The 144,179-nt window shown below is 40.5% G+C and overlaps 4 protein-coding genes and 1 long non-coding RNA gene across 14 annotated transcripts in view; 3 read left to right on the forward strand and 2 right to left on the reverse strand.

Annotated features, from left to right (window-relative positions):
* The first annotated feature begins 17,118 nt into the window (after positions 1-17,118).
* Positions 17,119-37,714, forward strand: Ivns1abp (influenza virus NS1A binding protein). 4 transcript variants are annotated; one of them, XM_051147553.1, is made up of 15 exons: positions 17,119-17,331; positions 22,415-22,623; positions 24,204-24,332; positions 24,745-24,914; positions 25,029-25,104; positions 27,428-27,601; positions 28,195-28,320; positions 29,681-29,788; positions 33,179-33,308; positions 33,510-33,734; positions 34,507-34,628; positions 34,718-34,844; positions 34,932-35,063; positions 35,265-35,438; positions 36,802-37,714. In XM_051147553.1, exons 3-15 carry the CDS (start codon positions 24,222-24,224, stop codon positions 37,053-37,055), a joined length of 1,929 nt encoding a protein of 642 aa, XP_051003510.1. In that variant the 5' UTR covers positions 17,119-17,331; positions 22,415-22,623; positions 24,204-24,221; the 3' UTR covers positions 37,056-37,714. The 4 variants fall into 4 exon arrangements, with proteins under 4 accessions (XP_051003510.1, XP_051003511.1, XP_051003513.1 ...); XM_051147554.1 differs by lacking the exon at positions 28,195-28,320; XM_051147555.1 differs by lacking the exons at positions 17,119-17,331; positions 22,415-22,623; positions 24,204-24,332; ... (2 more) ...; positions 27,428-27,601; positions 28,195-28,320 and adding an exon at positions 28,727-28,863.
* A 4,073-nt stretch (positions 37,715-41,787) lies between these two features.
* On the reverse strand, positions 41,788-92,908 carry Swt1 (SWT1 RNA endoribonuclease homolog). 6 transcript variants are annotated; one of them, XM_051147551.1, is made up of 20 exons: positions 92,786-92,908; positions 91,012-91,098; positions 88,951-89,034; positions 86,387-86,442; positions 84,317-85,007; positions 81,217-81,276; positions 78,805-78,931; positions 77,464-77,565; positions 76,357-76,545; positions 74,532-74,625; positions 73,450-73,595; positions 70,676-70,839; positions 68,675-68,813; positions 64,029-64,177; positions 59,527-59,723; positions 54,127-54,258; positions 48,743-48,809; positions 47,328-47,392; positions 45,593-45,729; positions 41,789-41,936 (listed from the first exon to the last, which is right to left on the reverse strand). In XM_051147551.1, exons 1-19 carry the CDS (start codon positions 92,837-92,839, stop codon positions 45,627-45,629), a joined length of 2,706 nt encoding a protein of 901 aa, XP_051003508.1. In that variant the 5' UTR covers positions 92,840-92,908; the 3' UTR covers positions 41,789-41,936; positions 45,593-45,626. The 6 variants fall into 6 exon arrangements, 4 of the variants coding, with proteins under 4 accessions (XP_051003506.1, XP_051003509.1, XP_051003508.1 ...); XR_007830780.1 differs by having other exon boundaries at positions 41,796-41,936; positions 45,531-45,729; XM_051147549.1 differs by lacking the exon at positions 45,593-45,729 and having other exon boundaries at positions 41,788-41,936.
* On the forward strand, positions 55,664-56,213 carry LOC127190519 (uncharacterized). Its single transcript, XR_007830782.1, has 2 exons — positions 55,664-55,791; positions 56,048-56,213. It is a non-coding gene; the product is annotated as an uncharacterized LOC127190519 (long non-coding RNA).
* A 5,918-nt stretch (positions 92,909-98,826) lies between the features above and the next one.
* Trmt1l (tRNA methyltransferase 1 like) lies at positions 98,827-131,420 on the forward strand. The gene is made up of 15 exons (XM_051147561.1): positions 98,827-99,344; positions 105,156-105,266; positions 107,267-107,380; positions 109,663-109,727; positions 112,422-112,551; positions 113,887-114,010; positions 114,523-114,602; positions 119,754-119,997; positions 122,539-122,751; positions 124,554-124,744; positions 126,268-126,346; positions 127,528-127,694; positions 128,604-128,666; positions 130,709-130,835; positions 130,932-131,420. The coding sequence occupies exons 1-15, from the start codon at positions 99,110-99,112 to the stop codon at positions 131,182-131,184; spliced, it is 2,196 nt and encodes a 731-aa protein (XP_051003518.1). The 5' UTR covers positions 98,827-99,109; the 3' UTR covers positions 131,185-131,420.
* Positions 131,421-143,201: 11,781 nt separating this feature from the next.
* Rnf2 (ring finger protein 2) overlaps positions 143,202-144,179 on the reverse strand; it is a 23,802-nt gene continuing 22,824 nt past the window's right edge. For both annotated transcript variants that reach the window (XM_051147558.1, XM_051147559.1), the window contains exon 7: positions 143,202-144,179. This exon is cut by the window's right edge and continues 950 nt beyond it. The gene's annotated coding sequence lies outside the window, so the exon portion shown is untranslated.

Here is a 144,179-nt window from a genome sequence, read left to right on the forward strand (position 1 = left end):
AACCTCTTTATATGTCATATTCTGTATTTCTCTGAGGTTTTTGAAGACCTTATCTAACTATTTTACCTTATCTCTCTATAGAATTATATCTATCTGTTGTACCTAGGTTATATATTTTTGTGATAAAAATAGACTAGTGGTAGATATGACCATGATTTGATAAACAAACAATGAACTTGTATAACTTACTTATCCTAAACAGCCTGCAATACCACTTTCAAACTATTGGAAGTAAATCTTGCACCAAGTGCTTCAGTTGCTGTTCCTCATCAGAATAGGACAGCTTCGAAGAAAGCTTCCAATCCCAATTGGTCCAGCCTTTCAGTCTGTCCTACACAGGACTCTAATTAATCCTGGAATTTATCGACATTTAGAAACTGGGCCATAAATGCTATTCCTAGCTTGTTTAACCATTTCCCCGATTTTATTTGGGTCCCTACGAAGGTATTCGTCCCAAATCAGCTCGAAGAAACCTTAAGAGAATGACACTCCATTTCCCTTAAGGGGAGGTTAGGTAAGTTTTTGGTTGCTTTCTTGGGCAATAGATGTTTATTTTCATTGGGAGTTGGTTATACGTTATTATTGGTCTTATTTACAGAGAAAACAAGGTTGGACTCAGTGATGTCTCTCTTTTCCTTTATCTTTCACTCTTAGGTTTGGAGATAGGGGCTGAAAAGAGAGAAGGGGGAATATAGAAATATATAGGGATGATAAGACAAAAATAGATTATTGAATCTACTCTCCAACTTAAGGCCTTAGTTGTTACACGGTTATTTTTAATTCACTGGTATAGACTTTTGTATATAGATGCAAAATAAGTTTAATTTTAGATACATTGGTATAGAATTCAAATTTAAGATTATTCTTCACACATTATCTTTATTTCTACTCTAATATGCGGTATTGTACCCATACAACTCAATTATCATACAAGGGATGTGGCTTCTATGTCACAGAACAAGAAACAGCAGAAAGGTAGGATCATCAAATACATGGTGGGGTGGGGTGGGGCGGGGCAAACACTTACTGGGAACTGCCCGAGAATGCTGGATTAGCCCAGCCAGCTGGACTTCCAAAAAGAGCTCCCTAGACACAGCAGAGCCGGTGGGGCGGGCGAGGCTTCCAAGGTGAACTAAAACAACAGATAAGAGGATAACCCTTTAACTAAGGCATTTGCAACAAGCCGCAGGAAACAAGTCGGGTGGCTGGCTGCATGGCCAGCTAGAGATCCAGACTGAGCTTTCTCTCCCTGGATGACCATCCTAAGGTGGAATCCTCCAGCGCCTCTCTCCCACAGGTACTTTTATACCATGGAAGAAATAATAACTCCACCCCCACTGGAATTGTTCTACCTTCTGTGTGTTTGCTTTCCCCCCCCCCTTTTCTTTCTGTTTTTTCAAGACAGGATTTCTCTGTGTAACCCTGGCTGTCCTGGACTCGCTTTGTAGACCAGACAGGACTTGAACTCACAGAGATCCACCTGCCTCTGCCTCTGGAGTGCCGGAATTAAAGGCGTGCACCACCATACCTGGCAATTAAAAAAGGAAATAGACAGGCAGGCGTGGTGGTGCATGCTTTTAATCCCAACACTTGGGAGGCAGAGGCAGGCGGATCACTGTGAGTCCAAGGCCAGCCTGGTCTACAAAGCCAGGACAGTCAAGGCTACACAGAGAGACCCTGTCTCAAAAACCAAAAACAGTCTTTTCAAATGTATGTTGGAGGGCGGTATGTACTTATGTGAGTGCAGGTGCCCTTGGAATCCAGAAGAGGGTGGCAGATGCCCTTGAGCGGCAGTTACAGGCTGCTGTGAGCTGCGAGCTGCCTGTGCTGGGAATCCAGCCTCCGTCCTCTGCAAAAGCAGTAGAGGCATACACCTAAGGCAGTGGTTCTCAACCTTCCTTGTGCTGCGATCCTTTAATCCACTTCCTCGTGTTGTGGTGACCGCCCCCCCCCCGACACACCATAAAATTAATTTCGTTGCTATTTCATATGTGTTAACTTTGCTAGTTATGAGTCATAGTGTAAATATCCGATATGCAAGATACCTAACATATAACCTCTGTGTCAGGGTCGCGACCCACAGGTTGAGAACCACTGAGCTAAGCCGTAAGTCCAGCCCCTCCTAGATGTTTTTAAAGATACCATGCCCCACCCCAACCCCCAGAGGGGAGTGTTTTGCTGTTCTCTTCTCTCCCTGACACAGAGTTAGAAGGACCAGCCCATTCCGAGCCATGGGGCCTTGAGACAAACTGGCTTATGTCTGAAATAAGGTGGGGACAGCCCTGCTTCCAAAGCCAGCTTCTCAACGAGGTCAGACACCACACAACAATTCATCCGCAGTATGTTCTTTATGGCCTGTAACCTGTGTGGTGGACAAGGACACATTACTATTCTTGCCCCTTCATTCCCAGGTGTCTCTCTCTCTCTCTCTCTCTCTCTCTCTCTCTCTCTCTCTCTCTCTCTCTCTCTCTCTCTCTCTCTCACGCTGCTGCGCATTCAGCGGGACTTCATCTCCTATGACTAAAAAGCATTATGTTCTAGCTCAAGAAAGAAAATTCATTTTAAGTATATTTTATTGTTACTGTGTGTGTAGGAAAGTCATGTGACAAATAGGAACAGCTGTTGAGACTTGGTTCTCTTTCTCCGGTGGATTCTGAGGATGGAGTTCTAGGTTGCCCGGCTTTTACCACCACCCCCCCCCCCCCCCCCCCGCCCAGGCCACCTTGCGGACGCAACAACAACAGCAAAATCCCTAATTCTTTACGTTGAAAACTTCGTTAAGAATTTACAGTCCTGCCCTTCCAATCTCTCCACAGTACAGAAATTCCAATCAGTCCATCAGTCTGCAGACGCAGATTCCTTGAAGGAAGAAAAGAATTTCCCAATAGTTCCCAACAAATTCCCAAAGGATTTTGCTCACACCCTCCTCAGCCTCCCTCCGGCCTCCTTATCTTCTCTCAGTGCCTTCATCTGCCTCCTGTCTTACTGCGCATGCGCTCAGCCTCCCTCAGCCCTCTCGTCTCCCCTCACTCTCTCCATTGCCTCTTCACTGTTTGTAATGGGCAGAGTAGCAGATGCCTTTTAGACATGTAAAACTAGTTCAGTCCGGACCCCTGCTGCACCCAAGGCTGCACGTGGTAACCAGAACTCAGTGATGTCACTCACTCAAGATTACTAGACACAGTCCTCACACCCCATGACGCCCGCTGGACAGCATATAAGCAGAGACCGAGAGCGATGCTCTGCTCTGCACATCTGGAGACACCACCTTGATCTGCCGTGTGGCTGGAGCGTCCCTCGCTGGGATCTGACCCTTGAATCAGAGACTTCTGTTAGAGACTGGACTTTCACCTAAGATATATCGTATAGGTGAGCAGCCTTGGGGAGATAGGCATAGGACTGTGGTTAGGAATTTAGAGTGTGAACATTGTGTGAAGACCTTTAGCATAGTAAAACACAACATTTGTTATTAAGAAGAAGAAGAAGAAGAAGAAGAAGAAGAAGAAGAAGAAGAAGAAGAAGAAGAAGAAGAAGAAGAAGCTACAGTCATGCTTGCCCCAAGTATCAGCAGGAATTAAAACTATACATGGCCAGCCTAGTCTACAAAGGGAGTTCCAGGACAGCCAGGGCTACACACTGAGAGACCCTGTCTGGCAAAAAAAAAAAAAAGTATACATGGCAAAAATGATTACATATGGACTGCACAAAATTTACAGGTTACATTGTGTAGGCTTCTTTGCAAAGGACTGTTTTCTATGTGGCCCAGTATATGCCTACAAAGTTGGAATTTCTAGCCTAATTGGCACACAGAGTCTCTACTACCCTCCATTTTCTTCTAGACCAACAGGATCATATATGCTCTGGATAATTTGGTGAGAACGTCTAATCATTTTTGTAATAACATTTTTATGCCCCAGTCCAGATGCTCAAGACCTTTTGTGACCTCACATTACATCCAGGTAGAATTTAGAAAGGGCATGGAAATTACCAATCGGAGCTTTACCTTTGTTATAAGGAAAGAAAACTGCAACTGTTTGATTTTGCCAATGAAGACTCAAGAGCCAGATGCTGGGGTGAAAGCCTATGAGCTCAAAGAGGCAGAGAGAGAACTCAGCATCCCAGAAGGAAAAGGCCCTTCCTACTCAGCTCACATCCCAGAAGCCCTTTCTCCTCCTCCAGGCACTCTTTTTTTTTTTTTTTTTAAGTTTTCGAGACAGGGTTTCTCTGTGTAGCCTTCGCTGTCCCGGACTCGCTTTGTAGACCAGGCTGGCCTTGAACTCACAGCGATCCGCCTGCCTCTGCCTCCCGAGCGCTGGGATTAAAGGCGTGTGCCACCACGCCCGGCCACGCACTCTTAAATACCCTTCTCTCAATGTTCCTCCTTTCTGCTTAATCCTTGTCAGCTGGTTTCTTGCTCCATCTCTTAATCTAGGGTTAACTTTATTAAATCCTGTTTACAGAAAGCTCTTGGATTAAAGTGTGTGTGTGTGTGTGTGTGTGTGTGTGTGTGTGTGTGTGTATTGGCCCTGAGCCACACCACAATTACTTGTTTACAGTAAACAGAAAGCTCTTGGGTTAAAGGTGTGTGTCAGGACCAAACCACACCAAACAATCTGGTTTTTACAGTTCATAATGGCATCAAATATCCTGCAACAATTTACTGTCACCTCCCCTCCCCAGGCTGATAAGGCTTGTTAATGACAACAGGTGGACACCAAATTAGCAATCAGCTTCAGCATTGCTCAACCTAACTCTCTGCAGTAGTGGTTCTCAACCTGCGGCTTGTGACCCCTTCAGGAATCTAATAGATATCCTGCATATCAGATATTCTCATTGCGATTCATAGCAATGGCAAAACTACAGTTATGAAGTAGCAACCAGTTATGGTTGGGGGAGGGGGATCACTGTAACATGAGGAACTGTATTAAAGGTCCCAGTGTAGGAGGTTTGAGAACCAGTGCTCTAAAGCAAGCTTGCAAGCCAAGTGGAATCAATGTCTGCATTGAGATATTTTTGCAGTTCTCGGGTTAAATTAAATCTCTCTCTCTCTCTCTCATACACACACACACACACACACACAATCTAGCTCTTATTTTCTTATTTGTTTGTGGTGTGTGTGTGTGTGTGTGTGTGTGTGTGTGTGTGTGTGTGTGTGTAAATGTAAATTGTGTGAGATGAAAAGTCCGGTGGTTCCCCATATTTTCTGTTAAGGGACCCTTAAGATTTTAGTTTCCTTTGTGTTTAAGGTAATCACTATATGTTTTCATTATTTATTGGATTTATCTAACATTGAGAGCTATAAAAAGTAATCATTACCTACATGTTATTAGATCTTGACAGGTGCACTTTAACAACTACAGCATTACTCATTGATAATGGATAAGCAGCATGACAAAGTAACTCCAAATCTTGCTTACAGGATTTCAGAACCTGAGTAAAGAATTTTAAGACCTGGTAATGAAGCCAGGAGTGGTGGCACATGTCTTTAATCCCAGCACTCGGAGGCAGAGGCAAGCAGATCTCTGTGAATTCAAGGCCAGCCTAGTCTACAAAGCAAGTCGACTGGCAGACAGCCAGGCCTACAAGAGAAACCCTGTCTCAAAAATCAAACAACAACAAAAGACTAGGTAATGATCAAATGTACTAGTCTAGCATTGTACCAAAAACATTTTTTTTTTAATTACAGGAGGCATTAGATGTTTGCATGCTTTCAGTTTGCTGTTTCACAGCCCCACACCCACAATCACTCATAAGGTCAAAGATGACATCTTAATAACATGATGGCTCTGAGGGAGGAAGAATTAGGGTTGGTTTTGTTTTGTTTTGTTTTTTGGTTTGGTTTGGTTTAGGCTGGCCTTGAACTCACAGCAATCTGCCCACCTCTACCTCCTGAATGCTGGGAATACAGATGTGCACCACTATGCCTGAAAGAAGACTTGCCTTTAAGGGTGTGACTCCGGAGAGTTCACCGTATTCCAATGGGCTGCATATACTCATGAATCCACGAGCATCACAAGTCAGAATAACTGGGTTTTGAGAGGAGAAAGGGAGGGGGAAGGGAGGGAAGAAGGGAGGGAGCGAAGGAAGAAGGGAGGAAGAGAGAGAACAACAGAGCTGAGTTGGGAAGGGTGAAAGATGGGGTTGTGTCTAGTAGGAGTTGGGGGAGGAGTGTGGGTGAATATTGTATGCATATATGAGAGTCTCAAAAAATAAAACAATATAATAAACAACAACAAGACTTGGAAGGCTTTTCCTCTCTTCCCACTTAGGGCCCCGTCTTGCGGCCTGTGGTGTGACGCTGTAGGTCCTCTGATGAAGCTCTCACCTGAAGGGCAAGTCTGTTTCACCTTCCCTTCTACTGAACCTGTGACATCTTTTATTTATAAAGACTCTCTGCCAGTACCTGGAATTGAAGAGGGTTTTTTTTTCCTGTCAGTACCCCATTACTGTTGCCTGTGGCCTGATGGTTTACTAACTAATAATTCTAATGATGTTCTAAGAGGGAAAACAATTATTTTTCAAGTTTAAAGTAAAAGGAAACTGACCAGTGTGTCCTACTATCTCCTTGGAATACTGTTTTTTGGAGGGTAGGAGGTGGGGGAGGGCCACAGACAGGGTGTGGTTGTCACTTTAGACTATATATACAGCAGGTCACAAGTTACCCTGGTACATTTCATGTTCATGGGACACCAGTACCAGCTAATGAAGCTATTTACTACAATGCAAGCGGGAAAACAATATTACATGTCTTTTTATATTGTGTAAATTCTTCATCTGCTATGTTTTGTGTCTGTTTGTCATTGCACCTGAAAGTCTCTTTCCTATAAGAAATGCTGCTTTTAAAAGTATGTAATATTGGGGCTGGAGAGATGGCTCAGTGGTTAAGAGCACCAACTGCTCTTCTAGAGAACCCAGGTTCAATCTCATCTCACACATGGCAGCTCACAACTGTTTGTAACAGTTCCAGGTGAGCCCACAGCCTTACACAGACATACATGCAGGCAAAACACCAATGTACGTAAAAATAAAAATAATAATAAAAAACATGTAATAGCACTCAGGGAGGTAGAGGCAGGTGGATCGCGGCCAGCCTGGTCTACAAAGCGAGTCCAGGACAGCCAAGGATACACAGAGAAACCCTGTCTCAAAAAAAAAAAAAAAAAAGCCACAAAAACAAACAACAAACAAACAAAAGAAACCCAAACAACAACAACAAAAATCACAAAACAAAACACATCATACCTGGGTGGTGGTGGTCCATGCCTTTAATCCCAGCACTTGGGAGACAACTGCAGGTGGATCTCTAGGTTCAAAGCCAGCCTGATTTACAGACTGAGTTCCAGGACAGCCAGGGCTACACAGAGAAATCCCGTCTCAAACCCCTCTACCCGCAAAATAACAAACAGAAAAAATACATAAGTAAATATTACACATATATACTACAGATACACGTACAGACTTACAGTATATATACACTATATAATAAAATGCAAAAACTTTACCAGTAATTAAATGGACTGGTATGATGCCTCAGAAGGGTAAAGGCACATACCACTAAGCCTGAAAAACCTTCCTCTGAGCCACAGAACCCATATGGTGAAAAGAGAGATTCATTTCTCAACCTAGCAAGCTGTCCTTTGACATCCATACACATACCATAGCAGGTAGCGCAGTCCAGGAATTCCAGCAACAGGAGGTAGAGGCAGGAGGATCACAAGTCTAAGGGCAATTCTAGGCCAGTCTGGGATACAGGAGCCCCTGCCTGCCTCTCCAAAGCCAAGACTCAAGTCCTCACAAACCATACATTGAAAGGTGACTTATATCCCACTATGGGGCAAGGAATGGTTATTTTATTTTTGTGGGGTCTTTAAAATAAGCAGAGTTTTTTTTTGTGTTTTTTGTTTGGTTGGTTGGTTTTTTTTTTTTTTTTTTTGAGACAGGGTTTCTCTGTGTAACCATGGCTGTCCTGGACTCGCTTTGTAGACAAGGCTGGCCTCGAACTCATAGTAATCCACCTGCCTGTACCTCCCAAGGGCTGGGATTAAAGGAGTGTGCCACCACACTCGGCAAATGAGCACTTTTTAAAATAAAGAATTTAAAATTATCATAAAAGTGATGCCACAGGCAGAGCAGAATAATTCAGAAACACAGACGCAACCGCTGCTCTGGTTTGAATGCCCTCACCAAAGCTCCTGACCTGTCACCCACAGTGTTGTGATATAAAGAAGGTAGGGACCATAACTGTGGTCTACGGGGACAGGGGGATCTTTGGGAGGTGGCTGGGCTTTGATCCCCTGGGACTGTGGATTTAGGGGTAAGGTGCAAGGGTCTCATATATAGTCCAAGCTGCCGTAAATTTGCTATGTTAAAAAAGGATGGCCTTGAACTTCTGCCCTTTCGTAACTCCAAAGACTTGGGATTTCCGGTGTACCACCATGTCTGGCCGACCTGAGCTAGGACAGTGCTTCACCATATGGCACCCTGTGTCAACTTGGAACTCTACAAGGTCCCCGCCAACAAGAAGGACCTTAGCAGATGTAGCCACTCAATCTTTACCTGTTCTGCTTTAAACTACAATTAAGTACACTTTTATTCTTTGGACCCAGTCTTTAGTCAAGTATAAGGTTGCTCAATTTGTCAAAATTATGAAAAATATTTCTTTAAAATTATTTCTAAATGCTTCATACATGTGATGAATTTTAATTGTTTTCTTTCCCGTTCCCTTCTCTCAGACCCCTTCCTCCCAATGAGAGCCTGGCTCTACAAGTTTCCCATCTTGCCTTCACATCTGCTTTCTGGGTGACAGTATTTCCTACACTGAATGCCAGCACAAACCATTAAGCCTTTCCTATTATAAGCACTTACTGGAAAAAAAAAAAGGCCACCTTGAGAAAACATGCCCGGAACACAGCTCCTTTGATGACAATATACATAGAGGTGATTGGTTAGGTGGAGAAAGGGCCTGGCAGCAACTAGACTGCTAGGTTACAAGTGATGAAAAGCCAAGTTGCCCGGTACCCAAAAGGAAAAACAAAACAAACAAACCCAAAAAACACTAATTGATTCATGTTAAGTCCGAGCCATTGGCCTCAGCTGGGGCTGGATTCCAAGGCAGCACCCTGGGCACCAATTGCTGGCTCCTCCCCCTTTGCTGTGCCAGGCAGGCTTTCTGCAGCAGAAGAGGACCCTCGGCAGCATTAGGCACATATCTTCGACATTCCTGGGCAGCCAGTTACCAAGGAGTCCTAGTCCAGAGCGGGAGTGGGGGGGCTGTGGGGATGGGGGTGGGGTGGGGGTGGGGGAGTGAGTATGAGACAGTTGGAAAATTTAGGTTGCTACCATAGCCCCCGTGTAACCAACTTTTCAGCTATGAAAGCTTGTCATTTTGAAAACTGGATGTTAGGACTTCACATAACTACCTCAAAGTTTTATGGCAGTAGAAAGACACTAGACTGAGAAAGGCTCTTATTTAAACGTTGTTGAATGATGCTTGTTTGTTCTGTGTTCTATCTGAAGCCCCAAAGCCACGAATAAGGAAATAATTACTCACCCTTTCCATTCTATAGAGAAGTGCTTCGCACATATACATGCCAGACTTAGTTAAAAACAACAAAGCAAACCCTGTCTCGAAAAACCAACAACAACAACAACAACAACAAAAAGCAACAATAACAACACTTGGACCAGTCTAGTACCTATGAAAACTTCACCTCCCTTCTACATAAGTTCAAAATATGAAAAGTCACTGAAGAAATTCAGGACAGGAATTCAAGAGTAATGAGTGTTTGGGCCTCCTCTCCATCACACCCCTCTCGTGCTTTTATACCCTCTCCCATACTGAGGTTATCATTAATGTTAAGTACGAATTATCATATAGGAGATGAGAAGAGCTGATCAAGGAGTAAAAGGAATGCGCCTGAGTCCCTTGAGATAGCACGGACAGGCCGTCTCACCGACAGGGTGACATCTGCACAGAAAGCTGAGAACGAGGGGAGGAGGAACTGCTGGTAACTCAGAAGCAGTGGCATGCTGTGTTTCTGTCTCGGTGTTGGGAACTGAAAAGAACTCACCCTGGAGGACAGTGCCCCAAAATCCCTTGGTGGGGACATATGCAATATGTTCTGAGATGGATATAGAGGCATAAGGGCCTGCAAAGAGGCCAGCAAGAGAAAAAACAGAGGCAGGAAGCGAGGGGAAAAGATGAAGGTGGCATTCAGCACCGTGGGGTCAAGAGTACAGACTGGGAGAAAAGCCTTCCCTGGCTTGGTGAGTGTAAGGACCTTAGCCTAGGGGCGGGCAGAAGAGAATGCTGAAATAGATGAGGGGCTAGTTTTGATTCAGATGGAATTGTTACTTGTCTCTTAATACCTGAAAGTGATGCTTAAATACCCGAGGAGGAGAAAGCAATGAGATTTCTGGGAGGTAGTTTATACAGGAGGTGAGGGAATAGAAGAGAGTTAATAGGCAGTCCATGGTTGAAGGTTAGATAAAAATCAATCTATTTCCTATTTGTACAGCAGAGATTTTATCCGTCCAATACCTGGTTATCTCCCCGCCCCCCCCCCCAAAATAATAACCTAGCTGTAAGTTTTAATTTAGCTCTTTTTTATTTTTCTTTATTTTTTGAGATTATAATTACATAATTTTCCAAACTCCCTTTCCTCCCTCAAATCTTTATTTATTCCTCCTTGCTTTCTTTCAAACCCATACTATTACTATTACTATTACTATTACTATTACTATTACTATTACTATTACTATTACTATTGGGGAGGATGTGTTCCTAGATACACAAATGCAACCTGCCCAATCTGTACAGTGTTACTTGCATGTGATGTGTGTTTTCAGAGCTGACCATTTGGCATTGGTTATGCAGGTGTGTTCTTCCCTAGGGAGGACCACTTCTCCCACTCCCAGAGTTCCTTGGGTGGTTCTGTGTGTTTAGGCCCCCTGCCTTTTCCCCTGCCTTCATTAAGCAGATACTTGGTAGGTACCTGCTGTGGAGCATCAATTGGGCCATTTGGGAGAATAAGAACTACATCATTAACCAGTATGAAGAAAGTGAGGAGAGACTTGACTTTCTAAATTGTGTATTTCAAAACCAAGGCTGCAGCCTTCACATGTGGCCTCCTGACCTTTCAGCAGAGCCACCTACAAACAGCTTGTTGTGTGTTTGTTGGACAGAAACAAGAACCAAGCAGTCCCTTGCACAGAAAAGGTTACTTCTTGCTAGTTTCCCACGGGCAGTGTGGGCTCTAGGAAGTGGCTGTGGTGTTACACAGGGAAATAAACGGAACAGAAACAGAATAGCGTGCAGGAGGCCCACTTAATAGTCTGTTCCTATAGCCTTTTGGTTTTTGTTGTTTGTTTGTTTTGGTTTTTCGAGATAGGGTTTCTCTGTGTGGCCTTGACTGTCCTGGACTTGTTTGTAGAACAGGCTGGCCTTGAACTCACAGTGATCCTCCTGCCTCTGCCTCCCAACTGCTGGGATTAAAGGCGTGTGCTACCACCGCCTAGTCTAGCCTTTTGGTTTACATAAAGTGAAAGTTTACTTCCTTTTCACATGGAAGTCTACAGCCCAGGAGTCCAGAGAAAGCGAGCAGCAGCCCAAGGTCACTGGGAACTGGGCCATTCCTATGGTACTGCCTTGCTCATTCTTTTTTTAATATTTATTTATTCTTTTTTTTTTTTTTTTTTTTTTTTTTTTTTTTTTTTTTTTTTTGAGACAGGGTTTCTCTATGTTATCTTAGCTGTCCTGGACTTGATTTGTAGACCAGGCTGGCCTTGAACTCATAGTGATCCGCCTGCCTCTGCCTCCTGAGTGCTGGGATTACAGGTGTGCGCCACCACGCCCGGCTTCTGCCTTGCTCATTCTTGTGAACTCATGGTAAAAAACAATGACTTGACAGTCTAGGGGGGATGGTGGCTCATGCCTGTCATTCTAACATCCCAGCAGCTGAGGCCCCAGGATTGCTGGGAATGTGAGGGGCTGCAGGGTGAGAAATGACCCATCATTTTAAACTCTAACCAGCAGGAAAAGGGCGTCCTGTTGTTAAATCCTCACACAATACTTCACTTACCAAAACTCTGAAAGGCAGTCACAGCTTTCAGTAAAGACAAGGAAAATAGATGGAGGATAGGGGCAAGTACACATTTAAGCAACACACACACACACACACACACACACACACACACACACACACGCAATCTCCATCACTTTTCCTCCCGAGTCTGCCTCTTTGAGTGCCTGAATTTCAGGTGTGTGGCACTTTGCCCAGCATCTCACCATTCTCCTGTCTAGTAAGATGTGAGAGACAGTTGGGAGAGAATGTATTTCACTTCATAATTCTGTCCCTGAGGGTATTAATTTTAGAGAGATATGGCAGGGAGATATGACCATTAAGGAACAGAACCCTTTAGATTATAATATTATGACTCTGTCTTTTCGCAGTTGGAAAACTTGGCTCTCGTGATAATGCAAATTTTTGTTTTGCTTTGTTCAGACGAGGTCTCAGTATAAAGCCCTGGCTGGCCTGAAACTCAAAGTGATCCTCCTGCCTCTGCCTCTTGAGTTCGGGGATTACAGGCGTGTACCACCACGCCCAGATCTACTGCTGTACGAATTTCTCGTTGTTCTTCTCCTAGTTGTCTTCAGATCACAGGGACCAGTCTGGAAGAAGGAGGAAGAACGTTCCACCCCAGCTGCTCTGCCCTTTCTGGCATTTCCTTTCGCAAAACTTAACTTTCCTTGCTGAGTGGTCAGTTTACACTTAGCAACAGCTGGTTGGTTGCTGTAACTGAACTACCCTGTGTCACTTTCATTCATGAAGTCTTCAATGAGATCACAAGACCTCTCTGGGCTGAACTGTGAAGATCATGCTACATGCTAACATAACTTTGTTTTCACACTTGAGTCCTGACATTGAAACTCAGTACGAAGGGCATTTCTTCCATGCTGTTCTTCCTTTTCAAGAATCAAACTGAGTAAACAAAGATTTTGCTCGTGCTGGGTATGGGGGGCATACTGCACATTACAGGTATGCCTGAAATTGGAGCACATGGAGGGTGGAGGCAGAAAGATACGGATTTCAAAGTTTTCCTCAGCTACATAGCAAATTTGAGGCCAGCCTGGGCGACATGAGACCTTTTCTCAAACAAACAAAAAAGGATGCTTTGGGTGAGTTTTGGTTTTGGTTTGGTTGGGTTGTTTTGTTTTGTTTTGCTATAGAAGCCTAGAGTACCAGGGTAGAACAGAACACCTGTGGCTACATGTTATAAGAACAGCACGTTTGGAAGTTCCACCATAGGAAGAATATGACAAGTTTTCTTTTGTGCTATTTTTAGAGACAGGGTCTTCTGCATTCCAGGGACAGCCTGGAACATACTGTGTAGCCAAGAATGGCCTTGGCTTCATGGTCCTCCTCTCCCGAGACCTGAACTGAGAGCTTTGTAGAAGCGATGGGGGAGCACTGTATCAGCTGAGCTATATCCTAGTGCTAGTATGAAACGTTTTAATTCCTCAGAAACTGTCAAAAAGGAAAGAATCCATCAGGGAGTCCTTGTAGTCAGAGTAAGAGAGGAGTGGATTTCCAAAACTTTATACCAGCGATGACTTCAGAAAACTAGCACAACGCCATTAGTAAGACTGTCTCTTCGGATACCGTAGCAACCAGTAAAGGTAATTTAACACACTTAAGATGTTCTGATCTATACTTAAAGCATTTTCTAATCATCAGATTTATAAAAATGTAAATGAAACAGTTTGCTTTATTCTGGTGAGAAAAAAAATCTATGGAGGTCTTACCCAGGAAAGTGGAATCTTTAATAGCAGGGAATGTAGATAAAAGAAACAATATTTTAGAAAGGCACCATGCTCTCAATTTTTATGCATTACAAAACATAATGATTTCCAGTGACCTACTTTAATGCTCAGAGCATGGAAGCTGGAGGCTTTTCCCCTCTTCTTCTTTCTTGTGCCTTTTTTGATAACACTATTTTGTAGTTCTTGCTCTTAAGATTTCACTATTGTGCCCTGAACATACCTTGAAGGTCCAAAGGGGAAGAAGAAAAAGAAACTGAGGAAATGGAAACACTAGCTGCAAGGAATGAAAAATAACAGACAAGCCAGTCACTCAGAACACAGGAGAAAGCCGGTTTGGAGGACACAAAGCAGTGCTCTGCCAAGCTGGACCGGCGACAGCTTTCATTAGGCACAGGACATACAGAAAATGTCAGCAATTGATCAAAAATAATAATAATAATAATAATGTCATGTGGCACAGGTGGCTTAAAACGTAAACAAAAGTCAGACTCAAGGTTAAGGTTGATTCTGATTTATTGAGCATCAGAATTGCTAAATGGGTAAGGTTTAACTAAGTCAAGTCTGCCTTAATTAGCATGTCCAATAAGTAAGAGAGCTGGAGAGTTATCTGAAAAGAATGCAGCCAGTTCCCCTGTGCAAAGCAGATTCAAAAGGAGCTGCGGAGGGTTTTAAAACTTTAGTATGTTGGGGGGAACAGTTGCTAGGATGCTCCTTTGAAGAGTACCTGTCCCTGGTAAAGCTGGGGACTTGTATGCCTATCAAGAGCTATCGGACGATTCTTACACATGTGGTCAGTGACTAACACTCAAGGGTTGAACCTTGTCCTCTCCTTTCAAATTCATGTGGAAGTTTTAACTCTCAGGGCGTCCAAACACGACCTCATCTGGGAACAGAGCAGTTGGAAGATTTAGCTAAAATAGGGTCATACTGGAACACAGTGGCCCTTACTCCTATATGACTGATAACCTCTTAAAAAGGGAAAATCTGGATTACTGGCATGCAAATAAAGAAAATATCAAATAAATATTAGAGTCTGGTATCGGTAGTGTGCTTCTGTATTTCCAGTTCTTGGAAGGCTGAGGCAGGAGGATCATAAGCCCAAACCTAGACTGGGATACGTAAGACCCTGTCTCAAACACACAAGCAAGCACACACACACACACACACACACACACACACACACACACACACACACACACACACACAAATGCTGTTGAAGCCAGGGCACTAGCAGATGCTAGCTGCATGGCCCAGAGCAGATCTTTCCCTAGTCTCGGAGGGAGAACCTCTGCCTAGCTCCTTGACCTCAGACTTAACATCTTATTACTGGACACAAACGTCCTTTAAAACAATCTGTGGTAACTTGTTTCAGTGGCCCTAGGAAATAGGCACATTGAGAATAAACAAGTCGCTGGCCAGAGTTCAGTATGGGACAGGATCTGAAGCATGATCAAAGAGAAAAAATGAAGATGACAATTGTCACCAATTCCTAACAGCCAACACAAAAGATGCACTCAAAAAATTAATAATGAGCACTCTCAGAAAACCTGTGCGTGTGTGTTTGCGTGTTTACAGTGTCAGGAAAGAGATGCAAATACTCAATGGCCGAACATTATATCATTTGTTGCTGTTAAAGACATAACACAAATAATCACTTACGGCACACTTGCAAGTGTCAGTGGCTATTATACAGACTGAGATGCCTGAAAGACGGATGCAGTGTATAAATTATGCCAGTATTCATAAAGAAGGAAATACATAAAGGCACAAATGCACTGCCTCTGATCACACTGTAGCTTTAAGAGAAGTGTTGACTGTTTCAGATTACAAAGGCGCTATTTAGTGTACAGCAAGTAGGCGCATGTGTCCAGCAGGCCAGTCACGTGCCTGTCCCCAGTGGGCAGTTCATATTCTCTCACCGCTAGAAAGAGCTCAACAACCGTGTTCCCTTAGAATCTCCTCCTTTGCAACACAAGTGATGCACCAGCAGAAAGAGAAAAGTCGGGTGCATACGCCAGTCTTTTTAAGACACAAAAATCCCAGTTGACATCTTACTCCCTCCTTCCTTTAAACAACAACAACTACAAAAAGGAAATAAGTCTCCTGGCCTCAAACTGATTTTTTAAAATAGTAATAAAGACCCCCCCCCAAATTTTATTTCCTGCCCCATAAGCATAAACGAAAGACGAGTAGGAAGCATTGACAAAGAGCTCCGAGAAACGATGTAGAAACTAAGAGGGATGATGAAATACAAAGTTAGGTCTAGACTGTGAGTGCCCTCTTTAAACTAACCTAGAAACCTTTACCTAACTCGAGTATGTGCATAATTTACACACGTTTGGATATAATCTCACCAAACGCCCTCATCTTCAGTCAAGGAAACTTTGCAGGGTGACCTTCAGAGTCATACGGAGTGGTTGTGGAGGGCAGCTTTAATCACACTTGACTTCTAAACAGATTGCCTCCCAGGGACAAGGTGGGTGGATAATTGTGCTTGGCTCCTGAGTTAAAGGCCCCGGGAGGCAAAGATAGGGACTAACAATTCTCCAATCTACTTTCCAAAGAAGGCGAGAGTAGTGAGGAATTGACTACCGTGGGACAAAAAGTAGAAGTGAACACGTTTTTATGGCACACTGATAATATCTCTTCAACTGTTTTCTCCCACTCACTGAGCCCACACCCCAAACCAGGCCAAAAAAGGGGCTGGTTGGTCAGGCCCTCCTCCCAGACTTATCCCTTCTTCCTACATCCCTCACCCCTACACCTCCAAGGAAAGCACCTGACGCCCAACCACTGCGGGGGTGGGGGGCGGGGGGGGGGGTGGGATCCCACAACAAGTAGATCCAGTCTAGGGTGGTTGCCCAGAAGTCAAGTGTGACGCCGAGAGTTCCAATCGCCACGTCGGATCTCTGGAGAAGGCAGAGCAGGTGAAGGAGGCAGGACGGAACCGGTTCCTAGACAGTAAAAAAAAAAAAAAAGGGCGAAGCGAGGGTGTGAGGTACGGGAGGGAGCGCGCCCGATAAGTAACACGAGGAGCGGCGACCGCCGTCCGGTTCCCCCGGATCACCTTGCGCTGACCTAGTTGAGAGGGGGAAGGAGGAGGGGGCGGCCAAGGAGGAGAGCAGGGAGGTGGGTGGGGCTCTGTCCGGGGGCGGAGCCTCAGAGCGGGCTCTTCCCCGGAGCTCGCCTCTGATTTGCCCAGGCATCCGAGCCGGAAGCAGCCAGGAAGCGTTGGCGCCAGCGCACGTGGTGACGTGCAAGGGAGTACGGCGCGAGCGCGCGCGGCGGCAGCAGCGGCGGCAGTGTGTCCGGGACGCGCGTGGAGGTCGGTCGCTGAGAGCTGCTGGGCGAGTCGTGGCGGCGAGCGAGCGAGTTCCCGCGAGTACCCCGAGGTCTTCCTGTGCCAGGAGCCTTCAGCCCGGTCGCCCCGCGCCCCTTCCCGCGCCTTCCGCCTGCCACCCGTCGAAGCTCTGGAGATGAATTTCACCGTCTCTTTAGAGATGACCCAGGTAACGCGCTGGACGCGGGAGGAAGAGGGCGGGGGGTGGGAAGATGGTGACTGTGCGGAGCGTCCGGCTTCTCCCGGGAGGAGCGGGCATCGCGGGGCACCCTGCGCTCGCGTTGTTGCCGCCTCGCGTGGTACGAGCGCCGTGGTCCAAAACCTTGCTGCGCCGGGGCGGGGACCGTCAGGCTTCAGCGCAGGGTGACGGAGGTCCTCCGGACCTAGCCCTGAGGACCGCTAGGAAGGATGGAAGAGAGTGGCGGCCACCACCGCGGACTGTGGGCATGGTTCCCCGCTGTCAGGAGCGGGTGCCGGCTGCGGGTAGGGACTCTCCGTGCTAAGACTCCCCGCGGCCCGCAGCAAGGGGCATGGAGCTGGCTTCAGAGCGCATCGGTTCCCGGGACTTGGCGTAGGGTGGCACGGAGTCCCTGGTCGCCGTGGACCGCGGGGTCCTTTGTTCCAGCTCCACGTTGCCCGCTTTTCTTGCCAAGCGCGGGGAGAAGGAGGCGGGAGGAGCGAGGGAGCGGCTGCCCTGACGTGTCAGCCCTGAGTGACTGCGCCGCCGGCCAATCGTTGCCGGGGGTGTGCGGGGCGCGGGTGGCTCTCTGTGCCTCCCGAGAGCGCGCTACAGGCCTGCAGCGCGGGGTCCCTGCACTCTGAAATAAGTGGAGAGTATGCTTTTTGTCCGTTCACCCTTTTTTGTGAAGGACCTCGTATATTCCTGAAAGGAAGACACCGAGGAATGTCCAACTGGAGATGAACGTAAAGAAACATGAACACTCCCCCCCTACCCCCAAACTTGAGAAATATTTTTGCCTTTTCTCCCAATACGTTGTAGACAAATGATTTCGGACAGCAGACATTTCAATCAAAAAAAAAAAAAAAATCGGACTGCCTAAAAGAGAACGTTTTCTTTGATGTCGGTTGTCTGCCGTGGAGGTTAGAACACTCCCAACGTCAGGTTCTTAGGAGTTTTTGTTGTGGTCTCCTGTTTTGGCAATGCACCATAGTTCTGAAAGTCTGGTACACAAGTGCAACATGGCCTAGATCACAATGGCCATGTTTTCTTTCATGCTAACGCCAGTGGTTGACTTAAGAAAAATACTGATGAGAAACAGGAGGTTGAATCCTGCTAAAACTTAACATATTAAAAATGTTAAAGGAAGCCGGGTGAGGTGGCACAAGCCTGTAATCCCAGCACTCAAGAGGCAGACACAGGAGGATCTCTCTGAATTCGGGGTCAGCTTAGTCTACAAATCGAGTCCAGGACAGCCAAGGCTACACAGAGAAACCCTGTCTCGAAAAATCAAGAAAAAAAAAATTAAAGGACTATTTTATAAGCCTGGGAGTGAACACTGAGTGTGTTGAGTTGAATTGGATTGAAACTAGTAAGTTCTAACGCTACCTAGCCGGTCATTAGGTCAAACCTCTGTACTTTGGTGGCCTCGCTTCACAGAGGCAGGGAGTGTCTTTCCTCTGTGATTTCTAATATGTGAAATACTGGGTTAATTAGTAGATACGTGTTTCTATAGCCTTTGTCTTAATTTATAGTTGTCTTCTAACTTTGTTCTTCCCAAAGACAAAGCATTTCGGGTTTTATTTTAGGATTAAATTAGTGGGGGGGTTGGTCTTTTGCTTTTAAATAGTGAGATTTTTGCTTTTCTTGTTTGGATGTTTTAGGCACCATGTGAGTGTAGTTTTTCCAAATATATTTCTTTAAATGCCTTGTCCAATGATACTAATGTGACTCACCCTAAAGAACTGTTAGCTTTTTATCAGTGTGGTGGTATAGTTAGATCCTGCAGGAAAGTATTCCTCCTACTTTCTGTTGGTGTTAAAAGTATTATTGGAGTGATTTCTGGGATTTTATACTAATTTGTAATGGCAGTTACTACTTGTTAATGTTTCTAACCCGTCAACAGTGTTCTTTGCACTTCGGTTGTCAGTCTGGATATCCAACAGGTACCTCAATATTAGAACATCTCAGACTCTGTTCTTTCTCCTTCCTGTTTTTCTCGATGCACTATCAAAAAATGATGTGTCAACAGCAGAGCATCCGTGCCAAAATACCTTAAGTCCTCACTCAGGACCAAGCAAGCATGGGTGTACAGTATCTTCATTTAAATGTCGTGTGCTGTGTTTTTCCCAGGCATGCCCCTACCATACCCCTTCTCAAACACCCTTCTTAAATACTTCATTTGGTCTCTATACTTAGCGTTGTTTAAACCTTAAAATAAGTTGGTTACTTCCTCTAGCACCATGTACCATGTGCATCCTGCAATCTATCATCTATTGAAACCAAAATAGCTACAGTTTCTGGAATATGTGCTGTCATGCCTTCCCTTCCCCTCAGCTTGAGCTGTTTTCTCTGCTTTCTTTGGCCTCTGAAATGTTAAGGCTGCGAAATTGAGCTAATTCCATTCTGTTCTAAGTGTTTCATTCCAGTTTGAGTGTGCCATGTTTAGTGCCACAGACGTTTGTGGTTCAGTGGTTAAGTGCTTGTCCGATATGTACAAGGCCTGGGTTTACTCTAGCCCTGGGGAGGGAGTTCTTTTTGGTTTCTCAAGATAGAGTTTCTCTCTCACAGCCCTGGCTGTCCTGGACTATCTTTGTAGACCAGGCTGGCCTCAAACTCACAGAGATCCACCTGCCTCTACCTTCTGCAGGATGGGATCAAAGGCGTGCACCACCACGCCTGGCTTGGGAGTTCTTAAATTACTTCATAATTGACTCCCTTGAAGAAAAAGAAATTACCTTTAAACTTAAATATTTGTGGTTTACCTTGATAATGTTTTGAAAACCGATGTTTCCTTTTGCTTAATGGAGGGTGGGGACTGCCAGGCCTGTTGTTTTCACAGCCTGTAAAACCTGCTGGATTATATTTCACTTAAGCTAATCTTCTAGGCACTAGTGATTTTTGTATTCTGGTAGTAAAAGGAAGCCCGCTGCCTTCCCTTTCTCATGCTTGCCACACTAAGGAACTGGAATGTGTTTAGTATATATTCCTTTTGACCCATTTCAGTCATAAAAATGGACTGGTTCAAACTGTATTGTACATTTGCTATTCTTGCATGACTTTGGGATATTTGAACCTTGGTCTGGCTTTTGAAAGACAAAATTTCTCTCCATTTTAAAATGTTATGATTGTGCATGAGTTTTATATTATCAAATAAGAAACACAAAATTTGAGGATACTTTAAGTTTTTAAAAGTATTGTGTGTGTGGCTGTTTTGCCTGCATGTATGTATGTACCCCACATGGAGTCCAGAAGGCATCTGATATACCCAGGCTTACCCTAATGAAAGTGAACATGAATTTTAAACACAAGTTTACACTAGCTTAAACATCATTTGGTCGTGGGCTAGCTTTCTAAGTCACGTAGAGTTGTTTGTAATAATGGGTAAGTGATAGAAAAGGAGAGGTTTGCCTTCTGTTTCTCTGTTTTCTTTTGACAGTCTCATGGAACCTAGGTCAGCCTTGAAACCCATGATGTAACTCAAGTTGGCTTTGAAATCTTAATACTCCCATCTCACTCCCAAGTGCTAGGACTATTGACTTGTGTGCCTGTCTCATATGTTAAGTTTTTTGTTTTTTTCCAAGACAAGTTTTCTCTGTGCAGCCTTGGCTGTCGTAGACTCGCTTTGTAGACCAGGCTGGCCTCGAACTTAAAGAGACAGAGACCCACCTGCCTCTGCCTCCCGAGTGCTAGGATTAAAGGCATGCACCACCACAACCCAGAATATGTTAAGATCTTAATAGGCAGAAAGTCAGATATTAAATAAAAAAAGCTGTATTCTTTTAACAACATTCAAAACAATATTGTGCAACTAGATAATGTACAAGTGCATGTGCCAGAATTACCCCAAAAATTCTCTACAAAGTTTTCTCTTTAAAGACTATAGTAAGGTAGTGCCCCTTCCCCAAGTAAATCCAAGTTAGAACATCCAAGCTGTCAAAAATAATAGACATTTGGTGGGAGGTTGGCTCTTCTAGGACCCAGTTCAGTTTGTAGCATCCATGTAGCTGATCACTCCTAACTCCAGGTCTAGCATAGTCACTGCCTCCTTCTGGCCTCTGAGGGCACTGCAGCATGGTACACAGACATGTACAGGCAAAACTCAACTTAAGTGATTGTAAATCTCCAATGTGTTCTCTGTGTACATGGGATGGGATATGTTGCACTTAGGAGACAGAGGCAGGCGATCTCTGTGAGTTGAGGCCAGCCTGGTCTACAAAGTGAGTCTAGGACAGCCAGGGCTACACAGAGAAACAGTCTTGAAAAATAAACAAAAAAGAGTATCTTGTGCAACACAGGCTGGCCTAAAAATGAACAAGGCAAGGATTTGCCTCGAAGCTGAGCACAGAACAGATAGTTCTGGACCCCATGCATGCCTCCAGAGGAGGTTCTGAGTGCAGAGACCAGGGCTCTGCTTTCTAGCTCTAGGGAACTGGCAGAAGAGTTTACCTGTCAGAGGTTGGTCTAAGGTTTTCCAGGTAGAGAGGCAACTTGAAAAAGGGCAGGGGTGAAATGCCAAGCACACTTGGAAGTGGGATGTCTGGCTTATAGCAGTGTGTATCTCTGGAAATAGTGCCCAAAGGTGGATTCCTGACTCCCAAAGCAGACATCTTGTGTTTGTGTATTAGCTGGAATCTAATCATAAATACTTTGAGAGTTAGTATTTTTAGTTTGTCTCTTGAACAATGAGAAAGGATTTTTTTTTTTTTTTTTTTTTTTTTTTTTTGGTTTTTCGAGACAAGGTTTCTCTGTGTAGCCTTGGCCGTCTTAGACTCGCTTTGTAGGCCAAGCTGGCCTTGAACTCACAGTGAATCCACCTGCCTCTGCCTCCCGTGCTGGGATTAAAGGCGTGGACCACCATGCCTGGCTAGGATTTTTTTTTTTAATCACTATTTGCATATTCAATAAAGAACTATTAGTAGTTTATGGCTTTTAAAAAATGTAGTATGAATATTTTTGCCAATTTTTTTTTTTTTTACCTCAAAGACTGATTTATTTTGTATGACCTGTTCTACCTACATGAAGGAGAGATTGGTTCGTGTGAATATCTAATTTAGATATGCTGTTGTTACAGATTATGATGCATGATTATCACAGAAGAAATTCATGTCTATAGCTTTTAAGGACTTGATTACATCATTTTCAAGCCTGCTAGTTTCGGAACCACCATTAAAGCCTAAGACAGCCACCTTCACTCCGCCACCTATCTTCATACTGAAACGAAGTGCTTTGTCTTTGCACCATTTGCGTTCTCAGTGACACATTTCTCATCAGGAAGAGTTGGTAAGTGAATATTAGGCATGTCTAACATTAACCGCTTGGTGGTAACCACCCCTATCCTGAAAAACATCTTTATCTCCCCTCCCCCGCTTCCGTTTTTTGAGACTGGATTTCTCTGTGTAGCCTTGGCTGTCCTGGACTTGCTGTGTAGACCATGCTGGCCTCGAACTCATAAAGATCCACCTGCTTCTGCCTCCCCAGTGCTGGAATTAAAGGCATGCGCTACCACACCCGGCTCTTTTTAATTAAAATGTAATTGCTTCTTCCCTTTTCTTTCTTCCCTTAGTGTCCCTTTCTGTGAACTATTTTGAGTTTTAAGTTACTTTAAAATGAAATCTCATACCACTTCTTTTTTGTTTGTTTGTTTTGTTTTTTGAGACAGGGTCTCTTCTGTGTAGCCTTGGCCATCCTGGACTCGCTTTGTAGACCAGGCTGGTCTCAAACTCACAGCAATCCACCTGCCTCTGCCTCCTGAGTGCTGGGATTAAAGGCGTGCGCCACCACGCCCAGCCCCATACCACTGCCTTTTAACAGTGCATTTTACATTTTATAAGTTAAGTTGAAAACATGTTTTGAGAACAATAGGCTGGAGATGTGGTTGTGCTTGCCTACTATATTTGAGGCCCTAGGTTCTGTTCCCAGTGTTGTATATGGAACATGTGTCTTCACAAAGAATGTTAGTTTTGCCAGGGGTAGGAGTACCTGCGTGTAATGCCAGCCCTCCGGTAAAGGAAGGGACATTGAGGAGTTCAGGGCCAGTCTCAACTGTGTTCTGAATTTAAAGCCAGTCTGGGCTATATAAGATGTGTCAAAAAATGAACATTGAGAGCTGGGCCTGGTGGTACATGCTTGCTGTCCCAGCACTCAGGGAAGCAGGCAGGCGGATCTCTTGTGAGTTCAAGACTACCCAAAGAAACCTTGTCTCAAAAACCAAAACAAACAAAAAAAGAAGATTAATTTATTTCTATTTGGAAGTGAAGAAAGGCCAGCAGGAACCTCTAGACGTGGCTCTTAAGTCACTCGTTGTCTAGGTTTGGGAGGAAAGTATTTCATTTCCCTCCCTTCAGAAGGAGTGTCCATCAGACATGGAAACCAGGTTCAGGTTGTTGGGATTTTTACTACAGTATGACTGGTTACAAAAAACCTAGGATCAAAGTTGGGATAAAAACATGAGCATTCCTGGCCATGGTGGTGCACACCTATTAATCCCAGCACCCAGGGAGGCAGAGGCAGGCGGATCCCTGTGAGTTCGAGGCCAGCCTGGTCTACAAAGTGAGTCCAGGACAACCAAGGCTACACAGAGAAACTCTTGTCTTGAAAAATAAAAAATAAATGAGCATCCTGAACCATTATTGTTTCCGCTAGATTAAATTTTTGGTGTGTTGGTAGGATAGATTTCAGTATAAAGAAGATACTGTATTATGTTTGAAAAAATACACCCAAACATTCTTTTTTGAAACTGGGTTTCTACTTGTCTCTGCCTCCCAAGTGCTGATTGATATTAAAGGCATGTATCACCACACCCTCTTGAAAAAAACAATTTGCATGTAAAGTAACTTAGCTTTCTTTTTTTTTCTGTTTAGCCAAATTTATAAGGAAAAATGATTCCCAATGGATATTTGATGTTTGAAGATGAAAATTTCATTGAATCTTCTGTTGCCAAATTGAATGCCCTGAGGAAAAGTGGGCAGTTCTGTGATGTTCGGCTTCAGGTATTTAAAAGTTAATTCATGACTCATAAAAGCCATAAGTTGGATTTTCCCCTCCAAACAAGTGTTTAATGAGATGACTAGGTTTTTTGAGATTTTTATTTACTTTTCTTTTATGTGTATGGGTGTTTTGCCTGCACGAATCTCTGTACCACATGTGTGCAGGGCCCATGGAGGTGAGAAGAGGACACAGGATCCCCTGGAACTGGAGTTACAGACTGTTGTGAGCCACCATGTGGGTGCTGGTTCTCTGGAAGGTTCTCTTAACCATTGAGCCAACTTCTCAGTTGTGAGATGACACCTTTCTCATTTTTAAAAAGACTTAGCTAGAAACGTGAGACAGAGGAGGCTGTGTGTCCATCGGCTGGAGAAGCACGAGGTCTCCGAGAGTCTGACGCTGGTTCTGTTATCTCAGGTCTGCGGCCATGAGATGCTGGCACACAGGGCGGTCCTGGCCTGCTGCAGCCCCTATCTGTTTGAAATCTTTAACAGTGACAGTGACCCTCACGGAGTTTCTCACGTGAAGTTGGATGATCTCAATCCAGAAGCTGTTGAAGTCTTGCTGAATTATGCATACACTGCTCAGTGAGTACCTCCAAGTGATCCAGAAAATCAGAATACCAAGTGTCTGAATTTTAGAGCCTGGTATTAAAACTTTAAAAAAAAAAAAAAAAGACTTTATTTATTTTTTTTTAATAGGTTGAAAGCGGATAAGGAGTTAGTAAAAGATGTTTATTCTGCTGCAAAGAAGCTGAAGATGGACCGAGTAAAGCAGGTAGTGTATTGCACATTGTGACAGTAGACTGGTAGGGTGTTCTGTGGGATTAGAATGTAGATGTTATCAGGAAACATTAATTAGGCCCAAGAATTTGGAAATTCCATCCCTTCCTCTCTCATCTGAGCGTCTGGTTTTGACCCTCTAGTAATGTGGGAGGGTCACCTGTTCTCTTGACTGGCAGTCTCCTCTGGCATAATAGCGATGTCAGAGTCTTTCTCAGTGATTTTTGCATTCAATATTTTTATATTTAAACTACTTTTATATTTTTCTGTGATGATGACAGATAGTATTAGGAAATGAAGTTACACAAATGCTACATGCCTTTGATGGATGCATTTGTTTCTGATAGGACGTTAAATAACATTAATAACACTGTAAGGTTACTACACGGAACTGTAGCTTGGCCTTGACATGAACCTTGTGGCTTAAGCATAAGCTGATATCAGTTTCAAAACTGCGTGTTCACCTTAGAGCAATGCAAAGGAAATATGTTAAGGGATTAAAGTGACATGCTGACAGTACTCTGAGAGCATGAGTTAATGTGTGCATATGTTCTGCATGTCTGTGGGAAAGTGCCTGCAGAGACCAGGAGAAGGTATCCAAGTCCTGAGGAGCTGGAGTTAGCAGTGGTTGTGAGCGACCTGCCTGATGTGGCTGCTGGAAACCTAGCTCAGGTCCTCTGGAACAGCATTTATCACTTAGAAAAGCAACCGGTACTCTGACCCACCATTTCTCCAGCACCCCCAGTTGTAGGATTTTTAACCAGAGACTGCAGCTTTGAATAAGGGCCAGCAAACCAAATATTTTCCTAAAGGGCCAGGCTTTTTTGGCTGCCTGGCTGGTTGTTTTTTTTTGAGACAAGGTTTTTCTCTGTAACCTTGGCTGTCCTGGGCGCTTGTAGACTAGGCTGGCCTCCAACTCATAGAGATCCACCTGCCTCGGCCTCCCTGAGTGCTGGGATTACAGGCCAGGCCAGGCCAGGCTTTTTTTTTTTTTTTTTTTTTTTAAATAAAGTTTTATAAAGAATAGCTGTGTAGATTTTATATATAATCTATACTTTGTAGTTACAGTAACAAAAGGGAAACCATTGGTTCTCAAACTTCCTAATGCCGTAACCCTTTAATACAGTTCCTCGTGTTGTATTGACTCCCAACCATAAAATTATTTTTGTTATTATTTCATAATTAATTTTACTATTATGAATTGTAATATAAATGTCTGATATTTCCAATGGCCTTAGGTGGGTGACCCATGTGAAAGGGTCATATGACCCCCATAGGGGTTTTAACCAACGGATTGAGAACTGCTGAGTTAAACAATTGTGACAGACAATATGGCCCACAAGCCTAAAGCACTTCTTGCTTTTGCCGAAGACCCAGGTTCAGTTGCTTCTAAGCACATGATGACTCACAACCGTCTGTAACTCGGGTTCCAGAATATCTAGCGCACTTTCCTGGGCTCTGCAGACACTGCATGCACATTGTGTATATTGCACAGACAGACATACATGCAGACAAAATACCCATACACATAAAATGAAAATAAGTGAATCTTTAAAAAAAAGAATCCTATGATTAGGCCAGCAAGGTGGCTCAGCAGATAAAGGTTTTTGCTGTGTCAAGCATGGTGACCTGATCCTGTCTCACACAGAAAAGGGGAAGCTACTCTACAGTGCTGCCTTCTCATCTCCACACATGCAGCCTACCCCATAGATGCACACCTGTACACACCACACAGTTTAACAGAAATCCCATGATGCAGACACACGTTGACATTCCAGCTTCTTCCTAATACAGATACTATTTTTCCAAAATTATTTTCTAAGTTTCTTAACCTTGTGCTACATTCTACATGTGCTGTACACTTGGCTTTTTTAGTGTAGCCCCATTTATGCAACTTTTTAGAGAGCCTTACCTGACTGCTACTGTTGAAACACCCAGAACCTGTACATTGCATTTCCATTTGTCACATCTGCTACTAAACAGGTTACATTTTTATGCGACATCTTTGATGTTTCTCATTTGCATTTTGTTGTTTGGTTTTATTTTGAGACATCTTGCTATGTAGCTCAGGATGGGTGTGAATTTAGATTTCTCTGGTCTCAGTCTCCCAAGTGCCCCAGATTCTAGGCATCCGTACACCACCATGCCCAGGTAATGTCATTATTAGGATATGTGTTGTCACGTTGTAAAGTTTGATGCTATCCCATTGTTAATTTGATTTCTGGTGCATCCTTGTATTTCAAGTGGTGTCTATGTATTGACATTAAATGTCCAGTAAACTGTATGCAGATATTGGCACGCTGTATTTCTTTTCTAAGGTCTGTGGAGATTATTTACTATCTAGAATGGATGTTACTAGCTGCATCTCATACCGAAATTTTGCAAGTTGTATGGGAGACTCCCGTTTGTTGAATAAGGTTGACGCTTATATTCAGGAGCATTTGTTACAAATTTCAGAAGAGGAGGAATTTCTGAAGCTTCCGAGACTAAAGGTAAGGAATAGGCCAGCTAGGCCACACAAATGGACTGGCACTCTATAGCAGCAGGCACAGTCTTTGTCCGGTGAATAGGGCTTACAGTAGTGTGATACATTTACAGAGTTGCTCCTCCTAGTGGAATAAGTTTCTGCCTCTCAGTTTGTTTACTTCCTTTATTTAGGCTTACTGATTTCCTTGCAAATTACAGAAAGTTCATGGAATGCAACTTTTAAAATACAATATTTTCGAGAACGTAAAGAAAGTGTACAGTGTATTTTTACTGTATTAACTCCCGGATCCACACTCAACTTCATGTTCTCTCAAACTTTTTTGGCCCTGTGTGCTGCTTGTTACTGATGGGTATGGAACAACCCATGAAACCGGTGGACCTACCAAGAGCCACACCCAAGAGAAACCTTGCTCCCCAGAAACCGTCAACTATTGGTAGCACCTCAGCTAGTGGCGGAACTCCTGACCCTAACCCCTTCTTCTTCCACCCCGGGAGTAAAATTTTTATTACAAAACTGAACATGAACCTGAGAGCTAGAATTTCTTCAAAGCTGATGTGTGGGTGTCATTGGTTTTTGTTTTATTGTTTATAATTCTAGTTGGAGGTAATGCTTGAAGATAATGTTTGCTTGCCCAGCAATGGCAAATTGTACACAAAGGTAATCAACTGGGTGCAGCGCAGCATCTGGGAGAATGGCGACAACCTGGAAGAGCTCATGGAAGAGGTTAGTTTTAGAGTAAATGGGACCCAACCGTTCTTACAAACCATTTTTGCTATAACATGAAGGATTCCCTCTCACTTTTATTTTATAACCATGACCCTGAAGGATTTAAATTTTGCTATAGGTACCCCTAAGCTGAGTGACAGGGGGGGTGTCCAGGTGAGCTGAACGAACCGCTCAGTTTGCTCTTCTGCTTTTCTTTTTTTTTTTTTTTTTTTTTTTTTTTTTTCCTTTGCTTATTTACGTGCTCTCTTTAAAGTAGCGTGTAACTTGCTTTAGAAAGGGGAGGTGGTACTGACATTTCCTGTAGATTCTTAATTTTTCTTCACAGGTTTTTGCTTTAAGTTTGACAAGTAGGTAAAGCTTCTAATGGTTGTTCCTCCCCATTGGTTTATCTCCCCATAGGTTTATTAACAAAACTAGGATCCCCAAGACTGAAGAAGCGAGAAGAAACCTCCAGTGTATTGACACGTAAAGAAGCAGCAGTCCTGCCCCAGTTCTCCTAAGAAAAGTCCGCTGTGGGCAGAGAACGATGATGATTTAATGGTGTTTACTCCTTTACAGGGCTCTTACCGCTAAAGCTTTGTGGTTTTCAATGGTGTTGTTCATACATGTAGTCAGTTAACTTGGGGCTGTTTTTAAAAAGTACACAAGAAAAACAAAATTTAATGGAGAAGTTGGGACTAGTCCATGTGTTGGTTGGAGCAGTGGAATAACTTGGAGTGTGTCATTCATTCCACAGAAGCCCTCCATGCTCAGTAAAGCTTACCTACTGTTAGGCTGACTCACCACCGTTGCTGCATTATAAAAGGGCTAGCAGATGCTCTTTGAATTGTGTGACTTCCTACATGGGAGTCGGATGCAATAGTCATGTACTTGCGTCCATGCAGGAAGATTGCAGCTTGCTTGAAGTTTTGCATTTGTTTTTTGTTATGTGCTTTTCTTGACATTTCCTATAGGAGAGAAGTATGTTTATTCAGACAGTACCATTTATCATCAAAGGTGTAAACTATTCAGTATTTTATTGTAAATATATGTATTTAAGAATCTGCTGTACTATGCCCTTTTCTCTTAATGTCATATAATAGAAGCTATGGAAACAATGAAGATTTCTTTCAAGCCAATCAAGCCAAGGACTCTTCAGCCAGTATTAGAAGATTTTGTATTTGATTTTGATTTTTGTTTTTGTTTTGCTTTTTACATTTTTACCACCATGACATGTGTTTTTCTTTACTTCGGGATCCTGCCAGAGAAAGATGTCAAGAAGCACACTGGAGGTTACCTTGAGGCGGTTGTGTAATCTCATGCTAGCAAGTAGCCATGGTGACAGTAGCCACATGGGTGTTCTGTTGCTGTTTTGCAGGTTCAAACCTTGTACTACTCAGCTGATCACAAGCTGCTTGATGGGAACCCACTAGATGGACAGGCTGAGGTGTTTGGCAGTGATGATGACCACATTCAGTTTGTGCAGGTACACATTGCACAGTCTGAGGTAACCTCAGGTTAAATGTAACTGGAGACTAATAGCATACTTAAATTTTCCTTTAATAAAGGAAAGTGGACGAACCTCGTTGTTATAACTCAACAGAGACATTTTTGGGGGGATAAAACAAGCATATTTTAGAGCTTGCAGCATTTTTGCCACACCAAATAGAAGCTAACTCAGCAAATTAGATGCCATTTACCCCTTTTAAAATATGGTTCACAACTAGTAATAAGAACAGTAAAATGAAGCAATATATTAGGTTTTTGTTATTTTGGCTAGGTTTTTTTTTTTAAAGTTATTTGTAACACGCATGACTAATAGGACCAGTTTTTTAAAAATACAGTTGACTTACATTGCTGATGGCTGTGAAAGAAATTTTGGCTATTTCTTTAATTACTGACCTCTCAAGAAATAGAAACAGCATCATGATTTATATATAATGTTAAGTTTACACACTGTTGAACTCAGAAATGGTTGATCATGTGTTAGAATGTGATCTGGGTATTTCTGAGGCAAAATGTATTAATGCAGTATAGCTTCATTGTGCTGATGGAGTTTCTTTTGTAGCCTTTATTAAACACATACTTGTCAGATAGTTTTTTAACTGTAGAAAACAAACATTGAGGTGTATAAACAATTTTAACTTATGGACAACTGATAATATACAAAAAAGAAACACCTTCTCTTGTTACTTTGTATATTGAAAATTAAACCCAGTGTTCTGCATGTACTTCATGCACTCCAACGCCAAGCAACACCCCGGTAGCCATACAAATTGTGAATGTCACAGTGAGCCGCTCACTAAACCATGCTCTTATTAAGAAGTGCCCTGGAACTTTTAACCGTTAACCGTTTTTCAATCGCTGCCCTACGCTGTCCAAAGAAACATTGCCCTAACTTGAGATACAGATGCCTATGTTTGGAGTTTTCAAAAAATAGTCATGCAATATGCATTATTTTTACTTGGCATTTAGCTCAGCATTGTGAAAGGCTATGATAGAGAGTAAACCCAGGTTGTGGAGGGTTTCCTTTAACACTTGGGTCAGTGGTACTATACTGACTTGTGTGCTTATGTTGTCAGGTTACAGCTGTCTGGTATCCTGTGGCAGTAGTGGCATTTCTAAAGAATTTGAGGTCTTGAAGCCACATTTGTATCTGTACTGCTTATATGCATGTATATATATATAGCTTTACACGACCCTACCCTATATATGCTAAAGAAGCACAGATAGCTTCTGTTACAGACCCTACGGCTGTATTGTTTCAGTGGTAAACAATACAGTCTGAGAAGAGGCATCTACCATAAGAGGCCCTGAGGGAGGCCATGGAGATGTAAGGTGGAGGGCATCATGAGAGCAGGCTTAGGACTGAGAGGATTTTTCTTAGACAAGTGGTAGAAGATTATCTGTGCAAGGATGCTGCTCTGTGGTGGCAATCCAGTTTGGAAAGTAGGCATACAGCTGATGCTTTTTCCTGTCAGTGGCAAGAAGTTTAATTGTACTTATTTTGTGTGGAGCTGGGGATCAAACCTAGGGTCTTTCCATATGACAGGCAAATGTTCCACCACTGAGCTATATGCATGGCAAGGAGAATTTAGGAAGAATACTGGCGGTAAGAATATACACATTAAAGAAAGTTACTAGTGAAACACATTGAAACAATTTAGACAGCTGTGTCACTTCTGTTTCTAGGTGGCATTTGTTAATCATAGCAAGTGGCTGACGGCTGGGTGGTTGTGTCTGGGCTATATGATCCCAATGGGTTTCCATTTTTTAACTTTCCAAAATTGTTGGCTTGGACTTTGCTTTTTTTTATGGTCAGACACAGATGGTAGATTAAAGCTTGTGAGAGCAGTTTGTAGACACTGCACGCAATAGTTTACAGTTTCAAGAATGCTGAGTTTAACAATCCAAGAGTATAGAGGATGAACTCCATCCTCCAAATGTTGAGGTAGATCTCTTAATAGTGGTTTGAGAGGAAAGTTTGAGAAGATCGTTAGGACGTGTGGCATTCTGACCTTTCTTGTTAAAATGGCCTGAGTAGGGATCATGGAGCAGAAGAGATGCAGGGTCATAACATAGACCTCAGAAACTGAAAACGCAGGTTGAGATGAATCCTGGAAAGCAGAAGTGTGATTAGAACCTACTCAAACTGTAAAAGCTACCTAAGAAGAAAGTGTGGAAGCCAAAGAAATTATAGGCTCTCAAGTCTTCTGGGAAGTCATACAAAGATAGGGATGGAGTCTCTTTGTGTAAGAGGTCATGAGGACTTGTATATCAGGTGTGTTCATAAAATAATGCCTGTAGTCTTTAGTGGTACAGTGTCGGTCACATTCGCTCGTTGTCTTCAGTTACCATTCATACATCTAGAGCAGGATTTATTGCCGTTAAGCCTATTTAGTATAAGCATCATCTATTTCTTATTTTGGGACTCCTTTCCACAGATTGAGGTAGAGATATTAATATATCTTGTAATAATCTCTTCTAAAAATCAGAATCTTTCTTTGACGTTTTTCTGTTGCTTTTTCTTTCCACCAGCAGTACAAGTTTCTATTGAAAACTGTACTTGTTTGTGCAGTCTGTCCCTCGAGACCAGGATAAGTGGCTAATCAGGGTTTGCCAGGTGTTGACTTGTGGCGCCTGTTCTTTTCATGGTGACCTTTTAAGGCTCAGTATCAGTTTAGCTCAGGCTGTGATGGCAGGTGTGCACCACCATCACACCCAGCACTCAGGATTCTATATGATCTTTTCTCTTGGAATGGTAGGGGCTAAGGTAATAGAAAGAATCTGCAAAAAAATCCTTTGTTGCCCCTCCCATATTACATTTTTGTGAATGGTTCTAGTATTCATTTTTTTATTACTCTTTGTGTTGAGCTTTTACAGTGTCAATAAGCAGCCCTAAAATGTATACACACATGCTTCTGATGGGCACTTCTTCCCTGCAAAATGCTTTCAGAGAGATTGGCAGAATCTGTGTGTACTCACTCTTTGTTGGCATTTGTATGAAGGATACAATTTTAGAAAGTTTCCTTAGGTTGACAGTTTCTTGCATAGAGCAGATGAGATGTATTTTTTTTCTCCTTCCTGTTCCCACATTGAGATATCATTCTGCTGCTTGATCTGTGACATGTTTTTGAGTTGCTTAAATTGATCTTTTTCTGAGCAGCCAATTGTGTAGATGTAGCTGTTTCACTTTTAAGTGATAGTGGATGTGTGGCAGGAATTTGGCTGGGAAATGTTGGTTTGTGTTCTATGAGTGTGTTGTGTAGGTAGAAGGCGCTCAGTGTATCGGCAGTGTTGCACAATAGCTCAGGAACAAAGGTACAGCAGGAATGCTCTCTGGCTAGGTTTCTGTAGCTACCTTTTGATTTTGCAGAAAAAGCCACCCCGTGAGAATGGCCATAAGCAGATAAGTGGCAGTTCCACTGGATGTCTCTCTTCTCCAAATGCTTCAATGCAAAATCCTAAGCATGAATGGAAAATCGTTGCTTCAGAAAAGACTTCAAGTAAGTTTGCCTTCAGTTTATCTATTTGTAAGGATAGCTGTCAGTTTAATACTTTGAGATGACTAAGGAAAAACTCGGCAATGACATATGGAAAACCATAGCAGACGGTTCCAATCTGGAGACTGGAGTACAATTCAGAATCCTCTAACCACCCCAATTATTAGCAGTTCTATGGTAAACACAGAGCTCTTGTGTTCACAGACAACACTTACTTGTGCCTGGCTGTGCTGGACGGTACATTCTGTGTCATTTTCCTTCACGGGCGGAACAGTCCACAGAGCTCGCCAACAAGTACTCCAAAACTGAGCAAGAGTTTAAGCTTTGAGATGCAGCCAGACGAGCTCCTAGAAAAGCCCATGTCTCCCATGCAGTATGCGCGGTCTGGGCTAGGGACAGCAGAGATGAATGGCAAACTCATAGCTGCAGGTAAGAGCAGAACGATGAGTGGGACAGACAGTCTTGTAGATGAGCATTTATATTGACTTATGGCATGCAGATTTGGGGCGAGAGGACTCAATATGCTTTGTTTCAGTACAGAAAAACCATTGCTGTTGAATATCCCTGCCCTTGACTAGAGGAGGTCATTAGCTGTTTTAAATTAAATGGTGGTGTGCTAGGGCTTGAATGCACAGTGCCTCGGTGCTTGCTAGGCCAAGTGCTCTCTATATATAGTACACCTGTATGTTAGAGTACAGAGCAAATAAACTCAATTTTCAAGCCAGAATAAGCAGTTGGCTCATATAGACAACTTGACTACTAGGAACATTTAGTTAAATACTTTTCTTGTTGGGCACACTACTTAAAGACATTCTGGCAGGGTCTGGGTGAAATATAGTTTTTAAATTATTATAAATATTTTTTTCTTCTTACTTATTTAATGTATATGAGTGCTCTATCTGCATATACACCTGCATGCCAGAAGAGGGCATCAGATCCCATTACAGATGGTTGTGAGCCACCATGTGGTTGCTGGGAATTGAACTCAGGACCTCTGGAATAGCAGGCAGCGCTCTGCCTGAGCCATCTCTCGAGCCAAAAATACAGTTTTTAATCTTAGCACTTGGGAGGTGAAATAAGAGGCTCACAACTTTAAGACCAGCCTAGGAGACATTGTAATATGCCCACTGCCACTAGGGATCAAATGTAGCCATTCTGATCCTGTCTCACATTTTAAGCAAACTTGTGATTCTTTTGCCAGGTGGTTATAACAGAGAAGAATGTCTTCGAACAGTTGAGTGCTATGATCCTCGAACAGATCATTGGTCTTTCCTTGCTCCCATGAGGACACCAAGAGCCCGCTTCCAAATGGCTGTGCTGATGGTAAGCACAGTATGCTGCAAAACAATCGTGTTAACTTTTTCTTTCTTAGACCTTCCTAGGGAAATTCTCACTTATCACTTTTGACATAGGGACAACTCTATGTGGTGGGTGGATCAAATGGACACTCAGATGACCTGAGTTGTGGAGAAATGTATGACCCAAGTATTGATGACTGGACTCCCGTTCCAGAGTTGAGAACTAACCGTTGTAATGCAGGTAATAAAACGATACTTCCCTTTTAACTGAGAAGGCCAGTGGTTAATTATGGCAATTCAATTATTGACATGTTTTACACCTTCCTAGGAGTGTGTGCTCTGGATGGGAAATTGTACATTGTTGGTGGCTCCGATCCGTATGGTCAAAAAGGCCTGAAAAATTGTGATGTATTTGATCCTGTCACAAAGTCATGGACAAGCTGTGCGCCTCTTAACATTCGTAAGCTGATTGGTCTCTGTTGTGTTTTGGGTTAGGGTTTTGCTATGTATCCCTGGCTAGCTTGGAGCTTTCTGTATAGGTAAAACTGACTGGCCTTGAACTTGGCAGTTCTTTAAAAGACCTGTGAATTAACAGATTGCAACCTACATTTACAGTTTGGATAGCTTTGGTAATAATTCTGATTTGCCTTGATTTTTATAGGTAGACATCAGTCTGCAGTTTGTGAACTTGGTGGTTATTTGTATATTATTGGAGGTGCAGAATCTTGGAATTGTTTGAACACAGTAGAACGATACAATCCTGAAAATAACACCTGGACTTTAATCGCACCCATGAATGTGGCGAGGCGAGGAGCTGGAGTTGCTGTTCTTGATGGTGAGTTTGGAGAGGTGAATAGTACCAAGTGGCAAGAGCTAGTTTGAAAATTCCAAGAAGGGTTACTTAAACACTCGAGTACGGATTATCGGGTCTGGTGAAATGGCTCAGCAGGTAGAATGCCTGCCTTACTGGAAACAGCCATGAGTTTTGGATCCCCAGGACCCACGTAAAGGTGGAAGGAAGGAACTGACACTGCAGAGTTGTCCTCTGTTACCAAGTACATACCCATATCCGTGTCATACAATTATGAATAATTTTTAAAAATTCAGATCCAGTGTCTCTTGTGACACAAAGGGATTAAAAATGCCCCCCCCCCAAGTGTCTGAAAGTAAGTGAAATACATTCATTCACCCATCTCTTGGTGGGTGTTCTCAACCAAGTTCTACGTTTCCCTCTGTGAGCCGTATCCACAAATCAGTCTTGGATTAGTAAATTAACATCATTGGGAACAAAGCTGAGCCTTAGCAAGGCTTTGTGGCTCAGCTAGTGAGCATATAAGTGTGCTGACAATAATTAGCAGCCTCCTGACCCAGGATCTCCAACCTGTGTGAGCCCTGTCAGTGTAGTTACAGCTGTGTGTATACAAGCTGTATGCACACAAAATCAATCTGAGAATTAGTGTTTTTCCTCCCCCATGGAGTTGATTGCTGACATTTCTGTTATAGTATTTAACTACTGCATAGGTACTTAAAAGTAGTCATAAGTATTTCTGGAAGAGACATCTGCACCAAAAATGCAGGGAAAGCTCTAGAAGTTCAGTCACTGATCTTTTTTCTGTAACTTTTCCTTTGTGGTGCTAGTTTGAACTAGGGCCTCACTTTTACTGGGCAAGTGTTCACACGCACATACATGTCCCAGCTCCTCCTATAACTTCTTGGTCACATCTTTAGGCAAATTTCTACCTTTATATCTCTTAATTCTTCATCTGTGAAATGATCACAGCAATAGTTGCTAGACAGCCATGGGAGATGTACTTAAGATGATACAGTCCTTTTCTCCCTGTAGTTGCCAGAGTCTCCAAAGGAATGCATTCTTGTCCATTTAATGTATCTTATACCATGGTTTCTAGCACCCTTGCCCTAGTCACACAGACCTTTTCTTCTATTTGTAAGACAAGATCTCACTATGTAGCCCAGGCAGACCTGGGCCCTCAGTCATGGCTTCCTGAATGGTGACAGTACAAGTATGCATTACTATGCCTTGCCTACATAGGTATTTAATTAAAACTGTAAAACAAAACAAAAGAAAGGGGGAAAAAAAAACCAGGTGTTTCTACTTAAATCTCACCCAGAGTTTTGGAGGTTTTTAAAATTTGTTTTTCTGAGCCTGTTTCAACTGACTGTCGTGTTTCTCTTTTTAGGCAAACTGTTTGTAGGTGGCGGCTTTGATGGTTCTCATGCTATCAGTTGTGTGGAGATGTATGATCCAACTAGAAATGAATGGAAGGTGATGGGAAACATGACTTCTCCGAGGAGCAATGCTGGGATCACAACTGTAGGGAATACCATTTATGCAGTGGGAGGATTTGATGGCAATGAGTTTCTGAACACGGTGGAAGTGTATAACCTTGAGTTGAATGAGTGGAGCCCTTACACCAAGATTTTTCAGTTTTAACAAATTTAAGATCCCCCCCCAAACTAACAGGCTTAGTGATGTAATTGTGCTTAGTAGAGGTACACTTGTGAATAAGGAGGGTGGGTGGGTAGATGTTGCCAACAGCAACACAGAGCTTTTGCATATTGCATATTATTAAACATGCTGTACATAATTTTTGTGTTTGGAAAGGAATGCGAAGATGAAGGTCTGTTTGTGTATTCTTTAGACGTCTTTGGTTGTTTTACTTTCTGAAGGTTGATACTGTAAAAGAATAAACCATGAATTGATTGGGAACATCATTTCAAGAAGTCCCTGCTCCTCCACATTTGTTTTGCCAATTTGCACATTAAATGACTCTTCCCTCAGTTCTGTCTTAAGGGGCTAGAGGGGTAGGGTTTAAACGTAGGCAGTTGGGTTTTTTAAGGGCCCTTTTTCAATAACTGGAACACTCTATAACAAGATACTTATTTAAATAGATAACAATGACTATTTTTGTTTTTATTAAAAGAAAGTTGACATGCCTACCAATATTTAGCCTTTTATGATTACATTTTTATAACTTTTTATATTCTCAGCAGAGTGCTTTATCTGTTGAAGTAAAATGTGACAGATTCAAGTTATCAAAGCAGAGTGGCAGTCGGAAGGATGCAGAGTGGGGTGTTTCTTTTAAATGCTCAGAATGCAAACTTTAGCATTTGCCGCAGCTGTACTTTTTTTTTTTCTTTTTCTATTTGACAATGCAGTATCAATGTTTATTTTGATGGGGTTGCTGAACAGTAACGTCATAATAATTCAAACCTGGGTTTGATGAATTACTTAACTTACTGAGAGTAGAACATTTAGCCTATCTTTATTTATCATTAACAAAACAATTGTAAGTGGAAGCCTTTGGTTGAAAAAAATTAAAACTGTATTGGGTTTGTGAATGCACCTTTTCAGAAGTGTTTTGTTCAGCTTTCTTACTCACCTGGATTAATACTGGTTGGGGTGACTCGGTGTCTGATGTGTAGTGCTACACACTTAATTTATGGTGCCCAAATAAGCAAATCCTAATGCTTTCTGCAGATGCAAACACATTAAAGGTACTTTGCAGTAAATCCTTGCACTGTGGGATTAATGTCCAAATGTTGATATATTGCTTATAATGTGGGTTGTTTTTTCTCCAGTAAGAGTGAATTTACAGTATCAGTGGAAAATATTTATTCATCTGCTATAAGGTTAGTATTTTACAGGAACCCAGTCAGCCAGCTAAGATGACTAAGTGGCTGGCATGGGCTGCGGGTGTATTTTTTCAACTGTTGGACTGGCCCTTTCTACCCCATTTCTTTGGTGTACACCACCAAGAAAGACAGTTTGCCTGCGGTGTAGTTCTTATTTCCCTGGTTTGGTGTTGGATTAAACTAGCTTGGCAGGTTGGTGGATTTAACACAGCCTAGTGACTGTTCCTTATACAGACCTCTGTACTCTGTTCAGCCATGAAATAAAGTTTGAGTTGAGGATCTTGAAAATCACTTTTCATGCATAAGTCACATGCTTAATGCAAATAGTGTGAGAATACTTGATACGGAAATTTGCCTGAGTTCACTGTTGTCACAGAATAGGAAATAGCCTATCTCAATACCAAAACAAACAAACAAACCAGACAATTAGTGTTTATCTCCATCTAAAAGTTGTGTTTCCTTCCAGGAAGGAGAGAGTGGCATTATCTGCATACCTTTAAAAAATTAGAGGTGATTTAAAAAATTGGAGTGATTTAAAAATTACAATTTGCAATACTTTTTTTTTTTTAAAGCTCTTTCAAAACAAACAAAAGGCCTCTATGTCTGGCTGGCCTGGAACTAACTGTACAAATTCAGGCTGGTCTTGAACCCAAGAGATCTGTCTGCCTTTGCCTCATGAGTGCCAGGATTAAATGCATGTATGTATTACCATGCCTGGCACCAATAGCTTTAGACTTATTTTATATGTACGAGTATGTTCATGCAGTGGGTGTATGCTGCGCCCACAGAAGTCAAAAGACCGTGTTCTTCAAACAAAATATTTAGCCATACGCAAGCATGAGTTTTCTTTTTTTAACATGGGATCAGGATCTCATCATGTAGCACTAGCTGGCCTCTAACACAGATTCTCCTGTCTCTGCCTCCCAAATGCTAGGGTTCAGCAGCCTCCACACCCAACTGAGTTTTCATTTATTATGATTTTTAATGTATATCATGTTTAGAGTAGTTCGCCATTGCTCAAAGTGTTTTACAATTCTCTAAAGATAACTGGGAAGGGTGTGTTAGAATGCCAGAACCTTTATTAACAAGTCAGCCTAACCTTTAACATCTTCAGAACTGAGAACCTTTAAATGGATAGAGGCAGAGGCTAAAGGGTCCAGGTAAAACAGTCCTGGCATTGCAGGGTTGTCCCAGGAGTCTCAGTTACAGCAAAGTATCTAGTATTTCTCTGGACTAGAAGGATCTAAGTCAATCTTAATATACATTAACTGAGAAGAATTAACTGAATAGTAACATTAACAAGAAGGGGAACAAGGCATAAAGTGATTTAACCGAATCAAAAAGGAAACTCAGAATGAATGTTAGTCTTTGGTACAGCCAAATAACCAATCTACCCTTACAGAGTTCAGAGTGGGTGGAATGCAAAGGAACAGCTGCCATCAATCCGTAAGTTTATCAGAAGTTAAAATGATACACTTTGAATGACTAGTATTTGCACAATGGCTAATAAAAGCACCACATTTACATTGGCATAAGCCTTTTGTCCCAGCACTGAGGAGGCAGAGATAACCTATTTTATACTTCATGAGTTTCAGGCCAGCTAGGGCTACATAAACTTTACCTAAGGAAAACAAAACCCAACATTTCATCTGCACTCAAGATTGTTAGGGCCTCACACAAGGCACACAAGTGTTCTGCCTGTGACCCTGAACCTTGCTGCTAAAAACTCCACACCTTACTAGGAGTGATACTGACATAGCAAACCACCTAAGTTGTTAGAACATGCAGAAACTGGAATTCCTAAGTGCACGGGGAACTGCAAGATCATGTAGACACTTTGCAAAGTTCAGAAACGCCTGGGACAAAGTAATCACATTGATGGTTAATTATAAAAATGGTATTTGTTCACACACGAGCCTGTATGGGAGTAGGTTTGTTTGGGATTCCCCAAACTAAGCCATAGTAGCCTACCAACTGGCTAATGGTGTATTCTAGAATACTGCAGGATAAAAAGAATGATGGTACTGATGTACTGCAAGCATTGAGAAGTAAAATTCTGACCTTGCTTTGAAACACATACTAAAATTGGTTTATACAGATTAATCAGTATGGACCAACACAATGATGACGTGCAAATCTGTAATGAGTCTCCTTCAACCCAAAGGGCATTTTCGTGGTACTTTTATTAGCCATTGTAGCAGGAACTACACGATCATGTTTAATTCAGTATGGCCAGTGAGGCTCTACCTTTGCTTAGGCTTGAAAGCTCTGTGCTGTGCATTGGGTAACAAGCTACTTAACAAATTCAATGCTTGAATTTCCATTAGATCTTGAAATATGCCCCATAAAGACATTCTTCTTGAGTCAAAATTCCCTTTCCAAAGGGATTTAATACTATATGTACCACATTAAAAATATCCAGGGTAGGAGGCTGGACAGTGAGAGCTCAGTTGGTTAAGGCTTGAGGACCTGTGTGTGATACCTGCACCCAGGTGAGAAAGCCAGTAATGGTGTGTCCCTGTAATGTTAGCCTTGTGGAGACCCAAGCAGTAGACTGCCACAAGTTCAAGGCCAAACTGACCTATCATGCCAGGCAAGGAGGAGGAAGACATCCTGATATGCTCAGGCTTCTAGTGGTTTTGAGGCTCATGGCCCTGCTGGACACTCATCTCTCTCCATAAACTTTAATGTGTGGGTTTTCTCACCTTGCAACCATACAGCTGAGCACATCTTTTACCACCTACTACTGAATGTCCAGAATCAATTATTTATACTGGAACGACTCACTTTCATAATCACACCTTGTACTCATTTCAGAGACAGACTTTGGAAGTAAACTGAAAAGCAAAATATTATTAAAATAAGTTATTTATTGCTATTTTAAAAATAAATTAACATTTATTATAAAGTATCAAATTTGATTTAATCTAATATTAACAAAAGCATAATATACTCCAGTAAACAAGGATTTCCAACTTAATGTGTAACTAAGTCAATTAAATACTTTTAGGCAGGGGCGAACAAGCCACTGCCATGTAATCCCCAAAATCCAAACAGCTTCACATTTAAGGTGCTCTTCTCCACTGGAAATGCACAGAAAAATGACACATCCCGAAAGCAGCTACAGAGAAGGCGCTAGCTAGCTCAAAATTCTACTTCATATCCCTGAAGGAGGTGGTAGCTTTCCCCACCTGTTTTATATAATTGACACTTTGTTCATGAAAGCAGTCCATTCATGGAATGTGGTAGCATGGTCATGTCTTGGGGCTTGGCAGTGTCTGCTCATGTGCCCACATTCAGAGTTAGGAGAGATACTAAGGCTGTGGGCTGCCATCATTTCACAGTGCCTCAGGAACACTGAGAAGATGGCTCTCTTCTCCTTAGAGGTAGGAAATATGGCCACTCCAGAAGAGCTAGATCTACAGTTTATCTTACAGTAGATTCAATAAGATGGTCAATACAATTTTTTTGTATCTTTGAAAAATTGTTTTTGCAACCAGGTTGAAAGTTGGGGTATTCGTGAAGATAAATGCCATTCGTCCTAAGACCTTAAGTCCTGTTGTTGAGCATGTCTTCACACCATCCTCTGTTTTTGGCCTCCATATAGACAGATGCACTGCACTGCTGCATGGTATATTCCATCTCAATGAGCTGGCGGCATCCAATGGTTAATTTTTCCCTATGGGAAAAAACAAATGGTAAATCACCACAAAACAGTCAAAATATTACAGGACTCTGGAAGCAGAGGCAGGCAAGTATCTGTGATTCAAGGCAACCTAGTCTATGAAGTGAGTTCCAGTCTTGCCAGGGCCACACACCCTGTTTCAACAATTATTATTTGGTTGGTTGGTTTTGGTTTTTTGAGACAGGGTTTCTCTGTGTAGCCTTGGCTGTTCTGGAACTTACTCTAGACCAGGCTGGCCTCGAACTCATAAAGATCCGCCTGCCTCTGGCACCCAAGTGCTGTGATTAAAGGTCCTCCCCAAAAGGAGTATATCCTCTTAACCCCTGAGCCATCCTCCAGCCTTCCACCTACATTTGACGCCTAGACCCACATAATAGAAGCAACAAAGTAATTCTCCGAATTGTCCTTTACCCTCACATGTATGCTGTTGTGGTACACGTGTGTACATACACGCACGCACACATGCACGCACACACACACACACTTTTAAAATAAAATAGTGTGGTGGCTCTTAGGAGGCTAAAGCAGGAAAATCCTCCAATTCAAGGCCAGTCTCCCATACATAGTGAATTTTAGACCAGCATGGACTACAGAGTGAACAATCTCAAAACACACAACAAAAATAAGAATTGCATATATTTACTGTATACAGCATGGTTTGCAATATGTGTACATTATTGAATTGGCTGGGTTGAGGTGATCAATACATATTACCTCCTAAGCATCTCTTGAACTACTACTCAACTGAAATTCTGTGTCCTTTAACATCCACCCAATCTTCCTACTACCTCCTCCAGGCCTATTTCTGAATTCCACTATTTTGGTTCTGCATAAAAGCAAGATCATAGAATAATGACATCAAGGCTCGTCCATATGTCTACAAAAACAGAACTTGCTTCTTTTCAAAGGCTAAACAATATTCCATAGAGCATTTCCCTTATCTGTTTATTAGCTTGTATACATTAGATTGATCCCAAATCTTGGCTACTATGATCAATGCTACACTGAAAATGGAAGTGCAGAAATCTTATCAGCATATTATGTCTATTTCTGTTAGATATATTAAACATTTTCTCGTTTTTGGCAGTCCTGAGGATAAAACCTAAGACTTTATGCATGTGAAGTAAGTGTTCCACCAGCCAATAGTCTTAATATTTGGAGAGAAAATGTTCTTCTTCACAAAGGGAGCTGAGCACAGATCCTTAGATACCCAACAATGGAGAGACTTCCAGCTGTTGATTCCTAGAATTCAAAAATAAAGCTTCCCATGGCAGAACTCTCTGTAAACAGGCAAAGTTTAATGTTTAAGTAAAATACCGTGAGTTGAACAGCCTAAATTTCAATCTTACTCTCTGAAGGACCTCTCCTAGCAGGAGGTGGGGTTATGTTTAGATGTCACCAAGGAGTAAGTGACATCTGTGGCTATACTGTATCTACTTCAGTTAGAGAGTTAAAGAAAGGGGGACTGTAGAGATCACCATCCTGACGGAATAGACACTTCAGAAAAGGCAAGGTGCCATGCTGCTGCTCTTTTAAAAAGGCTGCTGGTTGGGTAAAAGTGCTTGCTGCTAAGCCTGATGACCTGAGTTTGGTCTTCAGAACCCACATGGTAAGAAGAGAGAACCAATTCCAGCAAACTGTTAATCTGACCTATACATGTCCACAACCAGCAATTAAATGAATATTCATAACTCCAAACCAAAGGTGGGATATACTGGGAGTGATGGCACATACCTTTAATCCCAGCATTTGAGAGGCAGAGGCTGAGGCCAGTGGATCTATTTGATTTTGATGTTAGCCAAGGCTACACAGTAAGACTCTGTCTCAAAATAATGTCGGAAAGTAGGAAGGCATGCCTAATATATTCCATTGCCTATATCATGGTTTTTTCAATTACTGTTTTAAAAAGTTTATTCTGTATTGGAGCCCAAAGGCCAAAGGAAGATGCTGATGGAGTTAACAAGAGGTTCTAAACCACCCAACTTAGGTGCTGAAAATAAAAATCAGGTCCTCTAGAAGAGCAGTGAGTACTCTTAACCTCTAAGCCATCTTTCTGGCTCCAATTACTTTTTTAAGAAATGAGATTAATTCAGTTGACTGTCAAAAGCAATAGGGGCCTGCAAATTATGAGAGCCCCAGTTCTAGGACAGCAAAGAATTACATTTAATGTATTTCCACCTAAGAGAAGGTCTCTCTGAGCTCAGGAAGGACACTCAGTATCTAGTGGTATTCAGGGAAGGGTGGTTATCCTCATTATACTAAGCGTGTCATTACTTCCTGGGTTTCCAGAATGGCTCAGAGCCATGTCCACAATGTTAGGACTATAGCTACTCTCCTCCCACACAACACATCCCTTGATGTAGGTAGGATACTAAGGGAAAAGAGCTAGTCAGAACTCAGGATCCCATGAGAAAGGCGAGACAACAAAAAAGTAAATACACTATATATAAACATCATCCTGGAAGATATGTCTTCTCAGAGACTGACTAAAACCCAATTTTGGTGTGGGGGATGGGAAAGAAGGAATGGGAGGATAACTAACACTAAACACCTTTTGAAAAAGCTAATAAATAGATAAGGGAAATGCTCTGGAATATTGTTTAGCGTTTGAAAAGAAGCAAGTTCTGTTTTTGTAGCCATATGGACACCTACTACAGTGAAAGCTTCCTAAGACTATATAGGTAAACATACATACATGTAAAAGGAATTTAGAGGGAGTTATCCTATAATCAGAACACAACAACCAAACTAGATATCATGACCACCAAATAAAAACCCAGTAGTACCAGGAATAAGTTACTTCTTTTTGAGCTGTTAGTCAATTTGATCAAATAGACCCCCAAACATAGACCACTGGTACTGTTCTTTGGTTAGCTTCCAGAACTTGACAGTAGATGCTATTGCAGGAAACACCACATAATTGAGTCATTAACATGGAGAGATCAAGTGGGTTTTGACCTGGAAGTTTCATCCAGCTGGCTAGCTTTTACAGAGCCGGAAGGTGCTGGGAATGGTACCAGAAAACAAACTGAAGAAAACTAATCTTCAATCTCACTCAGCCATGACGCACAATAACAACTTGCCTGCAAGATATGCCCACTGCAAGAATGTTGTGGGGTTAACCAAATTATGGCTGGATTTAAGGAAGGCCTGTTCCACAAAATGAATCCACACCTGGCATTGTTAATGAGCCAAGAACCTGTGACTTGATAGGCCATAGGCCCTTGTAGAAAACCTATTAATTCTACTCAATGGACACAGCATTAAAATGACTCCTAATGACTTATTGCTATACCATAGATCATTGCTTGTCTCAGACTTCATCAGAGAACCTTATTGCAGGAAATGGTGATCAACACGGAAAACCCACCAGTTAATATGTAGACAGTAAAAGACCTTAGACACACTTAATCCTAAACAAGACATATATATCATACCCTCCCCTTTAAGGCTCATGGATCTTTGAGGAAGAAGATGGGACGACTGTACGAGCCTGATGATGTCAAAAAATGGTATTTTCTGTATATGCCAGGGCAGATAGATGCACACACAAACTCACTGAGATGTGACAGCATAGATAAGACTTACACAAGCTGAAGCCAGACAAAATCGAAGTATGTGGAGAGAGAGGTATGGGCACACAGTCTCACCCTTCCATGAGGAGTTGTTGGCATTTGATAGCAGTCAGGAAAGACAAAGCCAGTATTTCTTTAATGGTGTGACCTCTATATTACCACATTCCATGATAAATCCCACATTCAACAGTAGTTGGCCAACACAAACTGGACTTGATGGGAAAAGGAGAGGGTGAGGGAGAGGGAGAGAGAAACGCATGAAGTTGGGTGGGTAGGAAGGTGGGACGGGTGAGTATGATCAAAATACATTGTATGAAATTCTCAAAGAATTAATAAAAATATTATTTTAGAGTTACTCTAGGCCTATTTAAACTACTCAAAAATAAAGATTTTTAGAATAGCCTTGCACAAGGTTCAAAACAGAGATAAAAATGTTTTCTTATAAATTCTAAAATAAAACAAAAATTAGACATGTCTACATTCCTATTCTTGGTCATTTATTCTACAGTTGCAAACAAGCTGAACTATCTTTCAGTAACTGAATCTTTCTCCTTCCTTTTTCTTCCCTTCCCCACCCTCAAGGTTAAGAAGGGCTCCCTCTCTTCAGCCTAGAGGCCCTGAGTTCCTTCCCTTCATGTGAGTCAGCATTGTGGCAACGAGTGTTCAGTCATTTCCTTCAGCAAGCTGTCAGTGCAGGCTGTTCATTGTAGCTGGTGTGGTGATAGAATTTGAGTTCCTTTCCTCAAGATTTGTCTATTGCATAGATGACCAACCTCTGACTTTGTCTCTCCAGCGTCTCCAGTGACCCATCTTCCTTGAGCACTCACCTCTTGGTAATAGGACCCTCACAAAGACTAGAAGCAGCTCAATACATTCTTAGATACTACCTAACTACAAGAAAGCTCTTCTTTCAGGTCCATAAAAGCCATTTATCTGAGTCTAAGTTAAAATGAAAAATATTTCTACTTTCTTCCTGACAGTCTTATTGTCTAGAGTGCCTTAAATATGTGATCTTCATGTCTCAGCTTTGCAAGCAGCTGAGATTACAGGAATGCACCACCATACCTACCTAACACTTACATTCTGTATTCACATAGAATAGATAGATATGGCCCACATGAACAAAAGCTCTTTAGAGTCTTCAATAATCTATAAAAATAGAATGTGGAACATGTCTATAGTCCCAGCTAATAGGCAGGCTGAGACAAGAGGAGTTGCTGCTCTCCCAAGTTCAAAACCAGTCTGGGCAATACAACACCACCTTGCCTCAGAGTAAATAAATGAATAAGATTGTACATACATGCACACATGAAAGAATCTTGAGGTCAAATATGTTAAAACCACTTTAAACCATATAGCTGATAAATTAACATAAGCATTTTACAGATATGAAATACTCCATATTAACAAAGGTTAAAAAAGTTGTAAAAGGGGTTGGGGAAATCACTTCAGTAAAGTGTGTGCCATGAAAGCATGAGGACCTAAATTCAGATTCCCACCTTCCACATAAAAAGTCAGGCATAGCAGCATCTGCCTGTAATCTTCATGCTATGGAGGCAGAGACAGGCAGATCCCCAGAGCTCACTGGCCAGACTCTATCTCAGAAATAAGGTGGAGAGTGACTGAGGAAGACAGATGACTCCTCTACGAGCTTACACATGCATGTGTACACACACACACACACACACACACACACACACACACACACACACACACCATTTTAAAAAAATGGTGTCACCTCCCACAGTGATAGCAAATAGGGTAAAAGCTTGTGACAGATGTCTCCTTATCTACATATAGATGTGCTTACCGATACTCAGTCTGAGAAACACAATCATAAAGTTCCTGGGCAGTAAATTTGACATTTTTGTTTACCTAAAAAGAACCAAAATACAGTTATTAAGGAGATATGGTAAATAAAATGGGTGATGAAAGTAGAGTTAGAATGGGGCATATCCTGAGAGCAGAATCTTCCATCTTCAGTCACTGCCTAAAAGACAACTAAAATAGTAAAAGGAAGAAGTTCAGTGACCATAATATTAATACTGCACTATGTGCAAACTTCAGTCCTATTTACAACTCAATCTATTCACCGAACTAGAAATATTAGAAATGAAATGGGCCTAAACATACTAGAATCTTTAAAAAGCAGATTACTTTGGCGTTCAGCTGGACAGAAAAAAAAAAACTTCTATAAGCGGTATGAAAAAGGCTTGCCCCACAGGTGTTTCTGTCCTCGCTCTTCCCTTCCCCCACCTTCATTCATTCACTCACTGCGTCATTTTCTTCCTCCCTCCTCGCTTCCTTATGGTCTTAGGAATCAAACTCAGAACTTCATGCATGCTAAATAAGTTCTCTACCCTAGTGCTATGCCTCAGCCCATGAAAATTTTCTAAAAATCTGTATCTTAAAAGTCCAGAGACATAATTTATAAAACCACAAATATAAAAGCATATCACTCAAGTTGTTGTATACTTGGAACACAAAATGAAAAAAATCTTTTTTGAAATTTTATTATCATTAGTGTGTGAGTGTACATGTTAAGTGTGGTGGTTTTATGCCACGGTTCAAGTGTCAGGGTCAGAGGACAATTTGAGAGTCAGTGGGTTCCAGGAATGAAACTAACATCACCACGTTTATACAGCTTGCACACTTTTACCAGCTAAGCATAGAAATTTTTATTTTTTGGAACTTACTACTACCGATGTAGCCAATGTTCTATTTATGTGCAATGAGTCTGTTTCAAGGCTTCTGCTACACTATCAATACTAGATCTTCACTGAGACTTCTCTCAGCTGTCCCATTTTTGTCCTGTGTTACAGAGATCCTGCAGCTTCGGGTAGGTACTGGGTGGGCCAACTCAAAGCCCTGGATCTCTGCTGGAGGGTAGCTGACTTGGTAAGCCCTCCAGCTCTCCAGTACTGGTCCCAGCAGCTTACCCGAGTGCCTAACCCAGCAAGGGGTGAGGCCAGCTCTCTGTGCTGCAGGCTATCTTGTATATCTTAAAACAAGCACATCTTAAAAACAAGTAGAAAAACAAGTGTCACTGGCAAATTTTTATTAACACTCAGAAGCTTTAATTTAGGTCAGCCTATACAGCCTGTACAAGACAGCAAGATCCTGGCTCAAAAACAAACAACAAACAAAATCTTCATTTGAAGAAAATGTCAATGTTAATCTTACTGTATTTATTTATATCAAACAATATATAAGTACTTTTCATACCTCATACTTGATTAAGAAGTTATAGAGAGTCTCAATATCTTGGTAATTACTATTAGGAGCCAAAATCCTAAAATGAAACAAACAAAAGGACTATGAAAATTAATTTTTAAAATGCTTTTAATTTTCTCCTTCAAACTTATATGTATTCATGTTTATTAGGTTTATTCAAAGGTTTATAAAAACATTAACTTAACTTAACGAGATCAATTTATTAATATATTTTAGCTTAATACCTATAAATTAAGAATTACAAACATTTTTTTCTTTTTAGCCTGCTGAGACAAATCCTATGTAGCCAGATTGGCCTCAAACTGGAAATATAGCCAAGTCAGGCCCTGAACTCATAATCCTCCTGTCTTACCTCCTCAGTAGTGAGATTACAGGCATACACCATTGTGCCTGTCTGCCATATATGTAAATTATAATTCACACATTGCATTATGCATTTGTGCATTCCTCAAAAGGAAGACACAAATATGAATTTACACTCTGTATCTTTTAAGCTGCAGATTTCCTTCTATAATGTTCAGCCAGGTCAAAAGACAACAAACAAAACTGACAGAGTAGTTCACATGCCCAAAGTCAGATTGTAAAAGATAAATCTGGAATTAGAACCTTTATCTTATTTGCCTTTTTAACTCATGAACTGGGTTATCAAGTCATCTATTATAGAGTTCCAACAGTACCATATATTGTACTACTTTTTTTTTTCCCGAGAAAGGGTTTCTCTGTGTAGTATTGGCTGTCCTGGACTCACTTTATAGACCAGGCTAGCTTTGAAATCACAGTGAACTGCCTGCCTCTGCCTCTCAAGTGCTGAAACTAAAGGCTTGCACTATCAAGCCAAGTGATAGTATACTACTTTTAAGATAAAGGGAAATAAAGGTAAAATGTGAGCATGTGTCTCAAAACAAAATGGAACTATGCTATTTCAATAAGCACAACAAATGCTAATGAATTTCAATCATTACAAAAACCATTATCCATGTTTAATTTTTTTAAATATATCCCTACTGTTCAAAAGAAAAATTTTAAACAGATTTCTTTCTTTAAAAAAAAAAATATTGCAGCCGGGCGTGGTGGCGCACACCTTTAATCCCAGCACTCGGGAGGCAGAGGCAGGCGAATCGCTATGAGTTCGAGGCCAGCCTGGTCTACAAAGTGAGTCCAGGATGGCCAAGGCTACACAGAGAGACCCTGTCTCGAAAAAAAAAAAAAATATTTTGGGGGCTGGAGAGATGGCTCAGTGGTTAAGAGCACTGACTGCTCTTCTGAAGGTCCTGAGTTCAATTCCCAGCAACCACATGGTGGCTCACAACCATCTGTAATACAATGCCTTCTTCTGGTGTGCATAAGGGCAGTGTACTCATAAACATAAAATAAATAAATCTTTAAAAAATATTTTGGTTTGTTTTTGAGAAAAATGTCTTGCAACAGCCTAGGCTGGTCTTGAACTTTCTGTGGTACTGCTTCAGCCTCCCAAGTACTGGAATTACAGGTTTGTACCACTAAATTTAGCTAGCTGGGCTTAATTTGACCTAATTTGATTCTGTTTTTAGGAATATTTCAAGCACTACATGTCTAGTTACAAACATGTTATTACTAATTTTCATATAATAATTACATCTTTATTTACTCTTTTAAAAAAGATTTATTTTTATTTTATGTGTTTTGTCTGCATTTATATATGGACCATAAGCATTCCTGGCACCTGAAACGGCCAGAAGGCGGCACCAGATGCTCTGGAACAAGAGTTACATACAGATGGTTGTGAGCTGCCCTGTAGATACTAGGAACCAAAGCAAGGACCCCTGTAAGAGCAATAAGAGGTCTTCACCACTGAGCCAGCGCTCCAGCCCTGAAGTTGTCATTACAGTTTCTGAAGAATTAGAAGAATAATGGGGACTGGAGCAATAGTTCAGTGGTTACAAGCACTGACAGGGTGTTCTTGGAGAGAAGCCAGGTTCATTTCCCAGCACCCACATGGCAGCTCACAACTGTCTGAAACATCAGTTCCAGGGAATCTGAAGTTTTCTTTTAGCCGTCAGGCACCCACATAACTTACATGCAGACAAAGTACTCATACACATGAAAGAAACAGATTAATATAATAATGATGACAATGGTGATGCCAACTTATGGCATAGTGGCTGGTGCCTGCAATCCCAGCACTCAAAAGACTATGGCAAAAGAAATCCCAGTTCAAGGCCAGGTCAGGGTACACAGTGAAATCCTGCATCAAAACAAAATGTTGTAATTTTCGTAGTTCCTTTTGATCAGTGAATGGCGAGATGAGTATTAAACTTTTTATTCACACTACTGTTTACTGGTAGCTCAAGAGATAAAAAGGCTAGAATGTACCATCGCACATAATTTTTAAACTACCTGTGTATAAATCCTCTAGGAAACTTACTAAATATACAACCTCCTTTCTGTATAAAATATGTCTGGTTATTTTTACTTAAGTAAGTTTAGATTAAGATTACATTTTAAAGAAGTTTTCTCTCTTTTTTTAATAATTTATTTTTATTTTATGTGCACTGGTGCTTTGCCTGCATGTATGTCTGTGTGAGGTTGTCAGATCTTGGAGTTACAGACAGTTGTTAACCTGCCATGTGGGTGCTGGGAATTGAACCCAGGTCCTTTGGGAGAGCAGTCAGTGTTCTTAACCATCGAGTCATCTCTTCAGCCCCAAGAAGTTCTCTTATAGACAAGAATCACTGGGTTAGTTACTGATACCAACTCCTCCCTCCCTCCTTCCCTCCCTCCCTCCCTCCTTCCCTTCCTTCCTTTTTGGTTTTTCAAGACAATGTCTCACTATGTATATATGTGGCCCTGGCTGGCCTAGGCTTGCTTTATAGACCAGGCTGGCCTCAACTTCACAGAGATCCAACTGCCTCTGCCTCTCCGAGTGCTGTGATTACAGAAGTATGCCATCATGGCTGGCCCAGCACCTCATTTTCAAAGCAGAACTATGTCCAGCCCAATACCTTATTTTCAAAGCATAAAAATATATAAAGCACTGAGAATATTATCCTCTTACTTATATCTTCCCTTGAGACAGAGCCTCTTTTTTTTTTTTCCTTTGGAAATTTGACACAGTTTCTCTGAGTAGCCCTGGCTGTCCTGGACTCTTCTCTTTCTTTCTTTCCTTCTTTTTCTTTCTTTCTTTTAAGTCCAATAGCCTATCACAGTCTTTTTTTTTTGAGACAGGGTTTCTCTGTGTAGCCTTGGCTGTCCTGGACTCGCTTTGTAGACCAGGCTGGCCTTGAACTCACAGTGATCCACCTGCCTCTGCATCCCAAGTGCTGGGATTACAAACGTGCACCACCATGCCTGGCTGAGACAAGAGTCCCTTGACACAGGCCATGCTGGCCTTAAATTCATGATGTAGCCCAGTCTCACCTCAAGTTTGAAATGCTCTTGACCTAGACTCTCAAATACTAGAGTTATTTTAAAACAACTTATAGCTTAGTTTATAAAGTTATTAATATGTTAGTGGGTGTAAAATGATTTCAAGAGACTAGCATACTATACAGTATTTCCAAAGCTTTTTTTTTTTTTTTAATCAGAAACACTTCTGTCAAGGAACTCTTATGTATGTGGTTTCAGGGATGCTCTGTGAATATTGGAGTGCACAACCAGCACACAAGAGGGCACTATTGTTGTTTTTTTTGTTTTGTTTTTTTGAGACAGGGGTTCTCTATGTAGCTCTACCTGTCCTCGAACTCAGAGATCCTCCTGCCTCTGCTTCCCAAATGCTAGGATTAAAGGCATACACACACTCCCTTCCCCAATCCCCAGCCACTACTGTGTCTTTTAACATGACTATACCCATGTTGGAGTCAGAGGTTGAACTATATTTATCTTTGTTTCCCTGGTGCCTAGTATGATGCCAACCCCAGCTGGTGCTCAGTAAGCACTTAGACAAATTTATATCCTTGCTTTCTGCAGGTGTTATAAAGCATTGATTTATATACTCAAAGTGAACCATAGTCACTTTAATATTTATTAATATTAATATTTATTATTTCATATTACTTAAAGTTAAAGGATTTACTGCAATATAGAAGCTGTATTTGACTCATATTAGGACCTGCCATGTTTTAGTTCATTAATAACAATATTGTCAAGACTTTAATAGCTTCATTCTAAAAATCACTCAGACAAACTGAGGTAAAATACCATCTAAATATTAATAATGATATGAATTTTTATTTTTTTATTTTTGGTTTTTCAAGACAGGGTTTCTCTGTGTAGCCTTGGCTGTCCTAGACTCACTTTGTAGACCAGGCTGACCTTGAACTCACAGCAATCCACCTGCCTCTGCCTCCTGATTGCTGGGATTAAAGGCGTGTGCCACCATGCCCAGTATGATATGAATTTTTAAAAGCTATAAAAGGAAAACTATTATTTCCTCTATATGATGAATATTTAAATCAGACACGTATAAAATCTCAACCATCATAAGACCACGTTGCCTCTTACACTGTATTTCAGTTTGTAGTATGGTGAAACTCCTCTTAGATTTTTTTTTTAAAGATTTATTTATTTATTTTGTATATGAGTACCTATCTGCATATACACTTGCATGCCAGAAGAGGGCATCAGATCCCATTGTTGATGGTTGTGAGCCACCATGTGCAAGCTTGGAAAAGAACTCTGGACCTTTAGAAGAACAGACAGTATTCTTAACCACTGAGCCATCTCTCCAGCTCCCTATTTTAGGAATTTAATCATGTTAAATATTAACATATTTGGGCCGGGCGTGGTGGCGCACACCTTTAATCCCAGCACTCGGGAGGCAGAAGCAGGCAGATCGCTGTGAGTTCGAGGCCAGCCTGGTTACAAAGAGAGTCCAGGACAGCCAAGGCTACACAGAGAAACCCTGTCTCGCAAAACCAAAAACACAAAACCAAAAACAAAGCATATTTGTTTAAGAGGGGCAGTGATAATTAACATATTTCTCCAGGGTAATTACTAAGTGCTCAAATGTGCCTGGCACTGTCCCAGAAGCTGTAATATATGAGATAAAAACAGAGTATCTAGTGTTTTTTTCCTATAAAAGGAAAAGGAAAAATTTTTTTGTGTTCCAAACTAGAAATCCATATTATCTGCAGGAAAAAGAGAAAGGTAAATCTAAAAGCCAATCATTTGTTAGGTGTGATGGTGTACACCTTCAATCTTAGCACTCAGGAGGCAGAGGCAGGCAAAGCTCTGTGGGTTTGAGGCCAGCCTGGTCTATACCTGACCTGCCAAGGCTGAATAGTGAGACCCTGTTTCAATACAAGTCAATATATATATAACTTTCTAGAAGACTTCTAACAGGTCTAAATTAAGCTGATAAATATAGAATTTATAAATTTTAAGTTTAATATGTTTACCTTTGAATTCCTTCAAGAATATCCTTCACAGCTGCCATTAATTTTTGAAGATATATAAATGCTTCTTCAAATGATGCTATTTTTGAAGTGGTCAAAGTTGAACTTGAGTCCAGTGTTTGAAACACATCTGTGCTAAAAAACAAAAAAGAAGTATATATTTAGGTCTTTTCTTCATTGATGACATATAAAAAAAGTAACAATATGATTAATCTTTTGCATGGTTATCTATTTAAATTAGAAATAAAAGACGATGACATGAAAGAAATCTGGGCTAACATCTACACAAGGAATATTAGCCACACACCATACAGATGTAATTTAAAGGAATTAATATAAAAGCTAGATACATTTCACTCTAAAATATACATTCAAGTCAGTACTCAAGAACATAAACACGAAGAAAGAACTAGGTATCAGATTAAATAAAAACCTGGAAGTTCAGGGGCTAAAAAGATGGCTCAGAGGTTAAGAACACTAGCTGTTCGTCCAAAGAATCTAAGTTCTATTCCCAGCACCCACATGGTGGCTCACAACCATCTACAATGAGATCTGGTGCCCTCCTCTGGCTTTTGGATCATATGCAGGCAGAATACTGTATAAACAATAAATAAATAAATCTTAAAAAAACAAAACAAAAATGGAAGTTCATCCTTGTAATCCTACTTCCAGAAAGTTATTGTGATGGCAATAGATAGTGAAACTTTTAATGTCTACTTAATAAATTAAGATTTTTTTAAATGTTTATGCTATGTATAGATCAAAAATAAGACTAGGTATTATGGTACAGTTGAGAGTCAAAAGCAGATAGACTGAATTCAAAGTCAGCCTGGTGTATGTAGCAAGCCAGGGCTACATAGTGAGACCCTGTCTCTAAATAAATAAGTAAATATTTACTTTTAGTAACTATATTAAAAATCAAAACACTTTGTATATGAATGGTGTCCTCCAAATTCACATTCATCTAGAGCACTGGTTCTCAACCTGTGGGTCCCGGCCCTTTTGGTCATAGGACCCTTTCATGGGGGTCACCTAAGACCACTGAAAAACATAGATATTTATATTATGATTCACTACAGTAGCAAAACTACAGCTAAGAAGTAGCAATGAAAATACTTTTAAGGTTGGAGGGTCACTTCACTACAACATGAGGAACTGTATTAGAGGATCGCAGCATTAGGGTGGTTGAAAACTACTGATCTAGAACCTCAGTACAGACCTCGTCTGAAACAGTGCTTTGGCAAATATAAATGGTTGAGCTAAAAGAGGGTTGGATTAGAATAAGCCATACCCTCTCCATGAAGACAAAAGTAGAGACTGGAGAGATGCATTTACTAGGCAAGCATTGAGGTTGACCACTGGAAGACAGAAAGGCACAGAGCAGATTCTCAATTAAAAGTCCCTCCAGTCTTGCTTTTCCAGTTTGGGGCCTTCATAACTGTTAGCAAATAAATTTTACTGCTTTAAGATATATAGTTTTACGGTGATTCATTGTGATACCTCTGGGAGACAAATACATATGGCTAGAAGCAAAGATGTGCCTATAGTACACTAACAGCATTAACTGTGACACCCTTCAGGTAACAGCATTAAAGAAAACATAAAGCTGAACATCATGGCACATGCCTGTGATCACCACAGAGGCAAGAGGATCTCTGTGAGTTTGAGGTGAGCCTTGTCTATACAGTGAACTCCAGGACTATACAAAGAGAGCCTGTCTCAAGAAGAAAGGGGGGGGCAGGGAGAAGGAAGGAAGAAAGGAAGGAAGGAAGGAAGGGAGGAAGGGAGGGAGGAAGGGAGGAAGATAAGATATCGGAGTCTGTAGACCTTAAAAACTATGTGATCCTATTCTGCCTCAAGATAAACAAACTGTCACAAAGACTAGATAGCTTTCCTAAAGTCACTGTCTTTATTGTCCCAACAGGAACTGTGGTACAGTTTTTTACATAGCAAAAATACTAAGCTGAGATGGTGACCCATGTCATTAACCCAAGCACTCAAGAGGCAGAGACAAGTGGATCTTCCAGGCCAGCCAGGGCCATGTAGTAAGACCATGCCTCAAAAAGAAAGAAGAAAAAAGGAAAGGGGGAGGGGGAGAAAGAAAGAAAAGGGTAGTGAAATATTTTTCTTTAAGTTATTTTTATACAAAATAAAACATGGGAAAATAGACTAAATAAATATTACTAATATAATTCCTTATAAATATAGTCACCCTGAATGAGTTGGTTCTGGTTAGGTACATTTCAAATCAGTTATATATAAAAGCTGCAATCTACTGTCAGACCCATTAGATTCAACATTATGAAATAAGCTATTCATCTGGTTAAGTGGTCAGTTAATATAAAATTATCAATGATCAACAGCAGTTTCTTTATTGCTTTTTCCTGCACAGTATTAATAAAATTGAGTCATTTTGATTAATAATGACAAAGGTAACAAATTATAAATATAAATCATTCTGAAAATTCAAAAATACACATTCAGACAAGTGCCTCAAACACTTGAATAATGAATTTCAGAAGAGCCTTGCTTTGTTTTGTTTTGAGACAGGATCCTATGTGGCCCAAGCTGGCCTCCAAGTCATAGCTATTCTGTCTCACTCTCCTTCCTGAACAATAAGTAGGATTATAAGCCTGTGTCACCATGCCTAGATAAAAGATTATTTTTTACCTGAATCAGCAATACAAAGCACTCAACATATAATTTTCTCATAAATAGACAATAAAAACCTGATATGACATAAGTTCAAAACTGATTATCAAGCCATAAAAACAATGGCATTCATAGCTGTGCAAAAGGACTTGTCTGTTTCTTTTCCTATTGTTAAATAAAATACTTTGACAAAAGCAATTTAAGAAGGAAAGAGTTTATTTTAGTTCACAGTTCAAGGTACAATTCACGGTGGGGCTTTGAGCAAGCAGAGCTGGAGGCAGCCAGTCACACGGCACCCACAGGAATGGAGCAGACAGCAAGAGATGAATGCACGCTGCTGTTCACAGCCAGGGCATCTTTTCACCTCAACTAAGTAATCAAAATAATCTGCAATAGGCATACCCATAGGCCCATCGCTCAGATGTTTCTCGATTCTGCCAAGTTCATAACACTAATCAAAAACATGTTCTAGTAACTTATATGAGTAATTAAGAATAGACTTACCAGACCTCCAAATGAGCATTTTTAAATGAATTATAGTCAATGAGTTCTATTGCAATTCTGGTATACAACTTGACTTGTGAAAAAAAAAACTAGGCTAAATAAATAGTGTTACTTACTGAAATGCTATTATATATAAAGTCTATTATCCAGAAAGAGTACAGAGTTCTTTAGCATGCAATACAAATGCCTGAATATTATAGATCAACTCCTATGTTTTCTAATATCTTCAATATGGTTTTATATTTAAAGCAGTCATTCTTGCCTCCTATATATGGTAATTTTCTGTAAACCAGAATTGCCTCCTATATATGGTAATTTTCTGTAAACCAGAATATTGGATTAGCCAAAACACCAAAAATAATGTTGACTAGAAAAACAAATTGATACATTAAAATTATAAGTTTGTAATATAATCTTTAGTTCATATATTTCATAGTTTATGTATTCTAGTGTGATAGGTTAGAAAGTCAAATAGCAAGCCATAATTTGTTGAAATATGTTTAATTACAGCCAAGGACCAAAAAATGAACTCAAAGAACAAAGGAGACAAATGGGATGATAGAAAAAAGGAAAGACAGATGAGAACGAGGCACAGGGAAATATACAACATAAACATATACTTGTATTAAATTTAAAAACAGATATACAAGTAAATAAATAAATAAATGAGTTCCTAATATCCAATGTTGTAATAGTCAATTGAGAACAGATATTTCAGGTTGGAGAGATGGCTCAGAGGATAAAGGCACTGACTGCTCTTCCAAAGGTCCTGAGTTCAATTCCTAGCAACCACATGGTAGCTCACTACCATCTATAATGTGATCTGATGCTCTCTTCTGGCCTGCAGGTGTACATGCAGTTAGAGCACTCACATACATAAAATAAATAAATAAGTCTTTTTTTTTTTTTTTTTTTTTTTTAAAAAGGAGAGAAAATACTGCTAATATTAGTCTGGTAATTTTAAAACAGATGACCTTAATCTAAAACAACTGTCACACTGGAGCTTGAGCCAAAGTCATACCACTTGGTAAATTAGTTTTATAAAGACAATGGGCTTAGGCAAAAGTATAGGTGTTCATCTATTTTAAAATCAGTGGTTTTTATGTAAGCTATGATAACAATACCTTATTTGAAAAACTATTCAAAGGGAATGTGGCCCAGTGTCAGTACACCTGTCTAAAATACAAGTGCTCCTAAATCCTGGGGGGTGGGGGAGAAAGGGCAGCAAAATGGTTTAACAGTTAAAGATTCTTGTTGCTAACCTAATGACCTGAGTTTGATCCCAGGAAATCACGTAGCAGAGAGGCAAAGAACCCACTTCTAAGCCAGGCATGGTGGCACACGCCTTTAATGCCAGCACTCAAGAGGCAGAGGCAGGCCTAGCCTACAAAGAGAGTCCAGGACAACCAGAATTACTACACTGAGAAGTCCTGCCTTGGAAAAGAAAAAAAGAAGGGGGAGGGGGAGAACACACATCTGCAAATTGTCCTCTGACCTCCACACTATGACACCTCCACACCCACAAACACACAAATAAATATAAAATAAAAACTACCCAAGAACGATCTCTGTATCTATTCATTTCAGAATTCTAAATTCAGTGTATTATGTTTATATACTAAATAGTATTTTCTCTTTTAAATAACAGTATTTATCAACCTTTAAAACTTTTATATGAATTTTCTATAATCAAAGAAACTTTTTTCAAGTTAGTTCCAGTTTAATTACAGAGTCACAGCATCACTGGTTGTGACCTATGCAAGCAATGCTCCTCATCTTTTTTTCTCATTTCTTTTTTCTTTTTGAATTTTCAAGACAGGGTTTCTCTGTGTAGCCCTGGCTGTCCTGGCTATCCTCAAACTCACAGATATCCACCTGCCTCTGCTTTCAAAGTACTGGAATTAAAGGCATGTGCCACCACCACCCAGCATGCTCCTCACCTTGATTACATCAGAATCACCTGGAGAAAATGCACTCTCAGATTCATGTTGCTCCTACTGAATCCAAATTTCTAAAAATAAGTGTTTAGATATAGAAACTTTAACATTTTCCAGGTAATTCTGATGTTTACCTCTATTTAAACTTAACTATTTCTAATGTACCAATTTGACAAAGGGCTCTTAATATGACAATCTAGCACAATAAACTCATAGCCAAAACAATAACAGTAGAAGTGGTAATAACAGAAACACTACAAAAAGCAAATTTGTCATGATAAAGTTGAAAAATGTCTTGTGAATTTAGTACCTGTTCTGATATATTGAAGTCCAAACATTCTCCAGGACAGACCAGATTTCTTGATGCCTGGTGAACTGAGGAAGCTGGTGAACTGGAGAATCCAAAAAACCACTGACATCTTGGTTATGAAGCTTCATCAAAGAAGTGTCGTCCTGCTTTTTACTCACTGTGCTTCCTGAAGAGTTTGGCTTAAACTTTGTCTTGGCCTGTGACATAAGATTTACATAAAATGCACACCCAATCCTTCACTAGCAATTGAGAAAACAGAGTTACTAGCTTTCCAGACATGCTGGCTGTTCTTTTCTTTCATATGTATAGAATATTCCTAGAAAAGCATTAGACTTAGAAAAGATATTTTTCTTTCTTATTTAAATCAAGTATGTTCAGTTTATTTACTATAGAAACTGTTTTTACCTAATATATGAATGTCAATTAAGAATACTGTTCGATGTATTGTTACATAGAGACAAAGGACAAACTAGGATGATTAAACAGGGAGGGGGATGGAAGAAGAGGGCAAAGAAGGAAATCTCGGAAGGGACTCCTAACACTAAAGGCCTTTTGAAAATCCATATGGAAACCTACTACTGTAGAAGCTTCCTAAAATACATACATACACGAAGGGAATCTAAATAGAGTAGCCAAATAATAGGGGAGACAATACCCCAACTAGACATCTCATGCCACCAAGGGAAACCTGCAGTGCTAGGAATGGGTTATATTTTGTTGAGTTGTTGGAAACGCTCAAACATCACAGATTATTGCCAAGGCTATTGATTACCTCCATAACCTGATAGAAAGGCATTACTGCTGAAGACAAAACTTACATATATCATGTAATACACAGAAGCTGAGCTGGTGTCTAACTATTAGAGACTTCACTACAACTGACTAGTGTTCATGGTACTGGAAGGTTCATTGCCATGCTAGCAGAAGAGAAAGGTAATCATCAGTATTTCTCAGAAACAAGCCTTGTGACCTACAAGAGTAACTAGCCTGCAAGAAACACTGGTACAATAGTTAAATGTTATGGGAATAACCAAAGCCTTTCTGATTGAATTTAAGGCCCACTCTTCTTTGTTTGTTTGTTTTTCAAGACAGGGTCTCTCTGTGTAGCCTTGGCTGTCCCGACTCATTTTGTAGACCAGGCTGGCCTCGAACTCACAGTTATCCGCCTGCCTCTGCCTCCCAAGTGCTAGGAATAAAGGCATGTGCCACTATGACCAGCTCCTAAGGCCCACTCTTAAGATGGAATCCATATCTGGCACTACTAAAGAGGCCAAGAACCTGAGACTAGATAGGTCATGGGCCTAGGAAAAACCTAATATTATTCTACTAGAGGAACATAGCAATAAAATGGCACCTAACGATATGCTGCTATACCCATAGTTCAGTGCCTTGCTCAGCCCTCATCAGAAGCTTCCTGCAGTAGATGGGAACTAACACAGAGACCCACAACTGGACAATGTGCAGATAGTGAGAGACTGGAACACTCAGTCGTAAATGGGATGTCTTCATCAAAGTCCTCCCTTGACGGCTCAGGGATCTATATGTAAGAGCAGATGGAAAGACTCTAAGAGCCAGATGTGATAGATGACTCCAAGGAAACAATGTCTTCCAGACACAAGACTGAAGCACATATGAATTCACAAAAGAAGCAGCAGGACACAGAAGGCCTGCACTGCTTCAAGCCAGATGGGTCTAGTGTAAATTATCTAGTGCGCCTGGCCCTTTAAAGGAACCCCAGTTGCGAGCCAGACGTAGTGGCACATGCCTTTAATCCCAGCACTCAGGAGGTAGAGGCAGGTGGATCACTGTGAGTTCGAGGCCAGCCTGGTCTACAAAGCAAATCCAGGACAGCCAAGGCTACACAGAGAGACACTGTCTCAAAAACAAAAACAAACAAACAAACAAAAAAGGATCCACAGTTGCTAGTCAGCTGGCTCTTTTAAGAATTCTTAGCTGTTAGAACTGCTTGACCCTACCATCTTTGATGTTCATTATCTCTTGGATTTCTGGGAATAAGACAGGTTATAAAAACCAGCTGAGGCTTGGGAAGTTGGGGGGATGGCTGGCAGTGTTGGAAGAGAAGACAGTTGGAAAAGAGTAGTTTGTTAGGAGACAGTAGAGCCAGGAGAAGCTGAACTGAGCAGATAGGCTAGAACAGCTGTTATAGTTTGGAGCTGCTAGTAGTAGGAAAACTGGGGGAAGGGACTGTTTAAGCAGACTGTTAGGGAACTGAAGAACAGTTAAGAATAACATCTGAGGGGGCTGGGCTGGAAACCGGGAGGAGGGATGGCATGGAGATAAAATAATAATTAGTGTTCTAAAAGAGCTAGCCATTTTATAGTTAGGATTCCAGCACTGAGAGGGTCAAACAGACACAGGCTCTTATGCCTAAAACCAAAAAGATATTTGCAATTGATACCCGCTTGCAAAGGCAAAATTAGGTTTCCAAAAGAGTCTCACTGGGTATGTTAACCATACTTTTAAAGTTGATCCCAATGCCCAGGAGTAGGTGGCCAACACAAAACAAACAATACTTATTTCTCTAGAGTTAAATTTCCATATTAATAAAGAATAATTTCAAAAGTTAGCTTCATGTCTTAATATCTTTATGCTTTAAAGTGTTTTAAACAAAATTTCTTCTTTTTAAAAAAGATTTATTATTTATACAGTATTCTGCCTGCAATGTGCCTGCCCACCAGAAGAGGATACCAGATCTCATGTATAGATGGTTATGAACCACCATATAGTTAGGTAGGTATTAAACTCAGGACCTTTGAAAGAACAGCCTGCTCTTAACTTCTTAGTTATCTCTCCAGCCTCTAAACAAAATTTCAGATACTGCAAATAGTAACTGTTACTATTTATGCAAACATGCCATGCACAGGAGCTTTCTAAGAGATGGCTCAGAGATTAAGAGCGCTGACTGTTCTTCCAGAGGTCCTGAGTTCAATTCCCAGCAACCACATGGTGGCTCACAACCATCTATAATGTGAACTAATGCCCTCTTTTGGCCTGCAGGTGAACATGCAGGCAAAACACTGTATACAAAATAATAAATAAATCTTTTTTTAAAAAAAGATTTCATATTAGCTCAATCCTCATGACTACCCAGTATTATGACACAGAACTGAAATCCTATGAAACAGAAACAATTTAGTTTTTTTTTAGATTTATTTATTTATTTATTTATTTATTTATTTATTTATTTATTTATTATTCTGCCTGAATATGTATCTACACACTAGACAAGGGTATTAGATCTCATTGTAGATGGTTCTGAGCCACCATGTGGTTGCTGGGAATTGAACTCAAGACCTTTGGAAGAACAGGAAGTGCTCTTAACCTCTGAGCCATCTCTCCAGGCCCAATTTAGATTTTTAAGTGGAGGAAACTAAGAAATAGATTTCAAAAACGTATGCAAGATAGTAAGAAGCCTAACGGAGATTTGACTCTCAGCAATCTATAAAAGAGGTTATGATCCCACACCAAGTGCACAGGTATTATCGTTCTCTATTTTGTGGGGCAGAAAGCAAAAAGAGATCATCCCTTCATTTTGCCTATTTATATTAAATTATGAACTTCATAGACACAAATAATGGACATATATAAATATACATAATTTTTTTCTTCTTAAAATATAAATTTTGTGGACAGGCGGTAGTGGCTCATGCCTTTAATCCTCGCATTCAGGAGGCAGAGGCAGGTGGATCTCTGTGAGTTCCAGGCCAGCCTCGTCTACAAAGCAAGTCCAGGACAGTCAAGGCCACACAGAAAAACCCTGTGTCAAAAAACTAAAACACCCCAGGCAGGTCAGCTCAAACTACTGTACCAACCAAGGACAATGCATGCAGTAAACCTAGAACTCCCATCCAGATCTAGCCAATGGACAGCACATACTCCACAGTTATATGGACAGCAGGGACTGACTCGGACATGAACTATGCTACCCCCTATTTGACCACTTCTCCTTGGTAGGGAGGCCTGGTGACACTCAGAGGAAGAGGAAGCAGGCCACCAGGAAGAGACCTGATAGGCTGTGACAAATAGTTGGGGACAAATTCCCCTTCTGTCACAGACCTAGGGGAGAGGAATAGGATGGAGGAGGGAGGGAGAGGGAACAAGAAGATACAAGTAAGGGGATAACAATTTAGATATAATAGGAATAAATTACTTAAAAATTTAAGAAAACTAAAACTAAAACACACACACATGCACAAAAATCCCAAAATTTACATAGTTTTTGTTTCTTAATTATTTATGTGTATGAATGTATTGTTTGAACGCATGTGTGTGTACCACGTGCATGCCTGGTGCCTAAAGAGGTCAGAAGATGGTGCCAGAAGCCCTGAAATGGAAGTTAAGGATAGTTGTAAGCTACCATGTGAATGCTGAGAACTAAACTAGAATAAGTCAGGATAATAGTTTCCTTTTACTTTTGTTCACTAAATTCATGTTTGAAATGCATGTGATCAGTTACTTTTAGTCATCTCTAGGCATCTTACCTCTGCAAGTACTTGGAGGAGTTTGTTTACTTGAACAAAGGTCTGGGGAAGAATGCCATCATAATTCGACCTTGTACTGAAGGCGTGTAACAGACTTTTAGAATCCTGAAGCAAGAACTTCACTGTTGTAAAATCCACTGAATTATTAGCTAGTTAAGAGAAAATTAAAGAAAAAAACTATGAAAGAATAGGCATACAACACAACAGTCCCTTGAAATACTAATCAAGTATTATTTCTGCCATTTAAACAGATTAGACACACATCTAATATGTCTGTGGTATCAAAAGCAACAACTGAACACATTTTTCATGGCAAAGTATTCATGTTGACTCTGGATTTCTGTTTTTGGATTCTTTTGTTTATTTGTTTTTATGTTATGAGCATTGGTCTTTTGCCTGCATGTATGTCTGTGTGACAGTGTTGGGTTCTCCAGAACAGGAGTTACAGATAGTTGTGAGCTGCCATGTGGGTGCTGAGAATTGAACTGAAGTTCTCTGGAAGAAACACCCAGTACTTTTAAACTGCTGAGCCATCTCTCAGGCCCTGTTTTCAGATTCTAGGAGTTCCTTGAACACAGCCAACTTCAAAGGAAAGGAAAGTGGAATATTGCACTCCTCAGTTGAAAAGGACTAATCACTAGAGAAAAACCCAGTGTCGTGTTTTCAAAGCTGAAGCTGTCACATCCACATAAACTATTACACAGGAATGTTAGAGGCGAGCAAGTGAGTTAAAGGTGGCTCCTGTCATGATTAAACAACTATCATGCGAAACCATACCTGAAATTTCATCACATGAGAAGTAAAATTGAAAATATGTTATTTCTTTATATACAAAAGAGTTCAGCTAGTAAACAGACTTTGAACAACAGTAAGAAACAAAAGAAGCTAGAAATTTCCTCCTATAAATTAAGACAACCTACCATAATAACTTTCTCATTAGGCTAAAAAATTTCCACTAAATTCCCAAGTTGTTGGTGACAATCATTTCAAAGGTTTAAAAAGTTATGAAGAAGCCATAGTGGTTCATGCCTGTAATTCCAGTACTCAAGAGGCAGAGGCAGGGAAATTGCTACAAGTTCAAGGCCAGTCTTGTCTACATAGTGAGGGAATGCCTGAAACAAACAAAAAACATTTGAAAAGCGGGACGTGGTGATGCACACCTTTGCTCCCAGCACTCAGGAGGCAGAGGTAGGGAGATCTCTGAGTTCGCGACCAGCCTGGTCTACAAAGTGAGTTCCAGGACAGCCAGTGCTACACGGAGAAACCCTGTCTCCAAAAACAAAAACAAAAACAAAAACAAAACATTTGAAAATGAAATAAAGTAAATTTCTAATGTCACAAAACAAAAGAGGGAAAAGATAAATCTTTCCGTCGTTAAACCAAAATGCAAGGTAGTTGTTTCCCAAAGGCAATCATTATACTGTAATGTTTGCTTTGCTTCTGTTTTAATGTTCATGGCTTTGGAGGCTCTGCTCCATCCTCCCGCGCCCCCCCCTCTCTCTCCCTTCCCCCCCCCCACTCACACTTGAGGAAGCAGAGAACCTCGGGTATTCCTCCTCGCAGGTCCCTCACTGGACTGGACTAGAGCTTGCCTAGTTAGGTTAGGTTGCTGGCCAGCAGGTCCAGAGGCCCACCTGTCTTATCTCCTACCCTATCCTTGTATTCAAATACCCACTACTGCATCTAGCTTTCTTACATGAGTTCTGGGGATTGAACTCAGGTCCTGAAGAGTGTCTGGAAGCATTTTACTGATTGAGCTATATGCTCACTTCAGAAACTATTATATTTAAATTTGAGCATGGCTTTCCATTGGAAAAATGAGTTAAAATCAAATATAGCATCCCCATGTATTATATATAAGAATTTGCTCATGGGATTCTGAAGAGTCAAATGAAATTGTAAAAATACTTTTAAAGGCTGGAGGGATGGTTCAGCCGTTAAGAGCATTTGTACTCACAGAGGACTTGGATTTGATTCCCAGCACCTACGTGGTGGTCAACAACCCTAACTCCAGATCCAGGTGATCTGTTGTCCTTTTATGGCCTCCATCTATGTGGTACAGAATGACACGTCGGCAAAAATATTCATACAAAATAAAAATGAATAATAAAGTCCTTTTTAAAGAAGGAAAAAAACATTTAAATAATTATTCAGTAATTTTTTTTATTTTATATTTCAATATAGAATCTTACCATGTAACTGGGCTGGGCTGCAACTAGCTATATAGACCAGGCTGGCTTTGAATTCAAGTACCAGGATTAAAGGTATGTGCCACCACACCCAGCAATACTTAGTAACTCTAACTTACTAGGATGGTTATAGTAAAGACTCTTCACTTGATCCATACTTCCACTTCCCACACCAAATCAGCACTTTTCCTGACAAGAATACTTTTAGCTCTTTTTAAAGTCAATGACTAAATTTCTCTGGGGAGGAAATAAAATATACTACATGTGGTACAGACTGATGTACTCATGACCTGGCCAGAGTAGCCGTGTTTACTCAGTTTGCCCTTTCTAGTTTAAATGATTACTTAACCATCTTTGTAATTTCAATGCTTGTAAAAAGAGCCTGTGAGCTCACAAGCTCACAAGGGGTCACCAACATGTCTGAGTAGTGATCACAACATGCTAATGACTACCTACCCCCGACTTAGGAATTCCCCTAAAAGTCTTTAAAAAGAGCCTACAAACTCATACGGGGTTGTCAGGTGACCCCAGCATGCTGGATTTCTACAGAATAAATGTTCTATGTTGTTTGCATACTATTTGAGCCTGGGGTCTTTTCTGGACCCTAACACTTTAAAGAATACTTTCCCAGGTAGCCTGTGTTTATCCTTGAATCAATTGATTTCCACTAAAAAGGTCTTATTGCTGGGTAAAGTTGCACACTGCAACCGCAGAACCTGAGAGGCTAAAGAAGAGGAACAAAAGCCAGGCATGGTGGCACACACCTTTAATCCCAGCACTGGGGAGGCAGAGGCAGGTGAATTTCTGAGTTCAAGGCCAGTCTGGTCTACAAAGAGAGTCCAGGGCGGCCAAGGCTCCACAGAGAAACCCTGTCTCCAAAAACCAAAAAAAAAAAAAAAAAAAAAAAAAAATAGAGGAATAATACTTTTAAGGTCAGCTTTAACTATACAAGCACATTCAAGGCAAGCCCGGGTTACATGAGAGAGAAGCTGTCTCAAAAAACTAAAAGAGAGAAATAAAAGCAAAATAAGAAAATAAGAATGATGAATTCTGTACAGTCATTTACAAGCACTTCTCCATGAACTAATACAAGGATTTAAGCTTAGTATACTGAAGTCAAACACATGTACAATGTAACAACTATGGACACTGCTATTAAACAACAGTAAACAGCCAGGCGTGGTGGCACATGTCTTTAATCCCAGCGCTTGAGGGAGAAACAGGAGACTCATGGGTTCAAGGTCATCCTAAGACACATATTGATTTCAGGACAAGCCTAGGACATAAGCTCCTGTCTTGGACTGGAGAGATGGCTGAGAGGTTAAGAGCACTGGCTGTTCTTCCAGTCCTGAGTTCAATTCCCAGCAACCACATGGTGGCTCACAGGTCATCTATAATGAAATCTGGTGCCCTCTTCAGGCGGGGAGGCACACATGCAGCAGAACATTGTATACATAATAAATAAATCTTTTTTTTTTTTTAAAAGACCCTGTCTCAAAACAAAGTTAACCTTAGACCAGGAGTTATATATTCTCCACAAGCCACTAAACAAGAGGTATCAGATTTATCTAGATCAAGGACTAATAATTAGTTACCCAATGACTGGAAAACTAATTTTTAATAGAACATACAGCCAAGCCAGGAAGTGGTAGCACACAACTTTGATCCCAGCAGGAGGGAGACAGAGACAGGTGGATCTCTGTGACTTCCAGGCCAGCCTAATCTACAGAGCTAGTTCTAGGACAGCCAAGTCTACATGGAGAAACTCTGTCTGGAAAAACCAAAACAAAGAAGATACAGCTATTGGATCTTTAGCTTTTCTCCCTACTTCCAGTAACAACTACTACCTATCACCTTTCCACTTACATGTTAGGGCAGAATACTGCTCACCTTTAGGAAGATAATCACACAAAAGCAGCTAAATGAATTTTTTAAACCGTCACATAACTGGTGTCATTGTTAATGTTTCTAGACACTTTTAAATAATATGTACTTTAAAAGCTACTTTTGGAGCTGGAGAGATGACTCAATTAATAGTTCAAGTGCTTGCTGCACAACCATGAGGACCAGACTTCAAATCCCCAGAAGTGCATGGTAGGTGTGCAATCAGCCTGTTTCCATCTCCCAAACTCTGGATTAGAGCACACTGCTGCACACTGCTTTTACCGGGCTCCAGGGATCAGAAGAGAGGTCACTGTGCTTATACAGCAAGTACTTTACCTACTGAGCCATCTCTTCCATCCATTTTGCTTGGTTTGTGCTTGTCTGTCTATTTTTAGAAAAAGTCCCATATAATTTAGGCTGGCCTTGCATTCACAATGTAACAGAAGTTTGCCTTGAACTTCTGACTTTTCTGCCTCCACCTCCCAAGTGCTGGGATTACAAGCATGTGCCACCACACTAGACTGATTTAATGCTTTAACAGATTATTATGAAAGTAAAAAAGAAGACTCATACCTTTAGAGAGATTTTCATATAGGCTCTCAATAGTTAGAAGCAATTTATTTTCCATAACTAATCCAAATACAGCCATCCAATGTTTTTTAAAGCACTGTAACAGATTTATTAGAGTCCATGGTGGTTTCAAGTACAGTACCTAGAAAGTATTACAAAATCATCATCTACTGATTTACTTTACCTATTATTTAAATATACCAATATAGGAACTTCCATACATACCCCTAACAAAACTATAGCTAGTCAGACTATTTGTAAAGTAAGAGGTACTAATTACAATTTTAAAGTGATGAGTCTATTACAGATTGATTTTTATAAAATTTGCATTATTAATCATTAGTTTCATAACTTTTAAGTATACAAAGAAAGCAAACTCTAATTATAGAAGTAGCATAGTTTTTTATCAGAAAGGTACTTCAATCTACTTTTTTCCTTTCTTTAAATGAATGCTTTTTTAATGTGCATGTATGCACCTGGTCCCCACAGAGGCCAGAAGAAAACATCAGATTCCTTAGAATTGAGGATACAGTTGTGGGTGGCCATGTGGGTGCTGGGACCTGAACATGGGTCCTTTGCAAGAACAGCAAGTGCTCTTGACCACTGAGTAATCACTCCAACCTCTTAATCTACTTTTCTATATGGTCATTTCTATAAGCAAAATAATCTAAATATTTCATACTACCCAAGGGAAAATCTATACAGAAAAAAAAATCAAATGTTACTTATTTGCTACATTCTTACAGAGACATATTTGTAGATAACTAAAAGAAGATATATTTATAAATAGATAAATATAGGTATTTACAGATAATTCAGGAAGATGTCAATGCCTTTTTCTGAATCATTCATATTTCTATAAAATATCTAATTTATACCAATCCTCCTAGATCTTTTCTTATTATTCATTATTATTTTTGGATCAGCAGTTGAAAATATTGTTAAGCACCAAACACATCACACTGGCAAGGTTTAGAATCTTATACTAACTGGAATAAACATTTCAGCTACAATTAATGAGCTGTAGCATTTCTCCTAATTACAAATTTGATTTAAAACAAACATTAAACGTTTTAAAATCATGTTTGCTAAATTTGGTGTTTCATTTAACTGTAGAAAAGACAGAGCACTTATGAAATTCAAAATATCTTATTATGATCATTTTTTACTCTCATATTTACATGGCATAAAGGTCAAATATATAGATATTTTTGTCAAATATTTTGACCAAATCAAATTTAATGAGCCAAGTAGTTATTGTTTGTTTCTTTTGTTTGGAGACAGGGTCTCTTGTAACCTAAGCTTACTACATAGCCAAAAATTATCTTGAATCCTGATCCTCTTACTTCTATCTTCAAGTGCTAGGATTGTCAGCATGTGCCATTACACATGCTTTATGTAGAACTAGGGGAAAAAACCTGTGGCTTCATGCATGCTAGGCAACCATTCTACCAACTGAGTTATATCCCTGGTCCTTGTGGGAGACTCTTAAGGATTCAATTTAAGCTCTTGGAGATCAATGTAGCCAATAACAATTAGTTAATTAATAAAAAAAAACACAGAATCTTCTCTTGGACTACCTCGTCTTTCTCATTTTTCCTAAATATACCTACTTTTGCTCTGTTCAAAATAAATAAAGGCTATACAGTCCTAACCTGTAAGAAATGTTCATCATAAAGATGGTTCGGTTCACTAAGGCACTTGCCATCAACATGGCCTTTATCCAAATGATCCACATGTTAGGAGAACCGATTCCTGCCAACTTGTCCTCTGACTTCCAAGGGAGCACCATGATAAACACATGCATGTACACACACACATACTTGTACACACACACACAAAATAAACATATAACACCTATTTTTAAAATTTTAAGTTATCAAAATTCAGAGGAAATGTGAGCTATGGATTACTGTAAAACCTTTTAATTTACACAAATATCTTCTAAGACAACAAATCATCAATAGTAGAAAGAGATCTCAACTAATATAGCTAAATAAGTACCTCCATCCAAAGATCTCCAAAGGCAATTTTCATTTCTGTTTCTAATATTGAAGATAAAGCTGTCCCAAGAGATTTTTCAAGATCACATATAATGTGTTCAAGGAGAATGGACAGTCCAGAATTTGTAGATTCTTCCTTAGATGTCTCTCTTACAGGTGCTATTGCTTTAAAACAAAGTTTCAGGCATTACTAAAACAGGTTTTGTTACTTTGGGACAGGGTTTCAAGCAGTACAAGCAGGTTGACCTCAAAGTTGCTATGTTCCTAAGGATGACCCTGACCTTTGAACCCTCTTGTCGCTACTTGCCAGTGCTAAGATGCAACCATGGACAACCATGCACGGTTGGTTCAGTACCTGGATCAGAAGGTAGAGCTATGCTCATGCTAGGAGCGCTTTACCAGCTGAGTGGCATCCCCAACCCCACTTAAGGTTTCTGACCGAAACAAAAACCCTATGATTTTTTTTTAACTTAAATAGAAATATGAGAAAAACGTTATTTTAACTAAATTGAATTTTACTATTTTCTTTTTGTGCTGTAAGCAATGGTGCTGGCCTCATTTTACATATTTTTATATTGCCCATCTCTTAGCATTAAAGTATTTCTTTTATTATTATTACAAAAAAACAAGCAAAAAAAAAAAACCCACAAAAATGAAACAATTAGGAGAGGGACTTCCCTTCTCAATGCTGAGACGAATTTTATTATTTTCAACCAGAAGAATTAGAAGACTACCTTGCTTTTACACCTAGCAGTTACATCAAAAATGTTCTTCTTCCCCAAAGCAGGACATATTCAATCTATATAAATAAAGTAAGCTTCTGGCTTATCTATATTCATGCCATCCTCTTTCAAAATAAGCTTTCTTAAGTTCAGTTGTTACCATCTCATTAATACCTTTTTAGTTGTTGTTGCTTTGTTTTTCGAGAAAAGGTTTCTCTCTGCAGCCTTGGCTGTCCTGGATTCACATTGTAGATCAGGCTGGCCTTGAACTCAAAGACCTGCCTGCCTCTGCTTTCATGAGTGCTGGCATTACAGGTGTGCGCCACCATGCCCAGCTTCATTAATATCTTTTACATCTAAAAATAACTGCAATTTTCTTATGGCAAATTCAAATATTAAAGGCCTTTCTTATCTCCACAAATACTGGCTAAGGATTTAAGATGAGCATAATATAATGTGCAAAGTGAAAGCTTACTGCTAAAAAAACATACACTAAAATATGCTGTAATGCCTCTCAAATGTCATTTTGAATACCAAGATATACTATTCTCAAAAAGGGAAGGAAGCAATATATATGAGTATATTAATATTTATACAACTGCCTATAAAAGTATATCTAAGTTTTAAAAACCTCAACAATTACTTTCCCCACAGAGGAGAAGAGGCCAGAAAAGGTGGTCAGACCCCTGAACCTAGATTTCTACATGGTTGTAAGCTATCCAATGTGAATGCTGAGAACTAAACTCTGGTCCTGTGAAAACATAGGACGCACCACTAAGCACTGAAGGAAAGTGTTTCCACAGGAGGGAAAGTTTACATACATTTATAGATAGTGCCATGCAATTTAACAGTCCATCAAATATCAAGTCACAGAACAGATCATTCTAATAAAAAAGCAACATTGCAGGGTTGGAGAGATGGCTCAGTGGTTAAGAGTACTGTCTGCTCTTCCAAAGGACCCAAGTTCAATTCCCAGCACCCACATGGCAGCTAACAGCTGTCTATAACTCCAGTTCCAAAGGATCTGATACCTTCACACTAATGCACATAAAATAAAAGTAAATAGACGGCTCAGTGGTTAAGAGTGCCGCCTGCTCTTCCAGAGGCCCTGAGTTCAATTCCCAGCAACCACTTGGTGGCTCACAACCATCTATAATGTGATCTGACGCCCTCTTCTGGCCTGCAGGTGTACATGCAGGCAGAACACTGTATACATAATAATAAATAAATCTTTAAAAAAAAAAAAGTAAATTTTTAAAAAGCAGATTTGCCTTTATATTTTTATTAGTTTAAATTTTAAGAAAAAACTATATTACTAGAGTTGTATGATATTTGCTTTTTCTATATTAATAAGGGATTAGGAATATGAAGCTAATTTAACAAAAACATTAGAATGCTACACTTCAAAAGAGTATTTCCAGCCAGGAGCGGAGGCGCACGCCTTTAATCTCAACACTCGAGGAGACTGAGGCAGGCAGATCTCTTTGAGTTTGAAGCCAGCTGGTCTACAAAGAGAGTTCCAGGACAGCCAAGGCTACACAGAAGAAACCCTGTTTTGAAACAAAACAAAACAAAGAGTATTTGCTATTAATAATTTAAAAGATGTATTTTGCAAGGAACAAGTTATCATGTCCATAATGATTATAAAAAAATATGAGAAATGGATAAAAAGAAAATAATTGGTAAAAGTATATGGACATGGACAGCAATAACAGTAAAGTTTGCTTTTGCATTTTATTTTCATTTTTATTTTTTGAGACAGGGTTTCTGTGTAGTCTTGGCTGTCCTAGGCTTAGTTTGTAGACCAGGCTGCCTTGAACTCACAGTGACCCACCTGCCTCTGCCTCCCCAAGTGCTGGGTTCAAAGGCTTGTGCCACCATACCCGGCTGCTTTTGCATTTTTATAATTTTTACTTAATATATATGGGCAAGTGTTCCAAACATACTATTATTTTAAATGTACAAGGTGAAAATTGTATAATTAGTTTCAAATGTCCCCCAAAAATACTAGTGTATAATACGTATTTCTAATTATTCATAGTAAAAATATTACCTGCTTTCAACTGTTGCTTAGAAACACAAGGCTGATGGCACATATCTGTGTTCAGAGTTAAGTTTAGTATCTCTGCATCCAATTCTTCTTTACTGAGTGACTTCACACCACTTATAATGCCTTTACTTCTTAAATTTCTATCATCCCTAAAGGTCCAGTTAGTGAAAAAAATTTTTTAGAAAATCAACTATATATTTAAAAGATCAACTATGTGTCAATTCAAGCACAAGATCTAGTCAAAGATTGATTAATTACCAATATAAACATTAAAAATAGTTTAAAAGTTTAGAAATGAACTGGATAAAAACATTTATATGGGACTGGAGAGTTCACTCAGTGGTTCAGAGTGCTTCTAATTCATTCACATTACCAGACGCCCCTGGCTTCTCAGAGTACCTGCACTCACGTGCACATTCCCACACAATATACGCATAATTTAAAATTACAAAAATCAAACCTAAAAAAGATTAAAGCTTGTATTATTTGAAGCTTCTATAAACTTCTCTTTAACACCTGTATAATTTTATATTCTGCCTTTTAATCTTCTGTCAATATCTGTGTATGTGTGTTCACACATGCGCACATCACATGCACAGGTGCACAGAGAGGCCAGAAGAGGCTGTCACATTCCCTGGAGTTGAAGTTCTAGGTAGTCACAAGCTGCCTGATGTTGGCTTGGAAACCAAACTCAGGTCCTCTGTAAGAGCAGTACATGCTTTTTACCTGCTAAGCCATCTCTCCAGCTCCTAAGCTTCACCCTCTTCTTATATACAAAAAAATAACCAACTTCTTACCTCATATAACTAACAAAGTCTTTAAGATTTTGATACCAACTTTTCCTCTTCCTCTCTTAAAAGTGTTCTGAATACTATCTAAATTAAACTAAATAAAAGTTTATCAAAAAAGTTCATCTATTTAGTATATTATTCCTCTGAAATCATATATCACAAAAAAATAATAGCTGAATATGATTAGTAGTAGATTTAGAAAATAATTGTTGATTTGGTAAATATAATTTCTAAAAATTCTTTGCCATAAGCTATTATTTTTTTTTTTTTAAATCACAATACTATGACACTCACGTGCACAGAATGACGAGAGAACATGGGAATAATTCCTGGTACTGAAGGCAGCACTTTAATACTCGATCATCATTGTTCTCGTCACTCAATCCATCTGTAAATCAAGCAAAGGCTATCAATAATCTAGACATTATTTGAGCACGTTGACCCATGCCTGTCATTCCTGTTTTCAAGAGGCTGAGGCAGGAAGACTGCTATAAATTCAAGGCTAGCCTGGGCTAGAGTGAGACCCAGAAAATATGAGGAAAAAGCTGGGGTAGGGACAGGGCGGGCTGTGACAACAGCTCAGTCAAAAAGTGCCTGTTTCCTCAGGACAACTGAGGAAGACACCAAACATCAACCTTTGACTCCCACTCACAGGAATAGACCCAGGCGCGCACGTGCACACACACACACACACACACACACCAGAAAAATATTCCCACACGAAGATAAGAAAGAAATCTCATATCACCTGATTAATCTAGGCAATATTTACAAATTAAAAACATGGCTGGGCATAGTGGCACATGCTTGTAATCCCAGTACTTGGGAGGCAGATGCAGGCAGATCTCTATTAGTTCGAGGCCAGCCTGGTGTACAAAGTGAGTCTAGGACAGCCAGGACTATAAGAGAAACCCTGCCTCGAAAAAAACAAAAAATAAAAGGTCTAAAAATATGTAGGTTTTGAGGCAATGAAGCTACTCTGATGGTGGATACATGCCACTATATATTTCTCCAAATCCATACAAGGTGAACTGGGTGACAATGATGCATCAATTTAGTTTCACTGATTGTAATACTTGTTTTCTTTTCCCTTTCTTTCTTGGTTTTTTTGAGACATGGTCTCTCTGTATACTTGGATGTTCTGAAACTCACTATATAGAGCAAGTTGGCCTTGAATTCACAGAGATCTGCCTGCCTCTGCCTCCCAATTGCAAGGATTAAAGGCATGCACCATCACATGTCACTGTAGTATACTTCTTATTCTGACAGGTGGTATTGATTATAAGAGAATTGTTATGCATGGAACTAAGAAGGATATGAGAAATTTCCATAACTTCTGCTCAGTTTTGTTGTAAAGCTAAAACTTGCCTAAGTATCTATTTTTTTAAAAATATATCTGAAAAGCAGAAAACTCATTAAATAAAATGAAGACAGCAAAACAATGTCCTCACAACTGTGAATCCAGACTTCACTTAAATTGGACATTGGATTCAAAGGATAGAAATGTGATCAGAATGTTAAAGATCTGGTTACCAAAAGCTATGTATTCTAGTCTCAATTCAATCACTCAAATACTATAAGTAAAATATATAATTGCATCATGTTTGAAATTTTCTCAATTTATAAGGTCTGTAACAAAATTTCTTGTGTCTGCTTTTCCTTAGCCTCTAAAACACTGCATTTAGAGAAGTGCAAGAAATGAAACATGGGCCCTTGGCAGAAAACACAAAAAGTAAGAAGGGAAGACAGAAAAAGAAAGAGAAGGAAGGAAAGGGCTAAGCAGAGAAGAGAAAGGAGACAGACAAGGGAAGGAGAGGAAGCAATAGAATGGAAATGTACATCAAAAAAGAAGGGGCAATCCGAATTCTATAGTATAGCCAAGTATGCAAAAAACTATATAATCACTATGTGTGAAATACTAACATAGCCTAAGAAAGGATAAGAAAGACATTAAAACAAAACCAAAGATTCCCAACATAAGCCACAATTATCACAACACCCTTTACATTTCACAGTCTAAGGGCAACACACTGTTAATTTTTAAATCATTTCTTTCCAAAAATTAAGCAAGCACCCAAACAAATCTGTATCGAGGCATATCCAAGAGAACAATACTTACAAAGTTTTTGGGACGCCAGCTGTAATGACTGACCCCATAGCTTTCTATCTTGATTTCTGAGGCTGTTGTTAATGAAATGAATCGCAGGTACAGCTTTATGTTGGACATGTTTTAGTAATTTTCCTGCCTTCATACGATCTAACTCTTGCATAACCACCCAGGGAATTATTAACACAAGTGTGTCAAAGCCTAAAAGACAGAAAGATTTTTTTAGAATCCAACAGCAATTTCTAAAAGCCAAAGTTTTAAAGTACGGTCTCTGGGCCATGGAAATGGCTTGGCAACAAGTACATTTGCTGCCAAGCCTGATGACTAATATGGCGGCAAGAGAAAAACAGACTCCGACAAGTTGTCTGTAAGTTGCTCTCTAACTGCCACACATATGCTGTGGCATACACGTATGTGCACACACACAAATAAATGTAAAAAATAAAGTACACAAATAAATGATATACCTAAGATATGGAAACTAAAAAGGATCCAAAAGCCAAAAGAATGTTAAGAATTTAAACATGGGGCTGAAGAGACGGCTCAGTTTCAATTTCCAGCACCCACATGGCAGTTCACACCTGTCTGTAACTCCAGTTCCAAAGGATCTGATACCTTCACACTAATGCACATAAAATTTGTTTAAAAAGTGAATAAATTATATATTAAAAAAAAAAAAGAATTCAAGGGGCTGGAGAGATGGCACAGTGGTTAAGAGTGCTGCCTGCTCTTCCAGAGGTCTTGAGTTCAATTCCCAGCAACCACATGGTGGCTCACAACCATCCATAATGTGATGCCCTCTTTGGCAGATAAAACATTCATATACAACTAGTTGTTTTTTTTTTAAGAATTTAAACATTAAAAACTACCAGATTATAAAAAGAATGAATTTAGCAGAAATGACTCCTATAATCACGGTTTACAATGTAAATAATTTCACAATAAACAATTTTAAAATATAGTAAATGCCATCCAAAGTGTTTTAGATTTCTAGGTTACACTATTAAACATATCATCTTAAAAACTTCAGATGATGGAGTATGACTGAGAAAAACAACTGTTAATATAAAGTACCAACCCCCAAAAGAAAATCAGGATCTGTGAATGTTTTATAAGTACCTGGTATTTCTGTTGTCTTCAAAATGTTAACAAATTTGAGATGATTCATCAGAACATTTGTGTCAATAACAATTAGAAGCTTTTTGTCTGAGGCAGTATTTGCTAGAGAGAAGAGCAAAGTCAGTATTTCATTACTTGATATTAAATTATGACTAAATTTGGGTATCATCAAAGTATAGGTTATTAATTTAATTAAGACTTCTCTGTTTTGAAGGCTTAATGGTATAAAAGAAGAATCAATCAAAGGATCCTCAAGGTTGCTAATTATCTGACCTATCACTTGCTGCTGTGTGACTTTCTCCCCAGCCAAGGGTTCCCTGGGTAGGACTCACAAGCTTGTTTAAGGCAGAGAGTCTGAACAGAGGAGGATGGAGGCAGCCTTGTCTAGGTCAGAGGCGGTAAGGCCTGGTGAAGTCGGAGCCCAGGAACAAACAGGGTCAAGACTAGAGAACTATTTTGGGGAGCATTTCTATGGGAAGAAGCCCTTTCAAAAGCACTCCAAAACTCCTGTTACTTCAATTCTTAAGGGAAAAAACAGTAAGTTCCCACCCTAATAAGCTATCATAAACTTTGGGGATATATTTTAATCACAAACTGATTTGCCCCAGCAATAACTATGGTTCTAAATCCTGCCCTGCATCCCTAGTAGTTATACACTCAAGAAGTATCAATTAATTTTATTATACCCTCAATAAAATATCATTAAAAACTTAAATATGTATAAAAGTAGTAGTGTTATTCCATAGGACTATTGGGAAGATCTAGTGAGTTTCCTATTCAATAATATAGAAAAATGCTTAGAAATTTATGAAATATGAGTATTTTAAATATGAATAAAAGGTAGCACTATATTCTTTATAGAGAATTCAAATTAGTATACTAATTAGGGTAATCTCGTTTTCTTAAATTTATTTTGTGACAAGGAATATATAAGACTATATAGAACAGGCTCCTGGAACTCTACGTCGTCTAAGATGGTCTCGCGCTCCTAATCCTCCTGCCTTAGCCTCCCAAGTGCTGAGACCACAGGCATGCACTACCATGTCCAGAACTTTGGACAACTGCCATTATCTGTTCCCACAAGTAAAAATTTTACTATATTAACAAGAAAACCATGAAAATAATACCTTTATGCAAACAGTTAAAAGAACTGAAAGTTATAATTAAGAGCAAGACTAATTACTTCTTGAGAAAGATAAATTCTAGTAATGATCTAATAGGATAAAAGATAAGCCATTATGATTTTAAATAAGCACATTTAACATTTTCACTATAAAAATTGAATATTGGCACATCAATTGTTAGAGAAGGACAGATCACAGAAATTAACACAGAGTATACCAGAAGAATGTACATCATCTTCCACCAAGTCAATTTCCATACTCATTAACTCTCCAGATGGTGGAACCACAGGTAAATCCACACTTTTTCCCACGCGTGCAGCATGGAGCTCTTCTACTATCTGCATCTGAATTGTAAAAGACCCCAGTGAAGTATCTGAGTTACTTTCTGCAGATATTTACTAAGAAAGGAAAGCAATACATCATGGAAACGTGTTACCGACATAGAGATAGCACAGTAAAACATATGGATTTATAACCACAGTTATAAAATCAATTCCTTTCTGTAGCCTCAGGCAAACTGTTTTACTACTTTAGAATTTAATTTGCCCATCTATAAAGAATATCAAATTTCATCTATCTTCTTTAATACTTTTTGTTTTGTTTCTCTGAGTAGCCCTGGTTCTCCTGGAACTTACTTTGTACACCAGGCTGGCCTCAAACTCACAGAGAGCCGAATGCCTCTGCCTCCCGAGTGCTGGGATTAGAGCTGTGCACCACCACTACCCATCAAGGATTTTTATATATTACTAAAGTAAGTCATGTAAAGTTCCTTATATAAAACCTAGTACACATGCATCAAAATAAATTCATTCTCATTTCTCTTCTCATTTCAAAGTACTTTAAAGAGTCACCTTTCTCTTACTGCATGTGAGCTGAGGCTACAGCTGAGTGCTAGAAAGCTTGCCTAGCACGTGTAAGGTCCTGGATTCAATCTGTCTCCACTTCAAATCAAGAATGTCTTGTCCAGTGTCCTTGAGATGTCTAATATTGTTTATCAACTATCAGAAGCTAAACACTAAATATTTTATTATTAATTGTATTACACTTTAAAATTTTATTTTGTGGGGCTGGAGAGATGGCTCAGAGGTTAAGAGCATTGTCTGTTTTTCTAGAGGTCTTGAGTTTAATTCCCAGCAACCACATGGTAGCTCACAACTATCTGTAATGAGATCTGGTGCCCTCTTGTCACCTGCTGGTATACAGGCAAGCAGAACACTATATACATAATAAATAACCTTAAAAACAAAACAAAACAAAAAAGGGCTGGAGAGATGTCTCAGCGGTTAAGAGCATTGGCTGCTCTTTCAGAAGTCCTGAGTTCAGTTCCCAGCAACCACATGGGATCTAATTCCCTCTTCTGATATGCATGAAGATAGAGCACTCATATACATACATACATATGCAATAATGTACACATATATATTTAAAATAAATGGAAGGTGGTGGTGGAAAACTTTATTTTGTACTAGAAGAATACAGGAGTGCATGTACCCAAACACCTTTACCTACAAGCCATCTTGTTGGCTCTGAACTATAAATCCTAAGATCCTTCTCACTTTAGAAGTATCTCCCTGATGGTATTCAGATATAAAATATTAAACTATGTCTGGGGCTGGTGTTACATACCTATAATTCCAGCACTCAGAAGGCTAAGGCTGGAAGATCATGAGTTCAAGGCCAGTCTTCTTTACACAACAAGGACAAGGCCAGTCTGAGTTACACAGTTGGAAACTGTGTCAGATTTAAATTTTTAAAAGAAAGAAGAAATGAGAATATATTCTCTTTAAAGAATACATGAACAGTCTTCTATCAAGGGGCACTGACTCATAAGACAAAAAATACAATTAACTATTATAAACAAAGATTATTCACAATTGTTTGAAGAGAAAAAAAGTTAGCAAATTTTAATTTACTAAGGTGACATAAAATTATACACAATAATTTTATGAATATAAACCACAAGACTCCAGGTAGAAAATAAAGCAATAGGTAAAAAGACGAAATACTGTGGACTTTCGTTTTTCACTCAATAACAATTTCATCTTATTTCTGAGAAGACAAATAAAAAACATGGTGTCACATTGCACCTTGGCAACTCTAGGTATACACATGCAAAAGCGTAACATTAAACCAAAATAAAGATAACTTCTGGCCCATGAACACCACCCTCTGTTTAAAACAGATTAGCTTATTAGAAGCAAAGGCAAAAGACAAGTAAATGTAAACTTCTCCCAGTACCAGAATCAAATCCAGAGCCTTACACTGCTACACAAACACTCTACCAACTGTATACATCCCTAGCCCCTCCAAAGGGTGTTTGATGACCTAATTAAAACTTAGAAACTGAACTTCCTAATAAATTGATGTATAGGACTTTTATGGAGTTTAAGTAGAGACATATTTTCACACTGCCAAGGTTTTAAAAAATATTTTATTAAAAGCAGAAACTGCTTAGCTAGGTACCCTGGCATATACCTGTAACTCCAGCATTCAGGAGGATCACAAATTTGAGATCAGCCTGGGCTATAGTGAGACCCTGTCCCATACCTTCATATACCCCCCAAAAAGGAAGAAAGAAAGAACTTTGAATGTCTTTAAAATTATCAAAGTAAATAAGTGCATTGGTAACCTCTTCATCTGTATCTTGGATACTCTCAGGTGACACTGAAGAACATGGCGTTTCAAAACTCTGAAATGAGAAAGGGTTTGGAGTTAACCCTTGCACGACATGTAACAGCATCTCTGGACTCAGGGCATCAGCTACCAGAACTGGTACCCAACATGTTAAGAGCGCACACGTGTGCACGTGTGTGTTTCTGTGTATGTGTGTGACAATCAGAGGACAACTTGGGAGAGTTGGCTCTCTCCTTTCATCATGTGGGTCCCAGGAATCAAAACCAGGTCGTTAGGTTTGGTGGCAAGTGCATTCTTCCACTGAGCCATCTTGCCAGCCCCCCATCACAGTGACAAAAAGTCTCCAGCTGACCCCCTATGAGAAATCATTTCTAGAAGAGAAAAGTCCTGTGCTACCAAGTCATAAAATGTGAGTCATATCAGGCTTTTAGTTATTAAAATATTCATCTTCCAACAATTATATATCACTCTAAGGAATCTCCATCATAAAGATAAACAAGTAGGTTTTCAGTGGCAGAAAAACTGTATTCAGAAATCACCAAATTTCTTCACAGCCCTTTGGCTACGATCCATTTTTACAAGTGATCTGACAAAACAACCAGAGAAATCCAAGGACTGTTACAGCTAAGGGAAAAAAAAAAAAAAAAAAAAAAAAAAGGCAAAAGCCAGAGAGCTGTATTCCACAGTGAGAGCACCAAGGGTCTGGCTTAGTTTCTGTCTTCTAACAGAGACTAAATATCTTTCCAAAAACCCTAACTCTGTTCCAGCACTTTAATATTTTGACAAGAGTTATAATTCCTTTTTCCTCTTTAATTTTTTTTATTTATCATATTAAAAAACTTTTTTACTTTAAATCTTATTAATATTTCTTTAAGGTTTTCTTAAGAGTGTCTTGGAAGCTAGAATGATCGGAACTGCCTGTAACTAGACATTCTAAGTGCCCATGTTTTCTTTCATCTTTCGGCCGGTTCTACTTACTGTTCTCTGACTTCATATCACTTCTAGAGAGGGCAGTGAGTCTACCACCTAACAATGCAGGACATTCATGTTAACTGTCTTTGAAACTTCCTAAGAGCATTACAAATGGAAACATTAGTGGGCATTTAGCTGGTGCTGCACTGTATTATGCTTTATTAAATACACTAAATGAGGTAACAGTTTATCTAAATTAGTGACTCTAAATAGGAAAATGTGACTATCTTGCTCACTCCCTCTCTTCCATCTACAAGATGAAAAACAAAACACTAGGCTTTCCTATGAGACAGTCTTAGTTACTGTTCTACTGCTATGAAACAGCACTGTGACCAACGCAACTCTTATAAAAGGAAGCATTCAACTGGGGCTTGCTTACAGTTTCAGAGGGTTAGTCCATGATCATCATGAATGACAGGCAGAGCACTGGAGCAGCAGCTGAGAGCTACATCCTATCCACAGGCTGCAGGCAGACACACTGGGCCTAGCGTGGGCTTTAGAAATTTTAAAGCCCACCCATAGGAACACACCTCTAATCCTTGTAAACAGTTCATCAACTGGGGACTAAGCATGCAGACATGTGAGTCTATGGCAGGCATTCTCATTCAAGCCAACACAGGCATAAAATCATCTATTTCTGAACCCTGGGTTTCCAGCCAACACTCTCTTTTCTTGGTTTCTGTGTGTCTCAGTTTTTCTTTTCTTTTGCTATACAGAACACGATAGCCTCAAACTTGTAACAATCCTCCTGCCTCAGCCTCCAGAGTGCTGGGATTATGTAGACATGCAATGCCACAGATTTTCTGTGTGGAGAGCCCCCAAGGACCACACCCTAAGATGGCGCCTGGCACATCGCCAGAGCGGCCTCAGTAAAAGACAAACAGGTCCTTATTTGGGTATAGCCCACTGCCTGCGGTAGTTCCGCCTTCATGGACCTATGAGGATGCGAGATGTGGTGTGAATTGATTGGATGCTAGTATGCTTTATTAGCGTATGTCGGGTGTGGTTTGGGGGAGTTGCTTGCATGAAGAGCTTGAATAAACTGCTTGGAGAAGAACTTGGTGGTTGCATCTTTCTTGCTGGCCGAGCAAGGTGCGACATTTCTGTATGTTTTATTTTTAAGGACAAAGCATATTGTAGTTCATTCCAGGCTGGATTTGAATTCACTATATTAGTGAGAGTGAGCTTAAATTCTTGAACTTCTGCCTACAACTTCCAGTTGTGTGCTACTACACCCAGATTTTAAAGTGCTAGAGTTGTAATAACTCAAAGTTCTAAAAGTTCTCTTAAATGTAAATAATTTTATTCACCATAGAAAAGGTCAGAGAAAGGTTATTAAAGTGGTCCACAAATGCCAATCTATTATGTAGTCCAGAAGCAAGAATGTGCCAAGGTTTCTAGCCTGGATTCTGCTCATGTTGTGGCAAGAGAGAGACATCAACATTAGTACATGAAAGAAGCCAGCTCACAAAGACTAGAAACATACCTCCACCAGGGTTACATGTAAGATAAACACATGCACAAGAAAAGCTTGTGACATACAAATGTGGGAGAAGGTGAGCACCATGAATGTATGGGTAGAGATTTACGATTTTAATTTAAGATGTGATAATGCAGTGCATAAAGCTGTATGCAAAATCACATGTAAGAGAGCACCCACAGAGAAGTCCAGCGCTAAACATAAGCCAGAAAGTCCACAGAAGAGTAAGAAAAATGTGTAATTTGTGCAGTAGGTAGGAAGTTGAGTTGCTAAAGTTCCTCTCTGTCCTGGCCAGCTTCCTCCCTTTGGAAATCTATCTTCTCCAAATAAATTGTCACTGCCTGAAATGGTATCCTTTCTGAATAAATTCTCTCCCTTTGTTTAAGTCTACCTACATGTCTCTGTTCAGTTCTTTGTCCCAGAACACAAGAACCTGAGTACTGCCCTATGATTCCAAATCCAGATGCTATCAATGTCATCCTAAGGGAGCAGAATGAAAGAGAATAATATAAGACATGGATACATTATCTGCATGACTAAACTTGAACCAGTGTTCTATGATTATCATCAATAACAGAAGCAACTAAAACCTGAGAATTTTAAATAGTCTTACTAAAACCAAACCCTTCATTTTATACATTACCTGGGTACAGTTTTCCTGAGCATCTGAACCTTTCACTTCTTGGTGCTCACGATGATACTTTCTTTTCCCCTCACAAACAGCTTGCTTATGTGTGGAATCTGAAAACAAGGTTTCTGTTTTATGCCTGGACAGATCTGATGATATCTGGTAACTTTGCAAGCATTGCTTTTCTTCCTGCTTAGTCTTTGACTTACTAGAACCTACACTGAAGACATTTTCTTCTACAAGCTTCTGAAGGGTGCTAGGAGATTTTTTTGGAATTTTGAAACTGATCTTCTTTCTTTCAGATTCAAACGGTTCCTTGATTATATCGCTGAAATTGTAATTCGGAGGAAGTTGATTTTTCTTGCATTTCTCCAATCCTTCACAACTCTCTTTAAGCTTATTGCTCTTTTCTTTCAGTTCTTTCATCTTCTTCTGAATAAGTGAATGAGACCAATTCTTTTCCTTTGTCTGGCCTTCAGCTTTAGATTTTATATCTTCGGTAATTTTAAAGTTGTTATAGTTTTTTACCTCATAATCAAGCTTACTTCCAATATTTGTCAATTTACTATCTTTAAGTTTAGTATCTTTAGTTCTACTTGATGAACAACTCTGTGAAGCAATTTGATTATTATTTGAATACGATGCTACACCAGTTGCAGAACTGAATTTTGGTCTCTTTCTAGGTGTGTCAACTTCCACATTCAATCTATAAAGCAGTACAGAAACTTGGATTAGTTATATTTGTTATACATACTGTTACAATGTGTCATTATATTACAGTTAGCTGGGCTGGTTCTAGACTTCTTAAAAATGTAAGAAACAGGGCTGGAAAGATAGCTCAGTGCTTAAGAGTTCGTATTGCTCACACAGAGGGCCTGAGCTTCATTCCCAGTACCCATACTGAATAGCTCATAACTGTCTTTAACTTAATGTGCATATAATACTTTTTATATTTATCCTCTTATTAACAAGAAATTTCTTTTTTTTTTTTCTTTCTTTCTTTCTTTTTTTTTTTTTTTTTTTTTTTGCAAGGGAGATTTGGTTTTGGTTTTGGTTTTGGTTTTTGGAAACAGGGTTTCTCTGTGTAGCCTTGGCTGTCCTGAACTTACTTTGTAGACCAAGCTGGCCTTGAACTGACAGAGACCTACCGGCCTCTGCCTCTCAAGTGTTGGGATTACAGGCTTGCGGCACCAAGCCTGGCTAACAAATTTCTTAACTTTTTTAGGTTTTTTAAAAAAACCTAATTTCCTTGTCTCTACCATCATTCTTCACATCTTTAGTTGTAATCACATGATGGTTAAATTAACATATAATCTATACATCATTTTGAAATTAGCTTCACAAATTCTCTACTAATAAACACAATAAAGGTATCTATTTTATAATTATATATCAAAACCAAGTCCCTAGAGTTAACAATAATCTATACTGTGTCTGAGGGAATTATAAAACAGTTTTGATGGTTTTTCATTTCACTCAACTTTTTCTTAAACTTCTAGTAATCTATGATATTACCAGAAATATTTGCCTGCAGAACAGTAGTAATCAAAGTAAATAAAATGTTTTCCAAATTTAAACATTTAGTCTAGGGCCAGCAAGGTGGCTTCAGTGGGTGAGGATACTTGCCACCACCAAGCCTGACAACTTGAGTTCAATGCCTGGAACTCACATAGTGAGGGAAAACAAACTGCTCCTGCAAGTTGTTCTGTGACCTTCACATACACACCAAGGAGCACATACATGCCCCAAACATAAAATGAATAAACATAAAAGTAATTAAAATTTAAATAAACAAATATTTAGTCCTGATTTTTATCATGGTGGCTCAAGATAAGGCAAGAGAATCTTGAGTTCAAGATTTAACCTAGGCCACACGGGACGACCCAGGCCAGCCTGGTCTATGTACATAGCAGCACTCTGTCCCTAAATCCCAAGGGTGGGGATACAGCCCAATAATAGAGTGCTTGCCTAGCATACAAAAGATACTGGGGTTCAATCCCCAATACTGAAAATAAACTGTTTTTAGTCTCACTAATTCTGAGCTAACACTGTGTAAAGATATAAAAAAAAAAAGAGAGAATTTACCTTTTCAGACCTTGCTTGTTTGAATTATAATATACAATGTCTGTATCATCAGGTTTCTGAAATTAAAAAATATTTAGAAAATATAAATTGTGTATGTTGCTACAGTTAGCAGGAAGAAAAATGGAGACATCTGTGCTCGTGAGTAGAAGACCATAATAATGTACTTAACCTTTCTAATCATCTTGGAGCAGACATTATCATCTTTATTACAGACAAAGCACCCAAAGTTTACAGAGCTTGGTATTTTCTTTCTTTCTTTCTTTCTCTCATTCATTCATTCATTCATGTATTGGTTTTTCGAGACAGGGTTTCTCTGTATAGCCTTGGCTGTCTTGGGCTTGCTTTGTAGACCAGGATAGCCTCAAACTCACAGATCTGCCTGTCTCTACCTCCCTGAGTTCTGGGATTACAGATGAGTGCTACCATGCCTGGCTGAGCTTGGCATCTTTCTGATCATCACAGTGGAAGTTAGTAGCACTGTCATGATCTGAAACACATCTGTCTGACTCAATTCTACCATCCCATCAGAGGATCCAGACACAAAAAGATAAAGACATAAAGAATATACAAATAGCCTAATTATAAGGATATAACTAAATATCAGAGTAAAATAACAGTATTTTCTAAAAGTTTAAAACATCTACCATTAAAAGACAGAAGACAGTCATAGGAAAAGATTAGTAGAACAAATGGGAAAGATTGAAAGCAGTAAGTAATATGAATTCAGCAGAAAAAATAAATCAATCAGCCAAGCTAGAGGGAAAGGGAGTCTGTCAAGAAGCAAAGGAGAGGGAAAAGGGCAGTGAGGAGGGGATAAATTTTATAGTTAAGATTAGACCAAATTTAATTTGGCAGGGGACAAATAAGAACATTGAGCCTGGCAGTGTGTACATGCAGCATGTACAAGGCCTTGGGTTTGATTCCCAGCACTAACAATGATATAAAAAATAATAAACTGAAACAAATTTAATCAGTCATATGCCACATATTTTTCATCAGCAACAGACCACACATGTAACAGTTACTCCATGATGAAACTGGAAAAGAATGCATGGCTGCAAAAAGTCACGAGAAAAGGAAACCTCAGAAAAATACAAACAACTCTCAAGAAAATGCTCAGTGAACGATACAGCAGCAGCTTTTGCAGACCTCAACAAGCTACATAAAAGCTTTAAAAAACACAGCCCACAATACCAAAATGTTTCCATTAATAGAAAAATGTTCATGCTGCATGCAATATATTGTCTGCTAACTACAAATAAATTTCTTAAAGTGATAACCCTCAAGAAAAGTCCCAGGCAAGTCTCTGGAGGTGTGGCAGAAGAAAACACTGATATCACAGAGGTGCCCTGTGCTACTTCTGACTCCTATTCCCGCATGGGACTGGCTAGTATGTCTGTGTACGTCCACGAGTCTTAGAATTTTTGGTTTAATTTAGTTTTTTTTGTTTAGGTTTTTGTTTTGTTTTTTCTTTTCTGTTTTTATATTTTGTTTTGTTTTGAGACAAGGCTTCTCTGCCGTAGTCTTGGCTATTCTGGACTTGCTTTGTATATCAGGCTGGCCTCAAACTCACAGAGATTTGCCTGCCTTTGCCCCCCTAATGCTCGTATTAAAGGTGTGCACCACCGAGGTGTCTTGGTTTTTAACAAAAACTTTTAAAGAAAAAAATTTAAGTTACATAGTAAAAATTCATAGAAAAACACAAAAATGTTATTTTGTACATTCAATAATGTGTGTTTTAAACTGCTATCGTAGGAGCTGGGCGGTGGTGGTGCACACCTTTAATCCCAGCACTCAGGAGGCAGAGGCAGGCGGATCACTGTGAGTTCGAGGCCAGCCTGGTCTACAAAGCAAGTCTAGGACAGCCAAGGCTACACAGAGAAACCCTGTCTTGGAAAAACAATAACAACTTAATCTTTTATAACATATTTTTTACTGTTTCCTTCCCTCTCCCTCCCTCCTTCTTTCTTTCCTTCTTTACTTTGGAACTGGCAATATCACTCTATACCCCAGGCTGAACGATAACTGTGTAGCCAGGCTAACCTCAAATTTGCACCAAGTGTGACCTAGCACTGCAGAGGTGAAGACAAGTGAATCCGGGGAGCTCACTGGCCAACCAGCCTAGCCAAACCAATAAGCTCTAGGTTTACTGAGAGACTGCTTCAGACAGTAAGACAAGAACGACTGAGGAATGTATCCAATGCTGATTTCTTGCCTTCACATACATATGCACACACCCACATGGACAAAAAAGTAAAATCCTGATAAATAACTTTTGGAAAGTTAAAAAACAAAACAAAAACACTGGTTTTCTATTGGTTTTCACTAAGTAAACACAATAGAAAAAATTACAGAAAAATACAAAGAGAAATTTTCTACCATAAAACTTTACTATGTCCAAGTGTACTGAGTGTCTCAAACCAACTACCTAAAGAGTAACGCAGAAGGACTGATTCACCCAAGAGTTCAAAGCCAGCTTCAGCAATATAGTGAAAGTCAATCTCTTGAAAATAAATTGAAACTATGAGAAAAATAATATTCAGTTATGGTATCTAAACACTAACCAGTTTTCTCTTCTTGGTTGGAGCAGGTTTAACACAGTGCACTGAACTAGAGGAGCCTGTTGAGATCTCCTCCTCCTTCTTGTCCTAAGAATGCCATTCAGGAGAAAAATTAACAGAAAAGCACAAAATAAAGCCAGACTTCATCACTATCAAAAACTGATATTCTCATTCAAAGCTGAGCTCTGAGAATACTGAGAGGCAGTAAGAAGGGAGATTCAACCAGAAGGAGGACTCAAGGAGAAGTTATCTGCCTCGGGTGCACTGTGTGCAGTCAGTGTGGACAGCACTGCCACAGCGGGGTTCAGTCCATGAGGTACAACTTATGTCCCATTTTCAGTGGATCTTGAACTCAAAAGGCTGAAAAAGACAACGTTGTATGAACTCTCTTCTATTTTACCAAAGATATAGCACATCATGAGCTACGTCTTAAAAAACAAAAACAAAACCCCTAAATTCTTGCCTCCATAAAGGCTAGGATCTAATACAGAAACATGACTATATGTTAGCACGTCAGATGACACCTCAGATGAAATAGAGAAGGTGGAGAGGTATTAGTAGGGAGATCAGCAATTTTTGAATGTGTTTATTAAACAGCTCCACTGATAAGCTGACAGGGAATGGAGACCTAAGCGAGAAAGCAAGGGCCAGGGACACAGCTCAGGCAGTAGACTGCTTGTCTAACAGCACACACCAACACAGTGGCCCACACTTGTAATCCAACACTCCAGAAAGTAATGGTACAGGAAGTCAGGAGAGTAGATGGCCTTCCCAGTCCCAGAGGGGATTTTAACATGGAAAACCTCCAGAAAGTACAGAGAAAGGAGTGACATAACCTGACTTATATTGTAACAGGACCACATAGGCCACTGTGTTATGAAAAAACCATGAGGAAGCCAAGGCAGTGACGTGGAGAGGAATTTAGAAACCAGTGAAATAACTAAAGAAAAGAAGTTCTTTGCTTAGATCAAAGTAACAGCAAGAAAGGAATTAATGAGACTCTGAATATGTTAAAAAGAGAAAACTGACAGAAACTGATTACACACTAGCTGCAGATACAGGCTAACTACCAAGTTTTCCTAAGCCAAAAGAATGGAACTGTAATTTACTATATGAGGAAAGCTGAACTTGGGTACTTGAAAGGTTATAGCTTAACAAAATGAGCAAGAAAGCTGCTTCCAGTACTGGTCCACCCCTTTAATCCCAGTACTTGGGAGGCAGAGGGTTCAAAATCAGCCTGGTCTACACACAGAGTTCCAGGAGAGTCAGGTTATATGTAAAAACACTCTGTCTTGGGGGACGGGGGTAGGAGGAGGAAATAAAGGAAGGAAAGAGAGAGAGCTAAGAGCTGTGTGTAGTGACACATACCCATAATCCCAGCTCTTAGGACAACTAAAATAGGAGAATGGGTTTAAGGTGTTGGGGGTGGGGGTGGGGCCAGACTGTGCTACAGTAACAATGCCTTAAAGATCCTGCTTCAAGAAAAAAAAAAATATGGAGGAACCAGCAAGGAACCTGCCTTGCCAGGTCAAAGGAAGAGAGCATGCTCAGTCCTGATGCAACTTAGTGGGCTGAGGCAGGTGGGGGCTCCCCTTTTCTGAGGAATAGGGAAGGGGGATGGAGGAAGAGGGAGGGAGGTAGGACCAAGAGAGAAGGGAGGGGGCTACAATTGGAATGTAAAGTGAATAATAATTAATTAAAAAAAAAGAAATCTGAGAAATAGTCATCAAAAGATAGAGAAAACTAATAAAGCAAAGTATCTCAGAAGTCAAGTCTGGAAAGTGTTTCAAGCAAAAGGCATAATCAACTACAGCAAACATGGCTGGGACGTCAAGGCTCTCATGGTTAACTGATGGAGCCTTGCAGAGAGCACACTCAGGAGGACCAGCAAGGAAACTACTCTCCAAGCCTCAATTTCTCACCTGTGACTTGGACAATAAAAGTAACTACCTCACAAATCTGCAATGAATTTTTATATCTCACTGTAAAATTAAGGTGGTTTTTAAAAAATTACATAGGTTTTAAAAATAAGGTATCATTAAGTCAGCAAATTAAAATTCTTACTTCATCAAAAGTTAGTGAAGAGGTGGTCTGTTTTTTCTGAGACTTTTCTTCTTTCCCACAAGATTCTTTAGTAGACATCTTGAGAAACTAAAATAAACATTCAAAACAATTTTTACCACAATAAAAAGTATATCACAATCCACTCCTCCCTTAGTTATACAGGACGGAAGTTTTACAAAATGATTTTCATTTCCTTGCCACATCCAGCGCAGAGAAAGCTAAAACTTGGAGGTTCTGGAAAAGAGCAGTGAACAGGGCCTCACAGGGACGCTGGTTCCTGTCACTGAGGAAAGATAACAGCTCTGTTTCACTGGGAGGGTCAGGCTTATCTAGAGCTTTATGATACTAAGGGTCAGAGCTTCTGCAAGACAACACTTCCCCCAAAAAACACACCTAAGGGCGTTTATCTTCTGGCTATCAGACAGCCCTACAGTTTCCAAAGACAGTGAGCTCCAAGGGGAGGGAGGCTTATCTGAATCACAACAAGCTTTGCCCTTGATGGGAGCTTTATTTCTTTTTAAAATAATTTATTTATGTTATTTACATGGTGTTTTGCCTCTATGTGTGTCTGTGAGAGGGTGTCAGATCCTCTGGAACTGGAGTTACAGACAGTTGTGAGCTGTCATGTGGGTGCTGGGAATTGAACTCAGGACCTCTGGAAGAGCAGCCAGTGCTCTTAACTGCTGAGCCATCTCTCCAGCCCTTGATGGGAGTTTTAAAGGCACTCTACACAGCAAAAATTTCTAGTCACTTTCAAGACGCAGTTCTCTCACTGTTTCTCAGTGTTATACTCTCTTGCATGAAGATCTGCCCATTCGGCTTCATCAGTCAACTTTCAGAAAGGTCCTCAGAACAATGCCTTGAACCCCTGCCTTCTCCCTTAAGCATCAGATCAGCATTTTTTGCCGCCTAAAAGATTGCTTATTTTGCCCTACCCACACCTGAAATCAGAATAACCATAATTCTTCATTTCTCAACATACTGTCACTCTCTATGTGACACTTCAAACAAGCTGCATACATTTTCCTAAGCCCCAGTTTCATCTTATGTAGATTAGAGACAACATATCCTAGAACAATTTTTAAGGAGCCGAAGAGTACAGTAGATATGAAAAGTACTTTTAGGCTGGTGAGATGGCTTAAGTGGATAAAAGTGTTTCCTGTACAAGCCTGATGACCTGAGTTTCATCTACTAAACCCATGGTTGGAGTGTCCTCTCATTTCTACACACACACTGTGACACGCACGCTCCCACACTTATGCACTCACAATAAGTAATAAAAATGTTAAAATACTTTGAACAAGGTTGTATATAGTAGAATCTAAAGAAATACCTATATGGTTAGCTTTCTACCAGACCTAGAGTTCCTTGAAAATTGTGCTGCATTAAAAATTTGGAAGGTAGAGACAGGCTTAAGAGATAGAACAAGCCTAGAATCCCAGCACTTCGGAAGCTACAGCAAGAGGATGGCTACAAGTCCTAGACCAGACAGCTACATACTAAGTTCTTCAGAGTAAGACTATATAAAAGAACAAAGCAAAAACTAGAGAAATATTCAGGAATGACTGGGTGAATGGATGCGTGAATTTATCACTGTATCAACTTTTTTATTCTGAGCTATTTCCAACTCTTTCCTAAATCACAGGTTCTCTGTCCATTTCCTTTACTTTTCCAGCCCTGCTTTAGACCAAATCAATACCATTAGCAGATGACCAACAAAACACACACCCCAAAAAAACACAGAAAGGAAATTGTAAGACAAGCATAGCCATACCTTATGGTCATAAACAGTCTCAAGCTTGTGGGCACTGGTAGTACAGAGCAGCATCCTGTGCTGGGATATGGTGGCCAAAGACTGGAAGCATCACCAGATCTGTTGGGGCAGGACAACATGAAAGTGAAGTCCAAAGAACGGGTAATAGCTGGCAGTGACAATATTAATATAGGAAAGGCTATAAACCAAGTAATTCCAATTGTTCCTGTTCATTTGTGACCTAAATAGTTGAAGTATAAAATATGGTCTCCCAGCGTTTGGGAGGCAGTGACAGGCTACACACTGAGACCCTGTCTCAAGGAAACCAAACCAAATAAAATAAGTAAGATTTAATGAACTTGAAGAAAAATGCTGAAGGAGGGGGGAGTTTAAACATCAACATATGAACAATCAACAACCTTCTAAGAACAATCTCTTAAGTATCAAAAACAATTGCCTTCAGAGGGAGTTTATGGTAACAGCTGAATTCATGCTAAACCTTCTGGTTTATTATAGTAGTTTTTTATTCTCTTGTTTAAAGGATTTCGTTCCAGTAGAGTGGAAGGCGGAAAAAGAAAAAAACCCTCTAGCTGGCTTGGTGGCCCATGCCTAGCTGTAGTCTCAGCTACTTAAAGGCTAAGAGAAGACTGAGTCCAGGAGTTCTAAGTCAACCTGAATCGTTTCTTCTTCTAAGACATTGCTTACAGGGTATGAGACTGCCTGTGACATTTTTGTTGATCCATGTTCGTCTGATGATGTTGTTTTGGTCACACCAACACTATCTGAAACTTCTCTGCCAATGAGCTACTTTGAGTAGTCTGTCTTGCGACTTCTATTGCTGTAACAAAGTCCATGACCAAAAACAAGCTGGGAAGGAAGAGGCTTGTACGTCCATATCACACAGTCCATCACTGAAGGAAGGCAGGGCAGGACCCTGGAGACAGGAGCTGATGCAGAAGCTAAGGAGGAATGCTACTTACTAATTTGCTCAGTTGGCTTCCTCACATACCCCAGGACTTCCTGAGCAAGAATGACACCACTCACAATGGGTTTGGCCTTTCCACATCAACCAATAATTAAGAAAGTGCCCTAGCCAGGAGTGGTAGTACATGCATTTAATGCAAGAACTCCAAAGGAATAGGCAGGAGGCTCTTAAAAGAGTTCCAGGCCAACTGAGGCTACATGATAAGTCCCTGTCTCAAAAGGAATGGCCCGAAGACTTGACTATAGGCCAACCGTATGTATGGAGGCATTTTCTCAATTAAGATTCCCTCTTCCCAGATGTCTCTAGACTATCAACTTGACATAAAACTAACAAGCACAGCATTCATGTGTGCTATGACATATTCATATGAGCATAAAGTTCACATTCCTTTTATGCAAACTAACAAACTAACTGAGAAGGACTTCTTGTGCAAGCAGTTCTCTAGATTCTAGCTTCTTAAACCATGGGTTACCCCCCTATATTGTCAACATTAAAAGGTTTCTGATCACAGAAAGAATAAAACATTGAAAGTCATATGTAATGAATCCTAGGTGTTTCTGGCCATCCTCACCAGTACTCAATCTGTGACTTCACGGCAGCCTTGCACTTTGCACTTCACATCTTCTTCATACCCGCCTTGGCTCATATTCATAACTACTGTATGTCATGAACTGTAGTGTTTTTACTAGATATGCAAATTTTCACTCTTATAAAATATTAATATGGCTTGATTACAGAAAACAGAATTTTAGTGTCTTCCTACAGCAATTCTTCAGCATGTAAGCATTCAGTTACTTTATCTTTGGACTGTACTGTTTTAGAATGTTTGTGTGCAAATTGCTGTCTGAGTTGATGACTTTAGTTTCCTATTTTTACAAAGTTAAATGAATTTTGGTTTGAGATTAGGAAAAACTTTACAATTTTTTAAATAATCCTAGATATACTTCTGCTGCTATGTATGACATAGTATGTGAAAAAATGTTCCTAGCACTGATGATTAGATAAATCAAACTATCAATCAATCAAATCTGAGAAGTTGAGGATGTTCTTGTAGTATAAAAATATAATATATATAATATATTCATATAAAATACGCATATTTCATTGGCATGCAAAATTACTTTTAACTTTAATAAATGGTAAAAGGAAATATATACATATGTGTATATATATGTATATACATCAAAGGATTATTTTAAAATAAATTTAAGATTTTTTTTTTCTTCCGAGAGGGTTTCTCTGTGCAGCCTTAGCTGTCCTGGACCTCGAACACACAGTGATCCACCTGCCTCTGCCTCCCAAGTGCTGGAATTAAAGGCATGCGCCACCACGCCATTCGAGATTATTTTCAGCAAATATTTGTGTGTGTGTGTGTGTGTGTGTGTGTGTGTGTGTCCATCCTTTATCCCTGGGTCCAATAAAAACTTCTCAAGCAAAAAGGGATCAAAGGTAGAAAATTCTAAGAAGCCCAGCTATAGCTGGTTCCCCAAAAGCACTGCATCTTAGTACTCTAATAGCTATATGGTGTCTTCCACAGTGAACAGGGACAACCTATAAAATCAACAGGACATCACGGCATAGTGTACGTTAGCTAGGATTTCTATTGCTGTAAGAAAGGCCATGAGCAAAAGTAACTTGGCGAGGAAAGGGCTATTTCACTAACACTTCCACATCATAATCCAACACTGAGGAAGGTGAGGTCAAGAAGCCAAGCAGGACAGAGATCTGGAGGCAAGAACTGATGCAGAGGCTATGGAAGAATACTGCTTACTGGCTTGCTCCCCATGGCTTCCTGAGCCTGTTTTCTTATAGACCACAGGACCACCTGGCCAGGGTGGCACCACTCAGAATGGGCAGGGCCCTCCCACATTGATCACTAATTAAGAATATGCCCTATCAGCTTGCCTACAGCCCAGGCTTGTGGAGCCATTTTCTCAAGATTCTTTCTTCCCAGGTATGTCTAGGTGTCAATCTAACAAAAAACAATCAACCAGCATAGATGGCATGTAGTTACCTCATAGAAGTCATGTGGCTTCTGTCTTTTTGTCTTATATTACTCATTCTAGGGAAAGCCAGATACACCAAGTCCTAAATGACACTCAAGCAGCCCACAAAGTCATACCCAGCAACCAAAGCCAAGTTTCAAGCACATAACTTTGAAGCTGACTCCTGTCAAGTTTTTACATGACAGTGGGCCTAGTAGATATCATAATGTATACTCATTAAAGACCCAAAGCCAGGGGCTGGAGAGATGGCTCAGAGGTTAAGAGCACTTGCTGTTCTTCCAAAGGACCTGAGTTCAATTCCCAGCAACCACATGGTGGCTCACAGCCATCTATAACGAGTCTGGTGTCCTCTTCTGGCCTGCAGTTGTTACACGCAGGAGAACACTGTATATGTTTAAAAAAAAAAAAGGGGGGGGGGGGGAAAAAAACAAAGCCAGATCTACCAAGGAAGTTAAATTTTAATTCCTGATCTACAAAAACTGTGGGAGTTAATGTTTATTGTTGCTTTAAGATATGAAGGAACTGGGCTGGTGAGACAGCTCAGAAGTTAAAAGCACTGACTGTTCTTCCAGAGGTCCTGACTTCAATTCCCTATAACATGATCTGATGCCCTTTTTCTGGCCTGCAGGTGTACATGCAGGTAGAACATTGTATACAAAATAATAAATACATCTTTAAAAAAATATGAGATAACAACATGACAGTAGTGGTGCATGGCTTTAATCTCAGCACTCTGGAAGGCAGAAGCAGGCAGATCTCTGAGTTCTAGGCTAGGCTGGTCTACAGAGGGAGTCACAGGGCAGCCAGGGCTACATAGAGGAGCCCTATATCAAAAAATAAAAACAAACAAAACAATTGATAGCTTATGTGGCAATGAAACTGATTCTTAAGTACACTCTCCTCGTCTTTAAACTGAACAGCTTAGGAATTCTGAAGTAAAACTGCCACTGAATCCCCATACTAACATTTTAAATGCCATCTGTTTTCTAGATGGTATTAAATGAGGTTAAAATATCAAGTCCAGCTTTCAAATTATGCATTTAATCTTTTATAAATTATAAAAGAAAATCAAGTGCCAAGAGTACCATTTAGAGATAAGACACAGTGCTTGTTATCCATACCCAAAAGTCTAGGTTTCACCCTCAACACCACAAAGGCTGACAAGAGTGACAAGAGTGGAGGTGTAAGGGGTGAGATGGGTGCTCCAGAAATTAAAAATAATACCATTTCTTTCTTATATAATAATTAACTTATTTTTATTTTATGTGCATTGGTGTTTTGTCTGCATTCACGTCTGTGTGAGGGCAATGGATCTCCTGGAACTAAAGTTACAGATGGTTGTGAACTGCTATGTGGATGCTGGGAATGAAAGTGCGTCCTCTGGAAGAGCAGCTACTGATCTAACCACTGAGCAACCTCTCCAGTCCTAGTTACCATTTCTATAAAGTGTAATCAGTGCTATTATCTCACTTTGAATAGACTGTTAAATAGTCAACTTTGCATATAGGTATACTACTAGTCAAAAAAAAAAAAAAAAAAAAAAAAAAGAGGTGATGGTTTAAAAGGGCTTTAGTTGTATTGGGGTATCAGCTCTCTAACCTAAAAGCATGTACTCAATAGCTAAGCAAACACTTCCCACCTAGACAAACACAATGAAGCCCTTAGGACCTTTAGAACTTGCAAAAGATTAGTGGAGACAATGTATTTATATTAAACTGGGGAAGGAAAAAAAAAAAAAAAAAGCCTTCAAACACTCCAACTAGGAAGGGCAAGGAGAAAGCAAACTTCCAGACAGCATTTCAAAGTGCCAATAATCACGCACTGTCTCTTATGGTCTCCCAAAAGAAGAGGAAAAGGACCCGTGAGCAAGGACTTGGCTTTATTGACTGGAAGTGTGAGGTGTGTACCTGAGAACTTCCTTTAACGTTCAAGACAGCCCCAAGCGGGGCAAACAAAAAGAAAATTCAAACTGTCTCGGTTTTCTTTCTTTGTCTGCTTCAGAGCGCTTATTAAAATTAAGGAGAAAACGGGCTGGGGAGATGGCTCAGAGGTTAAGAGCACTGGCTGCTCTTCCAAAGGTCCTGAGTTCAGTTCTCAGCAACCACATGGTGGCTCACAACCATCTATAGTGAGATCTGGTGTCCTCTTCGGGACTGCAGGCATTACATGCAGACAACACTGTATACATGATAAATAAATAAATCTTTAAATAAATAAAGAGAAAAGAACGAGAAAAGCTTCGGTGCCAAACAAATGCAGAATAAAAAAAAATATAAAACCTGAGGCGCAGAGGATTCCCTAGTCATATATACCTTGGAGAATCTGAAAAGCACCAAAGCGTCCGGAAGGGCAGACCTTTGTCAGTGAAAGCCTAAAAGCAGGTCAAAACAGCAAAAACAATCTCCTGCAACCACAGCGCTGGTAACGTTCGGACTGAAGCAAAATATGAAGTGAAGAGTGTCCGGGTCACACGTGTGAGTGAAGTTGGGAGAGGCTCTGAGCCAGGACCCCTACTTCACAGGGACAGACAGAAAAGCGCAGCGGCGACTCGTAAACTGCCTAGGCCCACCCCCTCAGAAGCCGCCATCCCCGCCTCAGGTCCAGCTGGAGCAACCTGGCTCCCGGCCACACCCTCCACACAGAGTCCACAGGGTCGTCCGGCCCAGACCTCAGCTCGCGAGTCCCGAGCCCGACCGGCGTCGAGGTTCCTGAGGCCAGGAGTGAAAGTCTGTCACCCACCGAAAACACCACGCACCCCGAATACCTTAACTTACCAGAGGCGGCGGCGGCGGCGGCGGCGGCGCCAACAGCGGCGACTCCCCAGTCCGGGCGGAAGCCACAAGCGCCTTCCCAGAGCTCACTGCACTCTGGGAAATGTAGTCTGTGCTTGGACCCAGCCCGGCGCCGAACCCTCCAGGAAATTCTAGAGTTCGCGGAGATCCGTATGTACTTCCTCCAAGGACCGGAAATGAGCTCCGCCCAGGAGGCGCGATACCTCCTGGGTGTTGTAGTCTTAGTTCTGTTCGGTGGCGGCCAGCGCTGCGGAGACAGACCGAGGAATCGGAACTCTTTCTTCTCATTGGACACTGACCGCAGCACGCTTCTGCGCAGTCTGTGGTGGCGGCGTAACGCCTCAGGGAAAGGGAAGCGGGCGAAGGCTCGAACTGTTTCCTCTGGCTTTCAGTTTTTCTGCTGACAGGGTTGGGTCACAGGCGCTTCGCCGTTTGCCTGTGGCACGCGTACAGCCTTCCTATTTGCTTCCCCGCCCTTGGATCCAGCCCTGTGGGCATTAACGTCAATTATCCCACTCCGCCGGGAGTCCCCTCCGCGTCCCCTGGCACGGAGGCCGTAACTATGGAGAATATGGCGGAGGAGGAGCTGCTACCCCAGGAGGAGGAGGAGGAGGAGGAGGCCCAGGTCAGGGTCCCGACCCCAGCCCCGGATTCGGCTCCGGTCCCAGCTCCGGCCGCAGATTCGGCTCTGGACTCGGCTCGGACGCCGGACTCGGCTCCAGCCCCAGCCCTTGCCCCGGCCCCGGCTCCGGCCCTGTCCCCGTCCCTAGCCTCTGTCCCCGAGGAGGCTGAAAGCAGTAAGTGCAGACGGCCTGATGTCTCTGCTGCAGAGAAGCGAGAAACCGTGCCTCGCTGGGGAGTAGGGGAGGCCCTTCTCCGGGGTGGTTTTTAATGTGGAAAGGCAAATTTAGGGAAATGGGGGTGGGGGGAGGGAGGGAGGAACCAGAGAGGTAGGTAAGAAAGGAGTACAGACTGGAAAGGGATACTTCGATAAACCTCAAGGACATCATCGTGAAGGATATATGAAGGCCAGGGGTGATGCAGATAAAAAATACTAAACAATGAGATTATTAGTAGCTGTGTCTGTTAGTGCCTTTAGCAGTTTCCATCTCAGCCCTGTCTACAATAGTTAAAAACAACAACAACAACTCAACTGTGTTACAGGAACGCAGACAGCCTCTAAGATGCTGTCAAGATTTAGAAACTATAAAGTAATTTTTCAGTCAGGGCTAACACACACAGGTGAACTTACTAAATCTTCTGTAGTGTATTTTACATCCGATTAGAACGTGAAAATCCATGTCTTGCGTGGAGAAGAATCTGCTTAGTACCAGTTGAGCTTTGTACTTCATTCCATAGGAAGGTGATCCTGAAAACTTGATAGCCCATATTTTTGTTAACCGGATGTGTTTATATGCGTTCTGAGTGGTGGTTTATTTGGTCATACAGGAAACACAAGAATAGTAGTAAAACTCTAATGATCTTCTTAATACTTTGTACAGCGGGCCTAAGAAAAATTCAACAAGTTCTTTTAACAAATCTTGTGGTCCGTAAATTCATCTTTATACTCTTTCTGAGTTATCACTTATAAGAAATTAAGTCATGTTTAGTATTTCTAGGCCAATTTGGAGTTTGATGTATATAAAACAGTCATATTCTAAGAGATTTATTTTGCAGTTCTAAAACCACATTTAAGAGTAGCAAGAGCGAGCCGGGCGTGGTGGCGCACGCCTTTAATCCCAGCACATGGGAGGCTGAGGCAGGAGGATCTCTAGAGACCAGCCTGAGCTACAAAGAGAGTCCAGGAAGGACAGCCAGGGCTCTGGGTAACAGAGCAAACTCTGTCTTGCAAAACGGGGGGCGGGGGGGGGGGGGGGGGGGGGGGGGGGGGGGGGGGGGGGGGGGGGGGGGGGGGGGGGGGGGGGGGGGGGGGAGGGGGGGGGGGGGGGGGGGGGGGGGGGGGGGGAGGGAGTCACAGGAAAAAAAATCAGCCAGCAGCCCCCCCCCCCCATTTTCAGTCACAACTTCTAGTACAAAACAAGGCCTTTCTCACCCCACCCCCTTTTTTACCTACAGTCTGATGGACAGGGAGTTTTACACTGTTGAGGGAGTAGCTGCTGCCTTCCTGATTACGTTTAAATCAGAAGTTGTTGGTTCAGGAATTTGGGGAGTGCACTCCTTCACTTTCTCACCATTGTAATGCCTTACTATAGCAGCATGGTAGTGCGTTTCTGTAATCTAGTGCTCCAGAGACTCTTAGCAGGTCAGCCTGGGCTGCTTGAGAAGACATTGTCTCAAAGGCGTGTCCAAGTGTTGGAGGAAGGGGGTTGGAGATTGTTGCATATATGTGCTAAAACTTACAAATGTGTTGTTTGAAGAATGTGGGCTTTAAGCACACAGTAATCATTTTTTTAAAAACTTATTTTCAGATGATGTAGTTAGTCCTTTGAAGTCAGTCACAGCAGCAAGGCAAGGTGAAGGTAGGGAGTTCTGAACTGGAGTTGAAAGTTGAGGAAAAAGCAACAGAAGTTGTGAAAGAGCCTTCTAGTGTATTTGGTTCATCTCACGTAACAGCAGGTTTGCTTTCTTGATTATTAGCATGTTATAAAGAATAACTCGGCTGCTTGTTACAGGTACACAGTGATATCTTACCATGTTGAACTGGAAAGTGATTTCACATATCCATGTAGACATCATGAATTTTCAGACAGGCTTCTTAAATTTCCTTCGGTAGTGTGCTAGATCATTTTCAGTTTTCTTTTTTCTAACTTAGTAGGATCTCTCTTATTTTGTACTGCCTAACAAAATAGTCCATAGCATACCTTTATGCAACATTATATATCCTGTCGTGCATACGTGTCTGAGCTATGAAATGAAACCTTTTGCAATTTCAAATGTGGTAGTTTAGTTTGTACAAAGGAATTACTTTTTAGCCATTACTATCAGATCTAAAAACTAAAGATACTTTGTGTGTGTGTGCGCACCCGTGTGTGTGTGTGTGTGTGTGTGTGTGTGTGTGTGTGTGTGTGTGTGTGCGCCCCTATATCTCATTATAAGGTTTTAAACAAGGCCTGGTATGTGAAATGGCTCATGCCATCCTGAGGTAGGAGGATAATGAATTTGGAACCGTCACGGGTTCTCACCGGCACAGTGAGCTCCCATCAAAACAGTAGAGTAAAAAGATAATAATACAATGATATTTGTTATTCTTTGCTTTTGTTCAGAAACTTGCCTTTTGAGCAGAAATGTCTGATGGTGTTAGATTCCAGAATTAGTGATGAAAATGTGCTACTAAATTCAAAAAGTCTGATGGTTTTTAAAAACTATCTAACTATCTTTAGTGCCTTCTGCAGTTGACACTTAGCCACCAGAACAGGAGTCAAGTACAAGCACTGCCTTTTTATTGTTTACGATGAGAAAGACCAAAAAAGACCCTGACTAAGCTCACAAGTGAGTGGGTATACTGAGAACAAAGCTGGGAGAATGCACAGGCAGATGGCAGCATCCAAATTTTAATTTAAAAAATTTTAATGATTTATTTATTACGTGTACAGTGTTCTGTCTGCATGTAGGCCTGCATGCCAGAAGAGGACATTAGATCACATGATAGATGGTTGTGAGCCACCATGTGGTTGCTGGGAATTGAACTCAGGACCTCTGGAACGGCAGTCAGTGCTCTTAACCTCTGAGTCATCTCTCCAGCCCTTGAAGTAAAAAGTTTAAGGCATGTTGACTGAGCCTTGAGGTTTATTTCAGTAACTCGCCCTTTTTGGAGATGTTTGCCTGTCAGTTAGCATTACCTTGTCTGATTTATTTAAGCTCCCGCTTTGTAAATTCGCCTTTCCTTTGGAATGCACATGTATTCAGAACTAACTCTTCATTCTTAGAAAAAAAAAAACACCGCTCTACCAAAGTTCCTGTAAAAACATACACTTCAGTTTTCTGTGTTTACTTTCTCTTTCCCATTGGTTATCAGTTCTCTGCAGTTTTTAAAGATCAGGAAGGCTGAACAGTATGGCACATACCTTAATCTCAGGAAGCAGAGACAGGTGGATCTCTGGTCTATAGAGCCAAGTTCCAGGACATCCAGTTCCATACAGAGAAAGCTTGTCTTTAAAAAAAAAAAAAAAAAAAAAGGCATGGAGACTATGTACTAAATACAGTAGTCTTTTCTTAATCTTCCCAGTTGCAGTGCTTAGTTTAGTGCATTACTTTCATATACTCTTCTCTTTTGGCTCCTCCTTGGTTCCCCTGCCCATCTGTCCTGTCTGTCTGTCTTTCTGACTCTACTTTCCTGATCCTTTTGACTCAACTTCTCTTGTTTTCTGTATCTTTCCACTTGCTTCTAGATGACTTTTACTTTACTGAGTAACAGTTTGGGACTGCTTCTCCCAAACACGCACACCAGACCAAGAACATGGTCACATGGCCAGATATATTCTGGGAAGTTTAACTAAAAAAAAAAAAAAAAAAAGAAAGAAAGAAAGAAAGAAAAAGAAAAGAAATCTGAAAGTGAATGACTGAGACAAAAAGGAATGATTAAGAAAACTAAACTATATATTAATTGCATAAGAACTAACTTGGGCCTGAGATGAGGTGTCCCTGTGGGTAAAGGCTTTCACTGCCCTCCTAAGCCTGAGTTCACTCCCTAGAATCCACTTGGTAGAGAGAACCACCTACCTCAGCTTGTCCTCTGGCCTTCACACTCTTGCTCTGCCACCCAGACATACAAAAGAAATAAGTAAATGTAATTTTTTAGAAAGAGTTAATTTTACAGCCAGATGTAAATACACATGCCTTTAATGTCAGCACTCCGGAGGCGAGGCAGGTGGGCCTCTGTGAGTTCAAGGACAGCCCTGGTCTCCAGAGTTCCAGGACAGCCAGGGCTATTACACAGAGAAACCCTGTCTCCAAAATAAACAAAAAGAATTAATTTTAGATGATCCAGCTATTTGACTATATCCGTAACTGGTTAAGACCGCTTCTTAGCATTTTCTCTTTTTTACATCATTTTTCTGTAGGCTCTTCTCTTCTCATAGCATTATCAAATGTGAATATTTATCATAAAACTTTCTTAATCATTTCTGAGCTCCAGACACAAATTTTCAAGTGCCTATTGGGCATCATTACTTTGAGTAGTACATAAAACATACCATGATGAAAGTCAAACTTCCTTTTTTTCCCTTGTCCTCTGTCTTTCTACCAGAAGAGTCTCTTTCCTTCCTTGGCTGTTGCTGACGGCACTGTTCTTCACAGCCACATAAAGTCAGAATCTTAGGATTGTCTTTACTTTGCCTTCCACCCTGACTTCTATCCCAGGCTCTGTTCCTTGTTTCGTTCTCTGTTCTCTCCTACCGCTCCATTTTCATTTTCTCACCTTCCTGATGATCCTACAGCTTCCAGATACTTTCTTGAAGCCTTCACATCCAGATCATTTGCTCCCCCAACCCTGAGATGACTTCCTGTTCTCCAAAGACTAAAGGCTGAGCTAACTTGAGCAGAGTTCAGCATTCCTCTGACATATGCTTCCCTTGTGTATCTTCCACCCACCCTACCCACCCCCAAACATAATACAGTTTAGACAAGGGTTGGGAGAGCTGGAAGTTCTAGACCACTAGCTTTTTTGTTCATGGATTTCTAAGACTAGTCACCAGGGCTGGAGAGATGGCTCAGGGGTTAAGAACACTGGGTGCTCTTCCAGAGGGTCTGGGTTCAATTCCCAGCACCCACATCGCAGCTCACAACTGTGTAATGCACACCCTTGCACAGACATACATGCAGGTAAGACACCAATACACATGAAATCAAAATAAACAAATTATATGTAAAAAAAGACTAGTCACCATGTCTACTTAATTGAAATTCTGATTATAACCTAAGTTATGAAATTGTGTTCATGATTTGGGAATTCTGAAAAGCACCATTGTCGGCCACTTGCTGGAATTAACGAGCCATCCCTTGGTATCATATTACCTTTACATCTGACACTCATTTAATTTCACCTATTGCTGTTAAAAATGAGCGTGTTATTCTCTCGCACGTGGTTAGAGTGCTTTGAAGACACAAAACATAAATTGTAGCTGTCAAGCTCTTTTGTGCAGGATAGAATTTTGTTGTTGGGGTTTTTTTGTTTTTTGTTTTTGTTTTTGTTTTTTTGACATGGTTTCACATATCACAGGCTGGCTTTGAATATACATTGTAGTTGAGGGTGACTCTGAACTTCTGTCTTCCTGAGTGTACCCCTGTGTGTTAAAATTACAGGTGTGCACCACCATGCCCCGTTTCTGTGGTACTGGATGCTGGGCAAGCACTGTGCCAACCGAGCTCCACCTCCAGCCCTAGGGGAGAAACGTTTTCCATGGAATTACCTTGACTAAATAAGCTTTGAAAGCTGGACAGTACAAGTGGAGTTTTTCTCTGGAACTTTTGCACTCTGGAATATAGTTGCCTTTGTCTAAACTGAGTTGTAGCAGCCCCCGAGGGGAACTAGACTCTACACTATAGAAAGCAAAAGGCTCATAAGCTTCTGTATGCTGCGAATAAGTAAAATTGGAATGGGGGCAGGAAGTTGCTCAAACAGTCTTCTAACTCTTAAAATTTTTTCTCAGAGAGACATATCTCAATTCAGAGGCGGCTTGCTGATCTGGAGAAGTTAGCTTTGGCGACTGAAGGAGATGGTGACACTGCTGCTTCTCTCAATTCAGATAATCTGGATACAGGTATTTCCTTGTTGGGGCCTACATACACTCAGACTTAATTTCTGTTTTGTTCTTTTTTGTTTTTGATTTCTTGAGACAAGATCTCATATATTTTTGTTGTCAATGTTCTGTTTTTTCTTTTTTCTTTTTATTTTGAGACATTCGTTTAACTTCTAATGGGTTACCATCTTCACCTCATGAAAACAGTTTGTTAAGAATAAATGTATTCCCATTGAACTAAAACAGTAGTAAAATAATATCCTTGAGATTACAATTTCATTTTTAAGGACTGTGTTTCTATAAGGTGGTAATTGAGTTAGCAACAGGTTTTAGACATTCCAAAACAGTATTTTAAATCACATAGCAGAGACTGGAGAGGTGGCTCGGTGGTTAGAGGGCTGGCTGCTCTTCCAGAGGCCCTGGGTTCAATTCCCAACACCCACATGATGGGTCACAACCATCTATAACTCCGGTTCCAAGTGATCCAGTGCCCTCTTCTGGCCACTGTAGGCACCAGGCATGTCCACAGTATATAGACACACATAGGCAAAATGTATACCCTTAAAATAAAAATAAATAACAGCAATCAAAATTCCCTGGTATAAAAGGGAGGCAGCATAGTTGGTACAAAAGTTCTCAACTGTTGTCAGCCCTCCTGCCTCTGCCTTGCTGTTAATTGTTTCAAGACAGGGTTTCTTTGTGTATTCTTGGCTGTCCTGGACTCACTTTGTAGACCAGGCTGGCCTCAAACTTAGAGTGATCTGCCTGCCTCTGCGTCCTGAGTGCTGGGATTACAGGCATGTTCCACCATGCCCAGCGCTTAATCATTCTTTCTTTAATAATATTTTATTTATTTGGTCAAAAGAGCATGTCATAACATATATGTGGAAGTCAGAGGGCAATTTGTGGAAGTCAGTTCTCTCCTTCCATGTGAATTCCAGAGATCAAACTAAGGCTTGATGGTGAGTGCCTTTCCCACCCAGCCGTCTCATCTCCTTCTGGTCCACTACACTAAGTGCTTAGTTTTCATGTTTGTTTAAAAATAGGCGATGGATATAGAAATTTTAATGATGCTTACTCTTGTATTGTTCTATACGTAAGAGATATTTGCTGAATTTAAAATATCATTATTGATTTGCTCCTTGTGTATACTTTACTACTTTAAGCTTAAATTTGGGATTATAATTCTTGTTTCCCTGCTTATTGGTATGGACAGGGCAGTGAGCAGTGTGTGGGTCCTGGATATTGAACACAGGTTGTCAGACTTGGCAGCAAGTAAATGCCTTTACCATTAAGCTATCTTGCCAGCATGAGATTTTAGTTTTTGGACACTTTATCAGAATTGTTATTTGAAGTGTACTGTGTTACTATGTTAATGCTCTATTTTGATGCTCCATATAGTCTTTTTAGGAGCACTTCCTAAATAAGAGACTATATGTGTATTATATAAATGTAGTAATATGTAAATATATATTCAATGTATAAGTATATAAATGTAGTAATACACTCAAATTCAGAATATGATGGTTTTACCAGGTCCCTGATTTTGGAATAGCAATGTATTATGTTCTGTCTTCTGTTTTTCTTGCCCAGTGTTTAGGTTTCCCTCCCCGCTGCCAGAGTAGTAGGGAAGTACCATGGCAGATTGTTCAGGCATCTCTGCCCAAACTCTGCCCCTGCAGAAATGCCACAGTGTTGATTTTCATTCTAAGGTGCTGAGTGTGGTCTCTCTGACAAAAGATCAGCTGAGGGGAATATCACTTCTTGAATTCCTCTGTTCCTACTGGCAACAACCGTCATTAGCTAGCCACAGATAGCAGAGTTTCAAGGCTAGAAAATGGCCCTGTGTTTATATGCTGCAGTTCTTACGAAGGACATCCAGATAAGAAATAATTACTTTCTTTTCACAGTTAAGGAAGGCTTTACCTTGGAAGGGGATGAGTACATGGGGGTTCCCTGCTACTCTGCAGCTGGTTTTAGGTATTCATAGATGACACTCTGTGCTTTTTCTTCTTTTGAAGAAAACTGTCAAAGTTGCCCACTGTGCCCTAAGGAAAAGTTCAGAGCTTATAGTAGTCATAAGCTTCGTCGACACCTTCAGAATTTACACTGGAAAATCTCAGTTGAATTTGAAGGTTAGTATTTTTCTGCTTACCTAGAGTACATGAAATTTAACATTTGTTAAATTACAATTTTATTGTAGATGTAATTAAGTATTTTCACTTTGTATTATGATTTATTTTGGTTTTTTGAGACAGGGTTTCTCTGTGTCATTCTGCCTGTCCTGAACTCACTTTGCAGACCAGGCTGGCCTCGAATTCACAGAGATCTGCCTGCCTCTGCCTCTGCCTCTGCCTCTGCCTCTGCCTCTGCCTCTGCCTCTGCCTCTGCCTCTGCCTCTGCCTCTGCCTCTGCCTCCTGAGTGCTAGGGTTAAAGACATGCTACATCACTGCCAACTTAACTTAAAAGTGTTATTTCCACAGTCTTAGTTAGGTTCCTATTGTTATGATAAAAAGCAACGTGGGGCGGAAAGTTTTTTTCATATTACAGCTTGTAGTCCATCATCCAGGGATCCAGGGAAGGCGGGGCAGGAACCTGGAGACAGGACTGAAGCAGGGGCTGTAGACAGAAAATGCTGACTATGTGGGCCAGTCAGCATTCTCTCACTGAGTTAATGGTTGCTCGGGAGGGAAGAGACATTTTCTTCAGTAGCTTAGCCACTGGTAAGGTGCCCATGCTGATGAAAGCAAACCCTCCCCTACGCTCCTATAAATAACTAATGGTCATAATCTTTTTTTTTTTTAAGACGTAAGGTAAAAAGGGGCTAGTTGGGAAGAGGAAGGGATCAGCAAAAGTGAGATGGGATCAAGATATGATAATTTTTGTCCTAATTAGAAGGTTCTAAAGTAACTGGCAATATTTTAAAGGGAGGAATGAGACATGTGAGAAAAGCCATAAATGCTTGGGTTTCGGACTCAGGTAACTAGAAAAATGGAGTTGCCCTTATTGAGCCAATAGCAACTGCAATCGGAAAATATATGGGACGCAAGGCCCGGACCTCAACCTTAGGCATATAGAGCTGAGAATGTGTCAAAGTGGAGACATCCAGTATCCTATAAGGCTATATGAATGTGAAACTTAAGGGAGTAGTTGGGGGTAAAGATATACATTTGGGAGGTGTCAGACTGTAGATAGTATTTAAAGCCATGAGATGTAATGAGATGGCACATACAAATCAGCAGAAAAAAGCGAGCTGGAGCTGAGGTCTTGGGCAAAGCATTACAATAAAGGAGAGATAAGTTAGAGGCTTTGAATTAGGAAAGACTATAAGTTATTTCATAAGCAAAATAAAACTAAAGACATCTGGTTCAAGAAAATTCATAGGGACTGAGATATAGGTCAATGATAGAGTAATTCCTTAACATGCAGAGAGCTCTAAAATGTATCCCTAGAATTACCCCAAAAAGAAAGAAAGAAGGAAAACAAATGAATGAATGAATAGAAGAAAAGGAATAATGATTTGTTGTAAGACAGGATCTCAGATAGTCCAGGCTGGCCATAAGGAGCTGTAAAGCTAAGAATGATATCATTTTCCTGCACCTACTTCCCAAGTGAAGGGTTTACAGGCATGCTACACAGTATCTGGTATTTTGACATAGGAGTTTTGAGATGACCAATAATCAATTAAAATTCCTTAACAGGCATTTAGAATTCGGGGTCTTGGTGTCGAGAATAAGTTAGTTACTAACACTATAATTTAAGATTCCTTCCCTTAAGAGATCATTGAAACCATGAAAAAAGTTAAAGTTCCCAGAGGTCCAAGCCAGACAAATATCTTGGGTATAGGACAAATTTTAGGGTGTGGAGGGAAAAAAATCTGAAGATCAACACCCAAAACTTAGAATAATAAAATCAAAAAACAAAGTAAAGATTTTTGAACAGATAAGAAGAAAAGCAAGATCGTCTGGTGTGGTTATGACGAAGCAAAGAAGATGTCGCCCAGGAAGCCACGTGACTAAGAGCAGCCATCGCAGCAGAACTAGGAATTGAACACACATCTCTGTGTATATTGATATGTCTGCTTTGTCTTGTTTATAACACAAATGTTCTTGAAGTAATTATGTTACAAATAGAAGAATAATCCTAATTATTCTTTTTTTTCTCTCTCTCTCTTTGAGACAGGGTCTCTGTACACAGCCCTGGCTGACCTGGAACTCACTGTGTAGATCAGGCTGGCCTCAAACTCACAGAAATTCACCCACCTGCCTCTGCTTCCTGAATGCTGGGATTAAAGGCATGTGCCAGCATACCTGGTGATCTAATTATTCTTAGAAAATTAAAAATACAGTTACAACTTTGAGTGTCACTAGGATGTTTGATGAATGATAATAACACAGCGAGCCTTTGTCATTCTAGGCTACAGGATGTGCATCTGTCACCTAGCTTGTCGGCCAGTGAAGCCAACCATTGTTGGAGAGCAGGTAATCAGATGCTAGATTCTTATTTTTAAATTTAGATGACATTAAAGAAAGCAACATTTTTAAAAACTACCCTTTGCCGAAAGCCAGGAATCTAGTCTAGATTTAAAAATTTTAAGAACATGTTCATCAATATGGGTCTTTAATTGTTTTATTTTGGGGACAGAATCTTCTATAGCTCATACTGACCTCAAATTAACTATGTAGCTAAGGCTGACCTTTACTTCCTGAGTTCTGGGATGGTAGGCATGTGCCCTCACTTCCAGTTATACAGTACTGGGCATTGAACCCAGGGCTTTGTGCGTGTTCAAGTACTCTACCATCTTTAGTCCCTGTTCCTCTAAAATCTTTACCTCAGTGCTTTCGGGTGATTATAAAGGAATAATATAATATGTACAGAAAAAACACTGTTGATTTTTTTTTTTTTCATTTTATTTTATGTGTGTTGTTGTTTTGCCTGCCTGTATGTCTGTGAACCACTTCCATGGCCAGTGCCCATTGAGGTCTGAAGAGGGCATTAGGTCCCCTGGAACAGGAGTGACAGATGGTTGTAAGCTACCATGTGGGTGACAGGAACCAAACCTGGGGTCTGCAGCTAGTGCTCTTACCTGCAAGGCCACCTCTCTAGGCCTCATTTTATAGTTCTTTATTTCTGTTAGGTAAATTATTTTTATGATCAAAATGAAAATTAATAATTAATTAAGATGAAATTTTCAGTAGATAATTTTTGCCTTGGTAATAAATTTTGGTGAAGGACCTTCTGATATCTGAGCTAGTAAATACCTTCATTTTTTTCAATTTCATGTTCTTCTTCCCTCTGTTCACTTTTGATTTTTGAGACAGGGTTTCTCTGTGTAGTGTCCTGGACTCACTTTGTAAGCCAGGCTGGCCTCGAACATACAGAGATCATAATACCTACCTACCTCTGCCTCCCAGAGTGCTGGGATCACAGGCGTGCACCACCATGCCCAGGCCTGTTCTTCTTTTTAGGCTTAATTTTAAACACTCAGGAACCTGAGGAGTTTTTTGGCTTGACTTTTGGTTGTTGAGATGATGTCTCGGTATGCAGCCCAGTCTGGCCTTGAACATGCTCTGTAGGCCAGGATCGATTTGACCAACAAGGAATACTACCTAGAAGATTGTTTTAGTGACGCTACTCGGAAAACAATTTCTTAAATTCTGTGTGTGAGTGTGTATGTTTGTGTGTGTGTGCATGTATGTGTAGAGGCCAAAGAGTTTGACATTGGTGTCTTCTTCAGTCATAGTCCACTTCCTTTTTTGAGACAGAGTCTCACACTGAGCCTGAAGCTAACTGATTGACTAGGCTGGACAGCCATTGACCTCTAAGGGTCTGCCTGTCTCTACCTTGCCAGTTCTGGGATGCTAGTAACACAGCAACATAGCTGGACTCTCATGTGGCTGCTAGGGATCCAGGTTCAGTTCCTCATGCTTGCGCAGCAGGCACTCTATACACTGAGCCATTTCCCTAGCTCCCTACTGAATCCTCAGTGGGAATTCTTATTTTGGGTCTTTCTTCCTTCTTTCTTTCCTTCCTTCCTTCCTTTCCTTCTTTCTTTTTCTGATAATAAAGTGTGAGAGAAAGAGTGTTCCTTAAGCTGTAGATGTAATCCAGTAGCATAGTACTTGCCTAGCATACGTGAGCACCAGGAAAACGAAATAGAAAGGTACCAAATCATATTTTTTAATATGATTGTCATTTATTTTAAGAAACAATGTAGTGTTTTTATTATCCCACACTAGCTGTGCATCACGTAAGTAAGAGGTGCTAGCACTAAAGACACACACTAATAAAGACTCACTAGAGTAGAATAGTATTTTGTTTCCAGATATAAGAAAAATTATGAAGCTAGGATTTTTTTCTTTTTTATGTAAGTAAGTGTGTGTGTTTCTGTGTGTCTGTGTGTGTATGAGAGAGAGAGACACAGAGACAGAGACAGAGGGAGGGAGGAAGAAGAAGAGGAGAGCATGTTTCTTCTGCAGCACACCTGGGTAGGCTGGAGGACAACTTTCAGGAGTCAGTTCTCTCCTCCCACCTGGATTTCAAAGATTAAACGAGGCTGTACTTGTCCACAGCCCACATTCCTGAAAAACAGACTGCTCACTCTGTACCTAATATTCAAATAGAATACTGGACTTGGCCCAGATTTTCAAAATAATCTAAAGAGCTGGTTGCTAAGTATGGATATTGTTACAATTAATCTGTGTCCTTACAGTATTTACATTTATTTCTATCTGCATGAGGTCAGTACTCTAATGGCATGGTAGTGTTCGTCTCTCTCCAAAAGCACAAGCTTAGTGGTACTGTTGGTAATTTAAATCTGTCACGGTCATACAGGGAAACTGAGTTTAGTAGAGTATTTATACCAACAAGTCTACAAATACTTGGCATCAGGTCGTATTTTCTAAGAAGGCCACTAAGTTAGCAGCAGTACTGTCAACATCAGCATCTATAAAGTAACAGTGCAGTGATTTACTGAACAGAGGAATGGGAGCAGTAGGAAAGCTAACTTGTGGCCTGCTGTAACAAAGTATATATAAGCATCACTGATGATGTTATCCTTTCAAATTAACATCTCCTTTCAACTACTAAATCCAGTACTCACTCACATAATGCAGCTTGGAACTTGCATCTCATTGCCTTGGTAACCTGTTTAAATTAAATGCTCTATTTGATAGATATCCAGTAAATTGGGTGCCCATTATCATTGCATCATTTGTTCAGCAACAATCACCAGAAGGACTGACATGCTAGGGCATGTTAATCGCCATGTGAATAAAGGAGAAACTAAATCCAGGTATATTGCTGGTAAGTTAAGCAATCTTGTTAGCATAATAATAATTAGCTCCTTAAACAAAATGGTCCAGTTATTCTTTCTACACGTAAGCAATTAAAACATACTGATTTAACTAAATAATTTGATTGACAAGTAATCCATTACTTCACATCTTTTCTATGAAGTTTCCAATAACATTCAACTATCCTCAACAGATATTAACAAATGTTATAAGTACTGCAAATGACACTCATGCCAAAATAGGTTTCTTAATGAGTTTAGAATTATCTATAATGAAAAATTATAGAATTATAGTCATACATAGAACTGTAGTACTAGGGCCTCTATTGCAGTAACTGCTGTACTTATTTTGGGAAAGGGATACCCAGAATACAGACCTTTATTCTGCAGGATGCAAAATGACAAAGATTAAGTTAGTGCTTAGGACCAGGAGCATACATTTCATTTTCTCACAGGGCATCATTTGCAAAGGCTGATTTAAGGCATGCCTCTTCGGTGAGTATAGAAAGGCATACAACAGTAGAAAAGGTTGATAGTACAGAAGGGGAAACATGAGGGTATTTAGTGTTCTGAATATAATATTAACTAAAAAAGGACAAATAAAGGATATGATTATTTTTCCAAATTACATGTCTTATTTATTTAGTGTTTATATATTCATATGTTTTCACATCAATATTCCATTTGAGTTTATAGCTAAAGGATTATAATATATACTAAATATAAAATGTTCCTGTCATTACTTAATAGCCCTTTGAATGCAGTATTTAGTTTAAAAGTGTAATTATGGGAAAGTGGGGCCCACAGGTTGCTTAATGGGTAGAAGTCCTTCTGTAGATGCCTATGAGCGAAGCTCCATCCCTGGACCCCCAAGGTAGCAGGGGGAAACTGACTCCCAAGGCTGTGCTTAAATTCAATATGTTCGGAAAAATACTGAGATTCTTATTCAGCCAACTAATGGAAAGCAAACATATAAATACTCAATTTCTATAATATTACAAGACACCCCAGGCCAACCTGTGAGAGCACCATATAGTACTTACTGAATCATAAACATATTTTAGGACTCTACGCTGTCAATGGTGTACTTAGGTTTTATAATACTGATAATAGTGATGCACAGTCAGAATTTAAGTCCTTACATTCACCAACTACTTACCTAGGCACAAATCTTTCTGCAGACAGTTGAATAAATGTGCCCTATGGTTTCCTTTCCTTTTGTTTTTATAGCTACCAGGCTACCTGCTTTAGCACAAAATGATATATAGTGTTTTTAATGAATTATGTTGTATATTTATCATTATTTTCAATTACCTTTTAATAATCTTTTTTTCCTTCCATTTTAGCTTCTTCTACCAAATCATCTAATGAAATTTTGAAGGAAACAGACACAGATATACAAGTTTTTCCTAACTACTCTATACCTCAGAAAACAGATTCATATTTTAATCCCAAAATGAAACTAAATCGGTAAGATAGATTGAAATTTTTCAGGACCTCTTTTTTTGGGAGGGGGAGGGGAACAGGATTTTAGTACCTCTTTTAAGCTCTGTGTTCACATGTGTGAAGATTAAAGTCTTTGGGCATGGTGCTGTACACCTGTAATCCCAGCACTCAGGGAGGCAAAGGCAGAGGGATCTCTGTGAGTTCAAGCCAGTGTACAAAGTAAGTCCAGAACAGCCAAGACACAGAAAAACCCTGTCTTGAAAAACCAAATAAAGAGAGAAGAAGAAGAAGAAAAAGAAGAAGATTTAAGTCATCTATTTTTATGTAGTTAGCCCTGAACAGACTGGTGGAGGAAAAGTTTCATTAAATAAATGGGGGCTTGTTAAATAAAATTCAGTTAGATTCGTGGTTTTACTTCACAAAACTTATAGGTCTGGAACTAATTTGGGAATGTATATTAAGTAGGTATGTTCACAATTCCACCAAGATATAATCATAGTGCAGTCAAGTTACTTTAGCCTGTTCTTTCTTTCTAGTCAAATAATATTCTGTACGTTGGCTGCTTTGGCTAAGGAACGAAAACCTTTGGAGTGTTTAGATGCCTTTGGAGCCACTGGTAAGTAAAAAAAAAATTAATTTGTACATATATGCTTTTTTGTTTTTTGGGTTTGTTTGTTTGTTTGTTTGTTTGTTTTGGTTTTTTGAGACAGGGTCTCTCTGTGTAGCCTTGGCTGCCCTAGACTCACTTTGTAGACCAGGCTGGCCTCAAATGCACATTGATCCGCCTGCCTCTGCCTCCCAAGTGCTGGAATTAAAGGCGTGTGCTACCACTTTTTAAAAGTTCTTTTAGTGTGTATTTTATCTGCATGGATGTCTGTGTATCAAATCCATGCAGTACCTTCAGAGACTAGAAGAGGGCATCTGATCTCCTGGAACTGGAGTTAGAAATGGATGAGCCCTAGTGTGGGTGCTGGGAATTTAGCCCAGGGCCTCTGGAAAAACAGCCAGTGCTCTTAACGTATAATTCATCTCTCCAGCCCCTATACAATATATTTTCTTAGAAAACTTACATGGATACCATGTCTGGCCAAATGTTTTCATGAGCCACATGTGGTGGTGCACACCTCTAGTCCCAGCCCTCAGGAGGCAGAGCAGGTGATCTCTGGGAGTCCAAGGCCAGCCTGGTCTACAGAGTGAGTTCTTAGATGGCCAGAGCTACATAGTAAGATTTGGGGGGAACATATTTTCATGTAAAGAAAAGATTTAAGATTCAAGGTAAGGTTTTACAGTTTTTTATGAAACTTTTCAGAAAGATTGTATACAAAAGTCTATAATGAATTGATTCTTATGTATCACTTCAAAACTAATTCACTCATGTGCAGTCTTGTTTTATCAATATCTCCACAGTTCAGATTTCATACATTAGTCTCCTTAGTCCTGTTGATTTAAAGCAAATTCTAGACGTATTATTTTTTGTAAATACTTAAGTTGGATTACTTAAAAATAAGGTTTTTCCCCTCTGAGGTATCAGTGTGTGGCTAGCTTTCAACTCCTTGCACTTCTGATCCTCTTGCCTCAGTTTCCACAAGCTGCGATTACAGAACTATTCCTTCCTACTCAGCTATAAGGACTTTTTTGTATTTCGAGATAGGGTTTCTCTGTGTAGCCTTGGCTGTGCTGGCCTCACTTTGTAGACCAGGTTGGCCTTGAACTCACATCTGCCTCGCAGAGTGCTGGGATTACAGATGTGTATAACTATGCCAGGTAGAAAATTTTTTAAGTAAAGATATGGTAGCATTATTATACCTATAAAATGAAACTTTAATTCACTAATATCAATAATTATTTAGATATTTAAACATTTTTAAAAATTTGAATCAGAATCTGAGTATATATTTCCATTGTTTCAAGTCTAAGCCTCTTCTTTTTTTGTTGTTGTTCTTTTGAGACAGAGTCTTATTGTGTAGCCTTGGGTGACCTGGACTCACTATGTACCCCAGGCTGGCCTCCAACTCACAGAAATTCTGAATTCCCCCTGCCGCTGCACCACCATGCCCAGCTAACACTCTTCTTAATATGGTGCCATGTCATTCTGAGAGTATATGTGCATAAGTATGTGGGGGCATGGTGCACCGCGTGTATGTGGGTGTATTGTGTGCATGTGCGTACATGTGCGTGCATATGCATGGTGTTTATTTTTTCGCATAATTGATTTTTTGACATGTATTCTCTGGCCACCTGGATTTTTATTGACTGTCTCACCACAGCTTTGTAACATACTCATAGCCTGTATTCTTCCAGATTGCTCTGATTCTCATGTGTGCAGGCTGGCCTTCAACTGGCTATATGACTGAGTATGACCTTGAACTCCTGATTCTTGGGCCTCTGTCTCCCAAGTACTGGGATTACAAGTATATGCTGCCTGTCTGGCAGGAAGGGGGAAATGTTGGTGTTTTGTTTTGTTTTGTTTTGTTTTGTTAAATAAGCTGAAGACCAAGATGGCTTTGAACTCAGAGATTTACTTGCCTCTGTCCCTCAAGTGCTGGAATTAAAGGCATGCACCACCACACCCAGCCAGAATAATTTTTTTTTTTTGTGGAGAATATTTGTTCACTGAAATTAGATAATATCTAATAACTCTTTTTTGTGTTACGTGTTGTTTATTATTATGAGAGTGAGAGGCAGAGAGTGTATATGTATGTGTGCATAGGTCAGAAGACACTGTCAAGAGCTGCTTCCCTCATCCCACCATGGGTGCTGGGAACCAGGCGCAGATAGTTTGGCTTTCCAAGCAAGTGCTTTTACCTGTTGCACCCTGCGTTTTCCCCAGCCTTTGTGTATTTGGATGCGTGTTGCCTAGCCTTCAGCATTGTGGTTTGGTTTGGTGTTCTGAGACTCACACTCCCTCTGTAGCTCAGGTCAGCCTAGCGTTGAGTTTCTGCTCCTCTTGCTGCTGCCTCCGGTGCTAAGCCCCTGCCACCATGCCCAATGTCAGCCTGCACCGAAACTCAGCACCTTTTCCTCAAAAGACTTTTAACAACAGAAAAAAGAAAATAGAAACAGGAATTTCTGAAAGACCATTTGTGCTTGTCCCAAATCTTCATAAAGACGAACCAAATTACACCCTTCAGAAGTGAGTACTGACAGTGGAAACATTAAAAGCTGCGCTTTCTAAGCTGCTGGTGTCGTTAAAAGCATGGACTTTGGGGCCAGAGGCCCTGAGTTTAAGTCCTGTCTTCATCACATGCTAGTTTTATGATGATAGGAAATTGTGTCTGATTTTTTTTCATGTACTAAAGCAAGGGTGCACAAACACCCTTACAGTACTGAAGATTTAAGCCTCAGCACAGTTAAAGTCATCAAAACAGTGCCTATTATGCAGGAAATGCTATAGAAGTATTAGGTTTCATCTTCATTGTATTATTAGCACTTTAACGATCATTATCAGCTTTAGTAATATATCCATTTAAATGGTAGCAGTAATGAGGAAATCCTTCCAAGCTGAGCCATTTAAGTGTGTGTGTGTGTGTGTGTGTGTGTGTGTGTGTGTGTGTGTGTGTGTGTGTAAGCCAGAGGTCAGCACTGGATGTCTTCCTTGATCGCTTTCTCACTGACCATGGGTGGAGCTTATTGATCTGACTAGATTGGTCAGCAAGCCCAGGAATCCTATCTCCTCCTTTCCAGAGTTCACAGTACAGATACTTGTACACTTGGCTTTTCATATGGACGTTGAGGATCAAAACTCAAATCCTAATGTTTATATACATACATTTTCCTGACTGAGCTATCTCCCAACTCTGTTTTTATTCATTCTTTTCCACCACCAATTCCATATCAAAGGAGCTTTGTTCTGATTTGGGTTTGTTTGTGTGTTTTGTTTTGTTTTGAAACAGCATCTTACTCTATTGCTCTGGATGATCTAGAACTCTGTGTACACCAGGCTGGTCTTGAACTCACAGACATCTGCGTTATTCTGTCTCCCAAGTGCTAGGATTAAAGGCATACGTCACCATGCCCACCCTGACTTCATTGGTCATGTGACTCACACTCCTTTCCCATTCCTCATCTACCAGCTTAATAACAAGTCCACTGTGTCCTACTCAGCACTGCCAAGCAGCGTTTCCCTGAGTTACTTATTTCAGGGTTACTTCTCAGTCAATAGCATGCATCTTGATCACGTAAAGCCAAAGGGCTCCACAATTCATTGTCACCTTCATAATAATATGATCCTTTTTTTCAAATGTATTGCAGTGTTTTTCTGTACACATTCATTTTACTTTTTACAATCTGAAACTATTAAAGCCAATTCTGCAAAAGGTATAGTCAGCATTTTTATAAGCTGCTGTATCTGGCAGCATTTTTTATTGGCTTCTCAACCATTATCTGGAAATTGGACATCTGGAAGAGCATCATTAAAGCAGCTCTCCCTTCCTTCTTTCTCAGTATGTCTTTGTGAAGTTCTAGCAGTTATGTGACTCTGGCCTGGTCCTCATCCCACAGGTTCACTGTGACAGTCTGAAAAAAAAGTACATAAAGTCCTACACAGTAGGTAAGATTTTATTTCCATTTGTGAGGTAGAATTGTATAGAAGATGTCAGTGTTGCTGATGATGTGTTAGAAATCCCTATCAGTTGGGCTTATTGTCATCGTCTCCAAGTTAGTAAATGTTCTTCCTGACCTTTCTGGTCCCCACAGAAAGCCTTGAGGAGTGCTTCCTGCCTGGGTTCTTGCAGTACAGACAGAGTTGCTCCTTAGGCTTCACGGTGGTGCTTTCCTATGCTGTGTGAAAACAGGGCCTAGAAAGGTTATTTCTTCTTTATTTCATTTTATATGTGTGAGGATGAAGGTGTGGATGTGGAGGGGGGGGGTGTGCGCGTGCGCACTTGCGCACGCAAGCTTGGATGAAGGGTGTCAAAGAACGACTTTTGGGAGTTTGTTCTCCTTCCACCATGTGCTGTGGGCGGACAGTCAGATTGTCCGGCTACTCAGAGAGCACTGTTTTTCTTCTGAGCTCTCTCATAAGCCTGCAAGCTCCTTTTCACATTTAGGGAGCTGAGTGTTTTAGTGCATGACTATAACCCCTGCACGCAGGAGGCAGACACAAGACAATGGAGATTTCATGGCCAGCTGAGAGTGATGATGCATGCTTCTGATTCCAACACTTGGGAGGCAGAGGCAGGTGGGATCTCTGTGAGTTTAAGGCCAGGAATTCCAGGACAGCCAGGACTACTGACCTAAAAAAATAATAATAAACTACTACTAAAAAAAAAAATTAGCCAGGAATGGTGGCGCATGCCTTTAATCCCAGCACTCCAGGAGGCAGAGGCAGAGGCAGGCGGATTGCTGTGAGTTCGAGGCCAGCCTGGTCTACAAAGTGAGTCCAGGACAGCCAAGGCTACATAGAGAAACCCTGTCTCGGAAAACAAAAAAACAAAAAACTACTGCCTAAAAGAGAGAGATTGAAAGGCCAACCTGGACTACTAAACAAGATCTCTATTCAAAAAACATTGTCTTTGTTTTTTTCTGGTATTTGAGGGTAAACTTGAGCAGCAAGACTTTGAACTTGCAGCTTCCTTTGCAGCAGACTATTGCAGCCTTAACAGACTATACAAAGAAAAGTGTTTTGTGTGTGTGTGTGTGTGTGTGTGTGTGTGTGTGTGTGTGTGTGTGTGTGTGTGTGTGTTGCTTATAAAACACCTACCTTTTTGGTCATGAATATTATCAAATTTTTTTAATATAAAGATTGATCTTCCCTATTTTTCCCAAGGAATAATGGGATTACAATGGGCAAAACACCTTGGAAATGCAGTCAAAGTTACAATTAACGACTTGAATGAAAACTCTGTAACTTTAATTCAGAAAAACTGCCACTTAAACAAACTGAAAGTGGTGGTAGACAGTGAGGAAAAGGAAGAGGGAAATGCCCTTGAAGACGATGGCACTCTGGGGGACATCCAGGTGACCAGGATGGACGCCAATGTACTGATGCACCTGAGAGCTTTTGATTTCATGTAAGTGACCAACATGTGTATCCTAAACAGATCTCCTGGAAGTGGGTACTTTTTTTTTTTTTTTTTGGAGACAGGGTTTCTCTGTGTTCTCGTTCTTTGATCCCCTCACCACCCCCCCGCCGCCACCCCCCAGCTCTAGCAGAACTTGCTCAGAGAGCTGCCCAAGGACCAGACTGACTGATGCAGTTTGGGTCACTGCATCCTAGGCTAAGGACCTATATGGAGCACTACTGTGACTGGAGGGAGTGCAGGCCTTTACCTGGATTCCTGCAGGTTCTCACGCCTCTCTGTAGGAGGAGGCACCACTGTGTCTTTAGGCAGGGAGGCAGTCTAGGTGGCTCTGCAGCTTGGAGAGCACTGGAGGCAGCAGCCAGAATCAAGAGCCAAAGAGACAGTTGAAAAAGCCAAGAACTAAACTTCATTGTGCATTCTAAGTCTCATGCATTCGGTGTAGAAGAAGAAAGTCTAAGCTAGGCCAAAAGACAAAAGATTAAAAGAAATTCGGCAGGTAGGGGTTAAGCCCTCAGGGTTGTAAAGGAAAAGGAGAGATCCCAGGATATGGCCTTATCTCAGAAAGAGGAACAGCCCCTTGGTAATCTGGAGGTGGCTTTGAATTTTTTTATTAAAGCAGGGCCAAGTCTGTGACACCTCTCACCAGATGGGATTTAGGGGCCTGCTGAGATCAAAAGGGAATCCCTCCTCCTCCTCCCCTCCCATCCCCAGGGTGATAGACCAGCTTTCTGGAGGGGAATAGACCTCCACCTCACCCAGCAATGCCCCACACTGTGAGCCTTGGCTGTCCTGGACTCACTTGGTAAACCAGGCTGGCTTCGAACTCAGAGATCCCTGCCTCTGGTGAATTAAAGGTGTACGCTACCACTGCCTGGCTTGAAGTGGGCACTTTAAAATTAAAGACATTTGTAGTGGTTTATGTGGCGGAATTTTAACTTATAGAACATGGCCGCTGTGGCAAGAGATCACATCCAAAGACCTTCTAGGTCTGTATGATCCAGCTGAAGTACAAACAACACCTTCAACCCGGAAGACAGGCAAGCAGCTCTGAGTTCAAGGCCAGCCTGGTATATAAAGCAAGTTTCAGGTAAAGAAAAGCTTAGGTCCACGAGTGGTGGTACACACCTTTAATCCCAAACAGTGAAGGTAAAATTAGTTTGTAAAAGAAGCACCCATGTTTGAAAGTGATGTCTAATTGAGTGCAGAAAACATGACAAATCAGAGAAAGATTTGACAAAATAGAATACACTCTGTTATCACAAGAACAGAAAAGAAAGGGAAGCTACTTAAAAGCGAGGACCATGAAGCATGGGGGAGAGTTTTACAGCGAGAGGATGAAGAGAGAACAAGCTCAACACAGGTGAAGACAACAAGCCGAGGAGTAAGAAGGAACCAGGAGGTCAGGACAGATGCTGAGGCCAACAGAAAAGCCAGGTTGGGTAAGTCAGCTGGGAGAGGAGTTTGAGCGGGAAAGGCGGAGTCGAACCCGCCAACCCAGAGCTCAGTAAGAACCAGAAAGGGTGAGCTCATTAAGCAGGAGGTCTCAGAAGCTGAAACATTCTAGGCCTAGGTTAGCAGACAACAATCAAAACAGGTGAATAAAAGTTCCTTTTACAGCCTTGGCTGTCCTGGACTCACTTTGTAGACCAGACTGGCCTCGAACTCACATCGATCCTCCTGCCTCTGCCTCCCAAGTGCTGGCATTAAAGGCATGCGCCACCACTCCCGGCTCAGGTTTTTGTTTTTGTTTTAATACAGGTTTTGGCCTTGGCCTGAAATACCCAATAAGAGAAATTTCAGACTTCCTGGGAATGAACTTTTGCTCTGAGGCCAATTTATTTTCATGTGTTTGACATATCCTAGACTGATTGTGTTATTATTTTTCTGTTTAGACTAGTTTTTTCTGGAATCTGGGTTCAGACCTTGGCTAGGTTTAACACAAAATGGAGTTTTTTTTTTTTCAAAATGGAATTTGTCTGGTCCTTACAGTAAGTTCATATTAGCCCAAGCTGACCTCAAACTGCAAATTCTGCCTCCACCTCCTTTTTTTGTTTCTTTGTTTTTTGCGTTTTGAAACAGGATTTTTCTGTTTTTAGCAGTTTTAGAATCGCTTTGTAGACCAGACTAGCCTTGAACTCAGAGATCTCCCTGCCTCTGCCTTCCTAAGGGCTGGGATTACAGACATGTGTCACCATGCCAGGCATCTGCCTCCACTTTTTTTTGTTGTTGTTGTTGTTCTTATTTGAGACAGGGTTTTCCTGTGTAACAGTCCTGGCTGTCCTGGACTCATTTTTGTAGAGCAAGCTGGCCTCGGACTCACAGCTGTCCGCCTGCCTCTGCCTCCCCAGTGCTGGGATTAAAGGCGTGTGCCACCACACCCAGCTTTGCCTCTACCTCTTGGGAGCTGGGATTACATCACACCTGCCTTGCAAACTTTTGAACCTACAGAATTTTGGTCACTAGAAATAATACTAGTACAATGTGGCTTACTGATGCAAGCTTAATCTGTGTGTTTTCTTTCTGACTTAGACATCTAGATCCTTTCGGAACATCAGTGAACTACCTAGACTCTGCATTCAGAAACGTAAGAAACCTTGGCATAGTGTCAGTGACTTCTACAGATATCAGTTCCTTGTATGCCAAGGCACAGCATGTTGCCCGGCGCCACTATGGATGTAACATTGTCCGAACAGAGTATTACAAGGAGCTAGCAGCCAGAATTGTCGTAGCTGCAGTGGCAAGGTACCAAATTGCCAATGGTGCACCTACTATGTTTTACTGTGACTCATGATTTTGAAAAGATAATACTATGAATGAGTTCTTATTTTTCAAAATATGCATAAACTTTTAAATTCTGTATCCCTTATGTAATTTTAATTTGATTTAGTGGTTTTAATGTTATGGGGTTTTTTCTTTCTTTCTTTCTTTTAGACATGTATTCATTTATTTGTGTGTATTTGTATAGGCTCATGTCTGGAGGTCAGAGAACAAGTTGAAATAATTGGTCCTCTCCTTCCACCATGTGGGTTCTGGAGATCAAATTCAGTTATCAAGCCTGGCAGCAAGCACTTTTACCCACAGAGCCATTTTGATGGCCTATTATTTTTATGTTTTGTCATAACTTTATTTAAACATTTATATATGAAATATAAAAAAGAAACAATAAAAGTGAAAATTAATTTCAGACCTCTCTAAATTCAATAATTACAGAAGTAGGCAAGAGATAGCAACATAAAGGGGAGAAACAAAAATTGTTTTTAGATTTATAAGCTATTTGAAAGACCACTTTATCCTCACATAGTCTAAATAAAATGATGGCTTCTATCTTGATTCAGAAAACAACCATGTAAAACAGGAAGGTCTTTCTGTTTCTCCCCAGGATTTCAAAGCTGTTGAAATGAAGGAAGATTAACATATCTACTGTGTACAGAATTTTATGATACAAGAAAATTTTTAATATTTATTTATCGTGTGTGGTGGAGTACACACACCACATGCATGCAGGAGCCTGCTGGGGTCAGAAGACGGCGTCCAATCCCCTAAAACTATAGTTACAGGCAGTCATGTGGGTGCTGGGAAATGGTCCCCAGTTTTCTGCAAGAGCAGCAAGCACTCTTAAGTGCTGAGCCATCTTTCTAGCCCCTACAAGAGTAACTTAATAATGCAGTTTGACATCGAGATAATGGATGATTAGCCCATTTATTTGCCAATGCAAACACAAGTTCTGCAGCACTTGGATGGATTTTTTTTTTTTTTTAAGATTTTGTGTATCTATGTATGAGTGCTCTGTTTGCATGTACACCTGCAGGCCAGAAGAGGGCATCAAGATGATTGTGAGCCACCATGTAGTTGCTGGGAATTGAACTTAGGACCTCTGGAAGAGCCTTAACCTCTGAGCCATCTCTCCAGCCCCTTGGATGGATAGTCTTACCTCAGCATAGTTACATGGCTATTAGTCTTCATAGGTCTTCACCACATGTTAAGTGAGCAACAATCCTAATACAGAACTTGCACATGATGTTTGTTATATGTACTCACAGCACTCATAAGAGCACATTTTGGAATGGTGTGTCTTGTAGAACTTAACCCACAGAATTTGTGAAACTACTGGGCGAACGAGCTTTGACTGTTCTTCAGTACATAGTCAGAAGCTAGCTTACAATTCTGCAGATGGTCAGTATTCAGTAAATATAGACGGTTTGGAACATGCTTTTTTAGGGAGAAGACTGATTAAATTCAGACTAGTAATCATGATTACAGAAAACAGTCATGCTGAAAACCAGAGGCTACAGTCCTATTGGAAAGCTGTTCTAAAGGTGTCTCTGGAGTCTGACGACCTTGCCTGACAGCCGTATCTCCCGTACTTCACTTTGTGTGCAAGTTGTGGTAACAATCCTTTGAAAGCACTGCTACAGAAGACGGACTTTCCCACAACCCACCTATAGTTTGCTGTCCAGGTTAATTATGTCAATACAGTGCTATACAAAGGAAATGACAAGCCATCAAAATAGCTTGTGATTTTATTTTATTTTATTTTTCAACAGAGCTGCAGCGAGGTGCAACAAAGGTATAGAAGTGCTGTTTGCAGTGGCTCTGGAACACTTCGTGTTGGTAGTGGTGAGGGTCTTAAGAGGGCCTACTTCAGCTGATGAGACTGCCAAGAAAATCCAGTACCTGATCCACTGCCAGTGGTGTGAAGAAAGGATTTTTCAGAAGGATGGGAACATGGTAGAAGGTACACTAAGTTCCGCTGGTATACACAGTGCGTAGCAGCCACAGTGACTGCTGCTGCAGGGTTGAAGCACTCTTGCCTTGCCCTTTATTGAAACATCTAGAGATAACGTAGTTTTGGCACTATCAACTAATTTTAGGAACATAAATCAGACCACCTATGTGTCTAGACTATTATAAATTATTATAATTTTTTAATAAAAATTATTTTATGTTTCTGGTCAGACATAAATGCTTCCAGTTATTAAATTCATTCAGTAAACATTTAGTCCCTGCTGTATTCCAGGCCTTAGGACACACAGGGAAGGTCATTGAATAAACATTCATTATGTCCCTGCTGTATGCCAGGCCTTAGAATACATGGGGAAAACTGCTTGCTTTCTTGGGACACAGCAACAATGTTGCCCATTGTTTGTCTTAAGTTCTTGATATTTTTGGGGGGGAAGGGTTGTTATTGAGATAGGGTTTCTCTATGTAGCCTTGGCTATAGACCAGGTTGTCCTCGAACTCACAGTGATCTGCCTGCCTCTGCCTCCCGAGTGCTGGGATTAAAGGCATGTGCCACCGTGCCCGGCTAATAGGCTAATCAGATACGAATTTTTAAGAGCTCTCTACAATTAAAGTTGTTTACCCCTTGCTGTATAAATTACAAGATTTTTTTGTTTCGTTTCTTTTCCTTCAGTTTGCTTCTTTGTTTTGTTTTTTTGTTTTTTGTTGTTGTTGTTTTTAATCTAGGTTTTGGGGTGCTTGAGGGGTGTTTTTTTGTTGCTGATGGTAAAGTTACCTACATTCTATCTTTGTTTGTAAAGACATTGCTATTCTTAGGTACTTTCAGGGAGGGTAGGTTTTATTGACTAGGCCAGTACTTCCCCACTATTAGACAATACATCCTCTTTCTTGTACTAAGCCCACGTTTTGTTTCTGGGGTTTTTTTTTCCCCCCCCCTATGGAAGGGTGTCTGTTCATACACCTCTAGCACACAAAAGGATGCTTTTCAGATGTTTTTATTTTTGACAGTGTATCACATATCCCAGCCAATGGTGACCTTGAACTTTTTTCTTTAAGTTTTTAGAAATTGCTTTTATTTACTTATTGTGTGTCTGTGTGTGTGAGTTTGCCATGGCATGCATGAGAAGATCAGAGCACAACCTATGAGAGTCAGTTCTTTCCTTGAGCCATGTGCGTCCCAGGAACCAGCTGCTAGTTATCAGGCTTGTCACTTTTACTCTCTGAGCCATCTTACTGGCCTTAGCCCTGAGTTTCTGATGTTCCTACCTGTACCCCCTGGGTACTTAGTTTACAAGTAAACTACCTTGCCTGCTTTGTGAGGTGCTTTGGATAACCTAGGGCTTTGTGTGTGCTAGGTAAGCACTCTACGAACTGAACTATGTCCCCGGGCCTAACTGTTATTTTATTACACTAGGAATCAAAGCTAGCCAGGCAGTTAACAAACTAAGTTTCTCCTACCCAGCCATTTAATGTAAAGTTATAACACATTTTCTCATTTATCATGTTTTGTTTTTACAGAAAACCCATATAGACAACTGCCTTGTAATTGTCATGGGAGCATGCCTGGCAAGACAGCAATAGAGCTCGGGCCTCTGTGGTATGTACCTAGTCACCATGTTCAGGCTTGGCTTACTGTCAGGTTTTAAAGTCTAAGAAAATGATTTGTGACTCCCCTTCTGTGAACCTGAGTATTTTCCAATTTCTCTCTAATAGTCTAAACAAGCTGATAGGGTAAAAGGTAAGCTGGGTCTGCAAACTCAGTAACTTGTATCTGAGTAGTAAGAGGTTTTGAAAAATGGGGCCTAGTGGTACAGGCCAGTGATCCCAGCTACTCTTGAGGCAAGACAATCACGAGGTCCAGGCCTGCTATACAGTGAGGTTTTTTTCTTTTTTTTTTTTTACTACAGCTATGAGTTCAAAGCTTGCCTGGGCAGCTCAGTGAGAAACTGTTGGGCAAACTATTAGAGAGAGGGGGTAAAAAAAAATTGGCGGGACATAGATTGAGTGCTAAAGTACTTGTCTTGCATCTTTAAGGCTTTAGGCTCACATCCCAGTCCTGGGAGAAGAAAGCAGTCATTACTGCTTGAGGTGACCTAGATAGCTAGCAAGTAGAGCCAGGCTGGGATCCAGACTTTTCAGTCTTGGAATTCACATCCTGTCAATTATGCATATGCTGCTCAAAGTAAATGGAAGCATTCTGCCCTGGAGCCTTTTTGAAACAGAGCCTCACTACTTGGCCTGAACTTTGAGTGTAGAATAGGCTGCCCTTGAACTCAGAAAGATCTACCTGTCTGCCTCCTCAGTGCTAGGTTTAAAGGTGTGGTGGTGCCCTGGACCATTTTTAAACTATAGCTCTCGTGTATGCACCAAAACTTTACTCGCTAGAGTGCACACTGTGAAAACTTAGGCTTTGCATTGTGTTCTGTTTACACTTATAGAGTTTTAAAGACTCTATAGAATCAACACTGTCTTTTCTGTTTGACTGTTTTTGAGATACCCACTCCATTTTCCATACTACTCTTCAATTTAGGAAGGCCAATAAATTCTTGTTGGTTTACATGATTGAAATTTTTTTGGCTAATCTTAATTTACAGAGCTAACATGATTTTTTTAAAAGGTAAGAACTAGTATATAAATAATCCTAAATCAAATATTCTTGAATTTCAATATTACTCTATCTTATAATTTATTATATGCTTTAGTTGCATAATTGTGGGGGGAAATTTAATAAAATAAACATTTCTCAAACCTAGTTTTCTATATGTTTTTCTTTTCCAGGTCAAGCTCCCTTTTCAATACTGGATTCCTCAAAAGAATGCTATTTGAATCTCTTCATCATGGTTTGGATGACATTCAGCCCCTAATAAAGACGTTAATCTTTGAGTCAGAGTGTACTCCCCAGAGTCACTGCTCAGCTCATGCACCTCCAGACCCCAGCAAGCAAGGTGACTCTAGCTCCTTGAATTACTCTTATGTGATAGCCAGAATGTATATTCATGGGATAATGTGCTTTTAAGTCAGTCCTCTATAGTGAGGCCAATCGTATTCTGGTTGTAACTTTTTTTTTTTTTCTGGAGGCAAGGTTACGTATAGCCCAGGCTGGCCTTGAACTCTTGATCTTTTTGCTTTCACCTCCAAGGTGCTGGGCACACACTGCAGTGCCTGTCATCCGTCTGTCCACCTTTTACTCTTCTATAAAGAGCAACTATAGGTAACTATAGGAGTGCTAGAGCCAGAAACTTTGGTAATATCCATTGAAATGCAGAAATTTGATTTCCATAGCACTCAGGTTTACTCCTTAGGCAGTACAGTGCGACTGGCACCGATAGAAGGGAGAGTGCACATCAGTCTTCATGCTTTCCTGGGTAATCACAAGAGGCTGCTGCTACAGATGTAAAGTATGTCCTTTGCTTTTGTTTTGAGAACAGGCTTAGCCTTAGCTGGCCTGGAACTCACAGTGATCTACCTGCTTGTACCTTCCAAGTGCTGAAATTTAAGATGTGTGCCACCGTGCCCAGCTGAAAATAGATTTTTAAAATATATTTTAACATTATTGGTATCACTGTGTGTATGTGTGTGTGTGTGTGTGTGTGTGTGTGTGTCTGTGTGTGTGTGTGTAGGCATTATGTGTGGAGGTTAGAAGACAACTGACACAGTTTGTCCTGCCTTTCCATGAGTTCTGGGAATTGAACTAGGATTACAAGCACCTTTCCCTGATAAGCTGTCTCACTGGCCCAGAAAGTTGAAAATACCATTCTTGTATGTCCAAAAATGTAGATAGGATTCCGGTTTTATTTAAACGTTAAGTTGTTAATGTCACCTATAAATATGTTTCCCATTTGTTTTTATTTTAGAAGAAAATGGTGTATTTATTAAAACTACCGATGATACCACAATAGATATTTACAGTGCACAGGGTATGTATATATTGTAATATGTAACTATTAAGTATCAGTGCATTCTAAATATGTCGTATAAACAGAGTGTACACAGCATTCAGGCCTGTAATTACAAGCTGCAATAGTGGAGGAGCAGTTGCTCACTTAAATGTTCATCTTCAATGAAAAGAAAACTTAACAGTTCCTGTTAAAAGTACATGGTTTAGCCGGGTGTGGTGGCACATGCCTTTGATCCCAGCACTTGGGAGGCAAAGACAGGCCAATCTCTGAGTTCGAGAGTACAAGGTCAGCCTCATCTACAGATAGAGTTCCAGGACAGCCAAGGTAACACAGAGAAACCCTGTCTCGAGAAAAACAACAACAAAAAAATTTTTTTTAAATAAAATCATCAGTCCTGTCAATTTAGCACCATAAGCTAATTTGGTAGAATGCAAACCCCTGAAAATGCTACCGTGCACTGAACAGTAGAGGACTGACAGGCAGCACTGCATGCTGTAGTACACATCAGTCTGAGAGCACCGCCCAACCTCATTGTGTTGGTGCTGGAGCTTTTGCCAGATCCTCCACTTGTAGTAGAAATGTCTTAAATGGTTTTAAGGATAAAAAGTAAAACATAAAATACTTTCAGACATTTTAAATTTGTCAGGTTTTTCTTATGTCTAGGTTAAGAAAGTTGAAGTGATCGCTATGGGCTGTGCTATAGCCATAGGCCTTTATGTCTATATGAGGACTATCAGCACAGCACAGGCAAAGGAAGCCCATGGCCGCCTCTAATAGTTACAACCAAGACAGTATGTTTGCCTTGTTTATCGAAGACCTTTTTATAATTTGTTGTACATGTGAATATTTTCTTTCACTATGTGCCATGTTGATTCCATGTAACAATATAATCAATTTTGTTTAAATGGTTTAATTTTAATTTGGGAATCGTAAGTTGCCATTTCATATTATTGTAAAAAGGAAACAGTTCAGCAGTTAATTTATCTTTGGATATCATTTACTGTTTTCATGCATTACATCTGCTTTCTAATTACTTATGTTTCAGCAGATGTCAGTTGTTTGTCCTCCAGAAGTAGCATGTGAGGGTAATACCTACATATAATCAAGGCTTAGCCGGCACCACGGCACATTCCTGCAGTGCTGGCAGTGAGGGAGATTTGACAAGAGGAACTCTTGAGCTCACAGCTTTGAAACTAGCCTGAACAAGAAGAAGACCTGTCTAATATAACTTCACAGGCTGAAAGTTCGAGTCACATTTCCTTTTAGTATTTGAAGTCTCTCTGATGCACACGCACAGACACATGCATACATATGCCTTTTGGAAAACTTCAGAGCTGGAATAACTTGTTTGCCTCCTTTCACTTAAGATGGAAAGCCTAAGTACTGTGTTGAAAAATCGGCAAGGAGATCATATATTCTACTTTAAAAAAAAAAAGATTTATTACATTTTTAGTGTTCAGCCTACATGTACACCTGCACACCAGAAGAGACCATCAGACCCCAGTATAGATGGTTGTGATCCACCATGTGGTTGCTGGGAATTGAACTCAAGACCTCTGAAAGAGCAGACAGTGCTCTTAACTGCTGAGCCATCTCTTCAGCCCCCTAATGTTTTATTTCTTGAGAATTTCATACATGGTGGTTTTGTTGTTGTTTTTCACATTCATTGAAAACTAAACATGTATCAGTAGAACATTCAAGAGTTAAAAGAAAGAAAAAAAAAAAAAAGAATGACATTGTCTCTAGGAATTTACATTGTAATTTAGGGAGAAAGGACTTAACACATTCTAAGACCTGTATACAAGAAACAAGGAAAAAGAATTACAGAAGTTAGCCAGGCTGTGGAGTGGTGGACTGTACTGGACGGTGAAGTGGTAGCTTCGTAAACAGGCTACATACAGGTGGTGGGAACAGTGGCGCCGTAGAAGGATGTAGAAGGAAGCCCTGAGACAAGCAGCAGCAGCAGCAGGACAGATGATGTGAGTGAAGGGGACAGTGCAGTCGACACGCGCATCCCACCTGCATTTCTGAGAGTGTGCTCATTTGTGTGTGTGCTCCAGGGAAGAGAAAAAGTAACGAAACGGCCAGTAACACAGCCAAGAGGCAGAAGAGCGACGCCAGCTCCGTACATCCTCCCTTCTATTACAACATCCACAGGCACAGCATCAAAGGAATGAACATGCCAAAGTAAGGCAGCCAGTGGCAAAACTTACTGCATATTTTAAAACATTGTGATTTAAGTAGAAACACAAGAGTCTAATAAACCTTCTTTCCTTATTCCAGGTTAAAAAAGTTTCTGTGCTGTCTTTCCCAAGCAGGCTTTCGAGTAAGCCGAACTCACTTTGACCCAATGGGTGTGCGTACAGATGCCCCGCTGATGCAGTTTAAATCGATCCTGTTAAAGCACAGCACCCCCACCTACACTGGGGGACAGTCAGAAGGCCACATGCAATCCGTGCCAGAGGATACGGTGGCTGACAGGGTGGAAATGTCCGTGAATGACAAAGCAGAAGCAAGCGGCTGCAGAAGATGGTAAACTCGAAAAGCGTTTCTCCTCAGGGTTCTGTTCAAGGGCCTGATGGCTCTGTACCACCTGTAATCCTTTTTTTATTCTTTCAACTTAGTGATATAAGATTTTTTTAAAAATTTAAAAAGCACTGTTTTCATTCAGAAAATTGGCTGTTTTGACTTGGCTAGTGTGAGAGCTTTGCTTTTTAAGTTTTTATTATTTTAAAGAAAAAAATTAATAAAAACATTTCATGATGAAGCCAAGTTTCTGCCTGGGCTCACACTACTGTTTAGTAATTTAGAAATTTTTCACATGCATCTCTTAGAAATGGGAGCATATTATAAAAGTCATCCTTTTCCTTTTCTGGTACCAGGGATTAAACCTAGAGGTCAGGCTCTCAGGTAGCTGGAATGCAGGCGTGCGCCAGGTGCTCAGCTAAGCATTTATTATAGTGTCTCTACTAGTGTGTGGTATTTCCTTCTTGTATATAACATACAGAATAAAGCTTTTATATACTAAAATGGCCCTGTATGAAGTAGTAAAAAAATGTTCTTCTAAAGTCAGGTGTGGTGGTACACATCTTTATCTCAGCACTTGGAGGCAGAAGCAGGAGGATCACTGTGAGTCCGAGGCCAGTGAGTCCTGGTCAGCCAAGATAATACAAAGAAACCCTATCTTGAAAAAAACTAAAATAATAACAATAATAATAAATGAATAATAACAGTGTCCTTCTAGATGACTTGTTTAAAATACAGTTACAAAATATTTTCCTACTTTTGAGAAACAGTACTTTTCATTGTTTTCCTTGTAGCTTTTGAGAAAGTCAGTGCTTGCCTGCTACAGTACTATATTTTTTACACGTTTATATTCTAGATGACTAAACTTCAGAGTAAGATTTTTGTCAAAATACCTGATGTCATCGTTATAATGTCCACACGTGTGAAATTACAGAGGTTTTATTATTAATTAAACAGTTTAGGTGCTCCTCAGGTACCTCGGTTAATGTATACACCAATACCCATTAGCTTAGTGTGTCACCACACCACTCAGAAGAAAATTTGCCATGTCAGGAGAGGCATGGAGCTAGAGATGGCTCGGCAGTTGCAAGCACTGGCTACTCTTGCGGAGGACCCACACAGTGTCCCAGCACCTGCTTGGAGGCTCACAGCCATCTGTAGCTCTGGTTCTAGAGAATCTGGTACACTCTTCTGACCTCCAAGGGCACTGGACACACATGTGGTGCACATACATACATTCAGTCTTAACACTCATATGAAAACAAATAAATAAATTTTCCAAAAAGTGCAGGGGTTGGAATTTGTGGGGCTGGTTTTGTTCTGAGGTATGCATGTATTTTGTTATGTGGCACAGGACAACACAACCATAAGATCAGTAGGAAAAAAACCTTGTTTCCATTCTTGTGTCACTTAAAGAATTTAGATGTGAAGACTTGGTATGAACTTTAGGACTCTGTCTTAAGGATTGAGTCTTTATTTACTGTAAGTATTCCTCAGGGGAAGCTTGGAGAGAGAAGAGCCAAGCAGGAAGGGCAAGGAGAAAGGGCGGGCGATGAGGAGTGACCTAGAGGAAACACAGCGTTAACCTGGCAGAAGTGAAAATGCTTCTAACACACTCCCAAAAAGGCTTTCCCCCCTCAACTAATATAATGCTTTTTTTTGTCAAGTTGAAGCTCGGCAATACGCAGATTAGTTATGCCCACCGAGCTAGCCAGTTTCAGTTTCAAATGTATATAAAGCAACACACTCTTCATACTTTTTTTCTTTCTTTCTTCTTTTTGTTTTTTTCCAGACAGGGTTTCTCTTGGCTGTCCTGAAGTCTCATTGTAGACCAGGCTGACCTGGAACTCAGAGAGATCCATCTGCCTCTGCCTCCCTAGTGTTAGAATTAAAGGTGTGTACCACCATGCCCACCTGGCAAGCAACATACTTTTGTTTGTTTGTTTTGTTTTTGTTTTTCCAGACAGGGTTTCTCTGTGTAGCCTTGGCTGTCCTGGACTCGCTTTGTAGACCAGACTGGCCTCGAACTCACAGTGATCCACCTGCCTCTGCCTCCCGAGTGCTGGGATTAAAGGCGTGTGCCACCACTGCGGGGCGCAACATACTTTTAAAACTACTTGTTTGTATAATTTTTTAACAATTAGTATAGAGTATAGAGTAAGTCAGCAAACAAGAACTCACCGATCTGATTCAATATATATTTTGTTAAACTATTTTTTTAAGATCTATTTATTATTATGTATACAGTGTTCTCCTTGCATGTACACCTGCACACCAAGAGAGGGCACCAGATCTCATTATAGATGGTTATGAGCCACCATGTGGTTGCTGGGAATTGAACTCAGGACCTTTGGAAGAGCAGGCAGCACTCATAAGCTCTGAGCCATCTCTCCAGCCCTGTTAAACAATATTTTAATATCAAGTTTTGCTAAATGTGCACTAGCCTGATTATACTGATCAGTGAGTGCATCATGCAGAAACCCAAATTCGATGGGGGTGGGGTGGGGAATTTCTTGGTTTGGTTTTTTTTTTGTTTATTTTCTGTTTTTGAGACAGGGTCTAACTATATAGCTCTGACTGACCTGGAACTTGCTATGGAAACCAGGCTGGTCTCGAGATAAATCATGGGTTATGAAGTAGGGTTTATTGATTTGTCACAGAGTAACTAAACCTTTTAGTGAGGTATTAAAAGGGTCACCAGGCTGGCATGGTGTCACATGCCTTTAATCCCAGCACTCGGGAGGCAGAAGCAGACAGATCTCTGTGAGTTCCAGGCTAGCCTGGTCTACAAAGAGAGTTCCAAGACAGGCAGGACTACACAGGAAAACCCTGTCTCGAAAAACCAAAAAAAACAAAATTAAAAAAGGGTCACCAGCGAAGGCAGCAAGCACCTGTAAGGGTTCCTTCAACGTGGGCACTCACTCATCAAGTCTTTCAAAACTCCTACTGCTGTTCTCAGGCCCAACGCTACCTGATCAGTGTGTCTCTTAAGGCCCTACAAGACAGCAGCCCAGCCAACTTGCAAGCTTAGTCGCTTGTTTCCAACCTATCTTGCCCTTAAAACTACCAGATGCTTTAAAAATGAGTATCTCATTATCTTAGAGCATATTTTGAGAATTTGAGTATCCATAATTAGGAGATAAGGTTTCCAACACCAGGAGGATGTTTTTTTTTACGTATCTCAACCAACTTCATCTGTTCATAGTGCCTCCTTTGTCATCTGCCTTCTAGTCATCTTCTGTTTCCATTCTCTCCCAATCTGAAATTCTAGCCCTTTTCCAGCCCAAGGATAATTCCTTGGCCTTTTGGAGATTAGACAGATTATTAAATCTCAGTAAACTGAGATGGGCATAGTGGCTTATTCCTTTAATTTTGGCATTTGGGAGGCAAAGGCAGACATGTTTCAGTTCAGGGACAGCCTGGTCTACATAGTGAGTTCCAATCTAGCCAACCAAAACTCCCTGACCCTGTCTTTAAAAGGGGGAGAAGGGTCTGGACTGTATGAGCTATCTGGAATCTTCAGCCTCATTTCATATAGTAGTAGAGTAAGAAGAGGCAATTGAAGGCTAGGTAGACGGGAGGGGAAAATTTACCAAGAAAAAAAGCATTTAAAAGTATTGTGATTGCTTATATTTATGTAAGAACACTGTCTTTATAAAAACTATACAATCTATAACAGTTCTTGTTATTTCCCCCATTTCACAGAGACAGGAAGTAAGGCAAAATATAGTACAATAGCTTTGTCAAGTACTACTCTACAACTGTCAAGTGCATGAGCCAAGCTCCAACCCCCAGGTGGGTCCAGTGCTTTTATATACTTGGTAATCTTATTAAGACATTACAAAATAAAAGTGCTGAGTGGACACACTCAGCAGAAACTTGTGGAAAGGAACTGTGATGTTAACCACTCTCTGCCGTGCATTCTCCGGTGATGAGCTCTCCTAATCATGTGTTTCATACTTAGTAATTTATGCATCTGTAGGAAGCATTTAACTTCGTTCTCATTTTCTATGGCCAGAGTTTTCTAAGCGCTTAGAAATTGATAGCAAAACCACTACAAATGAAAATCCTCTGACGATAACAAGTAAAAGATACTAAAACTCCAGTTGCTCATTAACCAGTTAGAAAATCTCAATATGCTTGATAAGAATATCTTGAATGTGTCCAATCTGGCAAATATTTTCTTGTGTATCTTCAAATATAGAGCATTCTCATTTCACATAAAAAAAGACAGCAGCCCCTTTACAAAAAGAAGATACTGGTCAAAAAGCTAAACATACACATTTTAACAAGTCAAATTAATTCTTCAGAGAAGTCATAAATCTACCATGTACTTTCTGTTTTGTTTTGCGAGACAGGGTTTCTCAGTGTAGCCTTGGCTGTCCTGGAACTCACTCTGTAGACCAGGCTGGCCTCAAACTCAGTGATTGGCCTGCCTCTGCCTCCTGAGTGCTGGGATTAAAGGCGTGTGCCACCAGCACCCAGCCTAACATGTACTTTCTAAGGCTACTAATAACTCATTCAGATACCAACCACTAAATTTAATGAAGATAAAGATGACTCGAGATCCTTGACCTGATGTCTTCAGGGCTTCCTATGCTACTTGATGTGTATCATTTTACCTGTTGGGAGGAGGCAGTGCTGGGAAACCTGGGGCTGTGATAAAGGTATACGTGCCATTGATGAAGGGTCTATTTTCCTGACCTTTAATCCCAGCATTTGGGAGGCAGAGGCAGGTGGATCACTGTGAGTTCGAGGCCAGCCTGGTCTACAAAGTGAAACCAGGACAGCCAAGGCTACACAGCGAAACCTTGTCTTGAAAAAAAAAACAACAACAACAACAAAAAAAAGGATCTCCTCACCCTCAAAACTATTAGGTTGTGTTTCATGAAAATGGAGGGATGGTCAATGTCTGTGGATGTCCCCCCCCCCCCCGATTTTTCGAGATAGGGTTTCTCTGTGTAGTCCTGGCTGTCCTGGACTTGCTTTGTAGACCAGGCTGGCCTTGAACTCATGGAGCTGTGCATGTACTCTTTCATAAATCTTTGGTTTTGCATTTTGAGGAAGGGCTTCTCTGGGTAGCCCTGGCCATTCTGGAACTCTTTCTCTGTACATCAGGCCGTCCTGGAACTCAGAGATCCACCTGCCTCTGCCTCCTAAATGCTGGGATTAAGGGCGTCTGCCACCACATGACTTTGCTTTTAACTGAACCCTCATCATTCTCTTTCTCACCCTACCCTGATTCCCTGACAACAGTTCTCTTCTATGCTTCTAAATTTAATTTGCTTAGATTTCATATGAGTAAGACCATGCCATGCTTTTCTGTGGCTTGTTTACTCACTTAACTGTAGTACCATCCAGATTCATCCATGTTGTCACAGAATCATTTTCTTCTGGTATTCCAATGTCTGTGTATACATTCATTCACCAGTGTTATGTAAGTGCTCATCATGTTTTAATGGTGGCCTTATTTCATGTGGACAGATGTGGTTTGAATGACAAATGTCCTCCATAGACTTGGGTATTTGGCCACTTGTTGGCTCTGTCTAGGGAGCTTTAGGTAATGCTGCCTTGCTGGAGAAAGTATGTCACTAGGGGTGGCCTTTGGGATTACACAGCCGTCCCCTGCCACCAGTTCCTGCTTTGGTTCCTGCTCCAGCCACTTGCTGCCTTGCCTCTCCACCAGGTTGGACTCTTACCGATCTGACACCATCCACAGGTCTACATAAATGCTTCCTTTCATAAGTTGCATTGGTCATGAGGTTTTTACCAAAGCAACAGAAAAATATTTCTAGTTCTACTTGTTGTGGATTTGGGGTGGGAGTTGGTAGGGAATAAGTGCAAAAATAAAAAAATAAATAAATAAAAATCAGTGCTGAAATGTAAAGTTGAATGTGGAGCTCCAAATTCTATGCTAAATGCCTATTCTATTTATGCTCAAAGTTCACTGAGTTGTATAGACTGTGGGAAGTGGTTTGGTTTTGTTAAAGCTTTTTTAAAAATAAACTTTAGTAATAAAGTTTATTGTTGGACCCTGCTGTTAAGGTCGAAATCTGGCATTACTCAATAACCTCTGAGCCCAGGGCTTAAATGGCTCCCTTCCTCAGCTGGATTCCTCCTCTCTGCCTGATCAGGGAAACCCCAGATCCTCTAAGAACTGTCACCTACCCCTCAGGGAGATTACAGGTCTGTGGCCATCCTGGACAACACAACAAGGCTTCCTCAAAAACAAAGGAGAGAATAGAACACATTCAGTTGCCAGCATCTGAGACAGTGAGATGGCTGCTGTTTAGACCAGAAAAGAAGCTCCTTGTGGCAATACATTATGGTAAAAATATCTTAAATTTTAAGAGACTAGAACTTTTGCTGGATTTCACAGCCAAAATTAGTAATATATACCTCAAGCTCACTGAAGACTGCTATCCACATGTTAAATAACACCACCGGTTTGTGCAATCTGCCTCCAAGACAGCAGTTCTCAACCTTTCTAATGCTGCGACTCTTTAACAGTTCCTCATGTTATGGTGACCCCAACCATAAAATTATTTTTGTTGCTACTTCATACCTGTAATTTTTGTTATGAATCTGGTGTGTGACCCCTAAGGGGGTCTCAATCCCCAACTCTAAGAGAACACTATGGCCAATATTATTTGCCTTGGGGTTCCATGTTAAACCTTTACAATCTAAACTAATGCATAGCTATAATCTTAAATATGTATTCTTCCATGCCCCTGACCCAGAGAAATACATGTGCCAGAATAATCATTTGCTGCAAACAGCAAATAGACTGAAAGTAGTCTTTACATTTTTAATTAGATTTGTTAATTTTGTGTTTCATTCCCATGTATGTATGTATACCATGTACATGCTTGAAGAAGAGGGTTGGTGTCCCCTGGAACTGCAGTTGTGAGCTACCACATGGATGCTGGAAACCAAAACCAGGTTCTGTGCAAAACCAAGTGCTCTCTCTCAACCACTGAGCCATCTCACCAGCCCCACTGAAAGCAGTTTTAAAAATGAATATCCATCATGTTGATTTGTTTTGTGTATTAAAGGTTCTGGCTATAGGTATGTATAAGCGCCACATGCATACCTGGTGCCCAAGGAGTTCAGAAAAAGGCATTAGATTCCCTGGGCCTAGAGTCACAGATGGTTGTAAGCCATCATGTGGGTGCTGGGAATCAAACTCAGGTCCTCTCCAAGAACCATCTCCTTCAACCCCATCATAAAGTTGAGACAGCTTGTAACTTCATAATGTTTGATACTGTTTGTTGCCTCAGGATCAGTTAGAATCTGACTTATAAAACTGTTAAAAGATTTCTGTAAATTCCTTCCCCCATTTGATGCTTTCTGTGCTGTTCAGTAAGAAAGAGCAAAACCTTTTGGGGTTTTTGTTGTTTTTTGTATTTTTGCAAAACCTTTTGTTAAGGATAAGCCAACAGATGGACACACTCCAGTACAGGGACAGATACACAAGATAGCATTCAGACAAGCAGATTCAGACTCAAGCAACCCACAGGAAACAGTGGAAGACACAGAGACCCAAATAGAGAACTTTCTTGGTTAAATGACACCAAGGGTTAACTGTTTGTGGTGATTTGAATAAGAACAGCCTCCACAGGCTTACATAGAAGAATTAGGGGGTGTGGCCTTGTTGGAGAAAATGTGTCACTGAGAGTGGGCTTTGGGGTTTCAAAAGTCCCTGTCCCCTCTGTGGATCAGGATGTAGCTCTCAACTACTCTAAAACCAAACATGCTGCCATGCTTTCAAACTAATCCTCTGAAACTGTAAGCAAGTCCCCAATTATAAGCTTTCTCTAGTAAGAGTTGCATTGGTCATGGTGTCTCCTCACAGCAATAGAATAAGACAGTGTTGTTTCCTTAACTCTTCATATTGATTGCTCAGTTTATTATTTTTGAATATTATTCACATCAACTACAATTTGGTGCTCTATGTGAAGAACATTTGAGGAATGTAAGGAATCCTTAATGTGGTCCATCTCCATATTTTGGTGCCCAGGGTGAGAAACTAAGGTTTTCAGATCTATATATTGCTGGCTATTTGACCTTAAGACCTTTTGCCCTTCAAACTGAAAAAATAAATGTCTATGGTTTAAACCATCTAGCCTGTTGTACTGTCCTGTCTTTTTTATATTATACATTCTGGCCTAGTGTGAGAATGTCTTAATTATACTTTTGTATAACCATCTTAAGCATGAAATTTTTTATTATTTTTGTTTAGTCCTTTAAAATGCCATTCGCTACTGCTAGATTAAGCTGGCCTGCCCTCAGGGACCTTTCAACACCTTACATCACCTAGGATCTCCTCACCCTCAAAACTATTAGGTTGTGTTTCATGAAAATGGAGGGATGGTCAATGTCTGTGGATGTCCCCCCCCCCCCCCGATTTTTCGAGATAGGGTTTCTCTGTGTAGTCCTGGCTGTCCTGGACTTGCTTTGTAGACCAGGCTGGCCTTGAACTCATGGAGCTGTGCATGTACTCTTTCATAAATCTTTGGTTTTGCATTTTGAGGAAGGGCTTCTCTGGGTAGCCCTGGCCATTCTGGAACTCTTTCTCTGTACATCAGGCCGTCCTGGAACTCAGAGATCCACCTGCCTCTGCCTCCTAAGTGCTGGGATTAAGGGCGTCTGCCACCACATGACTTTGCTTTTAACTGAACCCTCATCATTCTCTTTCTCACCCTACCCTGATTCCCTGACAACAGTTCTCTTCTATGCTTCTAAATTTAATTTGCTTAGATTTCATAAGAGTAAGACCATGCCATGCTTTTCTGTGGCTTGTTTACTCACTTAACTGTAGTACCATCCAGATTCATCCATGTTGTCACAGAATCATTTTCTTCTGGTACTCCCTGCCTCCCAGCTCTCCCCATTTTCTGTCTTGCTCGCTGCCCCTACCCTTTCCCCCAATAAGCCTCCTTATACCAGATCTGTTATGTGGTCTAACTCCTCAGGGGCATACCTTGGCATGGGGCTGCCATGGTATCCCCACCACAAACTCCCCACACCCATGATTTGATGGGAAACTTGTTAAGGAGTCCTTGAATGTGAATTCCTTTTCTCTTGCTAGTTACAGGTGTTTGGAAGACAAGGTTCAGTCTACTGTAGTCTGTAGTTTGCAATGCAGATGTGAAGGTTGATGGGGTTTTGTTAGGTTTTTAAAGATATATTGTATACAAGTGCTGTCTTTATATACACCTGTGCATCAAAATAGGGCACCAGATCCCACCCTGTGATTGCTGGGAATTAAACTCAGATCCTCTGGAAGACTCTGAGTCATCTCTCCAACCCCCTGTTGTTTTGTTGTCCAAGATTAAAGTCTGTAGAAATGCTTTCTCCAAATACTCTTTTCACTCTGTGTTAGCTGTTTGTTTGTTTGTTGTTGTTGTTGTTTTTAAAGATAGGGTTTTGTAGCCCTAGCTGTCCTGGAACTTATTCTGTAGACCAGGCTAGCCTCAAACTTGGATATCTGCCTGCCTCTGCTTCCTGAGTGCTAGGATTTAAGGTATGCAATACCATCAATGGCCCAAACAGTCCCCGCCCCCCTTAATTTATGTGTGTACCTGCTGTATGAGTTACATGTGTCATGTGAGTGCCTTCAAAGACAGGAATCAGACATCAGATCACCTAGAACTGGAATTAGGACAGTTGTGAGCCATCTTAATGCAGCTACTGTGAACAAAACCACGGCCCTGCACAAAACCGTGGACCCTCAACACTGAGTCACCTTTCTGGCCCCTGGTCCCCGAATTTATTTTTCAATCAAAATCTCTATTGGGATTCCCCTAATTATCTCTTTATTGGTATTTCCTATTTGGCAAGACGTTTTTCCATATTTTCACAACTTAACCATAGCATCTCTGCTATTTGGGCAGGTTCACAAAACCTGAATACAAGTTCAACATCTTTACTTCCTCAGATGATTCCCTGCCTGTACCTTTCCATGTCTTTTATAAAAAAAATTTTAAACATTTTTAAAAGATTTAATTATTTGCTTAATGTAGAGTGCTCTATCTGCATGTACACCTGCATGCCAGAAGGCATCAGATCACATTATAGATGGTGGTAAGCTAGCATGTGATTGCTGGGAATTGAACTAAGGACCTTTGGAGGAGCAGCCAGCGCTTTTTACCGCTGAGCCATCTCTCCAGCCCTCCATGTCTTTTAATATACTGTTGTCAACAACTAGACTTTTTGGCTAAGAATGCAATCCAGAGTCAGCATAAAACTGGGTGTGGTCCTGGTGCACGTTTGTAATCCCAGTACTTAGAGGAGGTAAAGGCAGAAGATTTAAAAGTTCAAAGTCACTCTTTAAACTAATTCAAGGCCAGCCTGGGCTACCGGAAACCCTGTCTCAAACTTTTGACACAACATTGGATATCAGAATTCACTCTCCATGTGTTTCCTGCTAAATGACCTCACTGAAGTTTGTAGAGTATGCATCTGTTGTCCAGATCACACACATCTTTCCTTCGTTAGTTTATTGGTCATTTACTATTTGGATAAGTTATGCACTTAACACTCTAGTAAGGCACTTCGTGCTGTGCCTCAGTTTTTAACTTTTGCTTATACAGGGGCAGTTAGTTTTCTTATCTCTGTGAAACCATGTATTTTGAAAGCTAAGGAAAGTAGGGAAGGGTCAATTTGAAATACTATGTAAATGCTAAATTTGCAAATATTCTTAAAACTGTCAGAAGCCTTTGGTTAATTCTAGGTCTTAAAGATACTCTTGAACCTTCCATCTACAGGAAAGTGTGGCTAAAACCCATGCTTCCACACACAGATGTGACTGCTCGTTACATACTCAAAAGTGTGCATTACTTTTTTGTTTTTCCAGACAAGGTTTTACTGTGTAACCTGGGCTGTCCTGGACTAGACCAGGCTGGCCTTGAACTCACAGGGATCCACATGCCTCTGCCTCCCAAGTGCTGGGATTAAAGGCATGTGCCACCATGCCTGGCAGTGCATTACCTTTTGTCAACATGACACAACTGGGGTCATCTAGAAAGAACAAAATCTCAACTAAGAAACTAACTGCAGAGCGGTCTGTCGGCATGTTTGATTAAAAATGTATGTAGGAGAGCCCACCCCACTGCAGGTGCTGTCAACCCTGAAGAGGTGGTCCTCAATTGTATAAAAACCCAAACTAGGCAGGTGGTGGTGGCACACACCTTTAATCCCAGCACTCGGGAGGCAGACAGGTGGATCTATCTCAGTGAGTTCAAGGCCATCCTGGATTACAAAGCAAGTTCTAGCCAGAGCTGTTACACGGAGAAACCCTGTCTTGAAACAAAACAAAAAAAACCCAAACTAGAAGCTGGGTGTGGTGGTATTCTCCTGAAATCCCTGCACTAGGGAGGCAGAGGCAGACAGATCTCTTCTGAGGTCAAGGCCAGCCTGATCTACAGAGTGGCTTCCAGGACAGCCAGGGTTATTACACAGAGAAACCCTGTCTTGAAAAACAACATGATCATCAACAACAAAATCCAAACTAGAAGCAAGTTTTGGGAATAGAGGTAATTCTAACATAATAGTACAGATGTACACACTGTCACTAGATTCCACCCCATTCCCAGGAAGAGGGTTTAAAATGAGCATTATGCTCTATAGTTAGCACCTCATTACCTAGGAGACTGAGGCAGGAGAATTAATTGAGCCCTGGAGTTCAAGGGTGGCTGTGCAACACAACTACACCTCTTGACTTCTAAGTTCCCCAAACAAGTAAGATCTGTAGATTTGGTTGTATCAGTGATTGCAGCGGGAAGTTGAATGTCCCTGGAATCCTTGGTTGGTAACAGCATTTCTTCTGCCATCTACTTTCTCCTGCCAATCTAGCCACCAGCCCACATAAACAGACACACGCTCACTCTGCACTCAGTGTTCTACCAATGACCTATGTATTTGGCAAAGGAGTCCACATCTAATAACTTCACTGCATGATGCAAACAGGTAGAAACATACATTCTCTAAGCACAAAGCTTATATAAATTTCACAATAACCACAAGGAGAATTTAGTCATTTAATACAACTACTAATCTAATATGTCACCAATAAAATCTAAGCCATTACATCACAAAACAAGAGTTATATTCAGCAAACATGCATTAATAATGTATATAACCTAACATTACCCCAGAAAAGGAATTAGATAGAAAAGTTCTTATAATTTTTGGTGGTTTTCAAATCTTATGGCACAGATTACCAAAAAAATTGTAAAAACAGATTTCAAATATTTTCAATAAAATTGTAAAAAATTGAGTATGCCTGTAAGTTTTCATACTTGGCTCAAGATTGAAAGCATCAAGCTAGCCCCCAACTGTCTATACTGACAGATAAGTAGTTATAATGACTAGACAGACTTCAGTTACAAATGGTACTGGAGGTCTACTTCCTCCTATTAAACCCTTTTTGGGTGAAATTTCTCAATGCAAACATGTCTTTATAAATACTGTGAGAATATAAACTTGGAGACATATGTAGAATCAGGACAGAAATGAAAAATAAGACTTAAGTCTGACTGGTCAGCATGAAGCCTTGGGGCTCCCGAACTATCAATACTTTCTTAATACAAAACTAAGAATATTTGAATGACTACTCAACTGGCAGAAATTCTCTACAGGACTGTCTCATTACGTATCAGAGCAATGTTCACACACTCCATAACCTGCTTCTAGAGTGTAATTAGCAGCACACTAAATTTATAAAAACATAGCAACTCAAAATACAAAGAACTCTCCCAACAAAAGCAACCTTTCTTTTCCCTTTTTTAACTCTATGTGTCATGTTATTCTAGAATTAATAAGAAATTAAGGGAAGCTTTGAACATATCTTGTACTTTTTCATCAAGGCTAAAGTGCAAAATATCTCCGTTATCTCTGGTATTTTAATAAAGAAAAGCATTAAACATACATAATAAAGGAACTGAACAGCAGAACTAATACAATACAGAAGAAATGAACTCTCAGCTGCACAGGGCAATACAT

This window comes from Acomys russatus, chromosome 6, assembly GCF_903995435.1.
Source record: "Acomys russatus chromosome 6, mAcoRus1.1, whole genome shotgun sequence".
In the NCBI taxonomy this organism is placed as follows: domain Eukaryota; kingdom Metazoa; phylum Chordata; class Mammalia; order Rodentia; family Muridae; genus Acomys; species Acomys russatus.

Coding starts and splice junctions, on each gene's coding strand:
- Ivns1abp (XM_051147553.1), top strand. CDS start 24,222: ATGATTCCCAATGGATATTTGATGTTTGAAGATGAAAATTTCATTGAA. Junction 33,735..34,506: donor TGGCAAACTCATAGCTGCAG/GTAAGAGCAGAA, acceptor TTCTTTTGCCAG/GTGGTTATAACAGAGAAGAA. Junction 35,064..35,264: donor CTGTGCGCCTCTTAACATTC/GTAAGCTGATTG, acceptor TGATTTTTATAG/GTAGACATCAGTCTGCAGTT.
- Swt1 (XM_051147549.1), bottom strand. CDS start 92,839: ATGCTGCTCTGTACTACCAGTGCCCACAAGCTTGAGACTGTTTATGAC. Junction 70,840..73,449: donor TAAGCAACAGTTGAAAGCAG/GTAATATTTTTA, acceptor TTTGTTTTAAAG/CAATAGCACCTGTAAGAGAG. Junction 54,259..59,526: donor ACTTCAATATATCAGAACAG/GTACTAAATTCA, acceptor TTTGTTTTTTAG/CACAGATGTGTTTCAAACAC.
- Trmt1l (XM_051147561.1), top strand. CDS start 99,110: ATGGAGAATATGGCGGAGGAGGAGCTGCTACCCCAGGAGGAGGAGGAG. Junction 105,267..107,266: donor TTCAGATAATCTGGATACAG/GTATTTCCTTGT, acceptor CTTCTTTTGAAG/AAAACTGTCAAAGTTGCCCA. Junction 126,347..127,527: donor ATAGAGCTCGGGCCTCTGTG/GTATGTACCTAG, acceptor TTTCTTTTCCAG/GTCAAGCTCCCTTTTCAATA.